This window comes from Diplotaxodon limnothrissa, linkage group LG20 (assembly GCF_057381915.1).
Source record: "Diplotaxodon limnothrissa isolate DT_005_m linkage group LG20, D_limnothrissa_male_GT1.1, whole genome shotgun sequence".
NCBI lineage: Eukaryota > Metazoa > Chordata > Actinopteri > Cichliformes > Cichlidae > Diplotaxodon > Diplotaxodon limnothrissa.
The window spans coordinates 3,232,594-3,368,779 of NC_140615.1; the positions used below are offsets into that span (position 1 = coordinate 3,232,594).

Here is a 136,186-nt window from a genome sequence, read left to right on the forward strand (position 1 = left end):
ATAGAGCCCCATATAATGAATGGAATTATCACTTCTCCAATGGACAGCAGCAGCTTATGGGATGGTAAAATAAGAAGCAGCTGGCATTTGTTGATTATAGTGAAAGATACTTAAAGCAGCACATCTTTGTTAAACTTAGAGCAGTTTTGTTTTCACTGCAGCTTAAGAAAAGTCTGGATGCAGGGAGCATTTTTCAAATCTAAACCCCAAATCAGTTACACAACAGCTGCAAATTGGACAGTTGCACATCAGTCACTGTAAAGGACATAATGCAAAATTTTGAAATTAATGATGGACCGTAACCAAAGCTGGTTTCACGGTACCACGGCTGGGATCATTTGTCACTTCAAAGATCTACTTAAGGCAAAGCCCAGAATCTAGAAAAACATGTAAGGATTTTTTGGCTTTCCTGATCCTCGCCCCCTAAAAACACATCTGATCAAACGGGGCAAAGAAGTCAAGTGAGTGAAAAGGAAATAATGACTTTATGCTGCTAACTAGGAGTGACCCAGCGTGTGAACAACTGGCTAACTTAATGTTGAAATGGAAGCAGTCTGTTCGCCCTTGCACTGGGGCCCTTGGGGGAGGCTTTCTTTGACCCTTGGGGACCCCCCCTCCTCCTTGACCTCATCCACAGAATTACTGCACTTCAGTGTGTGGATCCTCCAGCTTTCAGTGGCTGGAAAAAGATCATGTAGAGGAACCAGAGGTAAAAGTCCCATTGAACCTCAGCACTGTTAAAATCATAAATCACCCAGCATATGGAAGAATTTCAGGAATCCAGCGCTGTCTGCTTCTTCTTCCTTACACTCCCCTCCCCTCTTCCTGCCTCTTTGTAAATGAACATATTTTTTCGAGGAGAACTTTTCTTGCCATGTGTCTTTCTCTCTTTTGCCCTTTATTATATTTCTCCTAAATTACCCAGCTGTCACCACCTCTTCTCTACAGATGTGGTGTGGACGTGGCTTTATTTAGATCGAAATGTTCATAGACTTATAGGTGCTATATAACTCCCCTGACACCTACTGAGGCGTGCTGCAAATGGTGTCAAATATTTACCAAATGCCAGCTGATGAAGCGATGAATTAGGAGCAGGAAGGCATTCCATCCAGAACAACTAGGGGATCAACTTCCTTGTTACCCCCCCATTTCATAGCTGTCAGTGGTCATCTGTGATAGCTCATTTACAGCAACACAACTCTTATACATCACATAGCATGCTTATAACTCGTGCGCAGTATCGACACCAGGCCTCACGTTATCAAGAATAAGACAGGAATTGCTCCTTTGGAAGTTGCAATCTATCTGATAAACTCTGGAGATTCAGGAGAACATGTGACCCACTTCTATCAAATGCGTGCATAACGCCCTCCCCCCCAATTTTAAAATCAAAAATAGATGATTAAAAATAACCCTTCCATGACTCTGTTTACATTTCAGAATCCACATGTCACAGTGACACAGTCAACGCCATTTAAAAAAGAAGTCTTCTCATTGTTCTTTAAGATAATATGTTGTCATAAGTGACTGAATGCCACTGGTCTCTGGTGCAGCCCTATAGGATGTTGGAAGGGCTTCTACGCTACACAACTAACATGCCCCCTGAGTGGGAGGCCAGCCCCAACTTGCAGCACTACAATTTGGCTATTGAAAAGGCAAAGGCTGGGAAGGAGGAGGCAAGAGATCTTGTCATGGTGCCCAATGGGTTCAGAGCTTGTGGTTGGAGTGCTGGAAAGACTGCCTTGTCTCAGTGATTAATGGTGGGGAACTCATAGGCAGAAGTGAGGGAGAGGCTTATGTGGCGGGACTGTGCAACATGAATGCACAATACTACGGAGTTTTCAGTGAATCTAAAGCACGCCTTAATTTGATTACATTTGGGATCTAATCCAGGAATCTTTAATCATAAAAATACTGCTGGAGAAAAAAAAATGTAAGTCTAATCAGCGATGAATAGGGTAAACATTGCACAAGAGCTACAGTTTTCCCACATTCATTTATTAAGCCTGTACAGTAGGTGACATCTCAATTAATCAATAGAAGTATCAAAGACTTGCCGTATCATTTAATAGTTTTAACAAAAATATAACATCATTCAAAACGAACATTAATTTGCCCATTTAACACTTACTAATATTTCACACAACCTGCTATTTAGATGAAAACAAAAATCCTAATGTAACACTTAGAAAATGACAACCACTTAGCAATTGTCTGACAACAGGAAGGCAATGGAAAACTCACTCAAAAGTCTACATCATGCATGCATTAACCATGCGCAATACACGCGTAAGATTACAGAACAAAAACATGTAATTATTACTTCATGTCTTGTGCATGCTGTGTGTATGTACAAAAAGCACAGCAAGTTTGAGGCCCTGCAGTCTTCAGTCACTGTGTTTGAGAAACACAAAAGATATCGCTGTAGGTTTCCTTTAATTAAGATGTGTTCATATGGTTTAATTAAAATGTTCCATGAATGCTGAAAGGGTGTGTTGAGGGAACTTCAACCCTGCTGATCAGACTCATCCTCCAGTCTTTCATAAGTAAGTGAAAGTAGATGTATCATATTGAGATTTTGATGAGCACAGGAGGAGTTGGCCATTATGGGGCCCTAGGGCCACTTTGAAATGCCAGCATGGTGATGACTATCTATGCCCGTAAAGGAGGCCGATGGACCATTTGCAACAGATGGAAGTATGCAGTTCAAATGGGCCAGGTCTGATGGCTGAATATACTGACCACTATTGCTGTTGCTGAAAGAGCCAAATAGAGAGGCGTGCAAGTCTGAGGAGGAGGAAGTTCTAACAATGTTTGCATCTGGAAAATTCAGGTGGTCTGCAAAGGAGGTTGAGCTGGGGGACAGGTTGCAGGTGGCCAACTGAGATAAACTTGTCATCTTTCCATACTTCTGCTCCTTCTTGTACCTCATCCTGCGGTTTTGAAACCAGATCTTAACCTGACGATCAGTGAGCTGGAGCCCAGCAGCCATCTCCAGCCTCCTAGGACGACACAGGTAAGGGCTGAAGTGGAACTCCTTCTCCAGCTCCAGCAGCTGGTTGTTGGTAAAGGCTGTCCTCTCCCTCTTCACACTTTGCCTTCCTCTACCTGATAGACCAGCTGCCATGCCACTGCTGACTGATGATGGAGGAAGCACATAAAGAAGAGAGGGTGTTAAAAGGAAAACATCTAACAGTTCTATCCTGAAATGTATAACCTGCACATGGAAGACTTCAAGTGCCAGGGAGGCCCGTGTTAATCCTCAGACAATCAACCTGTGACCAAGTAAGAGCCCTCAGCTCTTCCTGCACATTCAGTCACGGTTGAGACGCTATACAAGACTGGCTGTCTACTGTGTCATGTGTTCAGGGAAAGTTACCTCCCGAAGAAGCAGTCTGGGGGAAACATCTGACGCCACTACGGCTGCCTGACAGAACACATTAATCAGAGCTACACACGGAAGCAGACCTGTCAAATCCTCATCTCAGTCACTTAAAAGGTACCTTGGGACCACCACTGAAAATAACCACCATTAGGGATTCAATTTGACATGTATATGAGCAGCACCAGGCTCTGTTGATAATAATGTAACAAAGCCAGGGTTAATGGATACTTAATAAGACCTATAGTGAAAACTATATAACAATAATCTGCCGCACTGGAGGACTGCTTCCTTGTTATATGTCAGCATGTCGACACAGCAAAGTTTAACTATTTCAAAGATTTAAAAAGAAAGAAAAAAACCCAGCATGATTACAACATTAAATTTAAAAAAATCAAAAAGTTTTTCTCTCTCTCTTTTTTTTTTTTTAAATATATGGAGATTTTGCTCTCAAAATAAACACACTCGCCTCTATAGTCGTGATGTGATAGAATTAATGAACTGATACAATCCATTTTGAGACCGTGTCAAGAGATGACAGATCGCAGAGTGCTGATTTTTTCTTTTTTTTTTTGTGGATTAAAAGAAGTGTTTGTGCAGCATTTGTGCTGCAGCTTGTCTGTTTGGAACATCACTTTGCCTGCAGGACTGGAAAAACAGCCCCGTATGCTGTGAGCATGACAGTGGCATTTGGTTAACTGTTCAGTAACACCAGCACTCATTCATTGACAAAGCAGAAAGAGCGCTCACATTAGAACAAAGTTCTCTTAAGTGTGATCAAGCAGATGACTTTGACCACTCTTGAAAAGTTACTTTGCTGTAGCTGTTCTGCTTCCAAAGAAAGGTAACAAAGACAGTGAGTGTTTGAGTTACATATCAGTCGAAAAAAAGAAACATTTAAAAAGAGGGAAAAACGTGTTTGTAAAGAGCCTAATGAAGCTTCTTGTGTCACAAATATTTTGAACACTCAGTGTCAGCTTTAAAAAGGCACAGATAATGAACAAAACCAGTTACCAGACGGTTCAGAGCCAGTGGTCCGTGGATTCATCCAGGGAAAAATTACTTCTGAGCGGCAGATGGTGAGTAGACTGCAGCTCCTGCTCTTGATGTCCAGCTTGCCCTTGCCATGGCAGTGAACCACGGGCTCCAGTGGGCACTCAGATTGTTCATCTGGGTTCAACCTGGAACTGACACGAGAAGAGGAGGTCATGTTTTGCTGATTAAGTTCTGCTTCTTGGCCTCCTCCTCCTCCTTCATTGTATCCCGCGCTTAATTTTGGCACCTGTCCAGAGCTCATAGCAAAACTGTTGCCATGCAGCTGCAGTGGGAGGGCAAACTGTTGGGGGTCCATGGACCCAGCTCATCAAACTGTTTCAAATAAAACCAGGAGTCCCTCAACAGCAGTAAAAGGCGAGGACGTGTGTCTATCTAATATTCGATCACAATTAACCTGAATGTAAAAAGGCACGCGGGAAAGTGCACTTTGAGTAACCATTTGGAACAATTGAATAATATTTACCAGAAGGGCGCCGTGGTCACGTGTGGCAGTCCTCCAATGACGGAGCTTTGGAGTTGGAAAGTAATCCGCCGGCAACTTGGAACCCAGAGGAAGCTTCTGCCATATTTCTTCAGACATTTCTATGAGCAGCCTGCATTTCTTTACCTAGGATATTAAAAATATATATAATGGAATATGAAAAGACGCCAAACGACTGTGTAATCAGTGTAAGAGAAAGAGGGAGATGTGTTTAAACGGAGAAACAAACATTAGGAGAAAGGGGGGGAGACAGACAAAGCTTACACGCGCGGTGAGGAGCATTTCATTAGAAACTGGGCGCAGATTTCTTGTAATATTGTTACTCTTTTGACAGGACTCATTTTCTCGTTTTATTTTTGAAGGAACCGCCGCTCGCAGCCACACATCCTGAACTTTTTGGTGGTAGGTTTGAACAAATACGATGCGAGGATTTTTTTCCTCTGCGCTACAATACGCGTCTGTGAGGTGGAATAAGAGATGGTTAATAACTGGTTATAGATCACAGCTCATTATTCTGCTGAAGCTTTTCTAGGTGTAAAATTATTAAAAAAGAAATTGCGCTCCTTGTTTGCTTGTTTGTTTGTTTGTTTTTTCCCCAGTCAAACGCTATTATAAATAATGGTGTTTATTCGCGTATTTTCATTCTACTAGGGGCACTAACTGGAGTAAATCTGTTTCAAGTCTGTAAAACGAAATCATTACGCTTATTTTGGATAACTTAGTCTGAAACGCATTTAAATACCTATTATAAATCGGCGGGTTTTATAAACACACAGAGCGTGTGTTTATAACAGTGTAGCTTTGGCTTAATGGGATTCACTGGGAGTGGTCAAACAAAGACATGACAGTCATTGCCACACAAAGACAAAGGAGGCAATCGTCAAAGATGTTTTTTTTCTACAGGACAATTCAACGCATTTGCATTAATCAGGCATCACTGTACAGCATCGAGTCCACTGACGGTGGCTCCAGGAGGCAACACTCAAACACTATGGACATCTTTTGGAGGAATTAAATTCCTCCTTCTGCACGAAGGCGTGAACCCAAACATGAGATGCTCAGTTAAAGGCTCTTGCGCGCCTATTTGCAGCCACAGTGTCAAACATCCAAGACAACTGGGACTTAGCTATGAAGGCGTAAAACACCTAAATAAAATATGAATTTTTCAACTTCATTTTAAAACCCATAATAAATATTTTTTTCTAGGAGAAGTTATTTGGTATAAAAGCTACATCAATTGTGGCCTAACTGAGTTATACTGTAGGGAAAAAGAACTCATAAAACGTGTTTGTTTAATTCCAGCAATGCGCAATTTTATGCAAAACGGCCACATAACGAGAATAATGAATCTATCACAAAATTATAAATAGTTCTCCCTAAAACATGTTCTAAATGAGAAGGTTTGGGAGACTATACTGAATATTCCAAGCCAGTATTAATCTTAGCTGAACCATGTTTTGGATGTAAGCTCCTTCTGGTGTTTCAGTACAAAGCTGCAAAGCTGTCGAGAAAACCCTCTTTAGATGTCTCAGAGGTGATGGATTATGCACTCAGGGTTTGCGTGGAAAGAGAGGAGCCTTCCTCCTTCTCCGTTTCACCCCTGCTGCCACTATCACCGATGTTTTACCTGAACCTTTAGAGTGGTGTCACATCCTGAGATTTTTTATTTTTATTTTATTTTATTAGTTGAATTTATTTTTACGTAATGAAATATTTTATATGAAATCAAGGACACGAAACAACTGCTGCCATAGCACAATGCTTACAACATTAATATAATTTCAATTTGACTGCTGAGGCATTAAAAATGTTTGTTGACACTAAAAACTACAGTGTTGATATTTCTTTTCCGCCCTTTTGAATTGTAGCCAGTTAAATAAAGTCTGTGGAAAGGTTTAGTACTTAAATTTAAATTGGCTAAAGGTTAAATTTGTCATTTCCACTGTAAATGTGGGCCAGCAAAACTAAATAAACTGATAAAACCCTGACATATGTTTGTGTTTTCGTCTCACGCATAAATAAATCTATTATTAGTAGTAAAAGCAGCATTAGTGTTATTATCAGCTGAATAAGGCAGTGTACATCAGGACTGACTGAAAGTGGGGAAAGTAATTAAATTCGTTTTGTTTTCCTTACCTCACACCCTTGAACATACTCTCTGAATTGGAGATAGAATCTATGATATACTAGCTCAGCAAGACCATAATTTAGCTCCTCCGCGCCTCCACCACAATTCTCCGTGAACTCTGTTTGAACCGCCTCAGTGGCAATAAATCATTTTTCTCTCTCACACAAAAGCGCGCCGGTCGCTCTGGGTGTCAACCCTTTTACAATTCCTCCTTACCTTCTCCGCTCTCTCGCCTGCTGACACAAACAACCAAGGAAATTGTCTATAAACTTTTATTTTTCACAACAATAACGCAGACAGAAAATGGTACTGCAGAATATCCGCAGCTGCGCACAAACGGTGAAATCCGGCAGATGCAACACAATTACGTTTTTCTTTTCTGTCTTTCCCCATATATATGGGCACGCGGGAAAGTGCACACACACACACACACACACACACACACACACACACACACACACACACACACACACACACATATATATATATATCTTCCATATAAGAAAAAAAAATCTATAAATAGCTCACAAAGCACAAAGGAAGCACGGATCAGTTAATGTATTTCCAGGGGACAGAGCTCCGCAGATAAAGGGAGACTGAGAGAGAGCTGGGGAGAAGACGTTAATGGGCAGAGGATGCTGTCGGTTAAAACGGTGCATACAAATGGCGCTGTCTTGGCAGAGCAAGGAGAAGATTTATGGGCCCGGTGCCCTATATTGCTGTAAACAATGCAGAGTGAAATGAAAAGACTAGAGTTTGCAGACTGCACTTCATAAGTGAGTAAAAGACAGACAATGACAATTTCCCAAACTAGTCCCGACTTTCCTATAAGCATGTGCATTAACATGAAGTATTAATTTGGGCCTAACTCTGATGTAAATCGTGGCCAGTCTGGAGAATAGAGACAAACCTCAGTACCGTACTGAAAAGGTGCAATTTAAAAGTGCAATAATTAAAATAACACTCAAAATATTTTTGCTTGTTTTTGAGTGTTTAGGCCTATCTATCTATCTATCTATCTATCTATCTATCTATCTATCTATCTATCTATCTATCTATCTATCTATCTATCTATCTATCTATCTATCTATCTATCTATCTATCTAAACCTATATACAGAACAACCTAAAGGGGAAAACCTGAACGTTAACCCCTCCAGTAAGAAGATCAGGTGGCTTCAAGCTGTGGGGTAAATTTTACTGACATTGTTTGGATCCAGTTGTTAGCTTAGAAGGAAGTGTGCAAAAGTTGTCCTAAGTAATCATCTTTATCCTTTGATTAACAATTTCTACCCAAATGGGGTCTCTTCCAACAAGATCACTCACCCATCCACTGGGCACAAGGTCACTGAATGGTTTAGTGGGTATGAGAATGGTCTGACTCAAACTTTATCATATCAGAGCTCAAATCATCTGAAGACCTATGGGAGATTTTAGTGACCTCCACCGCACCATCATCCTCAAATCAAAAACTGGGCTTATCTTTCCAGCAGAGTTCAGGAGAATTGAAGGATCGATGCCAAGTTGCATAGAATCTGTTCCGGCGACTAGTACCTTACTAAGACATTTTATGTTGTTTTTTCCTTTAATTGATAAATATACATGCTTTACGCGGTATTTATTTGTTTACTTATTGTATAGTTTATTTTAAAGTCCTGCATCTTAGATAACAGAGGTCATTTGACCCTTCGCGTTAACATCCAATCAAATACAGTACACACAAAGTTAAACTGCAGCAGCAGCAGCAGCTGTCAAAGTGCTCAAAGTTCTGCATGATATGCAACTGGTGGTCACGCAAATACACCGGATAATCGTTTTCAGAGAACAAATCAAATAAAAACCGCATTTCGCTAAACTTCTGCATAATCATGGATCTATAGTCTCAGGATCGCATATTCAGAACACTTTTGCTAATGAAAAGCGAATAACATAATCATAACTCAATCTAGTGACTGTCTGGGCCCCTTGTGACACCTCTAACGGAAGAAAATGACTGTAATTTCGAAGGTCCTCAACGATGCAGCAAATGGGCTAATTAAATATTTCTCAGCGAGGCGTTATGATGACAGAAAGTATACTCGTAAGTTTATCCAGGCCATCATTTCCTGTGCGATGTCAACTCTACAGTGGGACACCAGTCCAAGCTGCTTCGTCGTCTCCTGCTTGAAATGTTTTCCAGCGCCGACACTAAATCATTTTTAACATTTCTGATGGCTTTTTAAAATCTAGTTTTATGTAAATTAATCAAACTCTACCTCCACCACGCATGCGCGCACACACCAGGCCGACGCATTTGCTCCCTTGAGTGAACGGATAGGAGAGAGATTTACGGATTTATGACACACCCACTGCTGGTCAATGTGAGACAGCCTCTCTATCCCTGGAAAATAGCAGCATGACCCCTGTTTCAACTCTCAGCCTTTATGCAGCTGCCATGGCTGCCGTTTAAACACACTACAGGATAACAATGCACCGGCCCGGACCTTTTATGACAAACCAAAGTGACTGAAGTAGACACTCACCTGGGACGAGTTTGAAACAGTTTGCACTTAACCCGGCGCAGACAACAAAAGCAGGCAATCAAGCGCGCAAGCGTCACAACACAGGCGCTTCCGTGTTTCATATTTGGTTTTGTTCAAACATTTCGATTGGTGTTTGTGTGCAAAGTTCTTCTTTTTTCATACATATATCTTCACAGAGAAAGTCCTCGCCTGAGGTGCTCGTAAAGCACATGCAGCCTGCAGCAGTGCAATGTGAGCTGAAATTCATGTGTGATTCAACAGTCTCAAGTCAGAGACGAAACCAGTTAGCTGAGTAGAGACTGAGGAATTTATACACTCAACTTCAAACACACAAAATGCACCAGATCCCTGAAAGGCGGTGAGTTTAACAATAACTCATATCAAATGAATTCTTCAGATTCAGCCCGGGGGGCGGGGGCAAAATAATAAAGGCAAAAAAGACCATGACCTAAAAAGCTGAATGGAGTGAAACCAAAAATACTTCATTCTAAACTTAAAGAATTAAACTGCTATCCATTCGTGTAGATCTTGTCACAGGTAAGGCCGTATTACTTTGAAGTTTACGCTCTTTCTTGGATCACGTGAGAAGAGAAAACGAAAATATTTGTGTACGCGATGATTCATTTTCTATCGTTAAATTTAATGCAGTTAAACATTTGTGTTGCTATGAGGAAAAGTTTCCATTGTGTATAAGAACAAAGTTAAAAAAACAAAAAACAAAAAGCAGCAGAGTGACACTGATTTATGACTGACTGGCCTTTTGTTTGAATAGCAATAATATTAAACCGCACGTTTTGTTTATTCCCATAATAAATCAGACAACGCCTAATACAGGTGTATTAGTTAAATCCCTGGCAACGCTAAGTCAAATTGTGCCTCATACACTCTCATTCCATTTAACGCAAATCTTCAGTTACAAGAGCTCAAACAAAGAGGGACATGTCGTCATTGTTCGAAGTGTAATTCGAGCTGCACCTGTACAGACACGATGAGGAGGATGAATTAACACATAAACAACTGACAGACGGTGAGATTAGTTTGGCTTTCAGTGTCAACTGTTTATCCTGGAAGACGGACTGTTGAATATTTTTCCATCGACGTTGAATATTTGGTTCACACCAGAAAGATCAAAGCGCTCTAACACGCTGAAATCTGCCTGCAAAACCGGATAAGAGTTTTCGAATATCATTTTTAAAAAAGCGGGTAGTGATTTGCCCCATCAATAATATCTCAAGCGTTGACATCATCGCTTATATTTTCGAGCATCTTCTACTTCTAACAAAACTTAATTAGTAATCTGTTCTGAAGTTCGCTCTCCTCTGTGTCAGGGAAAAAATGCATGTGGCTAAAAATACAAGTTTGGGGAAGTGCCGAGCCTCCATGGGAAGTTTGAAGGTTTTTGAAGGTCTTTGTCCATAAACTAATCAAAATGACCAACTGTCCCAGTACTGTCAGAAACATCTATAATTGGCAGCTCACGTCTGAATGTAAGCGCTGACCGGAGACCAGCTATTCTCTTAAGCCACACAGGAGTCATGTGACTGCATCAAGAGACACTCTTTTTAAATGCTCCTGTTTGGGTATGGGGTCTTCAGGGAACTAAAAGGGTAGTTTTGTTTACATCTTATTTATAATTTCAATTTAAAAAATAACTTTTTAAATACGTATACAAAACAATATTTCTTCCTTTCCTTCTTTTCTCAGACAGACTTAAAAAATATTTATATATGTATGTTGCCACTCCATTAACTGCAGTAAAGGTTACCACAAAACTTTGCCACTTTGATTTGGAAACGACTTCACGGGAGATCGAAAGATTGTTAAATTAAAGAAGAAGGTGTCTGTGTGGAAATCCTGCAATTCTGCTGGATGCAAGGAAGAGAACCGTCCGAGAGTTCAGCCCTGTCCAGTGTCGTCGCCCCCACCCCGCCAAATTAACAAAAGAAGAAACACATTGAGTGATCCCCCGCAGCAGGCCTCTCTATCGGCACAACGCAGAAAAGAAAGCCGAGGCCGAAGGGGACCAGCGAGGGCGCACACAGAAGGTACACGTATAGAGAGTGAGTTGGGTCACAGGGTTGGAGAGGTCGGCCATCCAGACTGAAATGAGCCTAATGGGACAGAAAATGTGTCCCCGAGGTGAACTCGGCCTTCTACCATTTCGCCCCCAAACTTCAATAAAGTACCTTTTCAGCTTCGCGACATGGAGGCGACAGGGCCTAGAAAGAGGCTGGAGGGATGCTGGGACTGTGGCGAGCACATTAATTTCTCTAATCTGTCCAGCAACATAAAGGCTTCTGGATTCATTTTTCAGCGCCGTCTCACCACTATTCTACTGCCTATCCAAAGCCCTGTCCAAAAAGTAGGTTTGAACCTCTTTGGTCCAGCTTAAAGTCCAACTTAACTTTCACATTTGTGGGAAAAGCAGTCAAATAAAAAGAAAAGTGGCATAGGATGCGACCCCGTCTACATAATATTTGATAAGATCAAAACTGGTTGTTGTCAGAGCTGTTTTCCAGAACAGAGCACAAAGCTCTATGGGGAAAGATTGATGATGGAAAATACCTCATCCTTTTGTGCTCTTTTGCCTCCCACTACGCGAGGCATTTTATAAGGCCTATTCATGTCACAATTTCAATAATCTATCAAATTCTTGCGCGTCTTTGGACTCAAGCCATTTTTAAACCGAAATCCTTCTTCCCAAAAAAAAAAAAAAAGAAAAAGAAAAAGGGGGGAAAAATGGGAGACAAAATGAAAGCACTTCAGGCACTTCAGTTGATGATTCAGTTAAAAAGACTTTCTTCAAATTATTGCATCAGTCCAGCAGGTTTTCAGCAGCAAAGAGTCCTGCAGTGAGTTGGTCCCCCTGCCAGATGAAAGTCGCACGATGACGTTGCACAGAGACGCCTTAGCGCCGTTTTTGAAGTTTCTACAGTCTCGCGAGCTGCAGCATACTACGGAGGCAAACTGCCCACTGGGGAGTCAGCAGACAAATGAGCCAAAGTGTTTATACAAGCAAGAGTCAAAGAGTGAGCAGACAAGAAAACAACAGCATTCCTTTTTGTGGAGAGGGCACTGCTTTAGATCAATTTAAAAAAAAATGTTTAAAAAACAAAACCAAAGGTAAACTAGTGTACTTCATCAGCATCTTCACTCAGATATTTAACGAAGACCACACGACGCATTATACTGAATCTATCGGCAGATCACGACTTTATTTTTTTTATTCATTTCACATTTGAAAACCCAGTCGCATGGCGCAGAGGACTATAGAAAAGCAGGGCAACCACTATTGTTACAAAATGAATAATTTCACAACAATCTAAAATCTCTAACACATTGCAAATGTACTCTAAATTAAACGCATGCATCTTTGTGTTCAAGTCAGGACGAAGGAAGCGAGTAGCTTCTTTTGTAGCACTGGCAGAGGCAGTGCAGTGTGGACTGGAGGGCCTCAGTGGCTTGTCTAATTGAATGCCCTTCAGACTGATGAGGTTGCACGTATACTGCACAGCGCAAACTATTTCATTTTCATATTTCAGAAATAACTTCAATCCATTATGAGTGAAGCTTTAACACGCACACACACACACACACACACACACACACACACACACACACACACACACACACACACACACACACACACAGTGTCTGTACACATTGCAAATATAAACACGCAAAAAAGGGAGCTGCAGGATTGACAAACACAGTTTAAAAACACAGTGATTTTTGTTTCCCTCGTGAAATGTCCAGTATTCACACATCTGTACACTTTTAAGGATCTCCTCCAATTTGCAACAGTAGACCTCACCTTACCTAAAATGAACTTGGAACAAACGTATTTAAAACTAGTAGACACTCACTGTTTTATTGACCAATATGATTAGCACAAGTACACTAAACTCCGTTTATTGCATTTCACAATAATCTGCTTTGAACGGTCTAAAACACAACATCAACACTACAAAACTAAATTGCAAAAAATTGAAAAAGAAAAAGAAAAATCCTGTTTCTGAAATACACGAGGTAATTCACACATTGTTATTCTCCTAAACATACAAGTTCAAGATCAATGGTGTGTTCCAGCTTTCTTTTTTATATACCAAAAATAACTATTATTATAGTGATTTCCTTCCAGTGTTGTTTGAAATAAATAGATTGTGCATTTCACCTTGGGCAGCAGGGCAAAAGAATGGCCCACAATAACATTTTGATAAAATGTATATTTTTTTCTACTTTTTCATCCTTCATTCAAAACATTTTTTAATAAAAAACATCATTTTAATTGAACTTCAAATAAATTAAACCCTGTGTCACGTAAAAATAATTCATCGGTATTCGCAGTAATCCATGCTATATAACATGCATTTTATATAACTTTGGACTTAAAGGAAACCGCACAAGATAGCTACGAAAACAAAATATATAAGTGTTCTATAAATAACCAGTTCTTATTCTACCCCCAGTAATGGTTCGTGGTTTTATAACCTGGTAATATCCTCGCCATGCTGAGCTCCGGTAAGTTCGTCGGGGGCCCCGGTGTTAGTGGCCGAGGCAGCGGCAACAGCGCCGGCTGCTGAGCTTGTGTTGGACCCGGAGGAAGAGGAGGAGGATCTCACTTTGGTGTTCGGGAGCCTGTGATCCTTTTTCCATTTCATCCTGCGGTTTTGAAACCAGATTTTAATCTGCCGCTCGGAGAGAACCAGGGTGTGTGCGATCTCGATGCGCCTCCGCCGAGTTAAATATCGGTTATAGTGGAATTCCTTCTCCAATTCTAAGACTTGCTGCCGGGTGTATGCTGTCCTAGACCGCTTGGGCTCCGTCCCATTGTAACCAGAGTTCACTGGAAGAAGGAGAAGAGGAGAGAAAGGGAGACAGAGAACGGAGGAAAGGAGGGGTAAACAAGAATGGCCTCAACTGAGATATGGCTGGAAAGATTTATTGGTTATGAATGTTTAGCTGTTTGAGAAATTTAAATGGGAAGTTAAGAACTTCTCAGCGTAATGAGAGGACACTCACATCCAACTATGAGCTAAATTATTAATGCAAGATTACAAAGCTCAGATTTTTTTTCTTATTCATTTCTCCCCCTCTCTCCATCGCGCAATACATAACAGCAGAAGCCACATGGTGATACGGCTGCCCTGAGTATACCTCGGCTATAAAATTTATGGTGGGTGTAATTACCAATGCCGAGTCGTAAATCCGCCTCAATTGTGCCATTTCAAAGGCTTCCCTGCTATCGGAGCAGGGGCTGGCAACGAGATGGGAGTCAGAGGGACTGATAAAGGGAGGGAAGGGGAGAGAGGAGCATGAGGAGTGCAGGGAACATAAACACACAAGTTGCCTACCAGTGCTGACGTGAATTTTCTTCATCCATGGGTACACCACAGGCTGTTTGGAGGAGGCTGTGCTGTTTGGATGCTCCGGGGTAGCTTGGTTGCAGGCGGAGGTTGCGGCCGGTGGGGTGGCGGGGGACATGGACAACTGTGGGGTTTCACATGAAGCAGGTTGCCCTTTCCCTGTCAGTAGATGCGCAGAATGGGGTATTCCATGTCCCCTTGGCGTGTCAGGTTCAGGGATGCTTGCACAGTTAAACTGGCGCTCTTGGTAGCTCGCCCGCGGAGGATATAACTCCTGATGGTGATGCTGGTAGCCAGTGTCCCTTGCGCGGCTGTAATATTCTGGACTATGCTCGGGGATGTAGTTATTTTGCGAATATTCCTCGCATGGAGGAAATTTCGGATCAATGTAGTTAGACTCCATCAAATACGAGCTCATGATCATTAATTTCTGGAGTGGAAAATAATTTTTCTAGCTTTGTCGTTTTTCTGCTCCATAAAGCCCTCCTACTTGCGAGCAGCCCTGTAAAGTTACTTTTACCACGTGACCCAATGGCCCAATAGCAGGGTAAGAGGTAGTTCCCGGATAAGGAACCAGAGGTATTTAGCATACCTACAGTCGCCATTGTGGGCACAAATCTTTCTCTCTCGCTCTCTCTCTCTTTCTCTCTTTCTCTCTCTCTCTCTCTCTGGCTGCGTTACCAAGGCAATTGATCTTGGGGACAAAACTAGTAGCTAGTTGCTGACCAAGGAAAAAATATAACAGGCAAATACAGTGGTCTCAATTATTCAAAGGGACAAGGATGAGGTGCAACAACAAACCAGTCATTGTGTTAATTATAACACCTGATTAACAAAGACTGTCTCTGACAACAAAGCTTCAGCTGTGACACAGCCCAGGGTTGTGTCACATAAATTCTTTCTTTCTTTCTTTCTTTCTTTCTTTCTTTCTTTCTTTCTTTCTTTCTTTCTTTCTTTCTCTCCTATAAAACATTTCAGCAGTAACATAGGTAGGTCAGTGGAGAGGTGGAGAGGTGAATGGTCTCCAGCTTTTGAGGAGATGAAGACTGATCATTTGTGGTGCTGGACAGAAGTGGACAGAGAGAAACAATCTGCCTCAGTGGCAGGTTCTTCAACAATGAGAAATTTTGGTCTATCTATTTCGAATCCATATTAATTTCTTTAAAACTACACACTTGTATGGATTTTTTCAGCTTTTAAATGAAAATTGGTAAGAATAATCAGAATCAGAATGCTTTATTAATCCTGCGGAAATTATGTGGCCACAGTAGCTCCAAGACAGTAAGAACAGTAACTAACTAAACTAAATTAAATAATACAGTATATTACAAAATTACAAAATATAACAAAAAAAATTTAAAAGATACAAATGGCTCAGTTATGAATATCCCAGTATATAGCATTAAGACTGGGACTGAATTACAGAAGGATTCTGTATCTGAGGTTGCTGCTTTAAAGTCACAGTAGCCAAAATCTGTTGGAACAAAAGCTGCAAAATGCTTTACAACATAAAAGATTTTAAGAGTGCATCCATGGTGCTTCTATTCTATCCTACAGAAAGACAAAGCTAAACTCTTTTAATCTCTAACCTTTGCTTCCATAAGGCACAACACAACAAAGCAACCATAGAAAACAAAACATTGCATAAATCCAAATTTGAATATAAACCCTGACATGCCACAGACGAAAATGTCATAGACACAACAAAACTGCAACACAAATGTGGGCTAAGCAGGCGTCAAACATCCAACTGATCAAACTTACATAATATCACTAATATGATGTCACAGATCAGGGGCACACAACCCTGCAGAGAAGCATTCACCAGGAGCTCACAAACCAGCCAGCAGTGAAACTACATCACTATTATGTCACAGAGCAGAGGGTGTAATGAGCTGCTGATTTAACTGCAGGACCAGTATTGTGTCACTGTGAAGTTGCTGCAGACAAGAGAGTCTGCTGTACACACTCTTGACTAAGTGAACATCTGTCCTAAATGCAGGATAGCAATTCATGACACGTGTAAATAGAAATCAGCCACCAGTCCTTGTGATCTTGAGTGGTGCTAATTCCCTCTTCTTCTGACTGCAGTTTTACAGCTTGAAAAAGCCCTTATCTGTTACCTGGTGCACATGTTTCTGAGCTTTGTAATGGCCCAAATAAAAGCGCAGGAACAATCAATGAACAGCATCTATGTGAGGAAAAACAACACTGTTAGGCAGATGAGACAGGCCATTGAAACTACAAGAAGTGCTGAAGAAGAACTGCAGAATGCAACATCCCGATGATTAGTAAACAAACATGGTTACGCAATGCTTCAAACTAGAATTTAAACAGTAAAATACAAACACTGAAAGTATTACAACATTTTCTTTTGTTCAGCAGCCTTTAGGCAAATCCACCCTGAAAATGTTGCATGCTAACCCTGGCTGAAGCATGACCATGAGCCAAGGCATACAGCACTGGTGGTCTGTTGTTTTATTGTAAACTGATACTGCCTGGGTGTATAAACTTGTCATGTGCTGGAAGCTTCCCATTGTTTTCTCAGAGTCAGCTGTAGGCAGACAGAGTGAAGTTAACCTCCCTATCACCTCAACACCCCCATGTTTCACATATATGTCTTCAGGTGGAGAGTAATAATAATAATAATAATAATAATAATAATAATAATAATAATAATAATAATAATAATAATAATAATAATAATACAATGATATATTTCCATTCAAACCATCACATTACAAGTTAAGCATCTATTTTCACAGCAGCAGTTAAATAATACGGTTAAAAACGATGTGAAATTGCTTATCATAATTCCGGCGGTACTGTTTGTAAAGAATGCGCACGACATTTCTATTACCCCTAGTGAGGATGTTAGAGGCGTTTTATAGAGCAATAAAAGCCGTAAATCAGTCACTTTTAAACGACCCCTGGTTCCTAACGTGTTTTACAGGGTCTGACACAGTAGTAGCCGCACACTGCACGTTCTCTGTGGCCTACCTACACAATCTGTGGCTGTCTGAGCTATGAATACACTTTGTGACAGCGTTATTGCACTGCCAGAGCTCGTGGATGGGGTGGATGCAGGCTGTATGTATCATCGTTGATGCTTGTATATGCAAAAGCAGGAAGAAAAAAATGCCAGAGAGACGTGAAGGGAAGCAGATGCAGAACAATTCATCGACTGGCGTGGTATTTCAGTTGCCCATGTATTCCTGTAGAGACGTATTTGCGACTGCTTGTACTTCACACAAATTCGGTTCTACAGGGTATACATATAGACAACTAATGTGTTTTAGGTTAGACACTGTAAAAGGTCATCTGCCGGGCAAATATCTGTGGCAAGCAGGTTATCGTGCATTTCACAGTCGTGTCACAAGAAGCATCAGAGTGGAAATACCACAGAAAGCGTGCGTCAAAGCGGATTCTGTTTATCAGGATTCAAGAAGCAAAGCCACAAACAACCCCACTCCTGCTATGGATACATCTACAAGCAAGGGAAAACACACATTTTAGGTCCTTTCTCTAAAAATAAAATATCCGTGAGTGCACACGTATGCCTACACACACACACACACACACACACACACACACACACACACACACACACACACACACACACACACACACACACACACACAAAGCATAAAGACGCCGTACGCAGAGAACAGAAAGGGTCTCTTTTCTCAACATTCAGCCTCTGCCTTTGAGGTGCCTCCTATATGAATATTCAGCTACAAACACGAAGGATACAAAGGGACGGCGTGACAGCACACATGAAAAATAAGTTTCTATTGTTCCCAACCATTTCTTCTGCTTGCTATTACCATACTGACCGCTCGGTAACCTTTCTTGCTGCCACTCTGGAAGCTAATGAGAAAAGCCTCGGATGAAAAATGCAATATCAGACATGTGACCTGTTTCGGGGTTATTAAAAACAGCAAACATGCTCAGATTGTGAATCAATGGAATTGATTAGAGCGGTGATGCACAGGGTGCTTCAAACACTGTCAAAAAACATCTCAATCTACATATTTCTCCGCCAGCATCCCGCGCATCAATTTGATTTTTTAAAATTGATTAACAAAGCCTCCCGCCCCAACACACACAGTGAACTCCCGAGAAGTGGTAACAAAAAAATCTATCTCATATTCATTTGGATTTTTTTCATATTCTCATCAAAAGACATGCTGTTTGTCGTGCACACAACCAGTGTGAAAGGAGCTACATACACACCACCTACTCCCTCTCGCCCCATGCGCTCTGGCGGACGCATTTTAATATTAGTTAGACAGCCTGACCCGCGTTTCACCCCTCGCGTTTGACTGGTTCCAATAGTTCACTGCCAAGGATTATTGATGGAGAGACAGCAATGAATTCTTTCTCCCCACAAATGGCTTTCAGATCGTGCACCTAGTTCAATAACTATAGTTATAATGTAGAAGTACAAAAAATGAGGCCCTCAGGCAGACTAATTTGATGTTTCATTTGTTCATTTGAGAAATTAAGCTTTCCCTTTTCCTCCCCTGCAAAATAACAGCCTTACAAGCGTGTTCACACATGTACATATGTAAACAAAATAAATCTGTGCAAAACTATGTGGAGGTCGTTCTGTCCACGCAGTGCTGCTCTTTTTCTTTTTTCTTTTTTTTAATTTGGTGGCCGAGTACCTGACCTGGATGCAGACAGTGCAGCAATATTGTGCTCCCTGATGAAAACGGTTACGATGCGCTTTTAATCAAACTCTTAACCTAATAGCCTTTCCACGTTTACTCTCCCCAGGTGTAATAACGTTAAGCTGTATCGTCCAGTTAAAATAAAAAGTTTTAATGAAGTGCAGACAGACTGGAGACTAGTTGGATATGAATACTCTTTAAAAAGCAGCAGCCAAGGGAGCAGAGGCGGTTTCAGAAACCAGATTCCTCCTATAAACAGTTGGTTGGTTTCGAAGCAATGATGTGGTTCATAAGACTCACTGCGCAGTTAAATCCGGCTAACTGGCACTGCAAGAAGTTGAGAGGATAGGATGGTAATTCCATCTTAAGTTTTTGTTTAGGCGTCCAATGTTGGAAATCGTAAGAAACGAGACACAGAACATAACGCCAGAGTGTCTGGATAAATTAAGTGGAAGTGCAGATATTAAGGTGGTTGCTGTCATTGAAAAAGCAACTCCGCCAGACAAGCTTTACTCTCAAATAAAGGTAGGCAGATAAGCGTGGGGCAATGCGTAACACTTACTATTAAATCCGCAGTCTCACTCACGTTGGCTCATTGAAATGCCTGAAAAATAGAGAGAAAGAACGAAAAGAATTAAAAGGGTAATCATGACAAAATGGTTCATAAAGGTCCATAAAAAATTTCCTCATTAAGTGACAATATGAATTTTTGCACCCAAACTGCAAAAATAAAATTCTCGAGGAAGAAATTAGCTTTATAATTTGTTCAATTAATATTTTATTTTTAAAACATGTATTAGACACCCCCCCCCCCCCTCAAAAAAAAAAAAAAGAATAGAAAGAAAATGTTACTCAGTGTTCTCTAAATTAACGAAGCAACCTATTTGTCACGCATTTGAAGATGGCATAAACATATGCGGTGTCCGTACCATATTTCCGGTTTTTTGCTCCAATTTTAAAAAGCCACTGTATAATCTAAAAATAAATCTAAATATATAAATTGGCCACATACAAATATGAAAAGGAGATTATATAATACAATCGAAAGCCACAAATGTATTTCATTATAATGATTCCCTTCGTGTTTCCTACAGTAAATCACTCAAAGTTCAAATACAGAAAGAAACTGTTTGCATGTGTTTCCTTTTTTCCTAATGACCCGTCAGTCCGTCCCTTTGCCTCTCACATCCTCTGCTATCTACTTAAGCGAGGCTGTCCTAGAAAAGCTCTGACATGTGTAGGGCTGCTGCAGAACTGGGACCGAGGGCGAAAATTTAGGACGGGTCATTTTCAGACAGTAAAAGTAAATTTACAACCATTTTGGTATTTCCTTGGGCAAATTTTCTAAGAATAGAAATCCCAGGACTTCCAGAGCGCTGTGGAATTATGGCGGAGAGTCAATGATAATTCAAAAAAAACAAAACAACTAGTTTGTCTTCACATTGTAAATCAATTCTTGCTGAGTTAAACAAAACAACCGATGTAATAGGACTTTATGGTTTTTATTTGGGCTCAGACAAAAGGATGTTTGTGTTCACCCGGAAATGACCTCCGAGGTTTGAATGATGACAATGTCAGCTCCACAGGTCAAAGAAAGGAATACGACAGCTCAGAACATGGCAGTGAAAACGGATGTTTGTGCCATTTCACTTTTATTGCGATGCTATAAGAGTGTTTTTGGAAAGGTCTGTCCTAGTTTTTGTGAGGTTAAACCAGGTCTTTAATTCAAAGTGACTAAAAAGTACTGAGAGTAAAATTAGTTCGATTGTAATAAGCGCCCTGTAGCCCCATGAATGTGGCAAAACACACGTTAATATTTGTTTCTAATTTATTGTAAAAGAAAAAATATATTTACTAGTCATTTCTGCAGGAAAACAAATATTTTCCTTTGGTTTTGTTTCATTTTAGTGCGAGAGTTATGGGAGTTAATGGGATATGACAAATGTCTGTATTACGTAAAAAAGCAACGAAATTGCTTTTGAAAAAAGGAGGAAATAAAAAATAATAATGAGAAGAAAGAGGAACTAACAATGCCCTGACTTGGACATGTTGCCCCCGCAGTGTATCACCCACACAGCAGCGTGTTATACAGTGCCCCCTATTGAAAGTGTATAATTTTTCCCTTGCACACCTGAAAGCAAACCAGGACAGACTTTACGTATTCCACATAAAGAAAATATTAAAAATAGGTTTGTAAAGCCAGGACTGGAGAGATGCGGTAAGTGGTCAGCCTTCAGTGCATTTGTGCACAACCTAAAGCCTCGAAACTCCTCATTTGGAAGAAAGCTGACTCAAATACTTTGTTTTGTGATTTTTAATTCTCACATTATGCAGCATTTACAGCCTGTAAATTCCTGATTCACCTTGTGCCTAACAGCATAGCTGAACACACCCAAAAAGTCTTACTGTTAGATTCATCCATTCGCAGTTTCACACATTGAGCAGCTTTTCTAAGCTGAACTACTTTCTAGGACGTTTTTAAAATAATGTAGCCTAAAGAAAAGCAGAAACTCGTTTAGGTTATAAGATCACATAGTTTTAAGATTGATAACACATTTCTGCAAAACATGCACATGCACGCCTCGAGCTAACACTAGTGCTGCCTTTCGTAATATTTCAGTTTGGATAATGGCATATTTGAACTGCAAAAATGCCTTTGACTCAAGCCTGTTCCTTTGGCCCAGACATGACCCTAAAACAATATGATGATGAGTGCAAACAGTAACTTCGAGTCATGGTAGTCAGGTGGTTTTGCACTAATAAGCCTCTTTTTGTGGACTAATGCATTCTTTTAACCATCAGAGCCACCTTTTAGCACAACACAGAACAGCACAGAACAAATGTCACAAAATATGCTTCGAAACGTTGTGTATATTTTCAAAAAAGCGCATTTTCTTCCATCCAAGCGTCTGAAACCACGGCGCTTTTATTTAGAATTTCCGTATGTCACATGGAGGTAAGAGTACGAGGGGGATATTGGAAATGAGAGGGAGAGAGAGGGTGTAGTGGTTAGTGAGACGGGACGCCAGATTATTTTTGATAGTTCTGCCTGAACTTTGCATTTTCCTCACAGTCACCTTTCTCTCTCTCCCTCTCTCTCTCCTCTCTCTCTCTCTCTCTCTCTCTCTCTCTCTCTCTCTCTCTCTCACACACACACACACACACACACACACACACACACACACACATATATATATATATTATTTTCTCACTCTGACATTAAGAAGAAAACTGTTGAATCAAATCACATCCACCGCATGAAAATGTGCGTAGGCCTATATTCTGTTATTTGCCAAGAATAAAATGCAACAGCCTTCAAATAAAAGGCTAATAATGGTTTAAAACGTGGCTCCTTAACACAAAATATCAGTGATCGATATATCCGTACGAGACACTTTTTGAATATTAAAAAAGAGCAAAGATACAATAAAACGTGTGAAAACAATCATTTTTCCGGGTGCTTAAAAATATGGCACAGTTTCATAAATACTCGCTGCGAATTAGTACATAGCGTCAATTTAGGCTCTAATCTGTTTAACAGTCACACATTCAGTTACAATATATATACAACAAAAACTACGCAGTTCAGTGAGCTAACGGCACAGCGCGCAGGCCTGTAGGCAAAGTAAAAACCAACTTACTGCAACAGCTCTCAGTCCTCCGCACCACTCGACTACACAGTCCAAAGAAAGGTACTGCATCCTCACTGCCACAAAGCCCTTTCTTCCTCCGATAAGGGGAAGCAGGCAGCTGCGATTCCGGACAGTTAAGATTATATATGATGTGTATATATCGAAGGTTTGTCAGCTCTTCCAGGCCATAAAACCCACTTAAATGACACCACGTGCTTCCTATGCACCATTCACAGGCCCTGCTTGAGGCAATTGGCATATGTAACCTTGTAAACTTTAAAATACCCTAAAAGAAAGACATACAAAAAGGGATTGAATGCGTTGTCCATGTATAGGTTAGGCCCAACACAGCGCAGAGAAAGTGGACGCTGCGCTGACCGGTTCTCATAACCGTCAAGGAAGTCAATAGGAAGCTATTAGTTTAAGAGGTGAGTTGATTTTTATTTTCTTTAAGTAGTGCTAGACAGAATTACCTCATAACATTGGGCTATTCTGCGTCACGCCACTTCTTCTACTAAAACTGCCGCTACATTCAACAATGGCGTGATTTTATGTCCGCTATGCTACAGCGCTACCACATAGCGATGTTTTAACAGCAGTGTAATGATAGCAGGATTAAAGAGCAAGGCGACATGACAAAAGTAGCCATATGGCCTCAGCGGTGATGACGCGCCAGTGTGCGGTCACAGGAAACCAAAGTTTTGCATCCACGTTGTGTCGTGGGTGAGTGTTATCACAGGCAAGTGCGTCCCTTCCTTCCCTGACAAAACAGGAAACGGAGTGTGCGTGTGGTGGAGTGCTGGAGAAGGGGGCAATAAAGTTTTATGGGGGCCTTAGACTTCCGAGCGCGTTTGTGAGTCAATGAAAATCTGTTGATTTCGTGGCTCAAATGGGACAACGCATTTATAAATGGCTTTGATAGTGAACTGAATTCCGCCAGCCAACCCTCGAAATGTGTTTTAAATAATAATAATAATAATAATAATAATAATAATAATAAATAATAATAATAAACGTGCATGCTGACAGCAGGGAATTCCCTTACTTTTAATGAGTCTTTATTGGTTACAATCAACGAACAGGCCATCTATCAGTTATTGTAGGCCCAGTGTTAATCAGGCACCTTAAGTTTACAAAGGAGGGAAGAGAAATTGTTCCATTGCACATTACAACATTATCACAAACAGCCACTGAATTGTACATAATGATTCAAGAGTCACAAGAATATGACAGACAACAGGGATGGTGTCTTCACACGAAATCCACTCACGAGGACATTGCTTATTGAACACACATTCAACAGCATCCTAAATGCAACATGTCACAGAGTAAATTTCAAAGAAAAAGAAAAAAATGGAGAGAAGTAGTATTTGTAAGACAACTTAACTGTTGCTAAGGATTTTCAGATAAGTCAGAATTAGTATTTATTTTGACTTTATTTGATTCACTGACCCCTTTGATGCATGGTGATATAAAGATGGGAGCTATTCAGGTTACCTCTCGCTTACATAATTTAAAAACATTTTATTTTTTTTCTTCTTTTAGTGTTTGTGTGCACCTTTTCAGTGTACTGCAGACCAAAGCTTTGCAGCGGGACGGTTCCAGCTAACCCTCGACCCCCTGTTCCTCTCGTGCAGTAAAGTGAGGCTATCATCGCATGGGCAGCAAATTAATTTAGAAATGTAAACCGATTGATCAAAGTGAGCGATATTCAATACATTAGGTCCCAAACTGCAGCAAGTGACACATAATTGGTGATGAAGCACACAGAGCGGTGTCGTGATGTCATTGCTCCTAGCAGTTCATCCGAAGGTCAGGCGGCACTCCAGCATTGTGCAGTGAGGGGCTGAAAACGTGCTGCATGCACCGCGTTCGCTGATGCCATTTTTACTCCTTCACTTTGATTTTTGAGTCCTTCTTCCACTTCATTCGTCTGTTCTGGAACCAGATTTTGATCTGCCTCTCGTTTAGACACAGAGTGTGGGCGATCTCTATGCGCCTGCGGCGGCTCAGGTACCGGTTGAAGTGAAACTCTTTCTCCAGCTCCAGAGTCTGATAGCGGGTGTAACTGGTCCTGGACCGCTTACCCTCCGATTCTGAAGTGGTATTAAAATAAGTTAGCTTTCAGCAGCATTAGAGTGGAAAAAAATAAGTGGAATATAAATAATAGGCTAATAATATCATTACATTCATTACTATTACATGTTATTACAAAGCCTGGATACCCATAAGCACTACAAGCAAGGATCCATTAATTTAAATCCCCTTCAACCCCCATTTAAAAGATCAAAAATCTTTATATAACCTAATTTTAACCTGATATTACTTACTGTGGACTTGTGCAATAAAAATTTATGTTCATGCAGATAAGGATGGTTAACTAGACCCTTAATATAAATATGCTCAGTGCAGGGGAAGAGGGCCCACTTAATCCTTTCACAGCAAAACATAAAAAATACAAAATATTACTTAATGCATCTTATCATGATTTAATGCTTAGAAGTTGATAACTAAAAATATGTGGGCCTCTCGATAAAACCCTGGCCTCGGTTTAATAACGATGCACTGGAGTAGGATGTTGTGGGGGAGAAGCAGATATGTAAACTATAAAAAAAAAAGAGGGGGGCGGGGGGGGGGGGGGGGGGGGAGAAAAAGTGGGTTGAAGAAAGTGATGTTTTCCAGATACTTTTTTCAGATTTCCGTGGGTACATGCGTGCAAAGCAACAGAGCTGTGCTTTTGGAAAAAATAAAATAATTTCAACAACCCTGCAGTGTGTTTCTAGATATTTGCATATGGAGGCTCATAATAAAAACAGCATCTTTTGCAGCAAATGTGCTCCCTGTACGTCTCGCTGCCTCAACAGTACGCCAGTGGTTTGAAGGCATAGAGAAGAAGCATGCCTATTCAGATCTTTTAGAGGTGAAAAGTTCATGATTGGGTCAGGGCATTGGTGTTTGACAGAGTTCAATTTAAGGCTAAAGCTCCTCTCTCACAGTGTGTGTGCTGATGCAAAACACATAGCTAGACCAAGTCTATAAACGAAGCATGGCAAAAACTAATACTTAATGCTGCATTTGTAATATTATTCCATAGTTTTATCGCATTTTTGTTCTCTTATCCAATTATGCCACCATAAATCACAGCGCAGATCACATCTTCACCGTAACAGAGCAGGTTTACGAGCAATGGATGCCTTTGTCATAAAATTTATGACCGCGAGTTTTTATTATTTCCTGCGTTTGGCCTATAAAACTCAAGAGGGACACTGGAACGGGCAAAAAGAAGTGTTGTAGCGTTAAGGGTGAATAAGGGAAAGCATCTTAGCTGCACTTTAGAAAATATGCAAACTTTACCGTGGCTCATGTGCAGTTTTGTCATCCATGGATAAATCTGTGGTCGCTGCTCACTATCCTCAGGCTGGTTCACGTTTGTGTTTCGTTTCACGGACTGCGTGTTATCCGCGTTTCTGTCGCTCTCCTGGCTCATGTTGCCGCCGGATTTTGCGCTTCTCTCCGGGTCTCTGCCAGCCCCACGTCCGAGCAGCTTACTGCTGCCGTAGCTGAGCCCGCTGGCGTCCACAGACGAGCTACTGGAGACCATGGTTATTTGTGGTCCTGACGGGAGTGGAATATCCGTATTGCCACGCAGGCTAGTTTTCATCTCCTCCCGTTGAACAGAGGTCGTGGGGACGGGACAAGAGAATATCCCGTTCACATTAACACCCTCATAATGGCTGGACACGCGCCCAGATAGATCGAAACTAAACATAGTGTTAGGAGAACTTGTCTCGCTTGTTTGCCTGAGACTGAAGCTGTCAACAGAGCTCATTTCAAACTACCACCGACACTTTCTTTTTAAACTAGACAGGGCTGCGGGCTACACGTTGCGGGTATTTCCTTGTTTTTGTTGATCATTGCTTTTCTTTGTTGCCGCTTTTGGAAAATTCACAGCTGTCTGCCCTAAAAAATAATCCAGGATTTATAGGTGGAGTAGGCTTTGGTATCTTTTTTTAATTCTTGATCCGACGTGGGCTGCCCAAATATGGGGTATTTGTACGGGATCACGTGCGCATGTTGGCCAGTCATAAATTGGCTTTGATACTCAATGGGGATATTGATGAATAGGAGAAACGTGTCCGGTAAACTTTGAGCTGTTGGTTGTTGAGGACCAGGCAGGGATCTTTAGCGCAAAAAGGGCAGGACAGTAAGACAAGAGCGTCATCTGGTGTCTGGTATGGGGCAAGACGGTCAAGACCGGTCAGCTCTGTGCCCTGGACCGGCTGCCAGTCCACCATCACCAATAATAATAATAATAATAATAATAATAATAATAATAATAATAATAATAATAATAATAATAAAGCTAGGTTAAAATATATCTACGCGGATGGACTTGAAACGTGAACGTTGTTGGGAGTTTATATTACTACAGCTACGGGGATGTTATCGTGTTTAACAGTAGCTTAACAGTAGCTAATTCCTGTGCCATACCAATATCGGCGTCGAACAAACAGGTCTCATGTTTTGGAGAAACAAAAATTGCTTAAAAATATATGTTTAACGTCAAATCCTCCCTTTCTTGCCTACACAGCCTCCGGACCAAACAGGCCACGACAAAAAAATCTTTAAAATTTAAAGAAAAGCATAAGAAGAAAGAAATAGCAAACTTTCACAGTCCACGTTTAGGAAATCTCTTCGTATTTTTATTACGTATTTAAGGGATCTGTCTTCATCTGACTCATGAAACAGACAAGACAAAGGTGAAAGTTTTACAAACATTTTATTCCGTGATACACAGTTATGACAAAACATTAATGTTTGACTCTCAAACAAAGGTGAAGAATTACTAGTGTACAAATCTATCTCACGAGGAAGCATGTTGTGTCAAATGGTCAATGATCTTATGTTATGCAGCGTCTACCAAAGCGGCTAAATGCACATTACGTTTCCACGGGATTTACGTTATATACCGTTACTTTTATCATGTACAGACATTATGGTTTTTGTTTGTTTGTGTGTGTTTGCGCGCGCGTGTGTGTGCGTGTGTCTGTGCGTGTCTGTGTGTGCATGTGTGTGTTCGGACTGGAGACTACTACTTTTAGTTTGATGCAGGGCCCATTTTCCTGCGGACGATTCAAGTAATAGATTACATTGTGATCAAGTGTCCGCCCGCTCTTTTGCCTCCATGGAATGTGCATGTACAGTAATGAGTTTAGTCAGATCAACACTGTATTATAGTGAGGTGATCAAAGAGTTTCACAGTGATGGATGGGGTGTGTGAGAGGGGGGTAGGTAAATATACAGATTTCCTGGCATAGGAAGATAGGTAGAAATTAATACTTCTTTTTATTTCCACAATACAAGTGTGATATTTGCAATAAAAAACAAAACAAAAACAAAAAACCCTCAGTTCTCCACACAACACAGCGGCCAAACTGTGGCTGAAATAATTTTGGATTTCTAAGGATCAACACTCCTGTGGTCCAACACGAAATAAAATTGGTGAGAGCTGCGTGGTAGCAATCATGCGGTGAAGTCGCTCTCGAGTCCATGTAGATTTTTAGGTAGTTATGTTGGTTTGTAATGGTCATCGTGTGGTTTTTTATAATTTTTTATTATTATTATTATTTTGAGCTATTCTTTCTTCTTGTCTTCATCCTTCCCTTCTTCCATTGCGCCATTGCGTTCCTGCTCTTGAGACGCTCCTGTCTGTTCAGTTCCTGTCACCGTGGAGGTCAGGTTGCTCTCTTTCTTCCATTTCATGCGTCGGTTCTGAAACCAGATTTTGATCTGCCGCTCTGTTAAACAAAGCGCATTCGCGATCTCGATGCGTCTGCGCCTGGTCAGGTAGCGATTGAAATGAAATTCCTTCTCCAGCTCAAGCGTTTGGTAACGAGAGTATATTTGTCGTCCTCTGCGTCTGTCTGTCCCGTAGCCGACTCCTGCTGGGAGACAAAGTAAAGTCACTCATTTAAGCGTTAACAGCGCGAAGTCACGTTTGGATTTCAAATAAAACGTGCCTCTGCCTGGAGTCTGTTCATACTTGGAGGCAACTGAGCATAAGTTGGTTATTTTTTTTTGCCTCGTTGTTAGATTCATAATTGCAATCTAAATCCACAGAGAAAAATAAACGCATTTTAACTGGAAGGGGAAAATATATCTCAAAGGATATCTTTGCTGTATTATCTAAAATTATTAAAGCTTCTTAAGTAGTCTCTCTATCTCACTCTACTGATTATGGCTACTATATCATTCTTAAAATGAAAGCTGTTTGTTTGCACATGTTAAGGCCCATCTACAAGTCGAGGGGATACAGTAATGTTTTATGGGGCCATAAAAAGTAACTTGCTCTCTTGGTAAGACATATCGTAAAACTGGCCCATTTCCTTAATTTATTTGTCGTAGTAAAACTCACCGCCGTGTGAGTTCATTCGCTGCATCCACGGGTAGATCGGGATGTTACTTTTCTGCTCCTGAGCTGCTGCTCTTCCTTGATCCAGACTGTACTCTTGAGCAATGTGGCTTTGTGTATTGAGTCCCATATTTGTTTGTCTGCAGCTGGGAAGCACGTCCTTGTCTTGAAGAAACACGTTTGATCCATACTCATACTGTGCCCTGCCAGACCCAAACACCACATTATCTTGAGGAGAGTAGAAAGGTGCATATATCCGATTCTGGGTCACAGCGGCACCGTACGACGAAAAATGTCTAACTGTGTCATAGGTGGTGGAGTTTAGGGGTACGTTAGGCAAAACATCTTGACCACCGGATAAATGGCAGGAGAGCGACGGGTTCGCGAAATAAGAATTCATACCTTGCTTGTAACCCTCTCTCCAACTCTCCCCACTTCTTTATCGGTCTCTTTTCAATCTCCTTCTCAGTAAATCTCTGTGTCAACCAACCACACCTTTCTCCAAGGTCTTCTTTTTTTCCTCGACTTTCTGCCTCTGTAACTGGACGTGAGCTACTTTGAGGATTCAATATTATTAATTTCCAATCTCCGGTTAAGACGCACAAACCCGAGTGTTATAGCCGAGGCTTGGCTCGGTGAGAGACAATATGACAATGTCAGCTGACCATTCTCAACCAATTGAGAGGCAGGAGTTGAGGAGAAACTGTAGCTTTTAGCTCAGAGCTTGAACATTACGGCTAAATGTCGATAAACACAACGTAGACTTGGAGTGGCACACTATACAGCTTGGCTGAGTGAGAAGTTTTTGGCTTGAAGTTTATGAGCATGTGTCGTTTAAGCAGAAAGCAAGATGGAAAGCGTGGCCAATGTCATTCAGGACAGAGACCACATTCAGAGGAAGGAAGGAGATGGAGAATTCTAATGAAAAACACGTGAAATATTATACAAAATGCCTATTAAATAGTGACCAATAGAAAAAATAACACGGATATTAAAGCTGTTTACTAATGCAAAGCCATGAACTGTCATACTAAGTTTTCGTGTGAGTGATCTTGTGTGCGCATGTGTGTGTCCTATACCCAGTTTTAATCCATAATACAACATACACTGCTGTTTATCTCAGCCATATCAACAACTTTCCAATTTCCATGCTTTTGCAGTGACCTGGGGGAGGGTGTCGGCGGTAAGAATGCGTTTATGGTCTCTCTTCTGTGAGGGCAATAAAACAAGTGACGTTCCCCAGCTCACCAACAACTATCTCTGCAGCAAAGCCTTGAAACACAGGCAGCAATCTCTCCCGCTAAGAATCAAAAAAGCACTGCACAGCGTGTGGAGGCAAAGCAAAGACAAAATCGCGTGCAGGACAGGTATGGCACAGAAAGGGGAAAAAAGAATGAAAAAAATGCTCCTGTGAAGATGACTTCTGCCACCATCTTGAAAAAAGAATCCAATCAGTTGTGCGATCGTGCAAACCTGCTCATCAATGCTCACTGCTATTTCTCAGGTATAGTCTGTTCAAACTCACAACAAAGAACACTTTACTTCAAATTAATTAAGCAAAAAAATGTAATAGGCAACATGTTAAAATGCTTATGCAGATGTTCCAGTCTCTTTTTTCTCTCTCTCCTTGTGATCGTGCTTTGACATTCCTGTGACACACACAGAGGAAACGGGAACCGATTATTATCTCAGCACCAAATGATGGGTTTGGAAATTACTTTAGAGGCGTTTTGCAGAATTCTAGAAAAACTTGATCACGTGTTTTGACCTAAACGAGCTGCCTCCAAAATCTGCATTAGACGAGATCGCAGTGCGCTAATTTTCATTTTCATTTTAGAAAAACTTTTCAGATGAATTAAAACGAAAACGCCACACGTGCTTTCGAAGTAGTTTTCCAAATTAATGTGGCCGGTTTTTGTTTTGTTTTTTAATTTACTTTAATTAAAAAATTTTTTAAACAAGCCGCATCAGATAGCAATATAATAATAATAACAACAACAATCAATAATGCTATTGAAAAAGTCTGTTAAACGCAGCCCCACTGGCTGCAACAGCCTATTGGTTCACCTCATTGATTTCTTCAATGGAGTGAATTCGTGCAGCCTAAACGTGCAACAGTGTTTGGTCTGTTGTTTGGGATCCTGAATAGCCCATAAAAGAGACAAGAACAAAGAGAAGGAAGTAGCTGGTGCAGTAAAAGTTTCCCTTCAACTATTTGTGACCATATGTGACATCCGCGTCGCACAGATTTGAGGCAAATAAAGCGCAAAAGTTGGAGCCTGCAGTTTTCCTAAATTTCCGTCCTGGGACTGTTCTTTTTCCCCTCTTCTTTTTGATATCCAGAAACGAAATCACTTGATGACGGAGGTTAAACCAACACTTATAGCAGGAGTAAACTACTCGGGGTCCCAGTTTGTTTAGTGAACTTCTACCCTTCAGTGTGGTGTAATTTCAAAGGAGACCAAATTGTTGCAAACATTAAAAAAGTCAGTTCCCCCACTTTGACTGGAACTTGAATCCCACCAAAGTAAATATGAACAAAACGCAAATAAAACTGAAGTTTGTGATATTATATTTTTAGTCAATCCGCCCTCATGGTGGCAGAAACGGAATGTGCAATAGATTTGTGAAAGCTTTCCTTTGTTTCACCATTTCTGCTGTCGTCACCAAGTAGTCGGCATAATTTATTCCACACTGCAAAGTGTTTCAGATTAACACAATTTTCAGCAATCTCTATTCCATCAAAATCCACTCGAATTATTTGAGTTCTCAACCACAGATTTTCCTTATTGTTATTTACAGACACACACACACACACACACACACACACACACACACACACACACACACACACACACACACACACACACACACACACACACACACACGAAGAACAGAGCGGTCTGTAAACTTTGGGTTGTAAATAAAAGCTGAACAGTAAAGCCAATGTGTGGACTGGAGAGACTGGAATGCAGGAGAGCTTGTGTCAGTGTGCAGAATTAGAAAGGTCATTCTTTCCCTTGTGTTTTAGTGTTTTATTGCGGCCCGTGAGGCAAATTACACGCACGGCATTTGATGCAGGGAGGAGAGGAACCGTTTGGTGCGCGTTTCCACAATTTTTAAAAGAACATTATGTCCAGCGACGAATGCGTGAACCAGGAAAAGTAAAAATATAAAATACTATCAATACCCTAACATCCTGTTTCTAACCATGGGAATTAATAAAGATCATTCATAATTAATTCCTCAGTGTTATATGCCCTGAATTTGTAGTTTTATATGGTGATGCGCAACCAAGGCATAAACTAAGCTATTATTATTATTATTATTATTATTATTATTATTATTATTATTATTATTATTATTATTATTATTATTACTGGTTGAATTCTTACGCTTTGATGTGTTCTTGTGCTGAAGGCCTAACTTTGATAGCCCGCGCTCTGCAGCACAACATGGCCCATCAACATCTACGGTTGCTTCTATTTTTTTCTTAAACACAGCTTTCAATATCCAACATCACAACATCACTCAGCATTAGTTATACGGGACCCTTAAAATTTCTACATTATCGGCCATGATTAAAAACGCAGCAAGAGGGGCAAAGTCTGGTCATCCTCTGATGCTTTTTCCTCTCCCCCGCTTCTAACCTTACTAATAAGGAGTAATTCACATACTAACAATGTAAAGCCCTCTATAAGCACTTTACCATCGCTGGCTAGCCCAATTAATGTCCGGAAGTGTTCGACTTTATGCTCGTTAAGCACTCAGGAAGCTGTTGCCCAATGAGCGCATGTTGATCCACACATCATAAATTATGGCCATTAGTAGGCAAAATTTTGGTCCTGTCGGGATTTGTAAGTGAGGTTCTAAATGTGGTGATGCGGACAGATTCATGACTTCATGGAGTTTAATGCGAGCCTATCTCTGGGTTTAAAAAACACTGCAGGGCAAAACAATGGGCTGTGGTTTTCCCTTATTATTTCAACCAAGATTTACCTAACAACTCAAATGGCATCTATTAAATGGGCCCTCTTTCGCTCTCTCCCTCTGTCTTTCTCTCTCTCTTCTGCAGGCATAGTGCTGGGCAGCAGCGGACACGATCCATTGCAACAGCAATGTTTCATAAGGGAAAAACAAACAACGTGTTTAACAGTAGGTTATAAGAATTTAAAGGCTTTCACAACGAGGCTTTGCCAATAATTGTATTTTACAAGATTGAAACGCTGGACTGCTGAGACAGAAACAGATCACGTCGCTTTATTACATAAAAAATATTTAGTCTCTACACAGAGAAGAGAGGACAATTCCTCAAGCTAAGCTTTGATGAAACAACATCGCCAAACTTCAAATGCACAGCCTGCAGTCTCCCACACGCACACACACACACACACACACACACACACACACACACACACACACACACACACACACACACACACACACACACACACACACACACACACACACACACCGTGTTATTTAAGATGTCTTTGGATACTTGTGCAATGGATACACTTCGTATATATTTTGTCTTACACTGATACTCCAATTCATTATCCTTCTGTTTTTTACTGAGGCTTTCGTGGTTTCTGTCTCTCCCACACAAACACACACACGCACACACTTGACGAGTTTAAACCTCATTCTGTGCTTTTTTTCATATGAAGTCCAGAATAACGTAAAATAATTGATCTGGATTTATTTTAATCAATACATTTATTTAATTGTTTTAGTATTTTTAGACGTGTTTGAAAGAAATTTGGGGAAGTGACATGTATATGATGCAATGTCCCACCATTCATGCACAATATGCTATAAACAATGCACTGTATACACTCATTCTGTCTCACTTATGACGACACATTTGCTACTGTTAAATGTCCACTGCTGTTGCTCTTGGTGTTGTTGATATTGTGCATATTTGATACAATTTTGAACTTATTACTTACTCGTCCTATTTTATTTTTTTTCCCGGTGGTGTAAATAAAATGAAATGTTAACTCTCACGAATGTCGTGGCGTGCTTATGTGACAAAGCAATATCTTCTACAAATCACTTCATCTCATCATGCTAAAACGAAAACAATAAAACAGACGAATCTCATTCTCCAAAGTGACAACAACAAATCAGAAACACTCCTCGGTGTCAGGTCGAGCAGTTACTCGCTGGCAGCAGTGTATCAGCTGACATCCGCAGTGAACCGCCGCCGAAAACCAGCAGCCATAAACATCAAGCCTCAACACCCGCCCACCTCCACATATAACGCCTCTTGTCGCTAGGGGGCACTGCCGGGAGACACCAGTGTGTCACTGTGTACATACTGTGAGCCTATGTGTTTCTCGTGTGTGCGTGTGACATAGGGATGTGTGAAATTGCTTATAGATGTTATGCAGGCTTCTGGCAGAAACTGGGTTAAACGTGTGGCAGCAGATGTGAAAACAAACCATAATTAGAGAACATCAGCCAGAAATTAATATCATTCGTCACTGCCTGGTGAGAAGGGCCTATGTGAGTGATGAGAAAGTTTACTATCACAAGGCAATCAATTACATCGGGTTGGCACAGCGCCTTTAAAAATACACACTGGATGTAGGCTGAAGCAGCCACTACCCACACAGGTGCTGCCACATCAGCCAGAAAGAAATAATGACAACCGCCCCGGGCTTCAGCACCCTCCCAGGCTACAGGTCAGGTCACAACTACACTGAATAGACACCTTCAGTTCTCATGATCTCACACGTTCATAATTTTCACAATCATTGAGAAACAGATCATTAAACAGTTAAGAAAAGCAGCTAGTAAAGTGTATAATCTTACCCCCAGCAGGCTCTCCACAATTTCGAGCGTCACTGTGGTCCAACAAAGCAGCTGAAGGGTCACGATGGCGAGTGGGATATATCAACACAACGCACATCTCCTCTGTGCTGCTGGCTGTGTTCACATTCCGGCGATAAGCAGCTTATGGAGACAGGGTGTCTGCCGGGAAAAGTCTTTTCTAGCAGGCTTTCTTCTTCCATTTGCTGTCCCAGTGGTTTTATTGCCTCCGGTGGGGGAATAAACGCAGGCAGCGGCTGGTAGAGGCGGTGACTGTCCCGAAGATCTCACTGTCAGGAAGTCGGGGATCGGGTGAATAACACGCGCGGCAGTGCCAAGATGACTGTGCAGCATTTTTTTTTTCTTTAAATATTACAATAAAGGGAAATAATATGTTTCTACGCCCCAGCTTAGTCTGCTGCTGATACAGGGGAAGGACCAGAGAATAGACAACAGCATAAAGTTCATGTTCATAGCGCCTGTGCCACGTGGCTCGCTTCAGCCAATGGCAGAAAGGATTCAGTCGTAAACTTTTATTACTCAGCTGTAAATTTCTCCTTTTAACAACCAGGAATGTTTGCACCCATCTTGTCTTTCCTCTCTTTTTTCTTCTTCTTTTTTTCGATTGAACAAAACTAAACCACCAATAATATAATACATGACAGCGAAATTCCCCATATGTCACATATCAGACATGTGTCAAAATATGACAGTTCCCCTGGTGGATGAGCTCTATGCCAAGATGTCCCCCAGACAAGTTGGGAACGTGGAAATAAAAGTGTGTGAGTGCGAAGGCGAGGTAGGGGAGTAAGAAAAGGACAGAAAGCGACGGAGACGCAACTAATTAAACTTCAATTAGGCTAAACTCTACTTCCATATAAGGGCCTGTGCTTCTCATACGGAAGCAAACAGATGTCAGGATAGTCTGCACCTCACATCCAATATCAAATACGCAGACACACCAGGTGCAAGCATAATATCAAAAATTATGCCTGCTGCAAGTCATTTGTAACAAAATATACATTTTAAAAAGCAGTTGAGATTTGAGCTGGAAAAGAGAACACTCTGTTATGAAAAGAAATATACATACACTGCAAATGTTGTGCAAACCTTTAACGAAAGCTAACATCAGCACACGCAGAAAGAAAACAAAATATCTAATCGCTGCGCGTAAAATTCCTCACGCATAAAAAGTTATGAGGTTAGGTGTTTTTTTTTTTCTTAACCTTCAGCAAATATACTGTATCCTAATACTTGCGTAATAACAGAGAGACACGGATCAAGATGAGAACAACAGCAGACGTATTATTTAATTTAACACTAACACGCAGCTTTGTATCTCGTAAATCCTTTTACAGGAAGTCCTCTGGCTTCGCCTTGAAATAATCACCTGATGTGTCGTTTGATGGCGAGTAAAGCGCATTCTCTACAAGCTAAATAACTAACAAAATTTCCCTCACTTACTAGTTTGAGTGGTGCATCTTGTCCTTGCAGGCCGTCATCGCCACACGGAGCTGAGGCACACAAAAGATGCAGGCCGAGCCGCGTCTTTACCACCGCCAATAAATTTTACAGCAGGTACACTTAACTTTATTGGTAATGTCAACCCTCTGTTAAAACTACACACACACACACACACACACACACACACACAGAGAGAGAGAGAGAGAGAGAGAGAGAGAGAGAGAGAGAGAGAGAGAGAGAAACACACACACACATTCACACAAAGGGGTAATACGGGATGCTGGATAGCTGTGACTAAGGGACACTTCCGGAAATTTTCTAGAGACAAAGTGCACGTAAACAGAGAAATAAACACCCTGAATTAAAAGGTTGCGCTTTGGCGCAACACTGTTTGATCCGAGAGAGAGAGAAAAAGTCACTGTTAGGGGGAAAGCCATAAAAAGAGGAGACGTGAAAGACTCCGACATCTTTTGGTCTCAGTCTGGATTGAGATGAAATGGGAATGTCTGATTGAAAAATAAGTTTCCAGTTAATGTGGATAAGTTTGCGTTTTTGCGAATAATGTTCACATAAAAAGCCTTGAACACTGCTTTCGTTCTGTCTTCCTTCGTTAGGCTGTGTTATGTTGTTACCCTTCAACACTATTTATTTATATTTATTAATTCATTTTGTTCAAATAAAAGAGGTCTGAAGCACAACAAGAGGTTAGTTCGTTTTTTGTTTTTTCCTTTTCTTTACAAAAGAATTCTTAGATGAGGATAATTTTCCAATTACGAGTGTGGGCTTAAATATAAATAGTTTCAATCGCACATTTCAATATGGACACTTTTTAACTACACATTATAAAATCCCCTAACACTTACTCCTTGGCATTGCATTTGTGTCCACAATGTTCCATATATGCACTGAAGCTTATTTGAACCGTTTATAAGTGAGCAAATAAAAAGCAACAGACTTTGAATAATTTAGCTGCCTAACGCTGAAATTCGGCAGCTAAATTATTCAAGTCCCGGGTCATGTTACGGTGTATTTACTACTATTAATTACTTTGAAATTACGTCTAATATTGCATTAAACTTGCAATAAATGCATTTTTTAAAGAAACAATATGTTGAAAATCATTCTGTTCTCAATTTGAAAAATTCAGATCCGGTTAAAAAAAGGGGGGTGAGGGGGGAATCAAACCGAGAGAAGGGTGAGGTCGAATTTCATGTTTTGAAAAAGAGGGTTCAAATTTCTGTTGAGGGCTAATATGATAGAGCAAGTACTGGTATTTTACCCCGTTAACAGCACGTTCAGAGACCCACATTGGTGTACCGTTTGATATTTATCGCAGTTTAGTCCTACTTGAGTGTGTTACTCAGATTTCACGTTGTCTGTTCACGTGCTCTGTCTATTACAACCCGTCATCATGAAAACCAGCTGGACTGCCGAAGAGAGATGTTACCTGTTACCTGCACTTGGCCTCCCCCGTTCGCTTTGATTTCAGCGCTCTGGTGCTTTTCCGGCGGATTGTCTGGACACAAGATTCACGCAACACCTTGCAAATGTATGGCCTCTGACAGATAAAGCCTCCCTCAAGCTCTGCCATTACTTTGTTTGATTATTAACATAGCACGTCAAATGTTTGCTCATCTCATCTCTCAAACAGCAATCAGTCATCCCGAGATTCATTAAGGAAAGCTTCGTGTCCTCCCCGAAGAGAGGAAGTTTCTTATTAAGAGGATGAATCAAATACGACTCAGGCTTTGGAGAGTAGGCCTGCTGTGAATGGGATTCGCTGTCTTTCCTTAAAAGGTAAAGGGATACATCCGCAAACGCGTGTCTGGCGCTTTTTTAATCGAACTGTTCTGAAAGTTTAAATTGGGAAAACTTTATTTAGGAGGCTTCTGCACTATCTTCCCTCCTGCCGAAGCACTTTTTGGATGCACAGGCTGAAAATCGAGGCATCATCAAATCATCAGTTTTGAATTATTCAGGGGGCTTTTCTGTTGCACGTTATCTACTTACTGTTGTCCGTGCATGAAAACAGGGGTTCATATTGAACTCTTTACAGTGTGTAAAAAAGAAAATACTACCCTGCATATTTTCACTTCACCTATGTCTGCATGCATTTGTTTTGTGTACACGGAGAAAGGGTGGTGATGATGTTTGTTCTAACAACAGAGTGCACAGTCTTAATAAAACCAGAAATGATAGTGAGCCATCTTGTTTATTCGTGATTTTACATCAACAATGGCGGGGACACACAATTCCGTCTTTCACAGGAGAAACACCAGAAAACGAGCATATTGTTAACATCAATATATAACAAGACGTACATAAAGATTATATTCAGTGCAAAACAACTACGCTATGTCACCAGCACATTAAAATAAAAATTCCCTTACTTTAAAATCGTTGTAATTGTAGCTGTTGTTATCATACACAGTACATGTGCGTTATAGGCAGTTTTAGTTGTTGGGGAAATAGCTTGCGATCAAATCAGAGCGATGCCATAAATGTGGAACTGTAAATTCTGCAAAGGCAAAGCTCTGAGTTTTTAGGTAGTGCTGTGGTACAATCTCAAAAGTGTTTACTTGGCTTTGAGCTAAGTGTCTTCCCAAGACTCGCAAATTGTCTTCAACAAGTGTATACTGTTTGTTGGGTAAATGCTACATACATAACTTAATAATATAAGGTCGATATAGAACACTTTAAAATTAAAACCATATGAAATCTCTATATTCAGAAATCTCTATTGCAATTTCCCCAGGTTTAGGTAGCATCAAAGGATTCCAAACGATTGCATTTCCCTGGTAATCCTAGAGAAAGATGTCTGAGGAGCTAATGGCTGTCACATGAAAACGAGTAAAACAGTAACAGTAACAATTATAATAATAAAACTTGTGGTTTATACAGAGGCTGCTAGCCAATGCAACTGTTGCGATGATGTTTTAACACTTACTACTAAGTTATAGGCCTACATTTTTTTTACAATTTCAGAAAGGCTACTTTGAAGTGATGTCTTTTTTTTTATGTAGGCTATAATCTATTTACAACACAGGTCGGCGTTGGTCATGTTTTGATCTTATTTGGCTACGTTTTTGATACAATTATTATTAAAAGCAAATTTGTAAAAAATAGCTAAGCCATTTTCCATCCAACATGCGTTTTAATTTACCCTCCCTTATTTTTTTAAAACAATGGCCAGAGTTCTATGGAGAAAAAAAACGCTACAAGCGTTTGTAGCTTCTACAGAAAAATCCAAATGGTAATGCGCATCATGTTAGGATAAACGAAAGAATGGAGAATTTTGTCTATTTATGACAGCAATATTGGTGGGATTCCTGATCCCTCTTGACAAAATAGAAGGGTGGTCATAAAGTTGACGCTCTCTGCCTCCTTGTGACTCTTCGTCTGTTTATGGGACCTCTCCTTTTTTCCTCTTTTTCACCCATATAACCATAAAAGGACCATAAAATCACTCCTTGGTCTCTTCTTTCTCTTCCGCTTCTTTCTCTTCTGCCTCTTCCCCTTCACCGTCCTCGTTCCCCTCTTCTTCGGCCTCGGCTTCGGCCTCTCCTCTTTGACCCGGAAACTTGTCTTTGTTGTTCTCTTTTTTCCACTTCATCCTTCTGTTCTGAAACCAAATTTTCACCTGTCGCTCGGTGAGGCTCAGGGCGTGAGACACCTCGATCCTTCTCTTACGGGTCAGGTAAGGGTTGAACAGAAACTCCTTCTCCAGTTCAAGAGTTTGGTAGCGACTGTAGGTTTGCCTCCCATTCCGTCTTCCTGGGGCTTGAAATATGAAATAAAGCCAGAGGTTAACAGGGCTCACCACGATCTCCCCATAAAGACATTCAGATGGCTGATAATTCTTTCTGAATTTACTCATTTCCTCTGCACAATCACTAACCCATTTCAGCTCTCACACATGCCAGATCACACTCAATGAAAAGAAAGAGCGAGTAGATGTCTTCTTGCAGTGTTAAGCTGGGTAAGTTAGATTTTCCATTAGCAGGAACATATATCAGTGTACACACAGACCACCCACAATAGAGTCCGTAGTTTGCTTGGGATCTGCAAATAAATGTCTTCAAAGTAATAATAATTTACACACATGTCTGCTTCATTTACAGTTCATTCTGCAGGTCTGATGCAACTTTACAACCACATCCCCCAAGAGTTAGTGGAGTAGGATATAGTATTATTACTTTGAAGTTCAATTTTTAATCTGTACACGAAGGTAAAATTGCTCTACATCCCCCATCAATTTAATGATGTTAAAACTCTACGAACAAAATCTATATACTCCTCCATGTCAGATTGGGAGGGGTGTTTACAGAAACTACACTGTTTCCTCTTGCAGCAGAGCCCATATAAACTTGACTGACATTTTCATTCATACTCATACAGGAGGACAATAACTAGGTAGGTAAAAGTATGAGAAGACAGAGATAAAGTTGGGGACGATATTGGGATGCATGTCTCTGAGCAGAAATGAAAAATGAAGCGCACACCTGTGTGGAGCTAAAGTAGCCTTATAGCCTGGACAGAGAGATCCATGAATGGAAGGGGTAATATCTACAAAGCCCTTATGATTATGGCTGTATGTGTCTGAGCCTACAGTGGGCCTGTGGGTCAAATTACCCCCAAAACTCTAAAACCCGGATTCTGGATAATCGTGGTATGTTGTGTTTTAGCTAACCCCCCTGTCACTCTGCATGCTGCTAGTGTGCATGGTATTATCGTATTTTAGACTACGACTTATCCATCCATTCTCATAGCTCTATTAGAGTTTGTGAAATATCTTATGTGAACGATAATTGACTTCAAAGAGCGTGTCATGTGGCTGTAATCAGCAATTCAGCGTTTAAAGGCACTTTGGAAAGCAACCATTCAGCCCTGTATGGGCATGTGCTGCAGAGTAACAGCAGCCTGCACTTCAGGTTCTATGTGCCCCATCATGTTCTCTGACTTATTTCGTTTTATAGTTTAGAGACATACTCTTGTACACCCTATGTATTTAGCACACATGCACAATCACACACACATACACACACACACGCACAGACAGGCGGATACACAGTGACACGCGCGCACTACACGGCAACACTGAAAGAATAGGAAAAATTTGTATGATTCTGACCGTGGGGTCTCATCCAAGGAAACATAAGACTGGGAGAGGAGTTTTGATTTAAGTGGCCTTGTCCTTCTCCGGGGTTAGAGCTGCTCGACGATTTACAGTCTGGGTATTGCGCTAGGCTTGCGTCTTGTTGGGTACCATAAAGCGTTTGCCTTGGAAGGGCTTCATATCCATAAAATTTCGTTGCGTCTCCGTGGCAAGCCAAAGCGCAGGGGTTTTGCTGGTATCCGGGGTTGGAGATCCCCGTGGTCCCGTGGTGAAAAAAGTCCTGCACATGATGGGATGGGTGCTGAAAGCCCGGTGCGGCTGCTCCGGGTCCGTAAACTAGCGTGTGGCTGCGGGCAACGCTTTGTGGAAACCTGCAGTCGTAGTAAGTTGGCTCCAGTGACTCGCTGCCTTTGTATTTAGAAAAAAGAGGGTTAACAAAATAGGAGCTCATGTTTAGTTAGCATCAAGCAGACGGGCTCTCTCGCAGCAGAATATCTCCTTTAGGATGATGGCAGCCTTTTGTTTAGGGTCCCAACTCGCACAGCGCACACAAGCAGACAAACCGGAACTAGGAGAAACGCTGCCCCTTTGGACAATCTACGGCAGCTCACTCTCTCTGAGCCGTTCCTCTCATCGGATTTCTCCTCGCAGTCGTGAGTGGGTTTTTTTCCAGGTTTTGCAGTCTCAAACCCGGCTCATGGCATGTGCTTTGGATGTGTGTTAGCTAAGGTTACAGCTGGCTCGCTCGACCGGCACAGTCACAGGCGCTGCTCTTTTCTTTCTTTTTCCTTTTTTTAGATTCCCACCCAACCACCCCCACCACAGGCTCCCTCACCCTCCTCCAACCTCACCCCCCCCCCCCCCACCCACCCACCCCTTCATCTTTCCATGACCGGTCAGACGTGGGCCCTGCGTATATCCACCTTGAGAAAGGCTTCACTAATCATAACCAACAATCTAAGAGGCTGTAAATATGATCAATGTTAAGTTTATCACACAAAAAAACCTTTCTAACAAGCTGAACAATTCAGTTGTGAAATGGTTACGATATAAAGACGATGAAGCATGATACATTTCCTGTGTAGTCTGAATTTATAGTTTTGCTTCTTTGTATGGGGGTTATGAGGTGTTTAAAGCAGGGAGGATTTCCCCTCTTTCTAAGCGGATTAAGCTGCTGTGATGAGGTATTTTTATTTTTAATTTTTTTTCTATCTAGCCCTGAAGGTTATATACAAGTTCCCAGAAAACAGTTGGCCTTTCTTGGGCTCCATTGGGTCGGGATGATATTTGGGAGTTTATCAACAGCATTAAAACGGTATTAAAAATAAAAACAACACAGATTCGGAGCTATTCAGTCCCCCGAGCAAAACACCGAATTGAAGACAAAACATTCCTCGATGCAAAACCGTGTAGAGGCCAAGGCGACAGATTTCCGCCAGGCGCTCCAAAGCACCGATGCACGCAAATATAAACACGACCTATGAATGCTATAGGTGCCATTTACTGACCCCGTAAAACCGACGAGGATGGGCAGTAAATCTCACACGGGGGAGTTCATAAAATTTAACATTGAATGTTTAGGTGCAATCAACTCGCACGATTCCCAGCTCAGTACTCGCGTGGTCTCTATGCCTGTGTGGGTTTTTGTGGGGTTACTGACGGTTTCTACACTGGACGAATTTATAGACCTTTCACACTCTATAAATATGCAGATTGCTAATCACTTGTTGGAGAATTTGAATTGTTGGTACAGACGTTACAACCGACACGGACTGAGGACTAAAATGGTACAGGTAGCCCTTTCTTTACTGGACATATTATTATTATCATTATTATTATTATCATTATTATTGTTATTATTATTGTTATTATTATTATTGATGCAGCGGTTTATGCTTTTGCTGCTTTTGTTATCGATGTGTTGCTTTGTTGCCATTCATTTATTGCACTGATTTTATGTTACAGATGCAACTGTTTAAAAACTGCTAATAAAGGAGTCTCTGGCTGAATGTGATTTTCGGCTCTTTATTAATTGTGGATTTTTTAAATACTTTTTTAAATAAAGTGTCTCAGTCTGGTTTGAATTTACAGCTTGAAAAGCAGAGGCAGCAAATATAAAAAACACACAGATTATGCATTATTATGTATTATGCTTAATTAAGTTTTTGTAAAAGGCTATGAACATGTACTGCATGTATATTGCAGATATGATTTTGCGTTTTTAGAATTGAGCACACAACTACCACCCACAAAACAGCCGTATTAACTCATGAATCCACAGACAATGAAAGAAGCTACAAAAAAAAAAAAAAACGAGTGAATAACAAAAGCATAATCTTTTTTTCTGAAGTGAAAAAAAGATTACTATATTTGCACAGATTGTTTGGCCAGCACAACAACCAGCTGGCTGCATTCCGGATTGCTGTTCTGTGGCCTATTACACAAAATGTGGTTGGTGGCCATATCTGTCATTTTGTCATCGATAGGTTACTCTTCACTCTTCAGCCAAGCCACAGAGCTGTAAAAAAGCTCTTCAACGCAGACACACTCCTCAAAACGTGGACATACAGCGTCATCTAGTGTCGAAATGTGTCATTAAACCTGAATAACTCCACCAATCAGCGACAACTGCTATGTGGCCAGAAAGGGTTGAATGTATAGAGGATGTGTGCACCCTGTATTTTTCTTTAAATAAAGTTAAAGCAGTTAATTACCGTGGAATCTATAAAACACGCGCCTTCTGTCTTCGTCTTGCTTGTCTGTAGACTTGAAATAGTTGCTGTGCTGTCGTTTCCTGTCGAGGCAGCTGATCACTTTTATACAAGAGATAATAGCGCTCTGCAGCACTCACATTTATGCACAATGGTTATTGACTTTTCCCATCTAATTGTAGACTAATAGACGACTCATATGATGAAGTGCAGGGGGTTTTGCGGCTGGCCCAGTCAGGCAAAAGTCCCCAGAACAGTGCGCATGCTTCTCCTTTGAACGAGTCCACCACCAGCGTCCATTAAAACCATAAAGTAATTTAGCCCAGACGTCTAGCCAGTTAGTCGAGTTTGCTTTGTTGGTCTGCATTTGAGACAAACAGCCGAGCTCCAACAGGGGCTGTAAAACTGGCATTTTTGTCCAAGCAGAGCGGAAATGCACTGGATTGGGCTTTGAAATTACAGCATCCTGCCCGTATTGTTTGCCACCACAAAAAGGCAATTTAGGTCTATCCCAGGAAACAAATGCGAGACATGGGAAACTGTCTCTCGCTTAAAACGAAACTTTTCAAATCTGGTCTCAGATTTTCTGATCGCCAATGAGCCTGGCAATGCAATTAACATTTAGTTAGAAATTGTGTTTAATTGGTGGTTAATGGGTTTTTTTAGTACTCTTTCGGAAACTGCACAAATGTGGTTGATGGGCTACTTTCAACTCATATAGGGCATTGACCTAATAAAGAAATAAATATGGTAAAAACCTCGTGCATTCATCTCTGTCCCTATAAGAATATTATATGAACAATTTAAAAAGGATCGCCTATTTTAAGCCAGCATTTAAAATGTTTTGGTACATTTTAAAACCTTAAAGAGACGTGCTTTTGGGAGAAATTTATATAAAAAAAATTACTATGTATTTTGTTATTGATATAAAACATAATCAATTCTGCGTTGAGAGTTTTTTTCAGGTCTACCGGTACTTACTCTCCTAAAATGGATAACGTATAAAACGGTATGAATGTGAATGTTTGCGACTAAGAAGCTGTAATTAAGACACAAGTGCAAAGCGATGCCAAGCAAAATTAAAACAATGCTGTCCCAGTAAAGCTTTAAATAGGCTACGCCAAACTTTCTATTTCGCCATTATTTGTAATAGCAGAGCTCATTTAGGCCTTTAATGTAATGGGGGCACACTCAGCGGCCAAAACAGTGCGTACTAAAAAATGTGAAGGAACTTTTATTAATAAATCAACCGTCTTTTGCGTTTGTAGTTTTGGTTGGGTCCGTTTTCCTGTTGTTTTGAATTTCAGAAATTTTTGTATCCATTTACTTATTTTCTAGTACGGGGTAATACTGCTTTGGATTCCCCTGTACAGCCGTGTAGTCTGCTAAATCCGATCGCAAATACAGTCTGCAAAGCCACAATAAACACAGAAAACAAGAGCTTGGGATTATGGTTATATTTGCAGAGGTCTATATCTACACTCTATAATTAAACTCGTAGGCTACAGTCAAAAAAAGGAGAAAGAAAATGTGCACAAATACAGCTACAACTATCACAAAAATACAAGACAGACATGTCGACCGCAGATGTTGCTGTACAAAATACTACACCTGCACAACAGCGTACAAAGAAAATAAACATGAAAGAAAACATTCACAGCATAAATTATGGTTTTTGTGAAATTCAAAGGAATTCAAGTATTCTCTTTCTCCGGACAGTTTAAGCGTATCCAAACTGCGCTTCTTTAATTTCTTTTACAAAACCACATATCTCGAAGTGAAAGCAAAGTGTAATTCTCTCCTTAGAAGTTTTCCGTTTTCTTTTTTCTTTCTTTTTTTCCTACTTAAACGCTCGACACATAAATGTACACTAAAAAATAATATTCGGCATCAAACAGTCTGGAAGTTAAGGTTAATACAAAAAAATCCAACAAAGGTGATAAATATAAGGAGGAGAGGGGCGCTTGTCGTGTGTTTTGGTACATCTGTGCTGTCCATTAGACTAGTGGTTATTGTTGGTTGTTGTGTCACTGTAGTCCACATTATTGGTCTTTGCTGTCGGTCTTTTCTTTGTTCATCTTCTTCATCTTCATTCTCCGGTTCTGAAACCAGATTTTGACCTGCCTCTCAGTCAGATTCAGCACTCTGGCGACCTCGTATCGGCGGTCTCTTGTAAGGTACATATTGAACAGAAACTCCTTTTCCAGTTCGAGAGTCTGGTACTTTGTGTAAGGACATCGCTTCTTCCTTGTGGAGCGGGCGTGTATCCAATTTGCCACAGGGTTATCTGCAAATACAAACAACAGCAATGATAAAGACAGAATAACAATATAAAGCTAAATTGTGAAACAGATGACATCAGCATTAACTGTTCGGCCTTTAAAAAAAATAAATTGAATGAGCCCCTGGATTTATAGGAAATCTGTGGACTCATCAGAAAGTGCAACAAACTGAAAACAGTGCCAAGGCACACACAAGTTTGGGTGTACGTCGTTAAAGCTAAACTGCCAGTTAACATTTTAAGGAAAGATTCTCAGTCTTACACTTTCCAAGCCTCCACTGATTTGCTTCCTTGTCCCCTTAACTTGTGAGTAACACCGTCGTAAAATACTCAATGCGCTTATTCACTTTATTGGCCCATAAAATGGCCCGTGGTTCAAGCCTTTACAGGTCCGTGGTGAAAGTCCTCGAGTATGTCCCTACATTCCTCAAGTTGTCTGAAAAAAAGAGTCATGTGAATTTGTTTTGGACCCAGAGAAGAGAGCAGATAGTCATATGCATGCATCTCTTCACTATGTGAGAACCGTTTTTATTTCCCTTTATTCCATCTGGGGGTCAAACAGAGCCAGAATGTGGCTTTTCCACACGGAAAGGGCCCATCTAACAATACAGGACTTAAATTCGGCTTACAAGGTTTGCTGTGCCATCTTTAATAGCACGGGGTCAACATAAAGTCGTAACAATGCACCATATGACGAATATGGATTCTTAAGTGAGTTTAGGCCACCTTTAGAACACCTTGCATGTGTTTTAAGCTTATGCAACATCCTCCCAAATTCAACGTCTTCCTGTAGGTTTGAGTCCATGTTAACAACCCCGTCTGGTTTTATTGCCCCAATATTAGCCCAGAAGCATTTGTCTTTTGTAGTTCCTAAAGCTTGCTCCCTATAGCAAGGAGCGATTCAGAGCTGAGCTGAAAGGAAGAATGCAGCAGTTTATAATTTTACTTTTAAGCAGGACGTTCAAATGGCTCTGAGCAAAAGCATATTTAAAGCTATCCCAAAAAAAAAAACACCCACCGGGTTGTAAAAAGATCGTATAGGCGCATGAACTTACTCGGATCTAGCTCCGGTTTCTCATCTTTATGTTTTCCTGAAGCCATGAGCTCCGACTCAGGAGAGGGGAGATTCTGCTGCGTCTTGTCTCGCGTGTCAGTGGATGAGCAGTACAGATAATCCGTGTAGGTCCGTCCGCTGGAGCCGAGACACTCGCCGGCTCTGTGTTCTTGAAATGCATCGGGCTTCAACCCGTAGTGCCTGTTGTTCCCCGGATAGCCATGGAAAGGCACGGCGCCTGATATCGGCTCCAGCCATGACCGCACATATCTCGAGTCTGTGCCTAAGTGAGGTTGGTGACTGTATGGATGGTAAACCACTGATGACTGGGAGTGTACAGGGGCCCAGGAGGTGGAGAAGACGGGTGGCTTGGGTGCGAAGCTGCAGGAAGGATAGTCAGCACACTCCGGTACTAGCGACGTCGGACGAGGACCGGCTGGGTGCGAACCGGGCGCCGAAAAACGAGTTGCAGTAAGGACATCGTCGTTTTCATGGTTGATCAAGGAGTCCACATAATAATTACTTATGGGACCCGTGGTCGACATGTCGAAGCTTCACCGACTCTTTTACATGCATCCGATTATTATATGGAGTGTATGTGTACTTTTTTTTATCTAGCCATAGAACAATCAAGGCAGGTAATTATTTCTCAACGCTTCCCGGGCTGCTATTGGCTGCCTCACCAACACGTGATTATATTTACCCCCACAAAAATTGTACAGTGGATCAATGCGCCACTTATCTTGGGATACCAGTACACATAAATCGGATTAAAGAATATAATCTTTTACTATTTTTTCTCGGAGGCACAGAGGCAATTCCAAAAACTATGTTCTTTCATGAAGAAAATACGCATTTGTAGTTCTAGTAGTGGATCTACCTCTAGTCGCACAACAGACCTGCGCACATTACGTCTAAGAGCAAGGCACTATTTGATGGTGTAATCAATCTTTGTCTGGCAAAATCTACCGTAGCGCCATGCTGTTGCAAGGGATAGTATTACAGCAAAGTGTTTACCGAATCGTTTACTCTTATATCTTTATCAAACCACGCTTTAAAGCACGTTTGATAAAGCGGAGGTGTTAGAGTTTCCTGCGGCATGAGGTTTATTTCTTAGGAGAAAAGCCTCCACGGTGGCTAGATATAGCTGGATTGGATACTGGAGAGACTGAATCAAAAATACGAGGATGTAGCATACGCCACTAATAAAGTTTGCACTGTTTTAACGAGGATACAGCAAACATTTCCTAAATGGGATCTGCAGAGATAGGAGAGGTGGGGATTCAGATTCTTGACAAGCAGCCCACTACGGCGCGCTATATTCGGCTAGTGACCGTTCATGTTTTTATGCCCATCAATAAATTTTAACGAGGACCATTTGATTGTTCATAAATGTGTCGTTAATAAGACTGCATCCGAGTTCCTCGCTCAACATTAAACCGGCACCACCACCACCACTATGAGTATCTGAAACAATTCATATGAAACAAGAAGGGCCGAAGACAGCAGAGCGGACTTTGGAAGCAGAAGAGGTAAAATGGTTCATTAAAAGGCTAACTGTGAAAGCTTTAATGACAGGGGTAATGTTACTGTTGTATCCAGTGGCATGAGTCTGCTGTTTTTGCCCTGCAATGCACATGGGTAGCTTGTCAGTTAGCAGGCAGTGAAACAAGAATTGATTCTTAAATAGAGATGCAGAGACACAGCAAATAGAAGCGGATCAACTATACGGTGATACAGGAGCAACTAAAGTAGCCACCGGCGTCATACAGAAGAAAATATAATGCATTTGCGGAGGGTGGATGAGGTAGATAGTATAGATGTTGAATTATTAATTCCTAAAAGCTGCACACGTTCCAATGTGTGTGTGTGTGTGTGTGTGTGTGTGTGTGTGTGTGTGTGTGTGTGTGTGTGTGTGTGTGTGTGTGTGTGTGTGTGTGTGTGTGTGTGTGCGCGCGCGCGCGCTTTTACCCACACTGTTATATTTTGCCCATATGTTGTATTTGGACTATTTAATCTGTTTTATGCAGTATTTATTCTTTTATGTGCAACTGCAGGTTTAATGTTTCAGATAATATCGTCTCTGCTGTGGACTAGTTGTTTATAAAAGGAATTGAACTGGCAAAAAAAAGGTTAACTGATTGCAACCTTTAAGACAAGAAATCCATTTTGGGACGTGCAAAGCTGACAGTTATGTGCAAACGAGAAAATATGTGGTGTGGAAGAACAAGTCACACTTCACTGTGGCAAACATTATCTCAAACTGGGCTAAAATACAGTTTCATGCACTGAAATATACGAAACAAGAGTTTAACAACAAAGAAAGAAAGAAAAAAGAGCGAAAAGAATGATTGTAATAAAATGATAATTATCCCAATTTGCAACATCTGTAGCGTTGGCGTTTAAAAACGAGCCTTTGTCAGCGCCAGGCTAAGGAATAAACGATGTCGGTAATTATCCTAGATCAGCTAGAGTCAAAATACAGTTTTACATTTGTTGATTAACCGACATGATATTCAACATTTTGGCTTCGTGGTGTAAAACAACGTGCATCAAATCATATACGCAGTAGGAAGTCCTACGTTTGTGCTCGCTGCTGAGTTCAGATTCAACCATGAAATTTAAAAGACCAGACGGCGGACCTTAACCCGGATAACTCCAAACGGTGTCCTGGTGTGTGCTGATGAATGCGCAGCTCTGAGCCTAGTTATTGTTCACCCGCAGGTTAATCGAGACAAAGAAATTTACCAAATGTGCTAATCAGTTCTTTTATTCATTTGTTTTTCTGGAGGTTTAACATTTGCAGTCTGCTGATTTCAGATATTCCCAGTATAATGAAATAGTACTCAATGAGCAATTGTTACAATCCGATCGTAAAGACGAATTCGAATATATCCTGTATCGATGTCTGCAACAATGCACTAATATCATTTTTATTGTTTTGAAGTGTGCTTTTGTTTCCGTGTGTGCGTGTGTGTATGTGTCATTAATGAGAAGTAACTTCTGTTCAATTATCTTCCATCATCCATTTCACTCTTGTATCCGTCTTATTTTGCAATAAATAAAAAAGTATTTTTTATATAAACCATTTGTTGTTCGTCGTTTCTTTTTTCTTTTGATGAATGTCTGTCCTTAATCTCTATTCTTCCAGGGCACAACTACACTTGCAGCTGAACCAGCTGATAATATACTGTCGCAGAAAATCCCCTTTTGTTGCATGACCAAACACTGTCCTACTTTAGTTCCATAACATTTTATAGAGAAACACAACCTCGTGTAGCAGAAGTGACTGTTTTTGTTGAACACGTGCACTCTAAAATCAACAAATCAAGAGTGAAACTTGACAAATCAAAAGTATACGGCTAAAAGTTTAACTGGAGAAAAATACAGAACCGTCTGTTTGGCTTGTTTGTGGGATTTGTAGTCGTCTGTGGCACAGTTGGTTTTATATCTGAGGTTTCAAAAAATCTCATATTGGTCTAATAACGATTTGTAATCTATGCAATATATGACACTGTCTATTACAGCGAGTCTACGTTTTCATTTTACTACAGTCGTTTGTCCTTCTGACATGCAAAATAATTTATCCAAAAAACGGCTTCTTGAATCAATGATGACAATAGACTAACTATAACTCCGCCAACATATGTACGTCAGATTCTGACATGTATCACTTACACACATTTCCCATGGACAAAAATACACACAAATACAGGTGTTGTAGCAATTTTCAAAAAGCCTATTTGTGCCGCATGAACCAAAGCGTGTGTTTGCAGTGCACTGATGCTTCTTATTAATACGGACTCACAGGCATGTAATCAGTGTTTGCTCCGTCAAAATAATCTTCGCGCCCGCGTTTTTAATTCAGCAGCCACCTTTCACCGTAAAAAATGATTGTAGATGAATACAGCAACATGCTTCTCGTGATAATATTAGAAGGGGAACTTCAGCTAAGATCATTAGTACACTTGCATGAAAATCGCCGTGTGTGCGGATTGCGAATTTCTCTGTAAGTGTATCTTTATAAACCCGCAAGGCTACTCAAGCTGATATTACACCCAATGCTTATTCAGATAAACTGACTCATCTTGATTGTCAAGTGAGTCAGAACTCTGTATCTGAGTCTGCTTTTATCAGCAAAACCGGTCCGGGGAAGATAATAAACATGGATACGAGGTGTGCGTTGGAACATGACTTTCTTTTATTAGACATGCCAGTGCCAGAATGGAAGCGCATTATTTTTCCTGTTTAGAGCAGAGATACTGAAAGTAATTATTCTGTCAAATGAATGGTAAGAGCAAGATAACTACTGCAAAATTGACAAGACATCACAAGACATCACAAGTTCTAACTCACACGCGCGCGCGCACACACACACACACACACAAATACGAAATAAACGCGTCTCATTTCTCTTTTCCAAAATTAGTTAGTCACGTTCAAATACGACATCTAGGCTATGTTATCTGTTTAAACTACACATAAAGATAATTCAAAGAAACGTTAACACAATGTGTTCATAACGCCCCAAACGCTGAATATTAAGGACCACAGAGTTGTACTATGATCTACTGAAAGGCCAAAAACTACAATAATAATTTCTCCTCCTGTATTGGATGGAAATCCCAAGATAACCGCTGCACGCCAGTGTTTCAGAGAATCAATAAATGACATTCTTATTCTAATAAATTAGCTTTAAAAATGTATTTCAAACGCATTTTGTGTCAAAACAGCCCGTAAAGTGATCAGTTCTGAAGCTGATCAATTACAGTGCTGGTGAGCAGGCCTGTGACAGTTTGAATTTTTCGCGCAGTTAATATATAAAACAGCGTAAGTCGCTTTCTCTCTCTCTCCCCCCCCCCCCCCCCCCTTTTTCTAAGGCCACGAGTGTCACTTATTTACAGAAAAATTCTATTCTTATTGAGGCTTTCCTTTATAATCCATCCTGAGGCTGGAAAGCGTTCTCAGTTATTAAATGTCATTCAACAAATCCAAAAAAGGCGCATTTTAAGAGTCATTCCTGCACCGCACAAATTGGCAATAGAGCAGTCTTCACATTTTCCATTCCAAAGAAAGAAGGATAACACCCCTTCTGAATTCAAACCCTAATCAATCTTCTTGGTAAAATGGTAAAAATAAAATAAATTTCGAAGTGCTACTTTTTCCTCTCTATCATAAAATAAACATAATGAATGTGGAAAATGACAGTAGAAAAAAGGTAAAGGGGGAAACAAAGAAAGAAAGAAAAGCTGTTAGCATATTTGGTTCATGTCTGATCATGCCAGCAGCAGTGAGACATCTTGAGCTGTCCCAAAGGAAGCGGCTGTGTAAAGGCTTCAGTTCCTGTGCGCAACTACAAAGTGGAATAAATTACTTTATGTGTATATGGTTTTAGGGTGAATCTGTGCAGCTCTCGGGGCTGTTTTCGGCGCTGTAAAGTCTTTGTCAGTGGTGCATTCCAAGAGAGACACTCATTCACTGAGCTGAATGAAAGTGACTTTGGATTCCAGACTGTCTCTTCCACTGGTGCTACCGCTACAAGGAGGGGGCTGAGAAAACAAGGGGAGATAGTGACTAGCATAAACACTGGACTGCCTTTCCAAAAAAAAAAAGTGCTTGCAGAATAAGCAGCTCTTTCATCAATAAGTTATTGTGTTTCATTGACCGCTGACGTAAGCTAAAACCCCTTTCCTGACAGATATCTAGTCATTTTTGAGAGTTTCTTTTCTATTGTCCTTCTCCCCTTTTCATTAATTTTAACTATGATAAAACAATGTTTATTACAAGACATAAAGTTTTGCCAACTATCGGTGACCGTCAGTGAGTTTAGATTCAAACATAAATATCATTCATTTCTAAATTTACGCTAGAAATGAATGGTTACTCTGATAATTTAATTAATTTAAGTGCCATTAGTCCAAAAATGTACACTGAAAGTGTTGCGGGTCGACTCCAATAAAGATATAATGTGTGCCCATTATGTTTTGGAAACTTAGCCACAACACATAACAGATGAAACCGTGTAAAACCCAGGATATTCTTCCGCATAGTGGTCCGTGGAAAGACAAAATAAAGTTTCAAACATTTAAGTAGAACCAGAGGAAACACAACTGAAAGACATAAAAGACCCAAACACACAAAGATTTTTGCAGGAATTTGTACTAAAAATGTAACATTTTGAATCTTCAATGCAAAATGTGGCTAACGGAGCGATTGTTGTTTGTGTGTATTCTAATGTTTTCTGGTAAACAGTCATCAGTAGCTATTGCTGGAAATGACAAAGTAGCTTTTTGTGTTGACGTTAGGGAGCCTATCGCTGCAAAACCTCCCAGCAAATTGGAAGTTGGAACTGAACGGCCTTTTGGTTTTAAACACTTAAAAGAAGTTGTGCATTAGCAGAAGAGAGAGCTCAGATGAAGTCATAGAAGTGTCATTAGCATAAATGTCCTGTTACACATTTAATTAGTTAAGTCCGCGACATATCCAGCCACCTATGTATCCATGTCTCTTTCTATCTCATCATAAAACAGCTGAAACAACGAAACCTAAACGGACAGCCAGTGATGACAGATGCACCACTACGCAGTCTAAAACTTTACCCCATGTTGTTTACAACCTATTCTCCTTCTGAGAGCCTCTGGGAGGTTTTACAGCCCACCACAAAAATAACAGCAAAGAAAGAAAACGTCTCTGTCCAAGGTATTGCAACTCAGTTCATTTACAATGCCATTTGCGGGGACCTGTGTGACTATAGGGGGTAATTCGGCGGAAATTGTGCCCTTGATGAAGACGAACTGACGTAATCAAGGCAGTTTCTTGTTGCCGAGCCAGGAAGCCAACCCCAACAACATGAAACTACCTAAACCACGCTTCAGCTTCGCGCAAAGGGGTTTACAAAAAATATCCATGGAAAGGACAATGCATGAAAAGCCAAGTGGGGATTAACACTATCCAGCACTAAGGGAAAAGGCGAGTATGATACACACTGTGGTCTGCAATCATGCTGCTTTTTACGCTGCCTGTAGACACATTAGATGTGCCATGACTTTTAATTGTATCGTCTCAAAAACCGCATCCATCTAATTTTGCTACTCTTCTAAATTCATAAATATTATTGTGTCAGCGCAGCGTAAATTTAGTCCATTCGTTAAGTAAACATAGCCTAAAAATCCAGTCCAGCAAATCTCCAGAGCTAATCCAAAAAACAAACAAACAAAGAAAACAATCAGCAACCAGCATCGTGATTCGAGAAAGAAACTGAGTAGCAATCAGCAGCACGCTGAAACAACTTCATTCAAACTACGGACGCGAGCAGGCGTGCACCGTGCGTGCCAAATGAGCTGTCAGGCAAAGTTCTCTGACAGATGCGCCACACTTCCCGAAACAGGAAATAAAAATATTACGTAAAACCGGGTCCTACCTTCACTTGCCTTCGGTAGACGCCTTCCAGATGCGCTTTGTTATCCACGTGTTTGCCGTGACGCTTGTTATTATTGTCACTGGAGCCGTCGCGGTCGCTGTCCTTTTATCCACCATCCTCCTTATCTCCTGCGCCCATGAAGCTCCACTATCCCCGGGGTGGAGGCGCCTGCTCCTGCCAGCCCAGCGCCTCTCGGCTGGGTCCTGCACACTGCAGTCTTTGCTGTGTGGATTAGCCCTCCTCCACACACACCTTTAAACGCATCTTTACTGCTGCAGCACATTATATTTGCAGATCATAAAATCCACCCCCAACGCTTTCCAGGGCGAACCTGACATTAGAATTTTATGACCTTGACTTACTGTGGTCACCTGGATAATATTTAAATCAACGTTATGGTCTCTCACTTCTATTAAAACTGCCATGATCTCCTTCTCTCATCCGCAGTGTCTCTCCCTCCCTCTCATTTTCATTGCTATGCTAGGGGAAGGACAAAGTTGGAAATAGCTTTTTATCTAATTCGCCCTCCTTTCTTTCTTTTTTATTGTTTTGGAATCGTTCGCCATGACATAGTTTAATATCATCGCGTGCATGCACATTACACACCAAGGAAGAAGCAGCAGCACAAGTGGCATTTCATTCATTGAAGCTCAGCAAAATGAAACCGCTTACATGCCACTAGTTATTTATAGACTGCGTGAATGTCGCCTCCTCTTTTCCTTTGGTTCATGTTATATTACAATTAAAATGACAAGCTAATAGCACCTTACTGTCCGCTACAACTGTTTACCTGGAAAGCTCAGGTCTGGTCTGCAAGTTGCAGCGTTTAGATCGTTCATATAGGAAGGCACGATGTGTGCACGTGTGCTTAGTGTGCACATAAGGAGAAAGATCACTAAATAATTGCTGGGTGTATCATTTATAGACACATGCATATCTGTTGATATCTTTGCCTGGATGTGATGTATGATGTGTGTGTGTGTGTGTGTGTGTGTGTGTGTGTGTGTGTGTGTGTGTGTGTGTGTGTGTGTGTGTGTGTGTGTGTGTGTTAAATATCTGCTCAGGAGTAGCTGTAGACTGCGCTCTGTTCCCTTTCTCGGCTCTCCCTGTTTAGCTTCTTGAGCTTCATGCGTCTGTTTTGGAACCAGATCTTGACCTGTCTGTCGGTCAGGTTGATACTCCGGCTGATCTCCAGGCGGCGCTCCCGAGACAGATACATGTTGAACAAGAACTCCTTTTCCAGCTCCAGCGTCTGATGCTTTGTGTAGGGACAGCGCTTCTTCCTTCCACTTTTGGCTTTTAACCAGCTTCCCGTTGTCTTTTCCGCGGACAAATCATCTAGCGGAGCGAGAGAAATAAGACAGTGAGAAAACAGGCGGCCAAATCCCGACATTTTGCGCGGAGATCTTCAAGGCGTTGATCAGTACAGTAGATGCTAGGTACACGCCCACATCTTCTAAATGCACATTCAATACCGTTCAAAGAAATCCAAATTAGTAGTTTAAGAGAACAGCTTCACCTGGGTGCTTCACCTCCGCTCTTACTCGAACAAATGAACTACATCGAGCATCGCACCTTTTCTAACAACTCCTACTGCTTGCAAATTGCTTCTGTAAGATGTACAACTATAATTAGATGGAATCAAACGAGGGTGTGCAGACACTTCCTTTGTCTATGTTGGACCTCAGACTCCCATAAAACTTTATTACCTTTGCACACCGGAGCCAGATATATTTTTTATTTTTTTTTAGCTTCATCTTAAAACAAGAGGCGGTCTCTGCAGCATGATACCAGATTTAGGGGGGGGTAAGGACAAAGAAACAACGCATCGAAGTACCAGCAGCGGAAAAAATCACACTGCTGCGCTGCACACTCACTTAATTTCTTGATTAGCTCGCAGACTCTAGGGAATAACCCCCCCCCCCCTCCCCCAACGCCACACACGTATAAACACAGGCAGATTATTTTAATAATTACCCTAATGTGAACAGTCTCTGTGTGCCCAACATTTAATCATTACCAAAACATTTAATTCCGTAATTTAATTCTCACGAACACGCGCAAACACACAGACAAACACACCCACCCACCCACACACACACACACACACACACTCTCCCCCTCCCAAATCCAAATATACACAAACACAGACCCTACAGCATTGTCCAATTAAATTAAAAATAAAAGCATAGTGTTGATCTTCATCTATAAATAACAAGGTGAAATTCACTTTAAATAAGCTAATGAAAAATATGTAATAACTTTAAGATTCATTACGGGTGTTATACCAGTGCCATTACGACTAATACTACTAATACTAATGCTGCTGCTATTACTATAACTACTAATATTACTACTAATAATAAGGATAATATTAATAACTAGAAATACAAAAAAACGATCAACAGATTGTGTTCTTACAGAATTAATTTACCTCTGCATATTTTGTCAAATATAACGTGTCAGCTTTCTTTCCTGAAAAAGCAAAAGTATTGTCCAACGTCCAATTAGTGGCCTTTCATGAGCTTACATTCTGTCTATTATTATTATTATTATTATTATTATTATTATTATTATTATTATTATTATTATTATTATTATTATTATATCCTCAATAATTTGGGTCGAAAAGTTTAAAACTTTGGAGACAACCCGTACAATTTAATACTGCCTCAATGCCGGAATTTTGAGGTATGAAATGGTGCTGTTACTTCTGTCAATAAATAACCAGAGCTTGTATGAAAGAGAGAGCGGCGGCGGAGGGGGGGGGCTGTTTATTCTAATGATAACTGCCCATCTCAAGTTGTCACATTAATGGAACTGTGTTAAATGCCACGAGCACCGTACCCCCTCCTAGGCCAGGCTATCAAATCCCCATGCAGACCATATGACTGATATCAAACACAAAGCTACATTAAAGTTATTAATTATTGCATCTGTGCGATCCTTTTAGTAACACCGTCAACAACCCGCCTGCGTGTGCGCGTGAGCATTGTACTGACACATATGCACGTGTCTGAGTTAAAGTTGGGGGTGGGGGGTGAGGTGGGGTGGGGGTGGGCGTAAATTAGCCTTCTACCTTTTAATTCCCCGTCCGAGATATCTGTGCAGCTGTCACTCTTGGCCTTCTCTTCCTTCCTGCTCTGACTCTCCTCTGTTTTGGAAAGCTCTCTCGCTGTCTCCTTCGCTTTGCTGCGACTTATTGTCGATTCTGCTGATGGTTCAGCAGATGTCGCCAAGTGGGTCAGAGAGAAACTGGAGGGGAACTGCCGACCATCCTGTGGCGGCCTCTCTCCGCTGTACACCTTGAAACATCCGCTGGAAGAGGAGGCAGTTTGCTGAGGCCGGCAGCTATTGTCCCCAAGCCGGATGTAAGTGGCTGACTCTGTTGTCTGTTTCCCCTTATTGCTGTCATCCTGGTAGAGGCAACAAAACGCCTCCTCTTTGACGCTACCCATTGGAAACGAGCAGGGTTGTAAACACTGGGCAACAGGTTGCTCGTCCCTGGAGGTTTTGGAGCCTGGGGTCCATGTGGCCAGTTGTGTTGACAGGTAGGCCTCATCCTGGAAGCCGCTGAGCGACACACCGCCCGGAGTAAGAATCTCGTCTCCTTTCGAGAGTGAAGACAGTCCAACCTTCCCACTGTTTCTCATCACTGAATATCCGTACTCTGCAGCTGAGTGGATGTACATTCCAGGGTTGCTGGAATAACTGTCACCCCTGAAGGAAGATGATCCTCCCATTAAGGAATCCATGAGGAAGTTACCGGGAGCTATGTTATTCGGACATGACATTTTTGCATTTGGTAACACAGTAATCGTTTGGTGTGTTCCACTGGTCTAAACTACGGGATTCTCCGGGAGAAAAATGACAGTAGGATGCTGACATCTTTTGGAGGGGGGTGCAAAAATATCAGTAACATAATTATGGATGCTCGGAGACATGTCATGTGAGTTTCAGACCAATGGCTGCGTGGAAGTGGCCTTGATGCTCCAGACTGACGTGACGTCAGCGCGGTCAAGTTGGGAAGAGTAAGGGTTTTTTGGTAGAGCAAGAGCGCCACCTAGTGACCATCTGGGGGTCAGACCAGCAGGCCCATACCAGGAAGAACAAAGGACGGCAGCTCTTGCTGCAGTGATTTTAAAGGCTCTTACTACGTGGCTTTTGGATGTTTTATTTCTAGTTCAGCACAAACTTTTAGATGCTTCAAAGCAAATTAACTCAGCCATGCCTCGAGTTTCTGTTCGCCTCGGAGCTTATGCTGTGGAGACGAAGCCGCCTGGATTTGATCCAAATGGTACAATTTGTGTATTTTCTTTTTGTTTTCTTCTTTTTAAAACTCCAACCGCTTTGTTGTTGTCACAGGTTTAGCGAGAAAAGCTGTAAGCGGGAAAGAAGATGTGTTGTTTTCTTAAACAAAGCCTCAGCAGGAATGAGGACATTTTTTTACGGTGGGAAATTTAAAGAAATAGTACAGATGAATGTGTGGAGCAGCCCAAAAAGTAATTGGCCAGTAATCTTTTTCTTTTTGCTTTTTTTCCTTTTGATCTGCTTAATATAAAACTGTCATCTTTTGGGAAAAGGCTTTTTGACTGATTGTGTAGCATTACCACCATAATTTGTATTCTCTGATTATTAATTTGGATTTGTTTTGTATTACCATTGTGCTCCAGCTGAAATGCACCAGAATTCATTAGACTAATCATAATAATAGTGCCACATCTTTTTAAAGTAATTGGTCAACTTCAAGTAGACTGAAATAACCAACGAAGCAGCACTTGGTTGTTTAACGGGGTGTCGCCTTATAATGTGTTCAACTGTACGGGGAAATTGCAAATGGATGGCCTACAAGGATATTTATGTTGTGGTGTACAGAATTATATTAAGTGTCTTTTACGTATATATAGCCTAATAAATAGGTATTTGCTTACTTGAGCACATATAGTATTTCTATAAATGTTTCAATTCCTTTGCACATGTTTGGTTGTGTTATTATTAGTACTTTAACTGTTTTTTTTAATAGTTTGTTGTTTTGCTTTGTTTTTATTACCATTATTATTGTCATCATTATTTCACACGCGGAGTAGCAGTGGAAACAAGGATTTGAAAATAATTTCCTCTATTCAATATGAGCTTTGAAAGTGTTTACGCACAGAAAGTTTTTTTAATGTGATTTTGTTTCTTCTGTCCTCAACGCTAATTAGATCATGTCTAAATTATAATAACAGTTATCATGTAAAAAGCATAAAAACATGGGGAAAAAACATGCCGTTTTATTCAACAAAGTAGAATAAAACGGATATAAAACAAATATAAATGTAGGCTGTTGTCCAACTTTCATATCACGTAATTTAAAGCCTACATTAAAAGTCAGAAGAACAACAGCGTTATATTTTATACCCACTGGATTGAAACTGAACCGTAGTTTAGCTAATTGTTGACTTTTCCTCGTTAACATAGAAAAGCTGGCTAGAACGAGTTAGACCTCAGCATATTTTGTATTTCAGCAACTGTAAAACTTGGCTGCTAAAGCAGGCTATGTTTAAACGCTTTAAAATGTTTCTTAAAATGCTTTAACCACGGAGACGGTTAGCCTGCTTGTTTACTCTGTGAAAGAAAATGCACGCGAGGCTGTTTCCAGTTCAGAATCATTTCCAAAGGCAAGGGCAACATATTTTGTATCACTTTGCGCTTTTGGTTATGTGTCGGTGTGTAATGTGTATAAAATGAATACACACACACACACACACACACACACACACACACACACACACACACACACACACACACACACACACACACACACACATACATAGTCAATGTAGGTGAAATAAATACTCAGAGTAAATGATGGTTGTTTTGTGTTTTTTTTTTTTCCAAACACGCGCCGAACACAATCTTGGCCGTGTGGATACATTACTGTAGTGAACGTGTTCATCAAACACCACAGCATAAACAATACCCTGGTGTTTGGCAATGAGGAGACAATATAGACAACATAGAGAACGAATAGAAATGTAGCCAATTTTCACACCTAAAAATTGTGTAACAAAAGCAGGTTTTTGCTTCATAGAAGGACACAACACCCACACGTTATATTGTCAGCTCATTTCACAAAGTCACACCACTGACAAACACGCACAAAAATGCTTTATGACACATTCCCACCTAGCCCGCAGGGTAACAGCGACTCAGCACAAAGCCTGAAACAGTCACGAGTAAAAGCAAATTATATGCGCACTAGTTAGATTTAATAACAGACGCATTTCACAAAAGACGCAAAGAAACCTCACAAACCTGGCAAAAGTGCATACTGGAGTGATATATCTGAAATGATAAAGTAAAATGACACAACGCCTGTTGTTATGGTAGTACCCAAAATGTGTGCTGGGATGCCACAGATGGGACAGTAATGTGCTGTTGCAGAGCTGCCAGCAGCATGGAAAATGTGCAGTGATTTCAGAACAGAAAAACACGAGCGTATGACTTGATTGTTTTTTTGTTGTTTATTTTTTTCTTACAGCAGAATGCACATTCACCCTGCACATGATGGCAGAAGAGCTCCACTTGAAACAATCAGATTTGCGTGACTGTGATTATCATAAGCTAGAAGTGAGGGGAGCTAACTGTTGTACTTGCTGTAGAGCCCAAAGATTGCGGTAGTTAAAGCAAAGCTATGTAGCAGGGTTATTATCCCCACCTTTATGCTTTTCTTAAAAAGAAACTGAGGAAAACTTTCAATGGGCATTCATTCTTCTCTGCTTCCATAACAGAATGTTGTTTGTTTATACAGATCCATTTCTCCCATGGAAACGCGAGAACCACCTTATTTCCCAATAAGTGGTCCCTGAAAATTTCTGGATTTTTTCCTTTTTCCTTTTTTTCAATTTTTTTCTTTTTTGCAAGACGCCTAAAGCCGGTTTTGTTGTCTGGCTAAACATTTTGAAGAAAAAGCTGCCCCCCCCCCCCCCACACACACACACACACACACGCACGCACTGTTTTTTGTTTTGTTTTTACCATGGTCTTTACACTTGTCTAAATTTCAGCCAGCAACCAACACTACTGCAATAATTTATCGTATAAATTATTGCAAACCTGGAGGTTGTTATGATAATGCCAGCAGGTATGGGTGGTGAATGCTGCGAGACAGCCTACATGGTAGTGGGTTTCCTGCACTAATCAGGAGCCACTGGGGCGACATAACTAATTTGCTCCTGGCGGCCACTTTAAAATATCTTTCCAGTTGCAAGTAGGCAGGCTGTGCTTTGTGAGCTCTTTCATGCTGTTGTCCACTCCGTGGCTAACTTCAAATTTATGGTGCCAGGATCACGCAAGCGCTTAATTAAATAGCAAAGCGATAACCACCATCAAAGTACAGCAGGATTACATTATTACCTTTTTACCGAATACCTTACACCAGATGCCATGTGCATGGGATTTAAACTTTCGATAAGTTTTACCAAAACTAATTTTGGTGACAACAATCCATAAATGGCAGCCTACAAAAGCGCTAATGTAAATGAAGGCGCTTTGCAAGCTAGTTGGTTGCAGCAATAGGTGCTCGTTTTACAGCGACGAACTGGTTTATGGCCCAATAGAACCGGTTAGGTGCTGAGATGTAAGTACAACATCGTAGTATAAAAGCATTCAATAGCCTATAATCACTTGATTAGAATTTGCAGGAGGCGGGTAACAAAATACCGCCAAGTATACTTACAAGAAAAATAAAGCAAATTTAAAGTCAGAACAGTTTAGAGATGAAAACAGCAACAACAAAAAAACAAATGTCTGCCTTAAATTTGTAACAAAATGGAAGAAAAAAATGAACCAGAAAGGAAAATGTAACCGTTTTTTCCCTGTATTTAACTTTTTTTTATTAACTTTTTAGTTTTTTACTGGTGTGAAATGTTTTCTTTTTTCTAAGTTTATGAGGGGAAAAGACACACACAAACACGCACAAGACGAAGACACCCTCCGGTGTTATTTTATAATTTAGTTTTTGTGCATAATAAATAAAAACATGATCTTATTACCAGTTTTCTGGCACAAAAATATTACTTATTATGTAGGCGAATTAAATAAATTTCCTCGTGCATAATAATGGACCCAGGCTACATCGTCTCCATTCTCTTTCCTCTGCTCTAAATGAAACAAACCGCCATGTTTTTCATCACCGCAACACCCAAGTGCACAAGCCAGACTGACGCATGGCGAGAGCCGCATTCCAGCACAGTGGACGGTCCTTTTGTCACACATCGCCAAAACTGATGTCTGCTACTACTACACCTAATAATACTACAGTGATGTCACCGAGGCATCTATATCAGGAAACGTTTTCAAGATCCCGTTGAGGAAACAAAGCAGTTCTCAGAGGCCGGGAGAGTCCTGGCCCCCGTGTGGCTGAGAGACAACATCTGCAGAAGACTCTGCAGCACTCTCTGTTAGTGACGTTGGGTGTTGGAGAAACCTACAAATTACCACGTCACTGTCCCAGGGCCAAGGTTGGTGGGTGTGGCGACGAGGGGCTGGTATAGCCTTGATCTGGTCGGCTAGCGTGCTTCGTCTTTCTTGAGTCAGAACAGCCCCCTGTCATCCCTGATGATATACTAAGACGGGCAGATTAAGTCTGATTTCACTTCATGCAGATAAAATACATGACCTTCTAAAGAGATGCACAAAAAAGCGCCGGTCATCCCTTTTACCCCCCCCCCCCCCTTTTCCCACTTTAAACCGTTTAACTTGAAGAAAAACCTTATTTCCGAAAATAACCAAATTCACACCAATGGGAGGAAACACAACAACGTGCAAACGGTGCGGTAATATTTCTGTTGATCAGAACAGCCCGTGCAGTCTTTTGTTAAGTCAAGAATCAAAGGGTAGACTGACTCACAAGGACCACACACCCACGCACTCACAAACCGTCATATTTGCACTTACAGAACCTCCCATTACGACAAATACACTGGCACAGCCACACACCAGCACGTTTTCTTTTCTTAGAGAATACAAATCCAGATCTACAGTTTACACCAAAATGTTTTAAAACGCCTCATGCGTGAAAACGTATACATTTTACAAGGACAATAAAGTGTATTTACTGGACGTGCTAAAGCTGGTAAAGTTACCTGCTGTAGTTTAATGCGAGGGGTCAAAGTTGTTCTCTGTACACATTCCATTTTCTGTTCCCACTCACTCTTATTGGCCCATTCCGCCGCTGCACACATTTCCGGGCTAAAGGGGCTCCTTGATTCCACTTTATTGCATCGGGTTAAAGGTGAAGGCCTTGACATTATGGAAGTTCAAAGACTACATTTAATTATAAATTGTACTTAATGCACACGTGCAATCATCATGCGCATATGTTTAGCGTACGCGCACACAAACTAAACACACATGCGCACACATAATCCACACACCCGCATATATATATATATATAGACACAGTCGGTCTATGTCTGTCTCATGTCGAAACCTCTTTGCAACGTTCCTCGGACATGTAGTCCTGCTTGTTTACTATTTACTGCGGAAGTGAACGCCATTTCCCCCGAACAGACGGTGCAATTAAGAGAAAAAATAGGCATTTAGTGCCTGTGTCTTTATGGCAGTGTCTAGACTACAAGAGTGGCGATTCCATTTAGTGGGCACTAAAAGAGGATATCATTGAACCCTTCTTCTCTACATTTCTAAGATCTGAGCTTCACCTCTCTTTTCTTTTCTTTTTTTTAACAGTTGTGCTAAAATTCAAACATAATCCTTTTTACACCGATGTAACCTTAAAATTGTCAAAAAGCCCTCAAGTGTAGCCACTATTCCTTATTTTCCCAATCGACACCAAATCCACCGCACCAAATGCGTGTAGACTCGTGAACTGGCATTTAACAGAGGTTTAAAGTGTGCACATGTTATGTGTGCAAGCCAGCAGCGTTAGGTTAGACACGCATTTATGAGCAGTTGGTATTTCCAAAAGGTTTTGACTCACGACCAACACAAAGTAACAAATAAATGCACACAGAACCACTGGTAAGGGTAGTAATTAAAAAGACAAACAGCACAAAGTCATTGTGATTTGCCTATAGATTTTCTGTTTATTTCATAGGTATTATGTTAATGATACACAGGCCGACAATCTGCTCTCTGGAATCGAAAGCAGCAACGCTTTAAGCAAATAATTTAACAAGTGTTGGCGTTAAAGCTGTTAGAGTTGAATGGGCACTGTACTGAAAAATAGCAGCAGGGATAGCGGAAAGGAAATTCAACATACGGTTATTTACAGTCATGATAGCACATTGCATAGGCTACTCTGTACAGTTGGATATACTTTTTTTTCACAGATTGGACGTCACAGTTCTCAATGGCGAAATATGCAGCTTAATTAAAGATTTCGTATAATTTGCTCGTACTCCGGTAAAGAAATAATTAGATGGGAATAAGCTATATACAAAGACCAGAGCTGGGGGTGAGAGCTAAAAGTTGTCTGCGCAATAAAGGATTCAAAATGCTTGTTATATTTCATATTGTTTTTAACAAATATGTGAACAATAGAATAAACACAATGAAGAATCATGATAAATAGAGGGACATATTCAAGAACAGCATATAAATGATTATTCTAATCGTGTAGGCCTTTTTCTGGGGACCAGCTAGAAATTCAACGCCGCCCGTAGGGCTATAAGAAAATGGCGATTTTTATCCCATGCAGGCCTATTTCTGCCACTGTCCACTTTAGCATTGCACTGTTGGTGATGTGGGCTGCCTTAGAAAATGGGTATGCCCACAGTGACAACTCAGTGAGATAAGAGGGGGCCTAAATGCCACCGTCCCACACTGTGACACTCTCTGCTCCTGCTCACAATAGGGGATTTCCAGAGAAGTACTGGAGGCGATCTCTGCTCAGCTTCTTCTCTTTCATTCTTCTATTCTGAAACCAAATTTTAACCTGGCGGTCGGTGAGGTTTAACATTCGGGAAAGTTGAAGCCTTTTCTCTTTGTTGATGTAAACGTTAAAGAAGAATTCCCGCTCCAGCTCTCGAATCTGAAACTTGGAATATGGACACCGCTTCTTCCTTGTTCGAGGAGCGCCTGGAGAAGAAATAAAAGTGAAAAATAAAATTCAAAATAAAGTCGAGCTGCCACGGAAAATGATCAGCGGCGTTACATTAATTAACAACAACAGCAATGCGTTTTTAAAGGGGGTCACAGCGAGCTTAAGTGCTGAAGAGGCGCCAGATGCTAAGAATTCAGTTTCAGTGGCATTAGTACTGATAACATTTCAGTCAGCATTCATCTAGTGAACTGGCTGAAGCTATCAGATAAACCAACCATAAAGAGTGTTAAATATCCGAATCGCTTGGAGTAAATAATATCAACTTACAGCCTTTAAGTACGTGTTTATCTGTTATAAATATACAACAACAAAAGTATTTCACCGCATTATGTGCGCCACATTCCCCTGGAGCTAAACTAACAATTTACACAATCTTTTGGCAGTGGGTTTAAATGCACTGCCCTTGCCTGCAATGCCATACCAAGACCTCTGTGGCCCTGTAACGTCTTATCAAACAGGTGACCAGGGAAATGTGTGTGTTTTTTATTGTTTTTTATGTGTGTGTGAAAGAGGGCTAAACACCGGTCTCAGCTTGTGTCTGTTCCCTAGCTGAGCTAAAACAATGCACATGAGGCTAAATATGTTCTGAACACAAGCACCCAATCTCTAAAATTTCCTTTTAAAAATAAAATCCATTTTTAGATTTTTTTATTTTATTTATTTCTTTAGATAAAGTTAGTCATTAATAGAAATGACAGGCGACCTCATACAAATCATAGGAGAAAAGAAGCCTAATGTGCGGAAGGAAACATGCACATTAATGAATTTAAGCTTTTTCAGCGGATTGTGGGGAAGTGGAATAATGTGCAGCCTATGCAATCTCCACATACAAGGGAAAACACGATTAAGTGTGCTCGTAAATGAAGGAAACGCTTCTAATCTATCATCAGATAGATAGATAGATAGATAGATAGATAGATAGATAGATAGATAGATAGATAGATAGATAGATAGATAGATAGATAGATAGATAGATAGATAGATAGATGCATTTAACCGTAAAGTGTGTAATACTCTTCGCAGCATGTGTTTTGCGAGCAAACCGTGTACTAAAAGAAAATTCACAAGACGCCAAAAGCAATGTTCTGCCCAATTAGTTTTTACTCTCGACAGCCCAACGAGAAAATCCCTTAAAATGCCCAACGCAAGTTCATGATCAAAGTTAACATTTGTCACAATAGCTCTCTCTTAAAAATTTCACAGACTCTCACCATAGAGGCGTCTGTGTATAACATCCCCTTTTTTTCAAAGCGCTTTCCCATCGTAAAAATTCTTCTCGTTGCAAGAAAGAGCGTTGTAGGGTTATAATAAAATCGTTTGAATGCTTATAAAACTCCACATAAAATCTGACCGACAAAACACCAGGTTAGTCCCCTTAACCTTCCCCCATTTTACAGCTCGGTATACCTACTCGAGTGGCTGCTCTTGCTGGCGTTGCCGTCCTTGGTTGTTGCAGAGGAAGACGTACATGAGCCTGAATTTGTGTGTTCCTCCTCATCTTCTGGGTCTTTTTCCTGCTCCGCGGCTCCGGGTACAGACGCCGTGGGCTGCTGTTGCTGTTGCTGTTGGGAGTCGCTTTCCAGCTTCTCCCCTTCGCCCTTTTGTAAACAATTGTCTGACTGATTGTCCGTGCTGCTGCAGTACGCCGTCTCAAAAAAGCGATCGAAACCTTGCGGGAGGACATTGTTTTTCCCCACGCCGGAATAAAAACCTGTGGAAGGGTGATTGGAGCCCGGATGGGTGTGATGGTGATGGTGGTGGCTGTACACACTCTCGTTCTTCATAAGCATTTCTGTCATGGTGGATGGTGGAAGACAGTCTCTATGCACCAGATCCTCTCCCGAGTAGCACGACGCATAGTTGCTTCTGTGGTGCCATTTACTAGCAGGGTCCAAACCGTAAGAAACTTCCCGTACCGGCTGCACTTGAGACAGATTTGTGGAATAGGGGTAGCTGATTTGTCTGGACGGGGCCTGTGGAAGAAACGAGGAGACGGCAGAAAACTCGGGGACGTAGTAGGTGCAGCTGGGGAGGTAGATATTGGACGCACAGCCCGTCCTGTCCCCAAACTCGGATGTCCGGTCTTTGCGCGTCTGGGAGCAGAAGTTGCCCAGATTCACCGAGTTAAACATCTTTCTCTCTCTCTCGTGCTCCGTACTATAGATAGATGTTTTGGATAGGAGCTGCAGCAGAAGGGGAAAATTTGGGAAGGCGAGATGACGCGCAATCCGTCTAAGTCGCCCCGCAGACACGTGATCGAAAGTAGATATTGTCATATATCAATTTGGAAGAGTTGGATGTGTAGGAGTGGTTGGCTTTAGGTAAGATCGAGGAGGTTCAAATGAATAATTTCCAAACACCACGGGACCACTAAGAAAACCAGTAACAGATTCCTGTTTGTTGGCTTATGACAATTAGAAAGATATGTGCTGTGCATGTTTATGTTTATGGGCTGCTGGTAGGCTAGCTAAACAGCTACAGCTCCTTAAAAAGGCATAGCACAAACTGCAGAGTCCACTCAATGGCATGATTTTCATAGTGTTATGGTTTTACAGGTAAGATTATTGCAATTAATATTATCATTGCAATAATTACGCTCACTCTTACGAGTGAGTACTACTGGATTACTAGCAATGTAAAAGTGTTGACCAATGAATTGCAAATTATGAATACTGATCTTGCACACAACACAAAAGAAAGGAGGATAGTGATTAGCAATCACAGAGAATATAGCCCATATAAAGCATAAGCCCGTTAAAAAGCAGCCCCATGAGCTCCGTCAGCGCTTCAGGATTTATAAAAAGTTGCACAAATCACAGCAAATGACTCGTCTTTTTACGCTTTTTAAGAAGATTATGAGCTATTATTTATTTTTGATGCATTTCCACTCGTAAGTGCTTATCCGAGTTCGCTGCACATAAAATCGTGATTAATAAACACATGTCTGAATCATTCATAGTTATGTTTTTAAAATTATGCAGCAGCCTATTGCATTACTTTGCCGTTACGTTATTTAGGGTTCATCAAATGAAAAACGGGGAAGGAAACCGTAATTACACTGCAAGGTGAAGCATGTTGGTTGAGCAAATTATTCGGTCCACACTAATTATTCCATTTGACTCTGGATAGTGACAGAGTTCATAGAAGACAATCAGACAATTCAAGACCTCGATCCTGGAATCCCTGCAGAACCATGGGCCATGCATCTAACCCAGACCAAAAGTGTGCCCCAATATATATAAACACACACACACACACACACACACACACACACACACACACACACACACACACACACACACACAAATAATTAGTACCTCAAATGACTGGCTTTAGTATTACTCCAGTTTGGAGTGGTTATTGGCAACACTCCTCAGAATATTCAATGTGTTGAATAGCTTACACTTTCAAAATGTTCTGATTTATAAGTTTGGAAAAGGTGTGGTTGGACTTTATTGGCATGAAAATCCTTCTATAAGTATCTATAAGATGCAGAGCAGAGCAAGTATTAGTCCTTTCAGTAATGCGCTGCGCTACTTAAAGGCCTATCGACCGAGTAGTAGGAGTGCATCCGACGTTTCCTTCTAAAATTAAATAAGTCCCAGCTGATGGTCCAAGCTGCTCTGATTATTTTATTTTCACCAGGATGTCGACATTCATCCGTGCGTGACAGACAGGGACGTGTTCCTCGAACTTTAAAAAAAATTCCAATAAAATGAATTGTTTGGAGAAAAGATGCGCCTGCGTGTGATTTCCTGCGTCATTGTAAACTTTTAATTGTACTGTTGAGGGCCATCTCAGAATCTTTATAGACTAACTGATACTATCTCAAGGTGAAATTAATATGATGGCCCATTGTTTATGATTATAGGCTGCTTCCTAAACGCTGCAATATACTCTCAAATTATTACCCAATTTTCCAATAACACAATATCGTCCTGTTGCAGTATCTTCGGGGACACCTGTGTTGCTATACATATATAAATTCAAAGAAAGTTAGTGACTTCGGTGATTCCCGACAGCAATGGGAAGAAGAAGCAACATCATCCGACCTCAAGCATTGGAAGTGAGATTCCACTGCAGGCGAATTTGTGAAAACGTGGCAATGGCATTAGCTTGTTTACTACCCCTACAGACAAAAGGTTGCCTCACATGATGCATCCTGAATCCAAGTACAAAGAAAGCAGACAGCTGTCCAGACACAGCACTTGAATTTGACCACTAAAATCCTCTCTACGTCCACCATAAAACTGCGAATGGCTGTAGTAACGCTAAATCCCTTTGTTCCATAGAAAACCATAAACGCTGAGAATGAGAGGAATTTGGATTTCAGGAAGTGGATATTGTGCAACCTTTCTACAAAGAGGCAGCGATATTAATTTCAGTTTGATTTTTTATTTATGTTTGGGTTTGTTTTTTTTTACTTCGAGCCGGCAAACGCACTTAAGAAATATTTAAGAAATCTGGTCTTTTGTTCCACGAATATCGGAATAAAAGTTTCAAATCTGGCGTTTGGGACGTTTGCGAGGCAAAATATCTACTCAAAGTTACTCGGAATAAAATATACTGAGATAAGCAAAAAGAAAAAGACAATAAGAATTTATTTGTGATGCGTGAAGCCCGGCTGCTGTATTTATTTATTTTGTTTTTCTCATTAACAATGACAGCTCTGGAAATATTTGTGTAAACACACTGGCCCTGTGGCCTATATGGACACATGTTTGACACATGCTGCTCCATTACTGTTGTGCTGCTGTGCAGCAACAATAATAATTCCCGCATCAAAATGTCATTGCCAATATTAACACTATGAAATACATAGTGCACTGTGTGATTAAAAATAATAATAAAAATAAACCCGAGACTTGCATTTGAAGTTGAATTTCTAAAACCCGAAAAATCGCCATACTAATTGGCCTTGGCTGTAATAAGGGTTCTGAATTATGACATTTAAAATGCATCCTTGTGTGAGCATCGCTCTGATCATAATATCATCCAAGAAATAAAGAATAAATAATAATTAAAAAAAAACAATAAATAAAAACTCCAAACTTTCCTTTCAGCGGGCAATAACAGAATCGAGGCAGACAGTCCAAAACAATACTGGCAATTCATTTCTTCATCATAATCATTTCAATGATGCGTAATAGCCCGGCATAAATAAGTAATGCGAGGGTATGAATAAGCGATGCACTAATAAAATTTAAAGGTTAAAGCTGCTGATCTCGACAACAGAAACACTGAAAGGCTTCTCTGGACTCTGAAGTATTTCTACATTTAAACAAATGGAAAATGGCACTCCTGGTTGCATTTAAGTTGCGGTAATTGTCATAATATGGAAAAATATGACCAGCCAGCGTACATCACTTGGCAATATCCGCTTCCTGTGGGTTCAAACACTGACTGCTTTCACCTTGGTGCGCAAGGAACAAAAGTGAAAGAATAGGATTTACCATGTGTTTATTTCACTGGATGTGGGAGCCGGAGCAGAAATTCCGCTAGCAGTAGGACCCAGGAAAGTTTGATAAGGCTGCACCAAATGAGCAGGCAAAGCGTATGCAGAGTTTTAAAGCAAAATGGCCTGTATCCCAGATATGTCTCCTTATAATTCTAATTAAAAATAACTCAGACAATGAAAACATTTTAAGTGCACGTTCCAGTAGTCTTCAGACACAATGTTCAGTTTGGTGCTTTGCTAATACTCCCTTAAATATCACTGTCAAAGCACTGTTAGCTGTCTGAGGAATTTAAGCTATGTGTTGCTACCTAGCACCAAAATTACAGCTGTTAGCCTAGGCGTCACCTTCTTGTAAAAAAAGAAAGAAAGAAAGGGGTTGCGCCAAAGTGTCGATAAAGCCATTGCCAAAAGATACAAGTTTCACCACAGACACAGAGCTACACACACACACACACACACACAAATACACAATGGGTGCAGTTTACCAGGACACTGCTCTACAGTTAGCTGAAGTCAAGGCTAAATGTGGGAAGCCTGCGTAATCATATTACTGTCCCCTCATGGCCTAGATAAGTTTAATTGGATGTAAGCCGGGCAGTTAAACTTCCCTGTATGAGCTGTGAAGAGTTCCAGGCAACACTAAAGAGGCTTGTTTTTCTTGTCTCTCTCTCTCTCTCACTCTTTTTTCTTTTTTTAAACTAAGATCTTCGTGAGTGCACCTAGCGTAAAGCGTTTGTGGTGACAACAATAGATGACAAGATAAGGCTGTGTGTTGCTGTTACATTTAGAGCAATCTCCAGAGTGTATTTCACTTTCAACCACAAGGACATAAAGCTTTCACAACAATGTGTTAACGCTCTTTTTTATTAGAAGTATTAAATGATTGCACATCACAAGAAATCGCTCAGTATAGTGACTACTGGATTCAGCTCCCATGTGTTATTTCGACGCCCTAAAAAGCACAGAGAGAGAGAAAGAGAGAGAGACCTGGAAACCATTTAAGCAGAGGAACAGTGAAGCGAGTCTATCTGAACAAATTCTAGAGGAACTAAACGTGAGCTTCTATTTGTGTTTTGCTAGAGGGACACTCGGCTTCACGGTTAATACTATTCTACAAAAGTCAGAATAAAGAGCATTTTATTTGAAGAGCCTACTTGAGGCTATGGTCTGTCACATGCTGATGTATTTAGAAGGATATTTTTAGGCTCGGCGTGCACTGGAATCTTCTATTTACTAGAGTTAATCTTCTAAAATACCTAAATTATCTTTTTTTTTAAATCACATCACATAATAAGAAGGGGCATTTAAAAGGTGAAGAAATGAATAAATACGTTTTCTTTTCTTTCCTTTTTTTTTTACCGCGCTTACGATATTACGCATTGGACGGACCCAAGCGTGACGCATGTGTTTATTTTGAATTTGCTAACTTAGAGATAATGCATTTTGTTTGGTTTCGTCATATTTTGACATAACTCAACTTTAGTGTAATAATTATACTATTTTCTTTTCTTTTCTTTTTTTTTCAAGCGTTACAAGGAAATTCCTGAGGTTATTGTTTTGTTTTGTTTTTAATATTTGATCTAATCTTTTCTGATGTTACCAAGCCCAAATGAGAAAATGTACATATCCACGCATACAGCAGGGTAATCGTGATAAAGTTTTGAACGTTAATGCAAACTGAGATACTGGTGGCTGATTTCTGCGTGGGTGTCAAAAGTCGGTTTTGTTTGCGTTAGTCTTGCGAAAAATGGTTCAGTATGCCCAAACTAAAAGCGACGAGTTTCCTGCTGTCATCTCAGATATGCTTGAAATACTTGCTTAAACTTAGTGCTAATGTTGTGTTAGCTCTGATATATGTTTGCTTTTTAAGGAGCCCTTACATTTACACCGTGCCAATGCATATAAAATAATAGACGGTAATATAGCTGAAGCTACACCACACATGACTTGAACCAACGCTGATCAAACTTGAACAGGTGACGCAAAAATTTTCACCATGTATGAAACAGTTAATGCAGTTCCATGCTTGCATACTTGACCTTCAGTGGGCACTTTAAGGCCCTTGGAAAGAGTCGCCCTTGGAAAGACAAGTCCTCTATCAAAAATACGGAATGCCAATTAAAAACGCCTTAAGTGTCCTCGTCAGAGAGAAAATCAAACAATTTGTCAAGAAAAAAGAAAGAAAGTTCAATCAAAATACCGGCATTATATAGCGCCATACTGCATAAACACGAGCTGACCAGCGCTGTGCACAATGTTTACATTCTTTATATTATTGCGAAAATATAACATAAAGCCCTGCCGTGATAATACAACTGGCTGATCGAGAAACATTACAATGATTTCAATCGATTCTGAAATGTTTTGCCTTTCTTTACACCAGGGACAACTGGTCTAAAAGGAATTCGGCTCTTTTGAGAGAGCAATGAAACCTTCACACCCCGTATTAAGGGCTGTTGGAGGCGCGATGCTATTGAAAAACAAATTGATACGGGCGTGCATTTCAGAAAAAAAGCAGCTAGTGGCGAACTCATTTCAAATCATGTCAAAATCAATATATAATAGTTCTGAAAGACGTAAAACGATATAGATCTCTTACGTTGAGCATCCTACCTATCTTCTCTTTATCACATTAACAGTCTCCTTTAAAACACACACATTCACACTCACGCACGTCCACACACTCCACACTCCCCCTCTGCCACACACTTTAGTAGGAATAACAGAGCTTTCTATTTCTCAGGCCAGCTTTGTACCATAAACGACAGTGGGGTGACGGGGGACGTAGACCACACTCCACACAAGTTCTCTGCGAAGGGCACTGTGAAGCTCAGTGACCTTTGGGACGCGGAGACAGGCTGCCATAAACAGATTTAGCCAGTCTCAAAGTCAAAAGTGCTCAAGAGCTGTGAAAGACCTATTGTAAAACCCTGCAACGCCAAATATCACCAGATTGTCTGGAAACGCAAAGCATATCTTTGATTGTTTTTGGTTTTTTAAACTCATCATTTTGTAGAAAGGGAATTCGATCACTTTAGAATGCAGACAAGACATGTAAAGGCAAACTAAAATTAGATATTACGCAGTAATCATTTTTAGCCTTAGAAGAACAGAGTGGCAGGTAATGGCGTCGTGAACTGGTGCTTCCGGACGTGGAAAACCTTCCAAGCAATGATAAAGTGAAGCAAAGATCCTCTGTCTAAATAAACAAGTTACAAAAAGTAATAAATAATATTAACAGATAACTCTGGCTTGAAGTTCAAGTTAAAATTCCGTGTTCGGCATTTGATTCGACACAGTTCAAAGGCTTGATTGTCAAGTTAACGAGTCCCAAAAAAATCCAACCATTTCACAAATGACGCATTGAACTAGCCTCTAAATACACACGAGTGTTTGTGTCATTTAGTCATGACACTAATCGCATTCACGCTGTGCTGAAAGTAGACTTGTTTGGGTGCTTAGTCTAATTACGTAGCTGTCAAAATACATTCGAATTAAGGTGTCATGCAAATTGTTGCTGCTGTGAATTGCACTTTACTCTTTCTTTGTTAAGTGAGCGTTAATCTACCGCAGTTTGTTACAAACCATGGATCCTGGTTCATATCTATTGCTTCTCGCCCTCGTTTTCATGTCAATAGGTTCTTTTGCGGGTTATAGAAGCAGATCCATGGAACCTTAATGAGTTTCTGCCAGTGTTGTCAGCGCTTCATGACAGGTTTTTCTGACTCCTTCTAAAATATATATTTGTATATTTGTAACATAGTATGGCCACGGAGGTTTGCGATTAAACAAAAAGCAAGAAAGACGATTGTGCTTTTTCCGTATGCCATTCTCTTCTTACCAATTTAACAAGGCAACGCACAAACATAAGATACAATTTTATCTCCTTTCATGGTCAACAACGCGTTTGATGACCTGAAAAGGCTGGAGCTGTTATGAACGACGTCCTCTCGGTGATCAAATTCAATAAAGCCACTTTAAGATCGCCTGGCATTATTTCATAGTCTTAGTTAATTATTGCAACAAATACTAGGTGCGCTTAACGAGTAATGTTTTGCATCAGATTGGCGTCGCTTTGTGGATATGATGCACTGTGTATTCATTAAAACATACACGGACACATGTGTGTTGTCATCGCTGCGTAAAAAGGAAAATATGTGAATATTACGCACTGCTTTCTTGTTTTAAAGGTAAAGAAATGATTAAAATTCAGTTGCCGTGATATATCGAAACGATTTCAAATGTAGATTTTGCTTAGGCCTACCGTTTTATCAGGTAGGCCAAAGCAAAATCAACATGATGCCAGCATGTGTCTTTCATTTACGCCTTCCCTTGAAGTGTCATGTATTTAAATCCATAAACAATTGGAGAAGTGTTAATTACATTTACTAGGGTTACTTAAAAAATCAGCATTTAGATTTTTGTTTTCGTATCCGCACATACATCGTGCCGTTTTTGAAGCAGTGTGTACAGACAACCTCACTGAGGACCGTACAGCCGTTATATTTATTAAATCATATGTAGCACATAAAAGTACAAAAATAATTCTGAATTGATGAAAATACTAGAAAGGCTTTTGTTGCGGTTTAAGATCCGCCTAACTAAGGAAGGTGGTTGTCGGTATTAAGGTAAACAGACACACATATCAGCTTCTTTTACTTGCGTAAACAGCAATATGATATAGCTCCGGTAACACTCCTGCAAGACTTTTATCAACTCAAAATAAACGTTTCGAAATTTCAAAAGCTCGCTGATATATCTTAAATCATAAATATCCGAGGCAATAGTTAATCGAACACCAAGGGGATTGTGCCAAGCAATGAGCTCACGCAATCTTACATTTGTACATGTATGCCTGATCACGCACAGACCAAGTCAGGAATGTCATTCAGTCAGGCGGCTGCAAGGAGCAGACGTTCACAGTTCACTGAAATGGCAACATCTGATTCCAAATGCAGACAGCACAGCAGTTTCCAGTGAACATAGCCTACTTCACCATAACTCTGACTGCAAACTGTTGAAGACTGCGTGCATGTTATAATAAACTTTACTTTGATATATAACTATCACACTTATAAATCCGCACTGCAAGGCAGAAGATGGGATACACAAGGAAAAGGCAGTCCAAAGGGCTCGACTATATGGAGCACTGGGGTGTAACCCCATTACTGCTTTACAGAGCTATTGCGTGTTTAGCTGCGCCGTTATAGGCTTGTAGCATACCAGTGACATTGATTAGGTCGAACTTCAAGAGAAACCACAAGGACGGAAAAGGGAATTTTACTTTAAACCAGTCTAGGTGTTTTGTAGTTGTTGTTGTGTCCCAGGCTTTATAAACACAATATTCAGTGTTAGTTTAAAATATGCACCTGGATGCAATTTTGCATTTTTACCTATTTGTCTATAACCTACCTTTGCATATGTTGCGGCAACAATAAAATAAATAAATAAATAAATAAAATAAAAAGCTCCCCCTGTGTGGGCTCTATTTTCTTACGTTTCACAGCATGTGTAATTAATGTGCCAACAAAACACTCTTTCAAATGCTTTCAAATGTCCTATTAATGTTCAAATCTTTATTTCAGTGTGGTGGACGCGTGTAGCTTTTAAACCGTGTTACAGGTCACGTCCAATAAAATAATCCCCACAGTTATCATTGGTGTTGAAGCAGAAAATTCAGATAAGCAACATAATAACAGGCTAATACCAGTAACCTTTTCAATACTGTGTTTTATTGAAGACCTTACGCATATACATTCATATCATTATTACTTTTACAAGACAACGTAGCAATCCTTACAAGCGCAAAGAAAGGAATGCAATCGGAGTGACATAAAATAACGATAATAAACAACTACTACATTGAAACGTCGTTTTTTTAAATGTCATGAATGGTAAAACAATAATAATAATAATAATGATGATGATAATAATATTAAAAAAATAAAAACATTTGTAAAATTTTAAAAAATTAAACAAACCTTACATACCATTTCTTACCATTCTTGACACTATACACTTTTGGCCTACATTTCCAGCCCTTACAACCACAAATAGGCTATAGCCTATGGAATGCGATATTGTTACAAGACGGTCAATAACATAAAGCACTAGCCTATTACATAGCGATAAGGCCTCCTCAAATAGGATGCAAATACCAACATATGTCATTTCATTGAACAAAGTTGTACACAAGTACAGGGTAAAGAAAGGGGCAACACTGACCAAATTGCAAAAAGCAAGTACATTAATAGGTCTAATAGACCGTCCTCCCTCTCTAATAATAATTCTAGTAATAATAATTCTAATAATAATAATAATAATAATACTAATACATTCTTTGAAGACGTTTGAGTCCAAAAAGTTTTAGTTTGTTGGCATTTGTTTGGAAGAAAAAATATAAAAGTCACCTACAGAAAAAGTATCCTGCAGAACATGACTTATGATTATTTCACATCAATAACATGCTGAGAACATTTCACTGCTATAGCTTACTCGTTGTACATGACGGATAATGCACTGCATTCACTCTGAATTAAGGGAGCACACACATAAGCCTATGATTACATTTTTTTTAATTCTACATATTGATTTAAAAAAAATCATAAGCACCGAGTTTCTGAAATGCGCTTTCCCCAAAAAACAACTTATTCTCCCGCTGTTGCGAGTTTAGGCGGGTCCCTCGCTGTAACCGAGTTGGCCTTGAACACAGTTGTGTAGTACTGTTCAATCTTTCCATTACAGGTCCTCGCTAGTTCATTGTAAAATACACTTTTTTTGACTGGTACAGTCTGGACTTAAACTTTTTATAGCAGCTCAAACCCGTTTTCTAACGGTGACCTCACTAAACGAAAGAAACGCAACCCATGCAGGATTCAGTGGTTGATGTTAAGACACGTAAAAAAGCAATAAAAGTAGGGGTGAAAGAGGAAAATACCTTCAGAAATCTATTTGCACATGAACAAAGTCATGGCAATCAATTTTCAATGCGCAGTCATAAAAACATTGATATGAATTACACTGCGGTTTTAGTTCTCGCCTCCTCACGCAGACTCCCAGACTTCCAGATCTGCCGCCCGTGACCGTGAACGTGCCCATAAACGTGGCGAAAACTATGGAGACAAGATAAAGGCGTTGTTCCTCTTGCCTAACAAAGTATGGCATGTGGAGGTAAAGGCGACCGAAACCGAGATTCTTCTTTATCACTTCATAACTTCAGACATTTCTTTTTGCACTGATTCGCCCCAGTCAGGCTTCCCTGTCTGACTTCAGTATTATTTTTAGGCCTATTTCGAGGGCTCGCCGACTCTCCCGCCTTATTTTCTCTGACTAAAACGGTAACAATCCTGATGTCGTCATTATGTGTCAACCGAAAAGATGTTACACTAAAGACACATTTAGGCCGTACACTAATGTCATGACAGATCGGGATAAAGTAAAACACACGCACACAAACACATTCTCACAGCTTCTTCTGTGCGATTATACCAAAACGTGAAGACTCACTGACGTGTATAGCTTTGGATGCCAGGCAGCGGCTTGTTTAGGGTTTTTGCAACCCGCACCTTTGATATAAAAATATTAGAAATAAAGTAGGGTAATAAATGCTTGCAATGTAAAAGATGGGTAGATGGTTGCATGCACTAAAAGAAGACCTAAGGGAGCGTAGAAGGCTTGCCTTTTTCTTCTCTTTTTTTTTCTTTTTCTTTTTTACTGCCTATCGATTCACCTTCTGCCGCATCTCTAAAAGTAGGCCAAAGCTTGCTCCCTCAGCATGAGTCTCTTCTTCTTCATCCTGCGGTTCTGGAACCAGATCTTGACTTGTTGGTCACTGAGGTTCAGACGATCGGAGAGTTCCCTCCGCCGCTGCCTGGTGATGAATTCGTTCAGCATAAATTCACCTTCTAACTCAGCCAGCTGAAGCTTGGAATAAGGTTTGCGCTTCTTTCTGGTCCGAGTGTGCATCGGGTACCACGGGGCACCTGGAGAAGAGGGGAGAGGAGGGGAGCACACAGTGGATTAGTCACCACGGTTGCAAAATCACGGTCACCTCCAAGGTTATGGGGAACCTACTGGGGCATCAGCTGTCCAAGTCAAGTTGCCTCTCTAGTTAAGTCAGTATGCAATGCGCCATGTTAGAGCAAACCTGTTAAATAGCATTGTGATAAGGCGCTTTTCTAAATATGTGTATATGTAAATAAATGTATTATTTTGGTTTAGCTGGAGTAAGCTGATGTGATTTGCTAAACATCCATGATGTGGGGCTTGTACTTTATCTTAAACTGAGAAAACGAATGCCCCTGGAAGCTGTCATTCCCTGCACATGTACCACGAATTTGTTTTGGTCTCTGACTCAAATCCCAATATTTGTAAATCAGGACTTGTCCAGTTTCGTTTCATTTTTGTTCCCCACGTATAAAAAAAATCAGCCACCTTTATGGAGCCCACCAATATACCGCGGTTTGTGTCACAGGAAGTTTTATTGTTGCAGTTAAAGCAGCATTAACGTGGTAATTGAGCCGTGCTTGCAAATACCCCGTACTTATTTGCGACTTTCAAAGCATATTAAATGACTCCTGAGTCTACAGCGACAGAGATTAATTCGGTTTACGAGTCATTAAAAAGAAAACTGTCTCTATTCGATGCAGTCAACCAAAGCGACTCACTTCTTTAAATCACTGCACTGATCTGTGTGAGTGCGAACAAAATAGACCAAAGTCAACCGTTTATATGTCTAAGTAACAGAACCTCGCCTGAGCTATAAAAAATAGAAGGCGGAACTGAATTGTTTACTCAAACGCTGCTTGTGATATGGATTGTTGGGGGTTATCGCTAACTGTACACACACACGGCGCATGGAGTATTTTAGGGCAACCCCTAGTGGCGTTTGCACACCACGCAAGTACCCTGCAGGCTAACCTAAGCTGCATGTTGTGCATCAAGATAACGAGCTCTAATGACGGTTTAATACGGTAAATGTACGCTGTGCGCAGCCTGTTCTTTCTTATAAATAATGTGAAGGTGCGATTGTGAGAACTGTGGTTAAAAACAAAATACGCTCACCTCCGCCTGCGGCTATGTTGCTGGAATGGCTTCCCGGTGACACCAGGGTCTGTGTGTCGCTGGATGAAGGCTTGCTGCCCTCGTTGAGCAGAGAGGAGCTGGAATCGGACTCCATTGACTGACAGGATGGCGGGTCTTGCGTTAGCTGCTCGGTCCCATAATCGTATTTAGAAAAGGCAGCCGTGCTGCCAATTCCACTGTGCATCCCGTGGTCAGATGCTAGGGATGATGTGTCTCTCGCCCTATCCTCTCGTTTGAGACTGCTGCCACCTGAACAGGTCTCCCTATTCCCGTTGCCATTGTTGTAATAGCATTTGCCTTCCTCTGGTCTGGTAATTTCACACGACCGATTGAAGGAAGGGTTAATAGACACGGGGCTGCTAAAGTAGGATTGAGAGTATCCATTGCACGGCTCCGAAGGATTCCACGGGAGGGAGCAAACGTTGTCCCTTCTCGGGTACGAGAGAGACGGTAGCCCCGCCAGTTGTCCCCCTGAGGCTCTAAAATTCGGAAAGTAAAATGTGTCTCCAGTGTGGATGTTTACCAAAGGTCCCACAAACCCTGGATTAAGGAGATTATGCTCGCCCATTTCCGCGGGCCCGACCAACAGCTTCTAGTTTATTGCAATCTGACATTTAACGTAGTTAAACCTGGAGGAGCGCCTGATTGGTCATTCTCAGACCACGTGTCCAGGCTAAGTTCTGCTACACATGGTACCACCCACTTGGTCCATCTCAGACAAAACAAAACATTAACTTCTGTATTACTGAGGTTTATATGCTTTTTAAAAATACTATAAACCTTTTATTAAAAATGTAGAATCTTGTTTTTGCTCACTCGAGCAACGCCGCGTCCAAAAGGAGCCCAGACTGTTTCTCCTTTTACACTCGTGGAACTGTCCATGGCCTCGTTTAATATCTTTATAAGCTGGCAAAAGTTTTTTAAATGCTATTTCTTATGAAAACTATTTTTTCTTGAAGGAGAGGGTGCATATGACATCTTGTTTTCTAGCAAATTATGGTCGAATTCCGTGTCATATAAAGCTGTGATGTCCCAATTTTACAAGCTTGTTTTAAGAAAAGACTGATGCTCATTGCCGCACTCTACTCATATTTACAGTAACGGGGTCAGCAGGTTGAAGCCACTGGCTCTGTAAAGGAGGACGATATTCTACAAGGTTACTTTAAGAGGGTATATTTCACATAATATTCTCTAGTACACCTCACATGAACAACTTTAACAGATACCACCAATAAACGTTCGCAGCCAAACTCTGGTGGGATTGTTATACCTCTCACAATTCTTTTATATGAATTTTACAAGATATCAGAGGGCCCTTAGCTGATTCAATCAGCCGAGAGTCTCTCTGCTTTATAACGCACTAATTAGTTGATTTGTGGATGCAGCTCGGAAGACACTGAACAAATATGAGATATTCTGTGATACCGTCATCCTATTTTCTGACAAAAGCGCTCTGTTTACGCACGCACACACACACACGCAAACTTTTCAGAGTCCGCCAAAGTGCAGTTTCTTTCAAAAATAATAATTAAAAAAATCACTATCATATGCACGTGATTTAGGTATTCTGCAAACAGCTGGCCCAACTATTTCTAATGTGGTCCGTGGTCATCAAATGACCATAATCCTCGTACATATTCTTATAAGTGATCCATGGCTTTTGCATTCCCCTCAAGGATACACAGGCTTCTTATTCTTGAAAATAAATAAATAAATCTAAGAAGACTGCACAGTCGTTTAAACTCTTTCAGTATTATACGAGTCCAGCAACAGTTTATTGCAATCGCCCTGCAAATTCAAATTTTGCTACCACCACCACTACCAAAAATCAATTTATATAATTACTAAAGTTGTCATAATCCAGTCTCCGCTTATTTCAATCAAGGTGGTTTAAAAAGTCCGACGACATATATTTTAAAAAAAAATCATAGCTATAACATAGCCCACTTATGTCATCGTCAGCCTACTCAAGTTCACGACACAAGGTGGGATGAACTTGATGTTGAACTTTAATACTCCATTAAAATAAAGGAATAGATATGAGGTTCAGCAAACTGCAGTATGTATTGTGAGAGTTGATATCTCCATTAAATTTAAAGATATATAATCCGTATATTTGATAATGCACCGAATTCCATGTTGCTTATTAAAAACAAATGTAAAAATATCAGCCTTGTTAACATAGCACCAAGAAAAGAAAATCTGTTGTAAAGGTCCAAATATAAAATACATTAATATTCCCTTTATTTATTGACAGCAGCACTATGAATTTATGCATTAACAGAAATGCGCCGGCTTACAGAAGCCTGCACATGCGTGCTGAATGTCGCTAGTTGCCAATTAGAAATTTGCCAATGAGGTGTTATGTGAGAACATTAGCATTCACCTAAACACTGGTTTGGGAACGATTTGCAAGTCAGCCGATATCTGATAGCTGTGTCCGTAACTTGTGACCATGTATCCAATCTAACCGAAAGGCACCGGGCCTCGCTCTAGCCTTAAATAGAAAGAACAAATATCAAATGTTTAAACTGGAGAAGCTCTTGGGGATCTGTCGGGGTTTATCTCTCTCCCTTGGTCTCACTGCCTCTCCTATCACTGCACATTCTTGCATCTAGTTAGGGAGTCTCGCAATGCAGCACAACATCAATCCAGTATAATATCTTAGGCCTCGGTCTTATGAAAAGCATTTGGGTGCCTCGCTATCACTTCACAGCTTCTCATGTTATTATAACAGTTGACAAAAGCAAAACAGCACAGTGTGATGTTTACAACAAAATGTCCCGGACGTCCATGCGTTAAGTAATGTGCAGGCTTAAGTCGCCACTTTACCTCGGAGAAAGAGGCCATGTGTTGCGCCTCCTTGCCTCGTCTCTCCACGCTTCTGATCCAAAGTATCCCACAGATCCGGATTTCACGTGCAAACAACTGCACGTCTGTTCTGTGCATCTTTAGCTCGACGATGATGTCATATGTGACCGTGGGCTATAGGCCTTGTGCTCTAGCATAACGAAAATCTATTATTTAAAATAAAGAACTTAAAGCATATAGCACTGTCAAGGTCACTGTCTAGTACACTGTCTGCTCGATATTGAAAACAGTCTCGTGCAATCCCCTGGTCCCTGTCCAGACAGGGCAATAGCCTAAACAAAGGGCTTTTCTTCCCCTTTTCTCTCTTTGATTCTCGGCAGGCAGGTTGCCACAGTTATAGCTATGTGCAACCCCTTAAAAGCCTCCTTCAAGAAAAACTAACCACCAAGGGAAGTATAAGGAACCACAAAGTGGTAACGTTTTAGATTAAATGTTTTGGAAGAGCTTTTTTGGTTTGTTTGTTTGTTTGTTTACAGCAACACACTATGTTTTATGCGGTTTTCTTGCAAAAAAAAACTATATGCATTCTTTTGATAAAATACGAATTCTGCTACTTATATCTCTAAGAACAGCGCATATCATTCCGAGGGAAAATGATATTATTATTATTTTGAATTTCAAATTAAGGAAGCTAAAAAACAACCCAAATAGAATACGTATTCATTATAATTTAACCCGGAGATTGTTGTGTAAAAATTAAAAATTAAAAAATTCAAATACGCAAACTAAGGATCAATAGTAAAGCTTCACTTTATAGAAATCAATATCTGAACCTGACCGTCACTTTGTGCTCAGCTGTATCGAAAGAAACTGTCAAAAAATGTTAGACAAGAATATTTTTTCTTTGATTTCTTTATTTTATTAGCTGGATTAATTTTTAATCCAAACTTGACAACTTTAGTATCCTGTGCGCCTGTATAGTAAAATGTTTAATCAAAAAATTTGACTATAAAGTGTTAATTAACTAGGGCTGTTTATGACTATTAGAGTATGAATTTTCGAACAAAACTTGGCTTGTATGCCTAGCAAGATTTAATTCACTTGTAACATGTTTGAACAGTGTGCAACTTTTAAAAAATATGAAGTCGCCTTTTTTTCCAGTGAGGTCAACAAATAAATGCATAAATAAATAAAACAACTAAACGCTGAAAGTCTCGGTAGCCTTCTGCGTCTTACATTGATCGAGCATATTATGCCTAGAATACATCAAATAACACATTTACAGACATCAAATAATTTTGCACTGATGGTATAATATAAGGTTTAATTCAGACAGCAGTGCCCTTGCAAAATAACTAAGATAAAAATGGCATTCTGTCAGCTTTAAACGTCAGGCTTCAACTTTAAATGCTGACAGAAAACTTTCCTTTTTTAAAAATCTTTTTTACTTTAAAATAATTGGACAAAATGAAACAAAGGTAAGCTCCGTGTTCCGCAAATATTGTCAAAAGCACTGGAAAAAATGTCAACCAGGCGCTAAAACTAGACATGAACGAAAACACATTAAGAAAAATGCTGTTGCAACACTTCCTGATATTTTCCTCTGGTCACCACCAGAGGTTATCAGCCCCCTTTTTCATAGCTGACGGTGGCCTGCTGCTTTCACACCTCCACATACAGCAAAACGCAAGGGCTACTTTTTTCTTTTAGTTTTGAAGCAGTTTTGTATGGTTTAATATGCTGCATAATTCCCCGTTTGGCACATAAACTACTAATCTGGCTATTTAACATATTTGGCATAGATGTCGATTTGGGCCTAAAACTGAGCAGATGAAAAAAGGGGAACCGTGTAGCTTATTGCGACGCTGATACATTTACACATGAGTTTATGTACTGTACCATTTCTCGTTCTTCATATATGTATATGTAAAACGCTTTAAAAACATGGTTGTTACAGCATTACACACGCGTATGTTTTAAAGCGCATTTTCCGCTCGTTTCACTGCATTTTGCTGGTGTAGATTAGCCAATTTATGTGGCAAATTACTGGTCGGACTTTAAATACACAGCTAAAGAAAAAATACGTAGCGCATACTTTTGTTCTGAAACAAAATACATATAAACAGCTGTGCATTTTTACATATGAAAACGTTCACGTCGTCGCTGTACGAAGTGTAGCTCATCGACAGAAATAAACCACATTTAAAAATTAAGGTTATGCTTGTCACAGCATATTCTTCCTTACTTTTGTTTTTTCAGTGTACTTTTTTTTGAAAGCTACAAAATGTCCTAAAACAAAGTCCATGTAGGCCTACTGCCATATTAGGAAGAAAACAGCCGTACCTTTAATTGTTTTATTGTGGGCGACGTCGTATAATTATTTCCTCTTGCTGTGTAGGCAGTATGGCTGCTTTCTGAGGGTTACTGATGTTGGTGTGAGGCGTCAAAAGTTCTACCTGTCCTCCGTGGTCAATAACACACACACCTCATGATGAGTGCATGAAACCATTGGTGGTTTGGGAGGTACGGGCTAGAACAAGTACTTTTAGATGACTTCTTAAAAAAAGAGGGGGGGTGAAAGAAAGGAAAAAAACAACTGAGTCAAAATGTTAATGCACCGCTCTTAGAGATGGTCAGAGTCGCAGGTCAGAGGATATCGCTACACTTCCCCTTTTTATGTATTTATGGCATGTCATTAAGCCCGTCTGTCTAGACTGGGAAATAACACCTTGTTTGCCTACAAACAAACCGTCAGCAGTGGTGTCCAACCCCCTATTTATTATTCACAATCCGCTGTGATGTCAAGGTCAAAGTGACTGCATAGTCATGGTCAAGGGTAAATTAGAGGAGCCAGAACTTTCTACAGGGACTGAAAATCCAGGAAACGAACGAACAAAAGTTGAAATCTGGCGGCTTAGAGCCTCAAGTCTGACACAGCGCGCCAGAAATTGGCACATAAAGAAATGAAAGTGCACAGCAAAACTTAGACTAATGATCAATTCGGTTGGATTTGTTTGTTTGTTTTTTTAGGGATTAGCTTTAACGTTAGATTTAATATGAAAGGCCTCAGACGTAAAATGCTAAGACTAAAGAAAGGCACAGAAACCGTTTTCACGCTTTACATCTCACACGAAGAGTCATATACCTGGGTTTTAATTCAGATAAAACATTTAATCACAGACTTGATGTGGGCTAGTCACCAGGAGCTTAAAATAAACTGACCGCATCTTCAATTATTCTCAGGACACTCGTGTCTAACCGTTTATGTCCGCGTATTATTCTTCTCCCGTCATTTCCTGTTGCACAAGTAGCCTAGCCTAACTTACCTTTGAGAAATTCATGACTAAAGTCTGCATGTGAAACAAGTGGATGCGTGTAAAATACAACAAAACCTTCTCTTTAAACACATAAAAAACATGTACATAAACAAAACCACACAGACTTGTTGCATAATGTTGCCTTGGTGGGGAATTGTGTTTTTAGCGTCAGTGCGTAATTGACCTACTATTAAGACGCAGATAGACCGTGTGTGTGTGTGTGTGTGTGTGTGTGTGTGTGTGTGTGTGTGTGTGTGTGTGTGTGTGTGTGTGTGTGTGTGTGTGTGGCTGGGTGAAATGGCTTCTCAACTTAAATACAACTGCAACCTGTGTATAGGTTTACCTGGAACAACTCCGTACTGCAATTACAGCAGGCTCGAGCCTGTACACCGAATCCAGCGAAGGACTAAAACTACATTTACCAAAGCAAATGCTTTGCCTTTTAAATCTACTCAGGTTTTGTCAGTATGTTGGAAAATATTAATCAGCAAAATATGTTCTGAATAAATACTCTCAGTACAGATGGTGTCTAATTAAGACAATGTTTCTTGCCCTCTTAAAGGTTGCCGGTTTTTACGTTTCCGTTAGACCCACAACAAAACACTTTTGTACCTGTGGATGGAAAATAATAAGGATTGAAAATAATAACCCGCTAAATGTTCGCGTGAGAGCGGGTAGATAAGCCATTTGATTCGCTGAATGCCAGTTATTCTGAAACTTGAACGAATGCTAAATAACAGAAAAAAATGCACTGCCTTTAACTTTGATGGAAATTGCGGTGGAATTTTGCGGTACAAACTTCATGAGCACATTTCTCCGTTTCTCAAAGCTGATCTATGTAAATAAACGGGTCCTGTAAGTCTCAACATTGTAGTTCTCTGTGGAAGAAAGAAGTAAATTCCAGCATAGTTATTCATTTATGTTTTTCTGACTTTGCAAGTGCCAGTATGCCTTGTTGCGCACTAATCGTGACTAATCACTGTATCATCCCTGCTTGCCAACAAGATGACTCCAGGTTGCCCAGTTATTCTTAATCGAGTATTGTGCGAAATAAAAATCTGGACTCGCCCATCCGTTGCTGGGATGTTGTAGAGGAAAAGCGATAGAGGTCTGGGTCTCTGCTACTTAGTAGCACCGGTGTAACTTGAAACGAAAGGAAATGCTGCGAGGAGGGTGGCTGATTGACTTGGATATTTGAGCATTTTCATAATCATCATTTATTTATGAAACACGTTATCAGTACGTAATTCAACACCACAAAACAGTTCACATACTGCACCAAAGTAGAAATTACAGGCGTCGTACAAGGCGTGTGATCATCTCCAATGTTACACCAACGAAGTCAAAACAAGATAGAAACGATTGTGCATTTATGTGTAATACTCACTGACTTTAATGGTTTACAATCATTCCGGTTGCATGACAGAATCCTTCACTGATAAAAGGAAAAAATACAGGTTTGGGGGATATTCCAGTTTACATTTCCGCCATACTAGATAATATGAATTAAATAAGAAAGGCATTGCACTGTACAGATTAACGACATAGCAGCCTTTGTTTTACCCCAGGCTTTACATATCCCACACACATAGCTTTTGAAATTCAGATGTAACATTTTTTTCTTTTTCTTTCTTTTTCCTTTTTTTATTTAGAAAATTATTCTTTCTTCCGAAAGTCTTTTGTTGAAGACGATAAAGTCTCAAGTTCAGCATGTCTTTTCGCCACCGCAACCATTGTCCATGCGGCGACTACAGTTCAAAAATGACATTAAACCGTGTCCTCTGTTTTGATCAGTTGCAAGTATTGAAATATCATCAGTCCTTTTGAAATCTTAGAAAAAGGAAACAGGAAAAGAAACACACAATACTTGTCTTTGAAATACTAATATCGTTTTAAATATTATATATTTATATATGTACATTCCTATAAAACAAAATGTGAAGTGAATTTTTATATTTTCACAGTTTTTAGAGCATTATCCCTAAATTGAAATCGGAGACCTTGGTTGCGTGGTCGGTGGAGTTGATGATGGAACTTAAATTAAAAATACAAAAGAAATTTCTTCAACTACGATTGGAAGAGGTAAATATATGGCAAGATGATTTGGAAAGTGTGACTTGCAGTTTCAAGAAAGTCGCTCATCCATTCAAGTGGTGTGCATATGACTGTTCTTGGATTTACTGACAAATTTCTTCTCCTTGACTCGTCGGTTTTGGAACCAGATGGTGACTTGACGCTCTGAAAGGTTGGTGGCGGCCGAGATCCGCCTTCTCTTGTCTTTGGTGATGAACTTGCTCGCTGCATACTCTTTCTCCAGTTCCTTGAGCTGGATTTTGGTGTAAGGGACACGCTTTTTACGCCCTCGACGATAACTGCTGACCTCAGGCTGCAATGGCACAACATCTGCAAGAAAATAGGAACAGTTCCAGGAAAATATTAGTCGCTGTGCAAAATAGCACAATGTTTCATTTCACAAAACCAGCAATGCTGCGTTTGACAAGGCCGGTCAAATTTGGATGGACTCTACTGGAGTGAAAATAGGAAAATACAATCTCTTTGAGTGTGTGTGTGTGTGTGTGTGTGTGTGTGTGTGTGTGTGTGTGTGTGTGTGTGTGTGTGTGTGTGTGTGTGTGTGTGTGTGTGTGTGTGGTGACGGGAATGGGCTACAGAGTTAAAATTTTCTGGAAGTCAGAATCTCTGGTGTGCTGCACCTGACATGTGGAGAGGTGACTGAATAACTTCCAGTTGTTGTAAATGATCTTTCAATATCAAGTGACAGTTATGGTTCATACTAACACTTTATCTGATCTCACTGATAATCTGTGGACCAACGTAACTGCGGTTATTGTTATCTTAAACGAATCTCCCATTGACATGTAATCAAGCTGTGGGGTAAGACTGATAAGTGTAATTATATTTGGTCCGGTTGTGTGTGCCACACACCAGTCACCAGTAAGACACAGGAATCACAATCTGGCATCTAACTTGAAGACAGCTGGCAACTTTAAGTTTTTAATTCTTACAATAAAGTTATACATGTTTAACATATTTTATACTTTTCTTTAAAGGCTTTCTTGAAAGATTCTAGTTTTACTCATAATATAAAGCAATTTTCTTTTTTATACTCTATTCACTTTTTTTTGTTAATTCCCCGTAGTTCTTTTTTTTTTAAGTTAACCTAACTTTTGTGACTAGTCTCTTTCTTCAAGAGTAAAGCTAAATGCAAAACAGCCGTGCAAAAACATGACAGGACAAGCATGGCAATCTTAACACAAATACTGGCAAGCTGTAATACATGCAGTTTTTCGCCCCCTATAATTGGCAGCAAGAGATTGTTACGATACACTATTCTTGTTTAAACATGAAATTGGGGGGAAATCCACATTATTTAAGCTAAAGGATTTTAAAGCTATGTCCTATTATTTGACTCACTGTCCTCAAGCATTCAGTTATATCTTGTCATTAAATTGAGGATAACTGACTGGATATGAGAGTCACTGCATGTGTTTTTAGTTGCAAGAAAATCAGTTGATGCGCGTGAGAGGACGTCAGTCTGTGTGTGTGGCTGAAACAGCACAGAAAGGCAGCGCGCACTTGTGTGTTCGTACATGTGTACGCGCGTAACTGTCTGCGTGCCCGTGCTTGCGTGGCTTGCTCTTGTAACATTTATAACATTTAAAAAGCAATGGGGTCCCTACCAGAAATTAAAAATAGCTACAGATTTCAAAAAGATAATAAAGTCATAAGCTAAACAAAGTAGCCTAAACACTCTGTAAAGTGCATACTGGCGCATGCTATTGATATGAGGCATGCTGTGTGATGGCAAACAACGTAAAAGGTGAGCCTGTCCGTCTTTTTGAACCATTTATACGACATGATGCAAAGATCTGTATGTAATGCAAATGTTATAAATGAATCCTAATATATGCAAAAGACGCACCACGGGGGCGCTAAGATTTATTGGCACCATCCAAACGCAGCAGGCTAGCTAAGCCACTATATTGTCATACAAGGGGCAAAGGTATGCAGTGCTGTTCCTCTCTGTTCTACGTGACGAAACTTAACTATTGTCATCATATGACTGTCAAAAGCAAATACTCAGAAAGGATGGGCTCCAGAAAACCCACCTTAACGTGGAATTCCAATTTACTTTCAATTTATGCATATTTCAAAGAAATGCATGGGGATTTGTTGAACTTCAAACCATATGAATATCTCCGCATAAAATGAGAGATGCAGGAAAATTACACGTGATGACAGACATGGGAATTTACAGTTGTGTGTTTTTTCATCAGATTTAGTTTCCCGTGGCTCATTGGTAAGTTGATACGGAGACTTTAACACAATAAAATTAGATGACCACAGTACGAAAGCAAAGTAAACTATCTGCCTGCTTTTTAATAGCCCTAATGCGTATTAAAATGCTGCAAGCAGCTGGACTACTACAGAAATTCCAATCTGCCGGAACACTTTAAAAATCATTATACTTTTCCATACCTGGGAAAGGTGATTTCCAAATATGAGTTGGTTGTGTTGGCTCTTTGTAGCCATCCCAGCTATTAGGGAGAGCCCAGTGCTGGTAGCCCTCCATGGGAATCAAGGCGTCGTGGCGCGGTTCAGGGTGGGCACTGATACTGGGCACCACCGACACGTCGAGATATCCGGGAACAGCCTGATACGAGCTGGCGAAACTCGGGTAGAAGGCAAACTCTTTCGCCCTGGTAGACAGCTCTTCCGTAGGCAGCGCTGTGCTGGGCTCGGCATATTTCTCTGCGGGATGGTACGAGCAAGGCTTCTGCTGCAAGTTCACGTTGTGCGAGTGAGATAATCTGCAGCCGTAATATGGGTTTCCAAAGGGATAACCGTAACTCAAAGATGCACTTGATGATGTTTGAGAAGCGGGACACTGTCGGCCAGTGTCTGTGGAGGAAATATCCGAGTAGACGGAGCCCTGGTGGGTCGCTATGGTGCCAGAATGTCGTCCCAGCGCGGGGTGCGACATCAGGTCCCTGCAGTGGGTCGCAGGGCAATTACCGCTCAGTCCCTCCATTGTTTGGCTTTTATTCTGGTTGTTTTCATTCGGGCTTTTTTCATAAACGTACATCAAGGTGTCCGCCCAGCGTGGATGCAGAACTAGCGAAGTCGTCATATCACGGGCTGCCGATGCTTTTTAAAAGTCGACTACTCCAAGACGGACACCTCATTTCCAACTACAGTTTACACCGAGCGCATGCGCACATAGTGCTCTTGTGTGTCCACTTCATTAAGAATCTGGCACGTGATACGCTAACAAGTCCTACGAGATTGAGCTTGTGAGCAGGAGCAGAGCAGCCCTTTAAAGACCCACTGCCTCAAGTGTCACCGTTTTTCCTGCAGAACACCGAGTCATATCATTGGCTTAAATCACCTAGACCCACACCCTTAAAGGGGAGTTTGGATACGTTCACGATCTGGAGCAAACGAAAGCAACCTGTGAAGTTTAGCCGATTTCTGAAGATGCCAGGGCATATAACATTGTGCAAAGAAAAAATTAAAATAAAATATTTGTATTTACATTTGTGAATAGTATTTTCAGCTTCATATGACACAAACTCTTATCTCTGTCCATTACTTTGTGGTGGATATGTTGCGTCTGGGGTTTTGTTTGAAATATAAAAATATATAATATTACAGAACGATAATGTAATATGGAATCTTAATTATGTAGTCAACTTAATCTTTATTATCGCACACTGGTCTTAGGTATATGTGGGACACTATATATGCATATTCAAACCTCTTATCAAGGCTCCTTCCTAGAAGTGCGCATTTAGATCCGTATCTTCTACTAATTCGCACATCAATATAATGAAGAAATTCTGTTTTGTTTTGTTTTTTTGCAGCAGGGAATAATCAGGATGTTACTAATATTACATTTAAGATGTTGATATTGTGAAAACTATAATATTTCATTTTATGTATTTCTTTTCTTTTATTTAGTTATTTTTTAGAATGAGGTAATTATTTTTTGCAGCATATTGTTCTTAATTAAGTAAGTATCTACAGGTTGGCCGGGTGTGTGCGCGCCGTGTGTATGTGATGCAGACCTACCAGGCTGAGTTTTAGGATTATCAACCGTGAATGTGCTGAATGACAGTCACTGCACCGCAGTACCAGCCGCCACAGGACGAGATGAAAGTCATAGCAGGTAAGACGCCGTCATTACAAAATAAGCGAACAGTGTTTTGGTATTTAAATATATAAATGCCGTAATTGCCCATACTGACTGATAGCGTTTAGTTTTTATAGAGTTTAATCCGTTATATGTTTAAGTAAGGATATATTTAGTTTAAAGATTCACTCTCAGGCCCAAAGTGAGTTTCAACGACAAGAAGACAATCAAAGTCACCATTAAGCGAATTCATGTGATGTTTCCGTTTCACTGTGCACTTCATTCATACTCTATAAGTGGATGCTGACGCTACCAGGGGAAAATAAGAACAAGGGCCGCTTTGAGCTGGACTGTATTTTGGCTAAAGAGCTTATTTAATTATACTCCATGATAGATATGCGGACCTATTTCTTCCAACAACTCTTCCTCTGTTGTTTTATCTGCGTCTTCCTTTAGATTTGTAAGACTATTCAAAAAGTTTTAGTTCTTCTTATTACCACCAGGTTCTATACCCCCCCCCCCCCCCCCCCACACACACACACACACACACACACACACACACACACACACACGCACGCACACACACTTTCTTCTGTTCTGCATTTCAAAAATTACTTCTGAGCTAATATATAAAACTTTACTGTATTTTCAAGTTTCAAATATGGCCGATAGGCTAGGCCCACAGTGAATCCATAAAGGCTTTTTGTAATGCCTGTTCCATGAGTCACTCATAAAGCAGGCTACAAGCTACCCTGTAAAGGGCGGATAGTTTATCAACATTTTTGCTCTTCTGAGTTGTCTTAGGAATAATCGAGCAACCGTTGCGCATTTGCAAACAGCACTGGGGAAGCCGGACCCCTGTTGTTCCTCGGACGGAGACTTTAGCTCTTTTGTCTCAAGGAAATTACAACTGCGAAAAGCTCATCCAAGCGGCAGCTGCACGGAAGTCCAAGGTCAAGGTAAAAAAAACGCAGACAAACAAGGTCGTAATCAGAGTCTAGACAGGCAAGAATGAACTTCACACTGAAGTATGCAGCAAACTAGAAGTTATTTGGAGACCCTTACTCTAAAATATTTGCTATGTGCGAAGAGGGGGAAAGAATTCCAAATACTATTTAGTTTCTGCTTGAAAATCAGGAATTTGACAACATTTGCGCGGCAGAAAACCGGCACCTTCCAAACTAAGAATTTAGCTCCTTTTTATTATTAATGACCGTATATTAAAAATCTTCTTTAATTGTTAGTATTTTTAATCAATGCTGTCTACTATAACAGATGCAAGTGCATATTTCTTGCTGATTGTAGAAACAGTTCCTCCAGACTGATGATGTAGCGTTGGTCGAATAGGCAGCCTGATAGTTTAACATTAAACAAAGCAAAGCCAAAAAAAAAGAGAAGGAAAATTGCAATCCACTATCTTTTTTCGTATACAAATATATAAATCACGTGTTAATCTGACCTGTACATTTCTCTAAAATAGACTGGAAATGTCCGTTTCTGATTTTATCAATCATTTCTGAAAAACTAGACTACACTACATTATCACAACAGATTAACATCTTAAATATACGGGTAACTATTGAATTTGCCTTCTTTAACCCTTTGTAAGTAGAAGTAAGTATTATGACTATCACGTTTATGGTTAGGAGAGGGAAAAAAGCAAAAAATATATATAGATTGGATAGTATGTAGGCGTTTAAGGAAAAGTAGCAAAGATACCAGTAACTCCATGTTAGCTATAGTGTTTAATTAGCCCCACAGAAAATATGTTAACGTGAACTTCAGAATTCATTATCTTTCATTAACCCTCAACCTGCTTAAGATACACAGATTCTTATAAATATTTCCCGCAAGTTTCCGCATGCCCAAGTTTCACATTGTATTTAAAAATTCAAATTAATATCATCCGAACTACCCATTCACAGCGAGATTTATAAATAATTAATTGTAAAATGAAGATTGCTATTTTCTTGCCCACACTGAACCCTGAACTTGAGTTTAGGGTTCAAATGAGTTGCTCTGGGTAAGTACGCAAACTTGTCTCTTATGCTGGGAAATCAGACTAAAATTCATTCGCCTAAGTGGGTTTACTTTTTTTGTCACCGCATATTATAGTTCTTAAATTTGCGTATAATGACAAGAAAGAAGGAAACGCTTTCAATCAAAGTCGCGATGCTTGAAGGGGTATTAACCAAACTACAAAAAAATAAATGACTAAATAAATTACGCAAATACATTTGCAGTCAGAGACAATAGTGAAAAACTCTCACTGCTCAGTTTTAAGCAAAGTATTTTAGAGAGGTTCTGGATACTTCTCCTTATTCGGTTTATGGGAACTTCGACCAGAAAATAAAAAAAAACATGTAATTTTACAAACATTCATCCATCTTAAATATTAAAACTTTTGTTTAAAAACTTAGAATGATCTGCAAGGATGAATCAAATACTCTTCGCTGCGAAAGCGGAGGAAGTGTTAATAGAAACGACTATCCTGACCACCAGCAATGATGCCTCGCAGTAAATACATTGACAACCAGACATCACGTCCTGCCAGACAGGCCCTGTCAGGCGGGGAGAGCGCCTGTCTGGTGCATTGGTTTGTGGGGGAGGGGAACCTTCCATCCTCATACAACGGCTCCCTACCTGCAGCTTCCGCTGTCAACTCACTGCATATGCACAAGACTTAGCCGATGGCTATTAAGCCAGAAGAATATGCGTTTACATCATGCACCGAGCGCCATTTTGACTCTGCAGTACAAGGCTGTAGTGTGTTATTGTACAGCCCCATTCAACCCAATCCCATTTCCCGCAGGCCCATATCTTATTCAAATAATAATGACACTGCCATCATAACCTACAAATTAATCTTTTGAGGTAGAGACAAATTAACCTAAAGCTAAGCCTAAGTGAATTATTTTTCATCTATCTATGAAATAGTATCTTAACAGTTTCATTATGATGCAAATCCTTGGATATATTTAAGAGTTTGCAATCAGCTGCAGGCTGAACCAATGTTATAATGAAGTTAAAATCACTGGTAATTCAACTGAAAACCACACGTAGACAAACCAAAAAACCAAATAGATGTGCGCAATATAGTAAGGAGCCCATGGAGACTTTTAGCGGCTTTAAGTATACTGTATATGGACGAAGCAATTGGACCCAAACTGGATTGTGATACATAAACATGACAGGAAACTGAGGCTCATATTAACTTGAAAACATCGTGTAAGTCACACGTTACTGCTTGAGTCGCAACATGTACTTCCATGCTTGCATTAATCTTTGTTCGTGCAACATTTTCATCTGAAAAATACAGCACTTCTCCTCCTCCTAGGAATCGCATGTGTGTGTGAAGGTGGACTATTGTTCTGGAAGCAGGACAATGCTTTCCTGTCATGAAAGCATTCCTACAAAACTAAAACAGCATCTCAATCTGGTGTTTTCCTCTCCGAGCTGCATTTAATTTACGATCAGAAGAGTTCGTAAGCATATATCCATCATCACTGACTTTCTATGTCAACTGTCAGGGCATAGGGCAGCATGTGATTTTTGCCAAGGTCTGAAATATATAACTAGGCGGTGCAGTGCTTGGTGCGTGACAAAGAATGAATTTTCAAGACAGTAACAAAAAATGTTAATTTAAACGCAATGCGTAAATAGATCAGGGTACAGCTTTTAGTTTGCTAGAACCTAGGTCAACAAATTAGCCTGGTTGTTGCATTTTCTGTGTCTTGCCGCATAAGGATGAGCAGCTGATACTAGCAGCCGAACCTGGATAAGGCATTTGTGACCCCAATCTAATGTAAACTACGTGGCAGTCGCCTATACGTTTTCAGGAGATAAATCTACTGCAAAATCGCAGTCTAATTTCAGTGGTAGGAAGACATGTTTGCCAGGCAAACTTAAATTACATTTAGTATTCGTGAAACAGCACACAGTGAACAGAAGACACAAGTGTATTGAGTTTAGACAATACGGTGCAGGGAGTGTCCCAGCCCTTTAGATTCAAACCACTAATACTTTCTTAAATAGACTCTTACCAACTTAAGGTTAAAGATGTAAACTACTGCAAAGCCAAGTAACAAAATATGGCGGACGTTTGAAAATTAGTACGTTTAGCTTGAAGTTGGTCATCTTCAGGATAATCACCGACAGGTTTGGCCATTTTACGCGTCAGGGATAGCACAGTGTAGAGAGTGGCTGTATGTCATGACTCTTTCAAACACGCTGCATGAAAAGGACTACATACACATACATATACATTAGGCGTAATTTACTTCAGATTTGACTCTTTTAATTTCACCCAAAGCAGGTAGACTATGAGAGCATGGCCGCAAACTAAAGGAGGCCAAGCAGAGCCGCGCCCACAGAACAGAGGGTATGGCTGGCAGACCACCGCTCCAGCTAGGCCAGATGGATTTACAAAATACAACGCAGGCTTTACAACCTTTTTTTTAAAAGTGTACTTATCATATTCTTATTACATTGTCCATTGTTCATCATTCGTTCACTGCACTGAACTGATAACAGGGTCTTTTACAAAATTCGAGAATAAGAAATTGTGCAGGTCATCAAGTTGCAATGCAAAGTGTATTTCTGAAATGCAATAAATTCGTCAGGAATACAGCACCGATTTAATGGGGAGCATGTAAGCCGCAAACATTTGTAGAATTTCGCACAATTCAGATGACAAGCTACACCAGCATCACCACAAAAACAGACGGATAAATAGATCTGATAAGGTGGTTGGTGTAGTGACACAACAATTTATGATTTTAGACACATATCTTGCTGTATATTAGGCTTCCTGACGTGGATAAAGGCAGTTTAGCGTAGCCTTGCGCAATTATCTCTTAAACTCATCACAAAATGAGTACTGCCACTATAGACTTAAGGTTTTTATTTTAACTTCTGCAATGCATTATTTGATTTGATATTTACTTTTATAACGACACATGACACCAACACGTTACTAAGTCTTATCTCGTCCAACACTGCAGGCCCAAATTTTGTCCAAGTTTTGCCTTTATGTGCGCCGTTGTTGATAAAATATTCTTTTGTATATGCCAAATCTTTGATTTACCACTGTTTAAGTGGTAAATCAAGTTTTGCAAGAGTCACTGCTTAGTGTTCCTGCTGCAGTCTAGAGGGTGGACCGGTGAGAAAGCTGGCAAAATAAATCCACAGTTTGACGCGTCTCGTCGGAAGTCCAAGTTCAAGTTAAGAGAGGCCGTCGCTCCATCTGTCCAGACAGCAAAACAAAAGACACACACGTTCATCATTAATCACCTCACTCCTTCTCTCAAAGAATAAAGCCCTTAAAACTTTTTTCTGCACATTTCAGACTTTCACTACACAAGCTGTCCCTTAAATGAGTTCTACCCACGCCAGAAGTGTGTTTAATATGTTTGAAGCTTCCCAATTGTTGCCGAAAAAGATCTTTGAGAAGCTATTTTTCTGTTGAAGAGCTATTCTCCTTAACAGCAGGTCTGAAAAAAGAACAACACAGTCATCTGAGGTTAAGCACGTTTATTTCGAAAGTGTTTATCGCGACGAAACTGATCCAAAATATGTTTGGCCATTTAAGATATAGAAATCTGTATTGAAATAATCTTCAAGGATATCTTGCGGTTTTTCTTGTAGTAGTTTCTGTAGCCTAGTTTCTGTGCCACCAGAGTTCATTACAGTTTCTAACACTATGCAGTCTTCAAAGAGTTCTTATGTGTCAGCATGCAAACAGAGTTCCGCGGACACGCGCTCGGAATATTTTTGCGCTTAAGACGCCACTATATCAACTACTGAGAGGGCTGCCAGTTGAATTAAAAACTGTTTCTAAACAAAGTTTATACAGAAAAGCCGAATAAAAATAATCGCTTTCTGATCAGTAACTAGTGAGGAAACGTGCACAAAGAACAGAACACTGCAGATCCAACTCTGCGTGAAGTGTTTCTTTATAAGTATGTAGCTAAAATAACATATTTTACTTTTTGCTCCACTTAAAGTCCAAGTATCCAGACTAAGATGCAAATATTTAATTTGAAGTCCTAAATGTACCCACACGTTCCTTATCATTTTCACTGTGAAATCCATGCAACATGTGAAATGCACTATATACTGTAGTATTACTTATTTTCAAAAGGCGAAACATGCAGATTGCATTTTGAGGTACAAAATGTAAGCAGTGGACTCGGTTGTAACATGCACACGGCTTGTTTGGATAACCCACCCTGTGAAGCTCACTTTACTCTAGCACACCAAATAAAAATGCGGGAAATTTACTGGAAGAGATTTTTAGAATAACTTCCTCACCTAGTCTGCAGCAGTTCAACGGTGACTGTATCAAGAGCTTAAAATCAAATAGGCTGTTGGTTTGGAGGAGCTGCGGACTGGAAAATGATGTCAGCACCTGCATGATGTTGTGATGAAGAAAATCTTGAAGTGAAACGGTGCACTTGAAACCAAACGGAATCATATGTGTAAACCAACAAATATGTATGTAGGTAACTACTATATAGATTTAGTTTAATTATGAGTTCTTATGAAAGGAGTGAATCATAATCTAATACACCAGAAGCGCGCGGCTGTGTGTTTTTGATGCCGAGGTAACAGATTAGATGTGCAGAGGTGGTTATTTTTGCCCAAGTTTGTCATCTGAATTTGAGAAACTGACATTAAACTACTAAAATTACTCTAAAATCAGTCATTTATCTTTGATTATACAAAGCAAAGTTTTTCAGTTTCACTGAAGGGGGTAGCTTAGTAGAGTTTATAGGGGTTAAAGTGCTTTTTATTTGCGGTTAAACCAATAGCTAATTTGTGAATTTTGAAATATTGAACAGTCCTTTTTAACAAAAATAATAATTAAAAAAATTGAACAATTGAACAACTGCCGCAGTTTCGATGAGCTATACCTGAAATAACATTGCTTAAAATAACTCCAGAAAAGATTTTGTGTGGAGTGCGTGCGATCTCTTTCATCGCTTCTACCTGCAACCTACCCCCTGTCTTTACATCAACAGGATTACTTTGCTGTGCTGATATATTGGCGAAAACAGCTCGGAAATCTAAATAGTGAACATGTAATGAACACAGACATTTTTTTTAATTATGACGGAAATCTTTTACACAGCTCCCTCTTTATGATAAACAGATACTAAGTTGAATATGTCACAAGTGTGACTATTTGAATTCTGCTCAGTCAAATGATCTTTTCTGCAGAACTACCGCTGACCCTCGTTCTATACATACTGGTCCATTTGACCGTTTAAGAGATAAACATAGCTGTCCCTGAGAATGGTTGTTCGTGCAAAACTAACATTAAGCCACACCTGGAGCATAACAGAGAAGAAATTATAAGGCAAACCATAGATAACCAAAGAATAATTGATGGAGTTACACATTGACTATGTCGTTCACTGTCTAGGTGCGTTTTTCGGCTTCAAGTACATAGCCTGGATGGGCGGTGGAAAGGATAAAGGAGAGAGGCAGATCAATTCATGGACCAAAATCAGTTCTGGCTCATTTGTTCCGGTGTATTGCGCACATAAAGATGAGCAAGGCGAAGTTCAAGTTCAAAGTCCCCGTGCTCAGACAGAGCTGTGTGTGCTCAGGAGAGGACACTCCACCTCTCTCATAAACCAAAACAGTAGCCGTGTGCATAAACAGGGTCCAAATTCGAGAAAGAAATGTCTCTCATATAACTCGTCAAAAATATAATAAAACAAAAATAAAATATAAAAAAGGAAACGAAACTGCAAACAATCTTATCAACCCCGTCATAAGGGGTTAATCTATTTTTTGATCTGTCCTTGACTCGCTTTTATCTTATCTGTAGTGATATTTTAAAGCTGTTGGCTGTAGAGAGAATGTCTTCTTATCAGCTCGGTGCTAGGGCATCTTATTGACTCGGGTTTTCTTTTTAAGTCTGAATGATATTACGAATTCTGGCTGAATTGGGTCACCCCTTTCACCCAACTACTTAAAATTAAAATAATAATAATAATAATAATAATAATAATAATAATGATAATAACACACCGGTTATCAAACTTAAATCTGCAAATTTGATCACCTGTCCAATCACGTCCTCATCTAATATTTCAAAAGTCAAAGCACATACTTTGTCAGGCATCATATCTCAGCAGATGAGGATGCCAAACCTTCTGAACCTTGTGGTGTTAATATTAATTCTGGAATTCATTCATTATCCCCGTTTGAACCCATTAAAAAGTCGTGCATAAAAATAAAATTTATCAAATATGTCGATATCAAGATATTTGTGGAATGTAACCCACGTAAATAAACGAAAAGAAAATACAAATAAAGTAAAAGGAGCTCTATTTTCATAAAAACCAAAATTATTTAAAATAATAATAATAACACTTTGCAACCAGATCTCTTTGGCGCTGATTTCTTGCCATTTTCTTTTATAATGTTTGGCTTAAAAACGTGTGCCTCCTTTAAGACACGAATTACTTCATACAAATCACGAAATACAAACCAAACTTAAGAGTTTATAACACTTTTATTAACATATTCGAGGACTAATATAAGGGATACATGACCACATTCTCACACTTTTCTTCGCGTGGGATTTTTATGAAGAAACCAGCAAATTCCAAAATTTCGGACCTTGAACTGCACCTCTGTATCACCAGAGGACTGCATCGGCTTAAGGGCTTTAATTAATTTTTAATTTAATTGCACAATTAACGACCGGAGAAGCTGTAAAATAATCCGTATCGCTAAGATATTAAATGCGTGAGAGCATTTTACATGTTGTTATGGTGATTATTTTGAGAGTCGGATACAGCGTACAGATTAATATAAATATCAGGCCGGCTGACTGACTGTGAACAGTTGACTAACAATGTTCAACGCAAACAACAAAAACACGCTTCGGCAACATTTAGTTCTGATATTATCTCTAACTAAGAGGAAAACATGGCATACGAAGAAAAATGTAAAAAGTCTGTTTCTAGTGGTATAAATGCAGTCAAAATAGTAAATACAAATAAACAATTGAAAATCAACGCATTCAAAACATGCTTAACAATAGGATCGTGGGTGGGGGTCATATTCACTTAAGAAATTGGAATTATGTATCCCTGTTGCACCTGCTATCGATGCTGTTTGTTTGTTGATGGAACTTTTTGACTTTTTGAATGTATTTTTTTCCAGCTTTTTTTTTTTCCTTCATTGTTCTACAATTACAGCTTTCATATTAAGCAGCTCTTTATTATACAGCACCCCAGAAGAGAAAATCTGGTAAAGCCTGAGTGACTGCATCAACACACCAACCTATAGTTTCATATAATAACATTTAATTGCAATATCTAAGCATCTATGGAACTTTTTAGTCAGGATTCCTAAAGCCCACAAATGTAATTTCACAATATAACCAGGAGTTTAACCCCAGTTTTGGAAAACATGTTTTCAAAAATCTTTTTTTTTCTCAGTAAAACCAGGTGAAAACACCTCACTGAATCACCTCCCTTGCACATTCCCGTGTGTAAATGGTTCTCCCAAGCCTACGTTGACTGTTGTGGAATCCTGGAAATGACCCAAGGTAGAAACATTTGGTCACAGCCTTGCTCAAGGTCAGAACAAACACAAAAAGACCATTTAGTTTGGCTGAATTTGGGCCAGTGTGCGAAGAAGTCTATCCCAAGAACCTGTAGAGATGTACAACACATCAGAGGCAATTCAGTGTTTATTTATCCAACCTTTCCATAGGAACTGCAATTAACTGGCATTCCTAAAACAGCTAACTGACTGCATGCGCTAGCCCTTAAAGCTAAGAAATTGGTCCAGGCTTCAGTTTTAAGCTGGAGCCAGATGTGCCCTGGAGGCAGCTAAACGAGCCTCACTGTTTTAATTCTGTGACTTGCCCTGTCCTCATATGATGCAGTTTTTTGTTCATATCATTCCTTTAGCAATGTTTAAATTACAACAGGAATAACTAGAAACTGTATACACATAGGGCTAGTGCACCATTTTTCTTTTTTATGTTATTTAGTCTTTGAGTAATACTGTTACTATGATGATTACACAATAACAAACAATATAATAAGAGCCATAAGCAACAGCATTTCATCTTTAATACTATAAAATTAAGAAAATTATGGCATTTCTGAATAATCTAATAATTCCCCTATTTTGCCCTTGGAAAAACTGCATCATTAATGCCACGCATCCAGTAATGAGGAAAGCAACATCATAAACTACTAGTAGTTTTTGTCCTCTGACATTACTTACAGCAGAAGAATGTTTCAGATCTTACATCGGTATTTTGTTTATGCATGAAAATGGACAATCAATAAATAACAGTGACACATTTTAGACAACGCTAAAAACATTGTTTCAGACACAGTACATGTCTGAAAATCCAAAATACCTATTTTCAGTGTGACAAACTAAATAAATAAAAAATAACAGTAAATTGTGGAATTTACAACAGTTACCAAATATTACAAAGAGTGAAAAGACTGTTGGTATAGTATTTGTCAAATCTGTACTGTTTTCAGTTTTGTCTGCTGTAAAAAGCTGTATTCATTATATAAGTATGTTCTGTTGAAAAAAAAAAGATTTGCAAATACATATAAACTTTTCAAATAAAGGTCTGGATTATTTTTAGAAAAGAAGGCTGGGGGGGTGTTTTTTTAACTAACAAATTAAAATTCCACATTCCATCCTTACTCGTATTGCTAAAATAAAAAACTATTACAACAATAATGACAGATATTTTAGAGTCGGCTGGGGAAGGAACTTGGTGGGATAAAACAAAATTACATGACATTTGGCACATACTTTTTGATGAATGAATGTTTTGATTTGCAGCACAACACTAAAGAAAGCAAATTATATTTTTTTAAAAACATAGCAATTTTCGAGACCACAATGGAGATCCACACAGTTCTTACAGCCACGGTATTGCTGTGTGTGAATGCCCTGAGATGACAGAGCCGTCTAAAGGACCCTGATGGATACTGTGCATGTATGTTTCTGAAAATCAACTCAGAAAAGGACAATGCCGTGCTCTCATTCTACATGAGGGTGCATGTTTAATATTCAGGAGAAAAATAAGTCCCACAGTTTTTCAACATGTGGCAAGAAAAAGAAACAGCTGATGTAACACTTTTAATAAAAAGTTCAAAAGTCGCAGTTTTGTTTCGTGTAGCACAATTTTGCCATTGTCTGCATCTATCCCCGTCAAGCATTCTGTATAGGATGTTCTTTCACCTTAATACCAAAACACAAGTAGCTAAAAGAATAAACATAAGTCTTTGCCAGCTATAACTTTTCCTTGTACTTCTATTTTCTTTTTGTATGTGTTAAGAAGATTAAAACAAAGATGTATTTCACATCTTTTAACATCCTGTATTTCACTTCTCAAACTATTTAATATAGTGATAGTTTTTATGTGTACAATTTTGTTATGCAAACCTATACAAGTATTTAATGCACGTACAGGAACCCTGCAAACCCAAATAAAATCCCTTCATATTAGCCGATTTACTGCACGCTACAGTAAGTGCCGTAACAAAAGAAAAACGTTTAAGCTTTTAAAAAATCTGCATCATTTTTAAAATGTTATCATATTTTGATTCTAGTTCAACTAGAATCAACCTTTTTTCCAGTGTGTCTTATATCTCTCTTACATTTCAGGATTTTTAACATGAATTGCTTTTCAAACAATAAACCCTATCTTTCCTATTAGATTTTTCTCATCATCATTTAGCATATTCTAAAGAAAATATTAATGATAATTTCTACTCTGTGAAACTGATACTTAACTAAACAATTTACATCAGACCTTTAGTACTCAAAGTCCAGCTGAGTCAGTTTCGCTGACAACGCCTTCCAAGTGGCTACAGCAGGTTTTACATCCATTTTATGGTCCAAAGACAAATAAATCCTGACTGGGTTTTTCTCCCCCTTCTTTACCTTACCTTGCAGTCTTCTATGCTTTTGTTTCTTCTCCCTGTTAGGTGCAGACGTCAAAACAAGTCTAGTAGTCTGCCTTCTTTGTCACTGATATCCTGGGCTGTGAGTTTGAGCGGGTTCACTTTATGAGTAGCGGATTTATAAAAAGTGCACTCCAAAGCCTCCAAAACTGCAGTTCTAGCAATAAAGCATTTGTGAAAAGAAAGTTTGTTTTCTGTTTTTTTGTTTTTAAAAAAAAGATCTTTTCCAGTGCGCTGGTCAGTGTTTGAAGTGCGTCTCTTAGTACCTTTAACTTGAGGGAAGCAAATTGAGATTGTGACGGTGAGGTGTGGACACAAATGCTCAGACTGAAAAAAACAAAAAAACTAAAGGTAAGCCCTTTTATTCTTATACTCTTATATCAGTGTACACAATAAGCAAACTATAAACTCTGAAACTAACAGAACAAAACACAGGAGCTCACTGACCCTTGCAGGATATAGGGAAGCAACGACAGCAGACTCTTTGACTACAGATACAGGGAAGAGAGGGCTATATACAGACAGACCAATTACTAATAAAAATAAAAACAGGAAGGAGAGGAACGCACATGAACACAATTAACAACAGGTGAAACTAATCTGGGAATCCGTAGAACACATACAGGAAATAAAACTGACACAGGCCACAAAATAAAATAAACCTTCAAAGTAAAACAGGAAAAGTCAAAGGAGACATGAACACTAACACTAAACAAAATGTAAAGACAAGGAAACAAAAGAGACCAAGGTACAAACAGCATATGAAACAAATGGATGTGTAACAGAAACCAAAGAGGCAACTTCTAGTGAACACACACACACACACACACACACACACACACACACACACACACACACACACACACACACACACACTAACAAAAATGCAAGAAACCTCTCTGGAATTGACATAAAGTAAACATAATAAGCAAAGACTGAAATGGAAGAAGATCCAGACAATAGTAGGATAATAAGAAATCAGAAAAAAAAATCAAGTGTAAAATCAGACTCTCAAACACTTCAGAAGATAAATAATGTAAGATAAAAGATTGTGTAAATAACAACTCAGAACCATAAAAAAATGTATTCTTTGAGCCGATCTGGGGCAGTTCAAAGGTGAAATGTCTCAGCTGAACATTTTTGTCCCAGGCCTTCAGTAACAACAGGAGCAGCAGCTTAAAAACATTATCAAACATTTAGACAGAATATACTGATTTACTGGACATTTTTTAAAGTGAAGCAAACCATGAGGACATATACATGCTACTGAAATGAACTGAGATCACAAACATCATTTTAACCATGGAAAAGGGCAAAAACAGAACGGGCAAAGAAGAATGGGAATGGAAAGCACAGCTGGAGCACGATGGTCATGTTGTATTTACAGTTCTTTAAGCATATTATAGTACACTACAAATTACTAGCATACAAGTTCATACAATTAATTACAGAAGAGCCATCGCTTTATGTTAAAAAAAAAAAGCACTATTAACTTGCAAACTATAAGTTAAAACTATGGGGTTGTATCTGTGCTATTCCACAGTCATATGCATTTCAGCTGTTCCCTAGCAGTAGGAGGTAACAATGGTTTTCCAACATAATTACAAAGGGAGACAGCATAGAAAATGTCTCTGGATGCAACCAGGCTGTTCTGTCACCAGAAATGTGCTGATTCAGTGTACACGTCTCAATGAAAAAAAAAACTGTTCATTTGTTGAAATCTTACTACATTTGGTTGTCAGAACATTTGTATTTTCTAATTCTGCAAATTAAGTGGAGTTTTGTTTTTACAACTCTATTAGATGTTGTATTGCATTTAATATTTTTGTACAGAAAATAGTGACTTTAGTGATACTTTCCCTATAGCCGCACCATACATGATTGGATTTTAGAGAAATGTCACCACAAATATTGCATAGACTGGCATTATATTCAAAGCTATCCATTGCACCAAGTGGAAATACCATTGCAATTCTTATATGTGCATGCCAATTGCTCTCTGATTATCTTATGAGTTTGCCCTTAAACGTTTTCAGAACCTTCGACCTTCAGCATTTATTGCTGTTTTAAACTGCATAGTTTCAGACTGTTCACTATGGGCTGGCAAGGACAAGTTGATCCTGTTCATCTGGACATAACGTCTTTAGCAGAAGAAAAGTTTCGTGACTCATCCGAGTGACTTCTTCAGTCTCAGCTGACTGCAGGTTCCCCCCCCCCCCCCCCCCCTTATAAACTGTATAATGCATAATGCATAATGAATGATATAATTTGCATAATGAATGAAACTAGCACCACTGTTGAGCAATGTGAGGCTGTGAGGTTGGTTTCTTGATCATTAATATGCAAACTGTCATCACCATTGATCAACAATCGCTGATCAAAGACTATTGATCAATGAACATAAGTACCATTCACAGAGAGTTGGGGAATGTCTGCAATCACAGCATTGTAAGATGCTGAAAGATCTACCTTTAGGCCCCCTCCTCTATTCAGAGATGGTCTTTCCTTTTTCACGTATATTGCCTCCTTGACTCCACACTCAAACCAGAGTTCCTCATCACTGAATGGGTGGCCACTGGGCTGTAGGTGTAAATAGACTAAGTTAGCTCTTCTGTGTTGTGCCATCCACTTAGCCAGAGGTTGTTTGGTTTCCCTGATATAAATCATGGCAATCCTCCTGGCTTCCAACAATGTACACTATATTACTCTGTGCCGGGGGACCGGATCCTTGGGGTGGACCAATTTTTGGTGCAATGAGTTTTAGGGTTTGAAAGCCACAGAGATGTAGTGTTTAGAGAAAATGTGTCTCAGTTGTTCTGATAGTCCTGAAACATACAGGATCTCTAAGGGTTTTTGCATAGGCACCAGTTGTCCTCCTCACCTGGATCACCTGGAGCATTCTTTAGTTGCTTTCCCAGCTTTGATATATGTTCAGCTGGGATAACCACATTTATTCAGGACCTTCTTGACATGATGTTCTTCTGCTTCACTGGCCTTACCTGGCCAGGATGATAAAACACAAAGAGAACAACAAAACTGAAGAAGCTTCTCGGATGAGAGGTGAAACATCTTCAAGCAACTTAAAGAAGTCCAGACGCTTTTCTTTCCAAGCTCCTTAGACAAAGAGAACAACATCCTCACCGTCCTTGCTTTCACCAATATAAATCTGTTTTTGACTAAAAAAAAAATCTTGCAGATCACTATTGAAAGTGGAAGTCAAAATCTCAACAAGTCCTTAGATAGCTTCAACGAAAGCAAATTTTCACAACTAGAGTGTTTGAAATTATCAAAGCAAACAACCTTTTGTATCTGTTTCTACAGGAAAGCAGCAGGCTCTGCTGTTGAAGTAATACTTTGTAATGTTAGGAGAGCTATAAAAGTGTCAGAGACCTGTAAACAGGCAATCAGAGAATGAGCCATGGTCTGTTGCTTTCACGGGCATCAATCACTAAGTAATGAATGTGAAGTCTGAAAAACAGGCATTTGACGTAATGGAATAGGTCTACACTGTAAAAAATATAAATATATATATTGGTATTTTAACAGAATGTTTTCTATTAATTTTAGAGAATTTTGCTGTTATCTTTCAATACATGAAAAATCAATAAAATTACAAAAATACACAAGTAATCTACTGTTTTTAAATTATTTTAAAAACCTATCATTTTGAAAAATGTACTGTACTTTTACAAATATGCAATGTTTATTAAACAGATAATTAAATAATAAATACTGTAAATATATATGCAAATTTTTTATTCACTAAGACAAAATTAAAAACAAAACAAGTTAAAATTAGTTAAAGACACAGACAAGATGGCGCCGAGTATGGCACACAGCAAATCCAGCATGTCCAAATTAACACTGTCGGATTTGATTTCAACACTATTAAAGTGTCTATATGGATCCACACCAGAGAGTGTTAATTTAACTCTTTTTGGAGAGTTGGTACGTTAACTCTGATTTAGTGTTAAACACCAAATCTGTCTGGAGTTGATAATTTAACACTTGGTGTTAAGAGTTTATATATTAACTCTCAAAGAGTATTTTAGTTTAACTACGTAAGAGTTATCTTCTAATTCACTCTAAAAAGCGGGAATTTTACTGTTCTGAACTTCTAGACATTTCTTTTGGAAATAAACATTTACTAAAAAGACGCAATGTTTTTGAAAAACATTTATTCTGAACTGTGCACCACAATTTCAAAACATTATCTGAAAGATGTAACAGTATACATGTTCTCACTTTCATTAGAATTTTGTTTATCAAAAGGTCTGACATGGTAAATGCAAATAACAGCATTCTCATCACTTATTTCTTCAATACAATATGCATGTCCTTCATTCATCCCTTTGTGGAACTTCAGCGCACTTCTGCTCTCCCCCATATTCCATCTTCACAAGCATATCCTGTGTGGAGATTGAATAAAAATTAGTTGACACTAATTAATGGCACAAATAATCCAGTAAACAATTGCAGCACAGTAAAAAAAAAAGGAATCCTCTTTGAGTCATTACTTGTGTAAAGTATTTTCCCAAAAGACAAGGACACAGGCAACAGGTAATACTGAACTAAATGTAAAACCGCAACCTTTTTCATTTTTACCTAAACCGTGTGCACAAAACTCTGGAGGGATCTATGCTAACGTAGAACCCAGTCAGGACGTCTGCTACTGCTTTTTGCTCGTTTGTTTGTTTGTTTTTATGGGCGATCGTTTTCAGGCTTCAAGTAGCACCATTATACCAACATTTCACATTCTAGACATTGTTTTAGGTGTATTTGACCAAAAGTTTGACTGAAAATTCACATGCAAGCTTTTTTTCAAGGCTGTGGTATTTGCCCGCAAACAATACCTTTCAGCTAGCTAAAACAGAATATTATGCTATCAGCGAGCAACATGGCTAATGCCTTTCACACAGCTTTGTCTCAACTCCAAAGAGCCACAGAAGTAAAAGTTAATAATAATAATTGAAACAATCTTTGGAAAAAATGACTTACCAAGCATGGCAAACAACTCAAATATGTAGAGCAAAATGTTCTGAAACGGCTTCACTTCAGCTTCGATTGGAGCCGTGCTGGGGGCGGAGTCTGTGAATTTACTCTGTTGGTGTCATAGCCCCTGTAGGAGTTCAGAGTTAAGAGGTCAAGAGTTAATGTTTCCATTGTAACACCTCCAGATTTGACAGAGAAACACTCATTTTTAACACTCGATTTTAACTACTATCATTTTACACCTCAGAGTTACATTAAAAGAATGTGACTCTGCTTAGAGTAAAATTAACTCTACTTTTGCAAGAAGACTATTAACACCAAAACATTTAACACTTTTGAATTTGCTGTGCAGCCTCGTCGCGAGCTCCCCCAAGCAACGGCTTTCTTCTGTGTTTAATTTTACTTTTCCTTTATTTTTTCACGAGCAGCACTTGTCTCCTTGTGTACGACCGACAAACCTTACTGGACATAAAAGACGGTCTTTCTTATAACTTTCCGGAGTTCAAGTTTTGCAACACGGACGCTCCGTTTGCAGACCCCCCATTCATCTCACCTGAGACGCCTTTGTTCTCTGGCCCTGGAGGCCGCAAACGCCGACGCAGAGGGAGAAGATCTGGCGTTCTGGTTCGACTGAGACGGCGCACTTACAGACCACCGTTACCCAGTTTATTACTGGCTAATGTGCAGTCTCTGGAGAACAAGCTGTGCGAGCTTCGGGCACGGATCTCATTCCAGCGAGAGATGCGGGACTGCTGCGTGGTCTGCCTCACAGAAACCTGGCTATCGGACAAAGTACCGGACTCCGCAATACAACTACCGGGGTTCTCCGTGCACCGCGCGGACAGGTCACAGGATCTTACTGGGAAAAGCAGAGGCGGTGGTGTATGTTTCATGATCAACAACAGCTGGTGTGATTATGCGACCGTGCACCCGGTCAAATCCTTCTGCTCACCGGACCTGGAGTACCTGATGATTAAGTGCCGGCCATTCTGGCTACCGAGGGAATTTACAGCAGTGATTATTACGGCTGTTTACATTCCCCCACAAGCCGACACTGACCGTGCACTCAGGGAACTGTACAGCGCGATCAGCAGCGAGGAAACCGCACACCCAGAGGCAGCGTTTATCACGACCGGGGACTTTAATAAGGGAAACCTGAAGAAAGTCTCACCAAAACTCCATCAACACATCCTTTTTAACACACGTGGAAACCGGCTACTCGACCACTGTTACACCTCTTTCCGGGATGCGTACAAAGCCCTCCCCCGCGCCCCATTCGGCCAATCAGATCACTGCTCCATCCTGCTCCTGCCCGCCTACAGGCAGAAGCTGAAACAGGAAGCTCCAACCCGGAGGGCGGTGCACTGTTGGACGGACCAATCGGAGTCTGCGCTGCGGGACTGTTTTGATCACGCGGACTGGGAAATGTTTCACGTGGCCGCCAGAGACATTGATGAGTACACAGACTCAGTCTGTGGATTTATCAGGAAATGCGTGGAAGATGTCGTCCCATCCAGAACAGTTAAATCCTTCCCAAATCAAAAACCCTGGATTAACGGAGATGTTCGCGCGGCACGGAACACCGCCTTTGCCTCCGCGAACACATCGGACTACAAACACGCACATTACCAACTCCGGAAGACGATCAAAGCAGCCAAACGTGAGTACAGGGACAGGGTGGAGCAACAGTTTGACAACCCTCGGAGTATGTGGCAGGGACTAAACACGATCACAGACTTTAGAGGGAAAACCAGCACACCGCAGACCACGGCCTCTCTGTGTGAGGATCTAAACGTATTCTACGCTAGATTCGACGCAGCGAACACCATGAGACCGGACAGTGTGCGCACCGCGGATGACGTCAGTGCGCACACTGTGTCTGAGGAGGATGTGCGGAAGTGCTTCAGGAAGGTGAACGCGCGCAAAGCTACTGGTCCGGACGGGATTCCCGGCCGCGTCCTCAAGTCATGCGCGGCTCAGCTGGCTGGAGTGTTCACACACATCTTCAACCTTTCCCTCTCTCTGTCTGTAGTCCCAGCCTGCTTCAAAATGGCCACCATCGTCCCTGTACCCAAATCCTCCACCATCTCCTCATTGAACGACTGGCGACCTGTAGCCCTGACCCCCATCGTAAGCAAATGCTTCGAGAAGCTGGTCAGGGACTTCATCTGCTCTGCACTACCCGACTCACTGGACCCTCTACAGTTTGCATACCGCCACAACAGGTCCACTGATGATGCCATAGCCCTGACACTACACACTGCCCTGTCACACCTGGAGAAGAGAGACACGTATGTGAGAATGCTGTTTGTAGATTACAGCTCAGCATTCAATACCATCGTTCCCTCGAAGCTGGACAGGAAACTGCAGGATCTAGGACTGAGCAGCTCCCTCTGCAGCTGGATCCTTAGCTTCCTGTCTGACAGACGCCAAGTGGTCAGACTGGGCAGCATCATCTCATCCCCCATCACACTGAACACTGGTGCTCCACAGGGGTGTGTACTGAGCCCTCTCCTGTACTCACTCTACACCTACGACTGCACAGCCACTAACAGCTCCAACATCATTGTGAAGTTTGCGGACGACACTACAGTGGTGGGTCTTATCACCAACGGTGATGAGACGGCTTACAGGGAGGAGGTCAGCGCCCTGACCCACTGGTGTCAAGACAACCATCTCACCCTCAACGTCGCAAAGACAAAGGAGTTGATAGTGGACTTCCGGAGGTGCAGAGAAGTACACACCCCCATCACCATCAACGGCGCTGCTGTGGAGAGAGTGAGCAGCTTCCGGTTCCTTGGAGTACATCTGGCTGAGGATCTTACGTGGTCAGTACACACAAACAAAACAGTGAAGAAGGCGCAGCAGCGCCTCTTCTTTCTCAGGAGACTGAAAAGATTCGGCATGAGCCCCCGCATCCTCAGGACCTTCTATCACTGTGCCATTGAGAGCATCCTCACTGGATGCATCACCACCTGGTATGGCAACAGCACCGCCTACAACTGCAAAGCTCTCCAGCGAGTAGTGCGGTGCTCTGAACGGATAATTGGAGGTGAGCTTCCCTCCCTCCAAGACATCTACAGGAAGCGCTGCCTGAGGAAAGCGGGGAGGATCATCAAGGACTCCAGTCACCCCAGCCATAAACTGTTCAGACTGCTTCCATCAGGAAGGAGGTTCTGCAGCATCCGGTCCCGTACCAGCAGACTGAGAGACAGCTTCTTCCACCAGGCCATCAGACTGCTGAACACGTCATAGACACCTCAGCTTCACTACTGGAACTTTAACATTATGCACTCCATACTGTATATAAATGCCACTTGTTTTGCACACATTCAACTCTGTATATTTTATATATTTTATTATTATTATTATTATTATTATTATTATTATTATTATTTTATTTTTATTTTTTTTACTATTTAATTTGTAAAAATGTGTATACACACACACACACGTAGGAAAATATTTAGTATACACATCCAGAAATGCATACACTATTATATATTGTACATATATTTATTAGTTTCAGGTTGGCCATTCTTGTATTTTGCTCGTTTGTGTTGTTGTGTTTGCACATCTCTGTTGCTTGTGGGGCTCGCACACAAGAATTTCACTCGCATGTGCTGTGCCAGTGTGCCTGCACATGTGATGTGACAATAAAAGTGATTTGATTTGATTTTGATTTGATTTAAAGTAAAAGCAGAAAATGGGTCTTCTACATAGATTTATATTTAAGGTTAAGAGTTTGAAGAATAAAATGTTAAATGTCTGTAAAAATTAAGTTCCTATAAGTAAAAACACAATTAATAGCATCTTTTCAGATACTTCCATTCATTTTCTATGCTTATCCAATTCCTTGTCGTGGGGGTCTTTTCAGATATTTCTCGAGTAGCACTGAGTAGCATTAGCTGGCTAATATAAGAAACAAAGCTCATTTGAGCACGGTATTAAACATCTATGACCAGACATATTGCATATAGTTAACAGAAGAGTCAGCTAACTATTAAGCAATTAAACTAGCGCTTAATGGGCGTAGCTTATGTGCTGATTAAATTCCCCCCAAAAAATTACCTCAGTAAAATTTATTTATATAGAATTTTTCACAGACAATTCACAAAATACTTTACAGAGAGAAATAACAAGTAAGTCAAGTATGTAGTGGATTCTACATTTAATTACTGATTGCTGATTGAGTTTTTGCATTGAGTTTAACATGTGGAAAGATGTACTCCAATCAAAAGAGAAGAACATTTCAAGAAAGAGGATTGTACCACACTCATGCAAGCCACTATTCTCCTAATTTTTTTAAAAAAAGGCAGAGACCCACTGAGCTGCACATCTTATTGGCCAATATCACTCCTCCCGTAGACGTTAAAATTCTCGCAAAAATTCTAGCCCGGCGATTAGAATCAATCATGCCCTCAAATATTTCAGAGGATCAGAAGATAACAAAGGGAAGACGTTTACATTCCAACATAAGAAGACTTCTTGGTGTCATTCTTTCTTCATCATCTTCTAATGTTCCAGAAGCCATAATATCTCTTGACACCGAGAAGGCTTTCGATAGAGTGGAGTGGGTCTATCTTTTCTTCTCTCTAAGACAGTTTGGTTTTAATAATAATTTTGTCTCATGGGTCAAACTACTCTTCTCCTCTCCCTGTGCCTCTGTCTGTACAAATAATCAACGCTCCACTCCTTTCCCACTTTTTCGGGGAACAAGACGGGGGTGCCCATTATCCCCGTTACTATTTGCATTAGCGATTGAACCAGTTATTTCAGTAGCTTTAAAAATGGTGGAAAGATTCGGAGGGATTAATAGATGGGGTATAAAACATCAGGTGTCGCTTTATGCAGATGACTTGCTTCTTTATGTGAATGATCCTTTATTAAATATCCCACACATTTTGTCAGTATTAAACTCCTTCGGATACCTATCGGGATATAGGCTTAACATTTCCAAAAGCGAATACTTTCCAGTTAACCAAATGGCTGCAGACATACCTACATCAACTATACCCTTTAAAATGGCTAAGTCAGGGTTCAAATATCTCGGCATTGCAATTACATGACCTCTGCGATTAATGCGAGAACAGAATTTTACCTTACTTACAATGAAAGCTAAAACATTTTTTAGGACTATAAATGACGCTATATCATTGTTCATTTGTGCTGGTAAACATCCAAGGGCTAGTCGTTCACTTCTCTATAGAGATAGATCAGCTGGAGGATTAGGACTGCCTTATCTAATTGGGTATTATTGGGCATCCAGCATGTATAAAATATTATCGTGGTGTACGTCTCCCCATACTAATTGGTGTCAGAGTGAAGCGGCCTCCTGTTCCTCGTCATCATGTGCTTTAGCATGCGATACCTTACAATCATCCTTATTAAGCCTACCTTCCAACCCAGTTGTTGCTGGAACATTAAAAATTTGGTCACAAATAAGACGCCACTTTGGATGGCTCACCCTCCCTCCAGCAACCCAGATTTGCAAAATCATTTATTCGTTCCAGCAAAGATGAAGATAAAGGACTTTGTAGTCTAGGTCATTTATACGTAAATTATGTTTTTGCAAGTTTCAATGAATTATTTACTTGCTTTAATTTCAATAAATCTGATTTTTTTCCAGTATTTCCAGTTTTGACATTTTGCAAAGAAGTGTTCAACTTTATTCCCACAAATCCAAACTCCCAGAGGAATAGACTTGGTTCTTAGAGCTAATACTTTGTCAAAGGGCCATATTTCCTACCTTTACAAACTAGTTTCTCCACCTCGTGAATTTCTTTTACGTAGGACCAAGATGGGAGTCAGAACTCCACATGAGTTTTTCTGAGTCTTTCTGGGAGGAAGCTGTAGGGGCCATTAATTCGTCTTCTAGTTGTGCCAGACTTTCATTAATACAATTTAACGTTTTCCACAGACTACACTGCAGTAAAGAAAAAATGTCAAAATTATATCCAGATAAATTTGATGATAAATGTAATAGATGCTCACAGACACCTTGCAACCTTACTCATATGTTTGGGCGTGCCTCAGGCTGTCTGAATTTTGGCATCAATTCTTCAAAACAATTTCAGATATATTAGGTATAAATCCAACTCCGACTCCACATATTGCTATTTTTGGCAAACCACCAAATAATCTTAGTATCACAGCTATCCAAAATAATCTTATTGCCTTTGCTTCTCTTATTGCCCGAAAATGAATTTTGTTGTTGTGGAAATCATCTCAGCCACCATTAATCAAAGTCTGGTTACATGACATCCTAGGACAGGGGTGTCAAACTCAAATACACAGTGGGCCAAAATTCAAAACTGGAACAAGGTCGCGGGCTAACATTAATATTTATTGAAAGAAAAATCTTCCTCCAGATATAAGAATGAATCTTTTCTTATGGACTCAAACAAGTTTTGCTGAAAAACTGAATATGGAACAAGCAAAGCTTAATACTAAACAATATATATATAGTAGCTGTGTAATACCAGTAGGCCAGCTCTAATAGTCATTTGGTATGGCTTCGCGGGCCAAATGTAATTAGGCTGCGGGCCAAATTTGGCCCGCGGGCCAGAGTTTGACCCCTATGTCCAAGGACTTCTAAATTTGGAGAAGATAGAATTCTCCCTCAGAGGCTCGTCGAATAGACTTTTTACTTACTGGAAACCATTACTTAAATGCTTAGAAAAATTACCAGCACGAGAAATCTCTTCGTAGTCCACCATATGACCGTGCACAAATTTTCCTGCTATTGCCGGAAGTGGCTGTTCCACTTCATTTAAGATATTCCAGCATTATTAATTTGCTTCAACAGAGGAGCAAGTAGTCATTAATATTAATATTAACTAATGTTGATTAATGTTAATATTAATCTATAAGGATAAGCACTAGCACTTTATTGTTGATTTATTGTTGTTGTTTGTTTTGTTTTTTCTCTACTTGTTCTTTTTTTTTTTCTTCTAAAAAAAAGAGAGTTGGTGGTCTTTCGGTGCTAACAAAAACTGCGCAAGCCTGCTCTCCACGGTGGTGGGCTATTGGCACAGGTCTCACTAAGAGAAGTTGGGCTCTCACGGAGTCGGTTTCTGACAGTTTTGTCAGAAACATGCACGAGTAGCCTCCTCACACAAAGGAGGAGATACTGATCCTGCTGCTGGGTTGATGCATTTCTACAGCCCTGTCCTCCTTTCCGCGTGTAGCAGTCTGTGTGCTGGTCTCTCTACTGCACTCTTTACTGGGAGACACGGCAAGACCACATATGAATAGGCTATTCTAGAGGACCTGGATTAGGTCAGCAATCTGAATGGGCTGCAGCTACTGTTTCGTGATGCTAGTCATAACAAGGACACTAACGAAATGTAAAATAAATAGAAGGAAAAAAAATAGAAGGGATAAGAAGTGAGCAATGATGTTTGGCCACCTTTCCTCAAGGATGGCAAACTGTTTTATCTGTTTTAGAAAATCCTGATTTTCAATGCTCAGGATTTTCTATGAGTCTGTTGCGGTCAGTGCTGTCCTCTATGCTGTTGCATGCTGGGGCAGCAGGTTGAGGGTTGCTGATGACAATAGACTCAATAAACTGATCCGTAAGGCCAGCAGTGTTGTGGGTATGGAGCTGGACTCTCTTAAAGTGGTGTCGGAGAGGCGGATGTTGTCCAAGATAAGGACAATGCTGGATACCTCCCACACAGTCCATGACTAGCCACATGGCTAGCCACAGGAGCACGTTCAGTGAGAGACTGAGATTACCAAAAATCACCACTGAAGGACACAGGAAATCATTCCTGCCTCTGGCCATCTCCCTTTCTACTTAATAATGTTGCTGTCTATTTTCTTGATATTCATTTATAATCACATCTGTCAACCCCGGATATTTATTATTTGGTGATTTGTTTATAGTGTATATATTGTACTATTCCTTATATCTTGACATATTGTATTGCTAATAGTCTAGTGCAGTGGTTCTCAAACTTTTCACAATGAGTACCACCTCATAAAATATATGGCTCTTGAAGTACCACCCTTATGACCGACATTAAAGTACAGTAGTATAGGCCTATATTTAACTCTACATACAGTTTACATGAGTCAATTTTATTTCTTGTATAAACATTATTTATTTTTAATATCATAAACAGGATGTGACAAATGATAATAATAACAACTGTACTGCATTAAAACATTCACAACAGGTGGAATATCCAATCTTTAAGTGATGACCTGATGAAACCTGCTTCTGAGTCCAAACTACTCTGCATTTATTAATGCTTTTATTTTGTTCTATTTAATCTGAACGAGCCCCCATAAAGGTCAGTGATCACTGTCGGCCTCTCGGTTTTTATCATCACTATTCATTTTAAAGCTCCGTTTTTAAAACCTTACGATGTAACTACAGCCCATGCAGCACTAAATTAATGACTAACCTTACATTGCAGTTGTTTTCCAGACTGAAGTTTTGGTCCGTTAACAGCATCCTGCAGTTACATTTGTTCCTAACCATCGGTAACCCTCACTGAGTGGAATAAAAGTTAGCGTTCATCCTCCAGCTTCACTTCTCACCCAAGAGAAATACCCCGCTCTCAAGGCACTGCTGCTGTGGCGCTACTCCCTCTCTGATGCAGAGTGGCCAAGAAACTCCTCTCTCTCTCGGGCCTGGGTGATGGTACCGCACTCGAGCTCACGGAGAGCACACTGTCCTTGCTAGGAACGGATGACGGCAGACTCCTCTTCACTCACGTCTTCCTCCGACAGTTGCCGGTGCGAGCTGGCCTCGACAACTCCCCGCTACTGGCCACAAAGGATAACCACTCACTTGCAGAAGAAGCAGATCGCATTCTCCTGACTACTAGGGGCTTCGGCACCCAGGCGATAGTTCCCGACTCACCGACGGCCCCATCGATTCTCCCGGGGGCCTCCAACTCATCAATGGTGGCTGGGATCGCAGCATGATGGCTGTGTTTTAACCATCAGCGTGACAGCGCTGTGGCACCTTTGCAGGGAAATGAACCCGCCAGTGCTCCGTAGTGGCCACGACGCCTTATGATAAGGAAAGGCTACTCTTTATAGAGAACTCAAGCTCGGGGACACGTTTTCTGGTTGACTCCGGCTCCCAGAAGAGCCTCGGAAACTCTCGTGTCGTCTTTGCATACCTCCACAATGGTATATTATTTAATCTTAAAAAAATTTGGAGTTTTCCCGCGTACCACTAGTGTTACGCGTACCACACTTTGAGACAGACTGGTCTAGTCTGTTTTTGTTGGGTTTTTTTGTTTCTGTTTTTCTTAATGTTAGTGTCCTGGCACAACCGTAACCCCCATAATTTCCCTAGATATTAATAAAGTATTCTGAATCTAATTTATTCACTTTACTTGTGAACCTTCGCTGTACCTGTTGTGAGCTGTACCTGGGGTGAAGCACAAGTTTTTAGTCTATAAGTGGCCAGAATTCTTCCGGTATAGGCAGCACAGGGAAACTTGTCATATTCAATGTGATTCAAAGTTTAGCGTTCCAGCCTAAGACCAGGAAGTAATTATGCCCAAACTGTATAAGAGCGGTCACCCTAAAACTAAATCTCATTGTTCAATAATTTATCTAGTTCAACCACAGCTTCAAATGCGAAATATCTCCCTGTATAAATAAGTAAAAATAAAGATGAAGGCAAAGTGATGAATCTACCAGATCCCATTTCTTCAAGACTGCTCAAGGAAGTCCTACCATTAATTACTGCTTCAGCCTTAAATGATCGATCTCTCTCTATTAATGGGATATGCACCACAGGTCTTTAAGATTTCAGTAAGTAAACCATTACTTAAAAAGCTATCATCTGACCCCGCTATCTTGGCCAATTATAATCCAATAGCCAATCTTTCTTTTACTTAAAAGATTTTTTTGAAAGAGTACTTGTAAAGAGTTAACTGATCATCTGCAGCAAATACTGTTGACCAAAATATTTTATTACAGCGATTAGAGTATTAGAAATAAAAGGTACTCCACTGCAGTGGTTTGAATAATAGCTATCAAATAGATTTCAACTTGTTAATGTAAATGTGGAGTCCTTTTCATACACAAAGGTTAATTCTGTGTACATTATACATGCTTACCTTTGGGACTATAACTCAAAGGCATAGCATACATTTTTGTTGCTATGCAGATGATACCCAGGTTTATCTGTCATCGAAGTCGGATGACGAACACCAATTAGTAAAACTGCAGGAATGTCTTAAGGACAAAGACCAGGATGACCTCTTAATTTCCTCAGATAAAACTGAGGTAATTGTACTCTGCTCTAAAAATCTTTTAACCAGGAGAAGTCCTTGACTGCTTTCTAGTGCAATATTTTTAATTTAGAAACATCTAGTTTCAGAGTGATGCTGAAAAACTAGTTGATGCATTTTTTTACTTCTAGGCTGGACTATTGTAATTCATTCCTTCTTCAGTAGAACCAGCTCCCAGTTTGGACTCAGAAGACAGACACTCTCACTACTTTCCAGATTAGGATTAAAATGTTCCTTTTTGATAAAACATAAAACACATCAAGTGATCCCAAATCCTCCTTTAGTTATGATGCAATAAGCTTAGGCTGCTGGGGTCATCCCATGATGCAATGAGTATTTCTTCTTTACTCATCTGTTTCTCTCACTATGTGTTTATAAACCACTCTGAATTCAGTCATTAATTATTATTAATCTCTATCTCTCCACAGTGTGTTCTGTCCTGTCTCCCTCCCCTCCAACTCATCACAACAGATGACTCCCCCACCCTAAACCTGCTACTTCCAGAGATTTCTTCATGTTAAAAGGCAGTTTTTCCTTCCCACTGTTGCCACTGTGCTTGCTCAAAGGGCGCTGTTTGTTGGAATGTTCTCTATTATTGTAGGGTTTTTCCTGACACTATGAAGTGGCTTAAGGTGACTGTTGCTGTGATTTGGTGCTATATAAAAAATGTCATTGAACTTAAGCAGTCTTACAGTAGCAGTCTAAGGAGCTTGGAAAGAAAGGCATCTGGACTTCTTTAAGTTGCTTGAAGCAACTTAAAGAAGTCCAGACGCCATTGTAAAATATCACTTTACCTGACATTAGCTTAATTACATTGCATACAATGCTACTACTGCACATTCACCTAATGTATATAATATATAATGTTCTTCCTCTCTCCCCCCTTTGCACAAGTCGAGGAGCGTGTCAGGTTACATTTCACTGCGTGTTATACTTGTATAACTATGCATGTGATGAATAAAGAATCTTGAATTATAGATCAGGTACAAAATAAAGTTTCACTTTATATTATCTGTAATTAAGAGTACATTATAATTGCCATAACATGTTCTCTTACATATATTCATGACTATATAGTAATATAAACTACATATTATAATTATTAAATCATTAATGGAATCTATAACATTAACAGCCATAAAATTAAATATGGATCAAATGTAAAAATGTTCAAATAAAATGAAATACAAAACACAAATTATAACAGTGTTTTTTTCTGTGATATTAAGCCTGATTATTTGTATTACAAAAGTATTTGATTTTTTTTTTTTAATATAAAGATATTTATACACCTTTTTTAACATATATTATCTGCTAAACTCACAAGAACTTGCGTAATTTAAAACTCTTAAACTGTATTTTACAGTTTTGTGGGTAAATGTCTGTTACTGTACAGCATTTATATGGCATCCCGGCTGCAGAAATGTTAAGTCTTTTTAAGATTTTTTTCCTACTGTGTACACTTTTTGGTTATACTGAAGAGTAATGTTTATTTCTCTTTGCCACAAATGTCTGTGTAAGAGTAGTGATTCAGACAAAAAGACAAACATAAAAATGACATTATGAAATTTGAAAGGAAATTTTACAACTGCTGAGCATTGTTGTGTTTTGCCATCCTTCCTTTAATGCAACGCCATAATTATGGAAAGTAACTGGCTGTTTCATATTTTACTTGTCAACAGACTGTTTCTCCTTTTACTTCCAACAGTTTGGATATGAAATCACAAATGTAATTATAGAGGAAAATACATGCTCCACTCCATCTTAGGAGTGGTGGTCAGGATTTTCACCAAGAAGACTGGAGTTCATGTATGACCATTGGTTTTAGACTGATGTTTTGTTTCCACTCACCCTTTGTTTTTGTGGTTTGTTCTTTATTGCACTTGGTACCATTTGGTGTGGTTTAGGAAAAGATTTCTGCTTAATACATGCAAGCATAAAACACCCACGGGTTGCTAGTTTATCACAGAGCTAACACAAAGAGAGAAAAATAACATTAACACTCACATCCACATCTTTGGCCCCTTTAGAATCATCAGTTAACCTCACAGCGTGTCTCTGCACCCTGAAATCAAATCATAGCACAATTACAGTCTCAATAATGTCTTTTTATCAGTGAAACTTTGATCCTGACTAAAAATTCTCAATGAGCGTTACATGGTACATATTACATGTGTTAAGATCTTCACAGATCATAAGCCTCTGGTGTTCCTGTCTAGGATATATAATCATAACCAATGACTTTTGCCCAAGTCCCTGGGCAAAGCTATGTCCCCATATCGCAGACATCCATTACAAAAAAGGTTCACAGAATATTGTAGCAGACGCTCTCTCTTGTGCTGTCTAAAAGATTGTACCCAACCCTGGGTTTGGTTTTTAATGGGTGTTACATGCCAGGATAGGTGGCACGGTTGTTTTTCTGTCTCTCTTTTCTCTTCCAAGTGTAAAGCTTCCACCTACTGGCCTATTCAAACTTTATTAGCACATGCCTATTGGCTGATCTGGGCACAGGAGACCAATCACTCACCAGGGATCATCACAAATGGGGCAGCTCCTTGACCAGCTGGCCAGCTGTTAACGCTGTCTGAGTAGTGTTCTGTATTTTCTGTGGATGGGTAATGTGTTTGTGGTGGGAGGCTGGATAGGTTTATTTTGTGGTACCCTATACATACGCAACACATAGACACACGTTAGAGACACAAGGTTATGCGGTTGATGCCACTTCTGTATGGGTTTTGGCTAACCTTTTAGTAGACCAGCTAGATAGGCCTTTTTATTATGAGTTTGTTTGACTTAGACCTTAGAGAGGCTGTAGGCTGCTTGTATTTTATTAATTTCTTTTATTTGGCGCAACCACTTGGTCCTCCCCCCTCACCCAATTTTTATCCAGTTGAGTATTGTGCTAACATGCAGTAAATAAACACTGCATGTCTTTTACACTTGCCCTCAACCTTCTCTTTCATTAATTTTAGATCGTCACGTGCTACTGTGTCCTTCCTTAGCCCACTGAGAAGGGGCCATAACAAGCAGTAGTAATTAATTACCAGAAATGGTACCTAGCAAACAAACTGCAATCACCACATCATAAAAATATGTTTCCATGAGCTTCAGTTGTACTTTGTATTTTCTGTCTAAACTAAAACAGTGTACATTTTACCCAGTAAACACAAGTGTGTTAAAATTGCCGTTGTGCTCAGTACTAATACAGAATAATTAGCACAGCTGTAAACACAATGCTAATCTTTTCAAAGAATATGTAAGAATGTGTGTGATAACACTTTTCTAGTCTTACTGACCACTTGAAGCAATTTAGACTAGAAATGGCACGATACCACTTTTTTATGTCCGATACCGATATCATAAATTTGGTTATCTGCCGATACCGATATGAATCCGATATAGTGTGTTTTTTAATCAATAACACAGTTTTTTAATATCTTGCTGCTTTTTGAATAAGTTCATTCTCAAGTTAAAAAAACAAACACTAAAGCTATTCAGTTATATCTGTATGCAAAAAATACACTGCACCCAAAATATTTCATAGTTCAACAAAACTGATCAATCTAATGAACTTAAACCTACTCCATCCTCCCTATTCTGGTATTTTAAAGTATTTTAAAGAGTAAGCAACCTAACAAATAGGGCTCTAAAACACCCAGCAAAAAAAAAAATAGGGAACCACCCCCCACCCTCCACCTCATGATGCTTAATTGATGTAATCAACTTTAATTTGATGCAGTGTGAAATAAATGCACCGAAATAAATTATTTTCCAAGAATAATTAAATAGATTCAACATCTTTCTTCAACAGAACTGCAGACTGCACAGATGGTACCTTCCCAAAGGAAAAAGTAGTATAGCTTACTAGGGTATATTAGACTTAATAGTTACTATATACAGTAACTATTTACATCAGATTAAAACTTTGGGTGTAAGATTCAGATAATTTTTTATTAAAAGCTCGACATTTTAAATGAGAATAAGAAAGAAAAGGATGTCTTTGTGCCCCCTTTTCCCTGTTAATGCCCTATCGGCCCCCCTGGCTAAACTTTGCTAGATCCGCCCCTGCACAGTTACCAGCCGTCAGCTACGTAGAAAAAGATCCTCGAGTAGAAAGTAAATAAATTCTAACAACAGCTTATCAAGCTTAAATGTGCTGCTGTTGTTCAGCCGCTGGTTTCCTCTTTCTGGCGCGAAGTGAGCAATAAACAAACAAGAGAGACAATCAGCTGATCATTGATCAGTTTCATGATTGAAGTAGCAGCAGGAGAGAGAGGGAGAGAGAGGCAGTCGCTCCATATATCGGTTGTTAAGCTTAACATGGGAATGCTTTACAAACATTCAGAGATGAACTTACACACTTGCTTTACTTCTGTCTGGGATCACTTCCTCTGAGATGAAATGCCGGATTGGTAGCGAGGCTACAAATACACACAGCCGCTCTATCACGTGAGGCCTACTGCTGCGACGTGCTACGGTTATGAGCCGAATTACGTCATGTCGCAAGTTTTGTGAGGTGCTTTTTTGATATTTAATGGATCGATTACGTTTTTTTATTTTTCTCCGTTATCCGATCCAGTAATTTAGGTCAGTATCGGACCGATACCGATAGGTAATATCGGATCGGTCCATCTCTAATTTAGACTAGTTAAATTTTAACTCTACATTCACAGAGCACTTATTGTATGCACTTCGAGTACTTTATCTACCTCACATCCATGGCAAAATCTCCATTAAACCTACCATGCATATGGTGTGGAAGGAAGCAGGAGTACCCACACAGGCATAGGGAGAGCATGCAAACTCCACAGAGAAAGGCCCAACTGGCATTCGAATCAGGAAGCTTCTTGCTGTGAGGCCACAATGCTAACCACTCCACCATCATACTGTCCGTAAAATCAAATAGACAGCAAGAACTTTGTTTATGTATACACAAGAAAAATTACTTCAAAATCTTCTTTGGAAAATGGGTGTTACAGGGTGTTCATAGTGGACCCAAATATAGAAAAAAAGAATCATTGTCTCCAGGCCCCCCTGATAGCCACCATCAAAGTCTTTTGGTGCTCTTGAAAATATATGCCACATTAAACTGGAACCTTCAACTTACTTGTGATATTAAATGGAGTTGCCAAAGTTGACAATGAATTTCTCTTCCAAAATGTAGCAGCAATCTTTCAAATAGTTGAGATTTTTTTAGTCTGGACTGGAAAGGTAAATAAAAGAAAAGTATACTGACTAATGGACAGAATGAAAGTGTAATCTTTGTAAATAATTTACTCTGACTTAGCTGTGTACACAGTTCTAATGCAGAAATCCAGTTAAAATTCATCAGTTATGTACTTTTGATTAAATGTGCATACATAATATACATGATATTTATCATCTATCCATTTAAAATAAAAACCAAAGAGAATTTAGAGGAATATGTAGAGATTTGAGACATATTTCTTCCTTGTTTCTTAGAGAAAAGGGGTTAAAGAAAGGGTATTTTTAATATTTTTGGACAAACAAAGATGTAATCTTCTTTACAGCAGTCAGGATTAATAAAGAGAACACAATCCCCACTAGCTTTCAATTCCATACAAGATTTCAGATTACGAGCTTGTAATTACAACCTCTTTATGCAGTGGAACCCATCTTATTTAAACCTCAAATTTACCAACAAGTAATAAGAAATCACCTAATTGTTGAATAGATTTTGAACAATGACTGGTTATGCCTGGCTTCTCCGATTCAGCCCCAGAACGTAACTTTAGATGCACAGAGAAGTCAGGTTTTTCATTTCAAGATCTGCAGATAATTCTCACATTTGTTCATGTCCCCATGAATACTTGTACAATCAGTAAGAGCAAATACACAAAAGGATACAGTGTGTTTTTTTAATTGAAATGATCATTTCAACCTTTAAACTTTGCCTTTATCAATACTTCGTTTATAGCAGCCTTTCAGTCCCCATGCCTCAACATCTGAAGATCCCCAAACATTTACTTAAAGCTCACCATGAGTCCCATTTTAAGATGTCCTACTTTAGAGCAAAAAGAAAAAGAAAGAAAGAAAAACACATCTTTATAGCCCAACCCCCAAAAAACAGGTTTCGTCTTTATAGCACATTTTCCCCTTCATTACAATTGTATGGGGTGGATTTTTATTTGTTTGGGTGTTAACACATGAGCCTATAGCCACCAGCTGATGGCTAGATGACACAGCAGCTAATTTCACTAACTTTGGGAATTTTAAATTTATATTTCCTGCAATTTTCTAACATAATCCTTACCACCTGGTTAACCACTTAACCATAAAATATCAATCACCTCACCATGAACTAGAATAGTAAATACTGAAACATAATTTTTTGAGGTTCAGATCAAATCTTTCAAAAGAGTCTATACGCTTGTAGAGTCAGTCGACCACAACAACATGTATCAGAACACTGCAGTCCTAGTTCAGCTCAGATCTTCCTAAGCTGTCTGTAGAGCAGCCAGGAACAGCCATTTGTAATCTGTGCTTCACATCCTGTCTTCCTATGGCATCCTTATAAACACAACTGTACCGAAGGACCATCACAGTAAGGGCCACATATGCCATTCTATCAAAAGGATCTATCCATCCAAGCGCAGCTAAATTATATCGAAGCCAATGAAGATGTGACAGGTTTCACAACAAAGCCATATAGAAACCACACATCCAGCCAATACACACACAAAGCAAGAAGACTATAAATGCACATAAGAGAGCTAAAGCCAGCTGCAGAGAAGCATAAATCAACAAGACTGATTTCTATGGTTTTTATTGGTTTACAGTACAGATAAACAGACATACAGAGATAGAGAGGGAGATAAATAGATACAGATACTTGAACTGCTTTAACTGCGCAAGTCTAACAAGTTAGTTCGCATTGGCTTCTTTTGCTATTTCCACACAGAATGTATGAAAATTGAAGGGATCGCTTAGGGTTAGGGTTTTTGACAAAGCCATTATTATTTTTAATTTAGTTTATGTCTAAAGTGTTTTTAGTTTATTATCTATATTAAGTGTAAATTCCAATATATAAAAAAAGAATGCATAAAGAAACAAACTGGGTTGGAAGTTCATAACCGTATTTATTGGACATCAAATGTGAATACAGTGTTTAAGAAAGAGAGAAAATGGTTACTTAAAAACACATACTTGTGAGATACATACACAGTTCTTAATATTTTACACCTGGACACTTTGTACTTAAGTAAAGAAGCTAAGCATGCCTTTATCTGTATATCATTATTCCTACTGCAGAAATTAGCTGAGTGATGGATCTGCTCCTGGAAAAGTCTTTTACCAGCATTAAATAATATGGAATATGTGTTATAGTTTGTGTCTCCATTTAAAATTAAGTGCAACAAAATTTATCACATTTTTGTCAACATTCTGAGTATTTATAGATACTTCATGAGCCATAGCTTTCAGTTTTTTCATCACATCGTAACTTAAAACTAAAGCTCTATTTTTTTTTTACTAGACCTTTAACAGTCAGTAAAGTGTTTTTTTTTTTATCTTGTTTAACAGCCACTTACTGTCAGTTATTGTATAAAGAACTCGGGCTATAAATTTAGGAATGAAATTTACTTTCAATCCCTTGTTTTAACTTTTGGTGGGAGGTTGTCTGTTTATTTATGAGAGGATTTGGCACATCAAATCAAATGAAGTCATCAAAAACTGTAGAAGCTGTGAATCAAAATCACTTTTTGCCACTGCTTTACCTCTTAAGTGCAACCACTAACGGACATTTGACATGGTCTTTAATTCTCTTCATCTAAGCAGTTTTTTCTTGACTTCAGTGAGTTTTCCATGTGTGCATGAGCACACACCCCTGTCTGGTGACTTAATGTGTCCCTGTGAATAATTACACAAGTATATGCATATACCATTGTCATAAAATTCTTGCAGAAGGACAACAGTATTATTTTTAACCAGACCACAAAAGCCTTGGCTTTGTAGTAAAGAAAGGTGAAGTATAGCATGGCTTTTTGGACATCTTTGGTCATGTAGGTGGAGTCCAAACTCCACGACAGAAAAGGGTGTAGTATTTCTTTGCCACTTCTGATCAAATGGAGGAAATATGCATCCGCACAACATGTCTCCTCCAAAACCTTTCCTGCCACGATTTTCGATGATTTTTCCATCGATATCATTCACAAATGTTTCCCATCTTTCAGTTAGACATCTAAATCTCCAATTTCATGACGGTAAATACAGATAGTATGTAATTAGACTTCATGTGTTTCCATTTACGTATGCTGATTTCACTCTCTTTTTACTACTGCTTTCCAACACTTTCCAACCATGACGAATAACCACTGCAGAGCAACATGGAAGCGATTAGGTGGTCTCTAATTAAATAGCCAAAATGCTTCTGTCACTATTCATTTTCTTGCAATAGACTGCATGGGTTACATGTCAATGTATACATTTTGCCAACTGTCACTCCCAAGTTCCCACCTAATCTGTAAGTATATTTGAAAGTAGTCCTTAATCTCCCACGAACATACTCATAATTTACAGCTACTGTCTGAAAATGTATTGACTGCTCCGTCTCTTCAGTTGGATTAAACTGATACAAAACTTCAAGCTAATATTTATCTCTCAGTAGCTTTTATAGTTGTGTGTGTGTTGGAGATTCTGCTTGTCTTAATCATTTTTCCTTATGTCAGGCTTTGCTTAGGTACTGACATCTGGGCATTTATAGTGCTGGCAAGAAATTGCTGCTGGCTGCAGTTTAGCATACTTCAAGCCATACCTTAGAGGGCTAGGCAGGGGTTTGTTCAAATGAGCAGATATTCCAGCTCTAATTTAAGTGAAATCCTGAGACAAGGCAAAAGTTTCCCAGTTTGGATTGGCAGAGGTAGCAACAATATCCTCATACACAGACTTATTTAAGCCTATACTAGTACAAATGTCCAGAAATTGCAGATTGTTTTGTAACCTATTTGAAATATAAGGAATTGGATATTGAAATATACAATGAAATGTATATACTATGTTAGTAAAATACAAAAAATAAAAATGCTTTTTTTGACATGGTGAAGATGATCGTAACAAAGGTGTAGTTCATGTTGTGAAAAGTCACACACAGACTTTTTACTCTTATTCTTCACTGTGGTTTCAATCGCTGAACCATATCTACTAGAGTATTTTATAAAAATAAATATAGGCATGGTAAGACATAGCATTTGACAGCAAATATGTCTTGGTCAAAAAATTTAAACGGTAATGGAAAACTAAGTGAATTATTTCTCTGTGTATTGATGAGATAAGCAGGAAGCAATTGAGATACAGAAGGAGGGAAGCATGAGATCATCTTTAGTTCTAGGTTACCTTGCAATGTCTCATCTATGCACTCTACACAAAAAAGATTAAGCAATGTAACAGAATAAACAATAATATGGACCTACAATTACAGTATACTGTTCAGCACTTTATGCAGCAGCAATCAATAGATAACTAACATTAATTAAATATAGTGTTTGAAATAAACCCTAAAAGCTACCTCACGAAGAACATTTTCTCCTTGCATTTAATCACCAGCATTGACAGAGAGACTGCTGTGATTATGAAATCCACAGCAGTAACCAAACCTGCCAGAGAATGCAGCAGCAAAGGCATAGCATACAGGTTTCATTTATATGTATACTCCTGCAGCATTATGATTTCTATCAAATAAAGATAACATAATCAAATGAAATTCATTATAGGAATTCAACTTTGAGACTTCGGTTGATTATTAAGTTGTCCTTGGCTCTAAGAAACAAAAGACCTAAGGGTCAGCAATCAATCAATGCAGACCTTGTTTCCCCTAGGCTATTGAGCCACTTGGGGTGTAAAACACTCAAAGGCAATGAGCACTTGAAAGTCTGGAGCTACGGACACATTCTGCTCACCAATTATCCCGTCTGCGTGCCTTCTAAACACTGCATACCAGATATGTTTGGGCCTCTTCGGCCAGTTATGGAGACACAGATGCTAATGACACCATATTTTCTGAACTGCATAGACAGAGGGCCTCTGGCCATCACTTCTAAAACACATGCCACACAGCCTGCACCACCCACACCACACAGACGTGTTATTGATGGCCACTGACAGCTCTCCTCTTCACTCGACTCAGGGTGGCTGCCATAGGCAACAAAGCAGTAAATACAACTTGTCAAGGTAACATAACTTACTGATAATTGCTTATCACTTACTTACACTTGTTAGTGAGGATGAAAACCATATTAAGATTTGTTCATTTAACTGATGCAATTTCTCTAGCACTGGCAACCTTGCAATGTTTAAAACTTTTTAGGGTGCTGACCAGTGAGGCGCTGACTGACAACCACCTGTCACATGGATTGATGTGCCCAGCTGGTGAGCAAGAGGCAGGATAAGAGACTGAGCAGAAGGAGCATTGCATACAAAGTCTCATTGTCAAGATAAGAGGGATGTGGCTGAGACTTGAGCAGAAGGTTTGAAGGTGATAGAAAGATGAGGTAAGATAGACGGTGGAAGGGAGGGCGGATTGGAGAAGGGATGAAGGAAAAGGTGACAGGAAGTGATAGTACCTTAGATATCTTCAAGGTGACTCAGCATGACAGATCATTCCTAAGGGTTTACTACTGCAAAGAGAGAGACAGAGAGAAAGAACGATTGGGAGAGGGAGAAAAGGAGAGAGAGAATTTCAAGGTGCAAGAGCTCTTTGCCGATGTCCAAATACATAGTAAATCACTCCGAGGACCTGAGGGTACTCAAATGCTTTTTGACTGAATCTGTCTCCCAGCCCAGCGGCACCAGAATGACTAAAACATTAACAGAAGTCTTCATGGTAGCGCAGTAGCTCGCCCATCCCCCACTTGCAACTGCACAATCCCAGGACTGTGCAAACATAAAGCCAAACCAAAATGGCCTCCGTTCAGATGTTGTCCAAATGCATGTTTTGTTTGAAACCAGGAGAATATTCAACCTGGAAGACAAGCTTGTACACAAACTATCTATTTAGCTGTGTGTGCCCATTCCCATGAGTCATGGCCCTGGCATTTTAGTAGAGGGGTCTGTGTGTCGAGTTACAGGTGTTCTTTTTAACACGGCTACTCAAAAAAGAAAAAAGAAGAAGAAGAAAAAAAGGTTTATGGCTTTTTTTTTCCTATGGAGGCCTAAGGAAACAGCAGCGACATTGGGCTTAAAACCAAGTTTAGACCTAGGATGTAATCACATTTATAGCACAATAACAAATAAGGTTAAACAGGCTACTATGAACTCACAGCAAACACTTCCTGACATTTCATAACAGCAGAAATTCTGATGAATAGACAAATTAATTCTGAATGAAAACATGAAAGCAATTGCAATATTTTATTTTAATATGTTCTATAGTAAACATACAATGAGGAATTACAATAAATATAGATAATATGAAAAAATGAAAAGTACTTCCAAACTAAATTATAAGTGGTCTGGAATCATAACTTGATTTTACTTTTTTGGTTAAAAATAAAGGGAAAACACTGAATGCTCAAGAGGAGGTTTAGTGCAAAACCATTATTCAGATATGCAGTAACATTAATGTATCTATTCTTATTGCTCATAAATAGCTGAGTAGGAAAATGAGTGGTAGTGAAATGAATAAAATTCTTTCAACAGTTTTATTGGTACAAAATTACAGCTCTCCAACTTAACTTCATTGAACTGTAGCTGGCAAGCTTACTTATGAGAAGGAATATGTTCTTGTTATGTATGCTGTTTAAACTTGTTGAACGTTTGAACATAAATTTGTTGTAATGCACATGTAATATCACCACTGCATCACCATATTGTCTCCTCTGACCTTCAAATAGAGAAACTGACAGATATAATTAATTCTAATAAAGCGAACATGAATAGGTAATATAAACCACAGTGTCTATAATTAAATAGGCTTTACAAAATTATATTCATAATTCAAGTCAAATACATATAACAGCAATAATATGAAGAAGTTTGCATATTTATTTAAATACCTTCAGACTCAGAAACAGAAACAGCAATATTACCACAAAAGAGGGAGTGAAGCTCTGCAAAGGCAGGGCTGCATGTGGCTCTCTGCTGCCTTGATGTGTGTGCTTGCCTGCCCCCTGGCAGATACAGCTGTCACTGCAGTAACATGTCAGCAGGAAGAAAAACCACTCCCTAAAACTGTATTCCACAAGAAGGTACTGCGCTCACCCATACCCACCCAGCAATTAATGCCATCAACATTATTTGGGGGACCACGTCAGGACTAATCATCTAATGATTCAGGAGAGATAGAAAGAAACATACCGTCTGAAACTTGGAGAAGTTTTTCTTTATGAGGAATGGGACTCTGAATAAAAAATATATGACGCATAATGGGATTCAGAGCACTGCAAAAATGGAAAAATCTTAAGTGGAGACCAGATCATGTCAATTTACATTTCACAAGTTTTACATTAGGACTCACTCTAGCGTAGATACGCGTAAATTAAACCCATACATCCCTAGTCTCTGACTTTGTGTATTAATACATGGAAGAAATCTACTGCCATCCAGCTGAGATTAGAGTCTTTTGTGTTCAAAGTAGCATGTCTGGAAATGTCTAAATGTCAAAACCTATAACTGCTAGTGCTGATGCAAAAACTACACATGAACAGAAAAAGGTTGAAATCTGTCCTGGGGATCGGTGTTTTAACGATGCATGGAAAAAGGCAGGCACACAGCTTTAGCAGCAGCACCATGACATATCTGAATGCACACTCTTGAGTTTTTTTAAAAAAGCCAATAAAATGCCTAGCTAACACAAGGCAATACTTGAGACACACATGATGCAAGACAACACTGCTTACAAAGTTAGTTGTTTTTAAATCACACTCACAGCATGGAACAACTTTATTCTATGTGACAGCCCCTTTTAAACAAAGTCTGCATGTTCACAGGTACACTAGCTGTAATGCAGTAGGGTTAGATGTGTTGTTAAACTACCCTCTGTCACAAAAAGATGCTGTGTGACTAAACTGCAGAATAGCCCACGTAGAGAGATGATGTGTAAATGGGTACTGCATTACAGTACCTCAGGCTAACTAAAGGTGGCAGCACAGCACCTGACACAAGAGTTGGATAACCGCTCACCATCAGTACATCTTTAATGTCTGAGCATAAACCCACCAGAACCACAAAGATCCACTGTAGATGATCAGCGACTTTGGTGAAGAAGTCTTCTCTGAAAATATAAGAAATTTTACAAACGCGTCCAGACAACAACAATAAGCTCTTTATACATAATATGTAGAGTCTGTACAGTAGTTCCTCCTCATAATTATTACAAAGTGAAAAATAAAATGACAACTTCCACTTCTTAGGTAGTGGTTCATGCACAGCAACACCTTCCCGTGATATATGGTCACAGGGCAGGACATACTGAAGGGGCCACTGCAGATGAACATGCTTCACTGCATTCATTTCACAATGCTTAAAGTCAGCTCAGTACAGAATGACATCACTCATCCAAGACCACTGGAGCAGAACCAAAGCCTGTAGGGCTATTCAAATTAATTAACAAATGACCTTAGATTACAGGGGAGTCACAGATCACACAATGGAGGCATTTATCAATTCAATAGGCATGGATACTCTCACAGGATGCCTTTATATTATTTCTACGCACTAAAGGCACGTACTCCTTCATACTGGTGCAAATAAGACACATTCTTCAATATATATAGTTTAAATAAAGAAGCTATAGGATATTGCATAATTTGCTTTTGGATTTCGACCATTTCAATAAAGACATGACTTGTACTAGAATGCCTCAGCATATAAAAGCATCACTGGTTGTTTTTCTATTTGGAAAAAATCCCCAATAAAGAAGCAACCAGGAATCCCGTCACAGTGCTGTCTGATAAAATGTGAAATAAGCTGCAGACAAGATGGCATTTTCTTTTATTTCAAGAACAGACTATATCGGAACCATCTCAGAGAGACAGGTCAATTTCGGGGTTTACTAATACAGTCCCATGGACAGGAGATAAATCCCTGCTAGGCAACAAAAAGCAGATCAATAAAGAAAGCATGTAAACAAACCACAGTGTAAATGAAGCTGAGACAGATAGAGAACAGGGAAGTGAGGGTAACCAACAGTGCTTCGAATAAAGAACATCGCCAGGGACTGAAAGAAGAATAAAGGGCGGAAAGCCAGGGGGACCGTCAGGGTGGGAGTGCAAATGAGGAGAAGAAGATGCACAGCCTTGAAGTACAGAAAGAAACAGAGAAAGAGGCAGAGCACAAGTGTGGGGATGGGGGAAGTGAGAAATTGAGGGAGAGGAAAAAAACGGTAGTGTAGAAGTGATTTATGGTAGTTGTATAATTTTCTACAATGCTGCCCCCACACCAATGCACCCCCTCCCCCCCTTGCTACGGCTCTTCTTGCCTCCTCCATATCCCACCCTCCCACTAGGGTGTGCTCCTCCTCACTGTCACAGCGAGGAACAGTCCCTGACCACACCAGCCAGTGATTAAGATTCTGCAGTGATGCGACTGCAGCACTTCGCAAATGGAAGACTGGACATAATTTCCCTAAAATGCTGTTTTTTATCACCTATTTCCCCTTCATCAGCTTGCCGCACACGATTGATAGCTGATGGCACCTCTGACAACTTAACGTTTTTATGGCTAGATTTATGGGCTATCTGCTCCTCTCCTTTTACAGCTCAAACTCTGTAAAAATGCTTATTTCTCAGATAAGGAGAGGGAGGGTGTGTGTCTATGTGTATGGAATGGTATCACACCCAGCTAAATGTATGTATGAGAGAGAAGGGCCCCTCTCACTGCATTGCAGTCGAGATCTGTGCTAGGCTTCCAGCACTTTATGGCTACTCTGAGACTGAAATTACCTCTGCATAGCACCATGGATTAAATGATGTCTCACTTCTTAGACACAACTAGAACTCTGATCACCTCATTAGCAGCAAACATTTGCTGTCATCCTCCTTCAAGGAAATAATAAACACTTGAGCACAAATAGAAACTCTTCTTGAGTCCAACGATATGCTTATTCATACACAGACAATTTGCCCACAGATACAGGCCTATAATCATGCCATTTATTGTTTTAACAGGAGGCAAAATTGACAGTATTGCAAAATATTAACAATAACAAACACAGACACTCTGTAACATGTTAATCCTCTCAACCTTTATATAAAGATACAGAATGTCTGCATCAAAATACCTGGTGTCTAAAATCCCATTCCTTGGGTCAGGTTGCAACAGGATTAAGTTAGGTTAACTTTGAACAGTAGGAGAACAAACCCTTGTTGAGTACTTGTGTGAATGCATTTGCACATGCAGACGGATTGTAAGTGTCTTAAGTGTACTGGGGGCTGGGGGGAGGAGAGGTGGCTGCTGGACTTACTGGGCTGCAGTGGACGTGTGGCCGCTGCAAGTTCTCCACCCTCTCTGGATTTACAGCCAGTAAGGGCTCCCAGTTAGCCTTCTCCTCTCCTCACTGATGA

General features: G+C 39.9%; 10 protein-coding genes across 11 annotated transcripts; all 10 read right to left on the reverse strand.

Moving 5' to 3' along the window:
• Positions 1–2,614: 2,614 nt before the first annotated feature.
• On the reverse strand, positions 2,615–4,733 carry LOC146610246 (uncharacterized). Its single transcript, XM_085345210.1, has 2 exons — positions 4,397–4,733; positions 2,615–3,138 (listed from the first exon to the last, which is right to left on the reverse strand). Exons 1-2 carry the CDS (start codon positions 4,731–4,733, stop codon positions 2,615–2,617), a joined length of 861 nt encoding a protein of 286 aa, XP_085201336.1.
• A 9,319-nt stretch (positions 4,734–14,052) lies between these two features.
• Positions 14,053–15,358, reverse strand: hoxc4a (homeobox C4a). The gene is made up of 2 exons (XM_085343927.1): positions 14,923–15,358; positions 14,053–14,414 (listed from the first exon to the last, which is right to left on the reverse strand). The coding sequence occupies exons 1-2, from the start codon at positions 15,356–15,358 to the stop codon at positions 14,053–14,055; spliced, it is 798 nt and encodes a 265-aa protein (XP_085200053.1).
• Positions 15,359–24,288: 8,930 nt separating this feature from the next.
• On the reverse strand, positions 24,289–27,202 carry hoxc5a (homeobox C5a). Its single transcript, XM_085344373.1, has 2 exons — positions 26,597–27,202; positions 24,289–25,338 (listed from the first exon to the last, which is right to left on the reverse strand). The coding sequence occupies exons 1-2, from the start codon at positions 27,069–27,071 to the stop codon at positions 25,130–25,132; spliced, it is 684 nt and encodes a 227-aa protein (XP_085200499.1). The 5' UTR covers positions 27,072–27,202; the 3' UTR covers positions 24,289–25,129.
• Positions 27,203–28,578: 1,376 nt separating this feature from the next.
• On the reverse strand, positions 28,579–30,054 carry LOC146610249 (homeobox protein Hox-C6a). 2 transcript variants are annotated; one of them, XM_085344188.1, is made up of 2 exons: positions 29,658–30,054; positions 28,579–29,184 (listed from the first exon to the last, which is right to left on the reverse strand). In XM_085344188.1, exons 1-2 carry the CDS (start codon positions 30,052–30,054, stop codon positions 28,877–28,879), a joined length of 705 nt encoding a protein of 234 aa, XP_085200314.1. In that variant the 3' UTR covers positions 28,579–28,876. The 2 variants fall into 2 exon arrangements, with proteins under 2 accessions (XP_085200314.1, XP_085200315.1); XM_085344189.1 differs by having other exon boundaries at positions 28,579–29,187.
• Positions 30,055–40,398: 10,344 nt separating this feature from the next.
• On the reverse strand, positions 40,399–42,562 carry hoxc8a (homeobox C8a). Its single transcript, XM_085343962.1, has 2 exons — positions 42,067–42,562; positions 40,399–40,715 (listed from the first exon to the last, which is right to left on the reverse strand). The coding sequence occupies exons 1-2, from the start codon at positions 42,500–42,502 to the stop codon at positions 40,399–40,401; spliced, it is 753 nt and encodes a 250-aa protein (XP_085200088.1). The 5' UTR covers positions 42,503–42,562.
• Positions 42,563–46,804: 4,242 nt separating this feature from the next.
• Positions 46,805–48,642, reverse strand: LOC146610251 (homeobox protein Hox-C9). The gene is made up of 2 exons (XM_085344094.1): positions 48,099–48,642; positions 46,805–47,049 (listed from the first exon to the last, which is right to left on the reverse strand). The coding sequence occupies exons 1-2, from the start codon at positions 48,640–48,642 to the stop codon at positions 46,805–46,807; spliced, it is 789 nt and encodes a 262-aa protein (XP_085200220.1).
• A 7,935-nt stretch (positions 48,643–56,577) lies between these two features.
• On the reverse strand, positions 56,578–59,461 carry hoxc10a (homeobox C10a). The gene is made up of 2 exons (XM_085344800.1): positions 58,597–59,461; positions 56,578–56,855 (listed from the first exon to the last, which is right to left on the reverse strand). Exons 1-2 carry the CDS (start codon positions 59,309–59,311, stop codon positions 56,578–56,580), a joined length of 993 nt encoding a protein of 330 aa, XP_085200926.1. The 5' UTR covers positions 59,312–59,461.
• A 6,905-nt stretch (positions 59,462–66,366) lies between these two features.
• On the reverse strand, positions 66,367–68,900 carry hoxc11a (homeobox C11a). The gene is made up of 2 exons (XM_085344308.1): positions 68,036–68,900; positions 66,367–66,599 (listed from the first exon to the last, which is right to left on the reverse strand). The coding sequence occupies exons 1-2, from the start codon at positions 68,898–68,900 to the stop codon at positions 66,367–66,369; spliced, it is 1,098 nt and encodes a 365-aa protein (XP_085200434.1).
• Positions 68,901–79,825: 10,925 nt separating this feature from the next.
• Positions 79,826–81,734, reverse strand: hoxc12a (homeobox C12a). Its single transcript, XM_085344540.1, has 2 exons — positions 81,146–81,734; positions 79,826–80,064 (listed from the first exon to the last, which is right to left on the reverse strand). Exons 1-2 carry the CDS (start codon positions 81,732–81,734, stop codon positions 79,826–79,828), a joined length of 828 nt encoding a protein of 275 aa, XP_085200666.1.
• A 7,706-nt stretch (positions 81,735–89,440) lies between these two features.
• hoxc13a (homeobox C13a) lies at positions 89,441–92,443 on the reverse strand. The gene is made up of 2 exons (XM_085344108.1): positions 91,792–92,443; positions 89,441–89,697 (listed from the first exon to the last, which is right to left on the reverse strand). The coding sequence occupies exons 1-2, from the start codon at positions 92,441–92,443 to the stop codon at positions 89,441–89,443; spliced, it is 909 nt and encodes a 302-aa protein (XP_085200234.1).
• Between the last annotated feature and the right edge of the window lie 43,743 nt (positions 92,444–136,186).

What these genes read in the sequence shown, in the direction of transcription:
- hoxc5a (XM_085344373.1), bottom strand. Translation starts at nt 27,071, where the DNA reads ATGAGCTCTGTTGACAGCTTCAGTCTCAGGCAAACAAGCGAGACAAGT. An exon ending in AAAACTGCACATGAGCCACG is followed by an intron (nt 25,339 to 26,596) that starts GTAAAGTTTGCA and finishes ATACCACTTCAG; the next exon opens with AATCGGAGGGTAAGCGGTCC.
- hoxc8a (XM_085343962.1), bottom strand. Translation starts at nt 42,502, where the DNA reads ATGAGCTCCTATTTTGTTAACCCTCTTTTTTCTAAATACAAAGGCAGC. An exon ending in TCCTTGGATGAGACCCCACG is followed by an intron (nt 40,716 to 42,066) that starts GTCAGAATCATA and finishes TCATATTTCAAG; the next exon opens with CCCCAGGAAGACGGAATGGG.
- hoxc12a (XM_085344540.1), bottom strand. Translation starts at nt 81,734, where the DNA reads ATGGGCGAGCATAATCTCCTTAATCCAGGGTTTGTGGGACCTTTGGTA. An exon ending in CAACATAGCCGCAGGCGGAG is followed by an intron (nt 80,065 to 81,145) that starts GTGAGCGTATTT and finishes CCTCTTCTCCAG; the next exon opens with GTGCCCCGTGGTACCCGATG.
- hoxc11a (XM_085344308.1), bottom strand. Translation starts at nt 68,900, where the DNA reads ATGACAATATCTACTTTCGATCACGTGTCTGCGGGGCGACTTAGACGG. An exon ending in CAGCAAGAGCAGCCACTCGA is followed by an intron (nt 66,600 to 68,035) that starts GTAGGTATACCG and finishes TTTCTTCTCCAG; the next exon opens with GCGCTCCTCGAACAAGGAAG.
- LOC146610249 (XM_085344189.1), bottom strand. Translation starts at nt 30,054, where the DNA reads ATGAATTCTTATTTCGCGAACCCGTCGCTCTCCTGCCATTTATCCGGT. An exon ending in GCGAATGAACTCACACGGCG is followed by an intron (nt 29,188 to 29,657) that starts GTGAGTTTTACT and finishes TTTGTCTCCCAG; the next exon opens with CAGGAGTCGGCTACGGGACA.
- hoxc10a (XM_085344800.1), bottom strand. Translation starts at nt 59,311, where the DNA reads ATGTCATGTCCGAATAACATAGCTCCCGGTAACTTCCTCATGGATTCC. An exon ending in CTCGGACGGGGAATTAAAAG is followed by an intron (nt 56,856 to 58,596) that starts GTAGAAGGCTAA and finishes TCGCTCCGCTAG; the next exon opens with ATGATTTGTCCGCGGAAAAG.
- LOC146610246 (XM_085345210.1), bottom strand. Translation starts at nt 4,733, where the DNA reads ATGGACCCCCAACAGTTTGCCCTCCCACTGCAGCTGCATGGCAACAGT. An exon ending in CACTGGCTCTGAACCGTCTG is followed by an intron (nt 3,139 to 4,396) that starts GTAACTGGTTTT and finishes CTCCATCATCAG; the next exon opens with TCAGCAGTGGCATGGCAGCT.
- hoxc13a (XM_085344108.1), bottom strand. Translation starts at nt 92,443, where the DNA reads ATGACGACTTCGCTAGTTCTGCATCCACGCTGGGCGGACACCTTGATG. An exon ending in TTGGAAATCACCTTTCCCAG is followed by an intron (nt 89,698 to 91,791) that starts GTATGGAAAAGT and finishes ATTTTCTTGCAG; the next exon opens with ATGTTGTGCCATTGCAGCCT.
- LOC146610251 (XM_085344094.1), bottom strand. Translation starts at nt 48,642, where the DNA reads ATGTCGACCACGGGTCCCATAAGTAATTATTATGTGGACTCCTTGATC. An exon ending in GAAACCGGAGCTAGATCCGA is followed by an intron (nt 47,050 to 48,098) that starts GTAAGTTCATGC and finishes TTGTATTTGCAG; the next exon opens with ATAACCCTGTGGCAAATTGG.
- hoxc4a (XM_085343927.1), bottom strand. Translation starts at nt 15,358, where the DNA reads ATGATCATGAGCTCGTATTTGATGGAGTCTAACTACATTGATCCGAAA. An exon ending in GAAAATTCACGTCAGCACTG is followed by an intron (nt 14,415 to 14,922) that starts GTAGGCAACTTG and finishes TCCTTCTTCCAG; the next exon opens with TGAACTCTGGTTACAATGGG.